This window comes from Pleurodeles waltl, chromosome 8 (assembly GCF_031143425.1).
Source record: "Pleurodeles waltl isolate 20211129_DDA chromosome 8, aPleWal1.hap1.20221129, whole genome shotgun sequence".
Lineage (NCBI taxonomy): Eukaryota > Metazoa > Chordata > Amphibia > Caudata > Salamandridae > Pleurodeles > Pleurodeles waltl.
The window spans coordinates 1,373,186,591-1,373,330,769 of NC_090447.1; positions in this window are offsets into that span (position 1 = coordinate 1,373,186,591).

Consider the following 144,179-nt stretch of genomic DNA (forward strand, 5'->3'; position numbering starts at 1 on the left):
AGAGCACAGCAGGATAAGCCCTAATCTGCCCTTCAGGATTCCCCCCAGGAAGACATCGTCCCCCATACCTGAGTATGACAGTAGTGAAGAAGCATGTCTATAGAGACACCAACCCCATATGGCCCAGGGAACCAGTGGTCTCAGTGAGCAGCTGTAATGAGGTCAGGCAGCATGCAGTCCTGGTTATCTGGCTGGAAACTGCTTCTAACGTGCATGGGACATGGAAATGTTTTTCTAACAAAGTAACTGATATTCTGAGAAAGTGTCCCTATGTTAAAATATGTGTGTTTCTGTGAATGTTAGAAATGCATTGTACTGCTTGTGCCAACAATCCTATCTCGCTGCAGCCTTGAGGAAAGCACAGAGTGAAAGAATACTGAGATAAGAAATGGAATGCTTTGCTAGGTGAAAAGACAACAAGTTAGAGAAAATAAAATACCACCCTAAATGTGGATGATTCTAAAATAATAAAATGAAATAAAATAAAATAAAATGTTACTAGTTTAAAGGACACAAGCAGCAGGCCTAGTTGTTAAAATAACGTGCTCAGAAGATTCACTAAAATGACTGTAAACCACCCTCTCATTGTTGGTTCAGAAGTGGTAAAGCAGCTTAGTTCCTAATTTAAAAGTATCAAAAATGCAATGCTTTAAAATATATATACAGAAATGTCAATTGTGACAGAAGTGAAGAACATGTTATCCATAGAGAAACTATCCCCATATGGGCCAGGGAACTGGTGGTCTCAGCGAGCAGCTGTAATGAAGTCAGACAGCATGCGGTTGTGGACATCTGGCTGGAACCTCCCTATAACATGCATGGGACAGGGACATGTTTTTTTTAAACAAAATAACTGATATTCTGATAAAGTGTTCCTATGTAAAAATATGTGTGTTTCTGTGAATGTTAGAGATGCAGTATATCACTTGTGCTGACAATCTTATATCACTGCAGCCTTGAGTGTATGAGTGTATATATGAATGCATGCATGAGGTTTTGAATATGGGCCTGATTACAACTTTGGAGGAAGGTGTTAATCCATCCCAAATGTGACGGATATACCACCAGCCGTATTACGAGTCCATTATATCCTATGGAACTCATAATACGGCTGGTGGTATATCCGTCACATTTGGGACGGATTAACACCTCCTCCAAAGTTGTAATCAGGCCCTATATCTGTGAATGGGTACATCTGGGTCTGACTGTGGCTGAAAATGGGTGCATCAATGTGAATGGATTTGTGAATGGGCATGTGAGGGTGTGACTGGATCTGTGAATTGTTGTATGAGGGTATGATTGAGTCTGTGAATGGGTGCATCACGGTGTGAGTGTGTGTATGAATAGGTGAGTGAGAGTGTGACTGGATCTGTGAATGGGTTCGTGATGGTGTGATTGGGTCTGCGAAAGGGTGTGTCATGGTATGAATGGATCTGTGCATGGGGGGTGCATTATTATGTGAGTGGGTCTGCGAATACGTGCCTGAGGTTGTGTCTAGGTTTGTGAATGAGTGCATGAGGCTCTGATTGGGTCTGCAAATGGGTGTGTCATGGTGTGAATGGATCTGCAAAACTGTGTCACTGGACCTCTGAATGGGTGTATCAGGGTGTAAATGAGCATGTGAGGGTATGACTGCATCTGTGAAAGGCTGCATCAGGGTGTGAGTGGGTCTGTGAATTGGTGTGTCAGGTTATCACTACATCTGCGACTAACTGCAACAGTTTCTGACTGAGTATGTGAATGGGTGAATAAGGGTCTGACTGGGCCTACAAGTGAGCGTAACAGTGTATCATTGGGTCTGTAACTGGGTGCATCAATTTCTCAGTGCTACCATGACTGAATGTATTAGTGTATAACTAAGTCTCTCAGCGTTTCTTTATAGTCGCCAATATCTGTGAAGGGGCTTTGCTGAGTACGGTTACATATTCGCGAATATCACTAGCTGTGAAAAAAACTTTCTAAGGTCACATATTAACTTACAAAGACTCTTTCATGTCAACCCTGGGCCTGACCTCTAATGCAACTTTTCATGACAATTATCAGCCCTGAGGGCCTACTCCCTAAAACAGTGACTGCAAGTTTCAAGTCAGGTTGCAGCCAACCAATCACAAAAAATGTACAACCAGAGATATAAACATTTATTTTCCCTTTAATTTCTCAAAACTGCTTAATGGATTTGCACCAATTAAGCGAAAGCAAAATATGCATACCGAAAGCTACCTTTCTGCCAAATTTGGTGTAATTCTGTTCAGTGGTTCGGGCAGTAGCCTTTTTCAAAGGTCCTATGGGAATTAATATGGGAACCACAACTTTTCTGAAACCCCCTCCCCCCTTTTTCTCTGCCCCAACTTGGCTGATCACCCCAAAACTTTCTGTGAGCAACAAGAATCTCCCAGGCACTTTTTTGGGATTTTTTTTTGAAGATTCATTAAATTGTGATTAAGAAAGAGGAGTTTGTGTCCATTATATGGGGTTATCGGAACCCGACCCAGACAGCCACACCACAGCCTCCGCAATCCAGACTTTTTGACTATATATACATATATTTATATATATCAATAAATCAAATAATCCCACATTCCACTTCTAAAACATGGTAATAAATTCCCAAAATTACTTTAAAAATGTATTTTTTAAAGCAAGCATTAAGTATTCTAGACAAGTTCTTCCTGTTCCCGTATCATAGACTCTCTGGTTCTGATTGGCATTGAAAGTTCTTTCTTAGAGCTGAAATATAAGCATTCATCATGAGATCCTATAGTTCATAATGATACTGCAGAATCACTTTTGGAGACTTTTACCACCTCCTCAAGTACTAACAAATGCTTTATGAAGTATAACCAGCCTTTAATCGTAATGAGGATCCTCTCCGTTTATTTCACAGCTTTACATTCAACTGTGCAACAAAAATGAATTTTTCTATATGTACTTTTTCAGGTGTACAGTACTTAAAATCAAGTTTTTACCCATAATAAAAAGACATTCCTTACAATACTTTTCTGTACTCAGCCTCAACCTCCAATTCTGCTTTCCAAAAGGGAAAAAACAAGCAGCAAGGTTTTCACAATGGCCAAAATCCTAACTGCAGCAAAAAAGTATCTTGGTAACCTAGTAAGGATGCCCTGAACCATGGAGAAACATATGCTTGGCCCAATATTTCCAAACATCCTGAGAGTTCTGTGTATTCATGGGAAATAAAATGTTAGAATGTATGTTAAGGTGTGGGCTTATTTGTGGCATCTTCTAGAACACATAGAGCTGGAGTTAAGAAAAGTGGTGCATCACCACTTTTCTTGCACTCATCAGCGCCCCCTATCACCACCATGTGAGTGCTGTATCTAACGCTAGTTCAGAGCTTTGCAGGATTAGCACAAACATTTTTTACGCTAATTCTGCAAAGCCCATTGAGGCCCATTGTAAACAATGGTGTGCCTCATTTTAATGCCTGCTTTGATCTTTTAGATTTCTTTGAACTATTTTCTGCCCCCCAACAGGGGAACAACCTCTTTGCATACATTATGCCTAGCACAGGCATAATGTAGCTCAAAGGGTTACAAAGTGGTGCAATGTATGCATTGCACCACTTTGTAAATTTGGTGCAGCGATTTTGGCCTTGTTGGGCCACATTAGTGTAAAGAAGTGACATTAATGTGGTGCAAGGAGGTGCTAGGGGCTCTTAAATCTGCTCTAAAGCTTTTTTCCAAGTGGTATTAATGTTCTGAGTGCACTGCCACTCTTTATTTGTCCAGAATGAGTGCAGCACATATCAGTTCACATTGTTATTATGAACAGTCACCCAAGCTCAGAGAGGCAATCTTTCCTAGAAACATGACAGAGGCAAATACAGAGCTTACTTAGGACTCTTAGTGAAATGTCATAAGAAATACTTCTGAACTTCCCAGCCGGACATGACATCTATCATTTTATAGCACTCATTCAAAGATGATGGATATCCCAGTATTAGTTTCACTGGTGACATAAATAACAACTGCATACCACTTCTTTTTATTGAGGAGAACATTTGGAGTGACAATTGTGTCTGCCTCCTTAGACTACACTTACCCTGACAAGATACAATATGTAAACCTCTGAGTTACTAACAGACATTTCTCATTTCAGCATTTGCTCTTGCCTCCTCTGTATTGAATGGCTAAGATCTGGCAATAAAAGCAGCTTACAGGCAATGAGCTTCAAGTCTTTTGTTGCAATGACTTCTCTGGTAATTGCTTCCTCCTGCAAAGATTCCCCTAACTGCACAATCATTTTCCCTGCTTCCACGGACCTAGGGGGTCATTATGAACCCCAGCGGTTCAGACCACCATGCAGGAGGCGGCGGCAAAGACCGCCACCGGCACGGCGGTCTGAACCGCCATATAATGCACACGGGGAGGGCCACCTGTGGCAGCCCTCCTTCACCTCCAGGCTACCGCCGACAGGCAGCCTGACGGTGGAGGAATTCATTGTCCGACAGGGCAGCGCTACCCTTTGGATAATGATCCCTTTTTCCACCAGCCTTTCCCTGGTGGGGGAGGCTGGCGGAAGGGGTGCTCCGGGGCCCCCCTGGGGGCCCGGCACTGCCCATGCACTTGACATGCATTTGTATAAGACAGGATCACAATGTAAATTGAGCCATAGTGACCTTTTTGAGTTTTCCCGTTGGGCATCTCCCATTTCGATGTACTGTATGTGTTTAGTTTTGAGACACTGTGTTGTGTAATTAGTTAGCAATGTGATTTGTTATTATTTATGTTTTTATATGTCATCATGTTGAGGTACACACAGCTTTTTGAAAATCAATTAAATAAACATGGGAAAGAAATTTACCCGATTAACCAAAAGCGAGTGCTTTGGTGAGTTTAATTAATGATTCGATTTGTCCCTGCCTGCTAGTCTTTGTGATTATGTTTAGTTAGTACCCTGAGCAGGTCGGGGTATAGGGTATTCCCCTTCTTCTTTGTGAATGTGATAGTACACCTTGTGAGGTGTGAGGGAGTTTTTGAGTTAAAAAAGGATTGCCCATTTTGGGGACATTGGGACAAGGGACCTAAAATCCGGAAATTTCTAGCAGTGTGCTCCCCCAGCATGATGGCGACTAAAGATTAAAGTTTATGTATTTTTCTTGCATGGGACAAGTTAATTTTGTCTAATAGAGTACCAGTATGTCTGAATCACAAATTGTTTGCTATACGGAAGAACAGATTTCTAAATTATTAGAATTCCCCTTGTTGCTTAGCGGAGAAATACCTTTAAGTGACACCCTTAAGTGCGATAAAGTAGAAAAATTGAAACAATTGAAAAAGAAAAACATCAGGACACAATTACATGCCCAAGTGCTATTAGAGCATTTAAAAAACAATACTATTCCACAAGGTTTACAAGTAAAGAATATTCCCGTAATTTTCATAGGTGACCCAAAATATTTGACTCAGTTTAGCGGGGTCTGTACTAAATGCTCAAGAGATTGGCTGGCTTTGTCGGTTGAAACTGCATTGAGAATCAGTGAGGATGAACTAAGAGAAATTGCTGCATTGGAACAAGAGATTTCCTCGGACAATTCTGTACAAAACTCTCAGCAATTATTGGAGACCGTTAATAAAACGATAGCTGAGTTTAAAACAAACACGATTAGCTTTAAAACTACAAAATTAGCCCGAGATATAAAAAAAATTGACGTCACAGTTGTGTACCCTTATTTAAAACCAGACTTTTATAAGAACAATAACCCTTACAACTTTAATCTACAATATCGAACTAGATCCCGCAAAAAGTTCATAACTTTCTCAGATACATCCTCGGATTCCGAGGCCGAAGGTCACATGACATTTCCCTCTGGACAACCTTTTTTAGGCAGAGGCAACCGGAGGGGGACAAGAGGGGGAGGAATCCCCAGGGATCAATTCCAAGATAAGAATTTTTTCCGAACCAGGAGGAGAGCATACAGGAGGCAATAATGGAGTCTGATGACTTGATGCCTATTTACAATCTATCCTCGTATTCTTTGTCCGATTCAGAGAAACAAGTCTTGAGTAAAGGATTGTCTTTTGTTCCCATCAAAAATCAGGACCCCATAGATAGCAAAATAGAAGTGCTTACTTTTCTACGCAAAATTAGGTTGAGAGCATTTTTTGCCTCGGTGACTCCATCAGAAGAATGTTCAAATAGTGGGCTGAAACCTAAATCGTTCTTCTTACCTGATAGGAATGAAATGCCAAAAGAAATTAAGGTTTTCGAGGATCTAGTGCTAAAAGAATTGGATTGCCTTAATACAAAAAAGGTATTTGTTAAGGATAATTGTTCAAAAATGGAAAAGGACGCCATCTTAAGTCTAGCTGAGAATAGACATATTGTAATCAAACCAGCTGACAAAGGTGGGGGAATTGTCATTTGGAGTGTGGAACAATATAATAAGGAGGTCATGAGACAGCTAGATAATCGCACTCATTATCGCGAACTGCCAGCGAATATACCCAAACAAGTACAACACCAGATTGAAGCACTGACAGCTAAAGAACAAGTTTGGATCAGCAGAAAAGAATTTGAGTTCTTAAATCAGAATGATGGTAGAACGCCCTGCTTCTATATCCTTCCTAAGATACATAAAAACATAGAAGAACCTCCAGGGAGACCGATAGTTTTGGCATGTGGCTCTATATTAGAGCCTCTTGCCCAGTTTGTAGACACTTTTTTGAAACCTTTTGTATTGGAGACAGCAGCATATGTACGTGACACAATGGATATTATCAATAAAATTGAAAACGTAATATTCAATGAGGAGAAACATTTTTTAGTGACTTTTGATATAGAGTCGCTTTACACAAACATTCCACAAGACAAAGCTCTGGAGATTATTAGACTAACCTTAAACAACAGCATAGAAACAATAAGTACTCCTACAGACTTTGTAGTCGATTTAGCAACACTATGTTTAAAAAACAACTTTTTTAAAATCAATGATAAACTATATCGGCAAGTTAAAGGAGTTGCCATGGGTTGCAGCTTTGCTCGAGAGATCGCCAATTTGGTGATGGACTTTTTCGAACAAAAATGGATATACGATCACAATAACCCATTTAAAAAACATATTGTTAGGTGGTTCAGGTATATTGATGATATCCTAATGATCTGTGAAGGTTCTGAATTAGAGCTGAGTTCCTTCTGTGATTGGCTTAATCAACGGACTGTTGATTTTAAATTTACGATGAACAAAGGCAAGCCAAAATAAATGTTTTAGACATTTGGATTCTGTCTAAAAATGGTAAATTGATGGTGAGTCTGTATAAAAAACCGACAGACCGTAATACATTATTACATTTCACTAGTGGACACCCGAGAGTGCTTAAAAAGAATTTACCAGATGGACAATTCCTTCGGATTAGAAGGAATTGTACGGAGAAAGATGATTTCTTTTGGAATTCGGAAGAGCTAAAGAAAAAACTAATCACTAGAGGGTACCCTAAAAAGCTAGTGAAAACAGCAGAGAAAAGGGCATGGTTTACCCCAAGGGAAACTCTCCTTACGCCAAAAAAACAGATAAAGGAAATCCTGTTAACGTGTGTGTTGACATTCAGCCCAAAGGCTAATAAAATCCAGAAGATTATTGCGAAAAATTGGCGTATTATTAAAGATCTAAACATAGAGAAACCCTTGTTCTCATTCAAGAAAGCTCGTAGTTAAAAAGAACAGTGGGTACGAGCGTGTGTAAAAAAAATCGAAAAGAAAGAACAAAAGACTTGGCTACAGCTTCCAACAATACAGGTACATTTTAAATGTGGGAAATGTACCGCAAGCCAATTTACGCAGAACTCAAAGGAGGTAGCGATAAATGGAAGAAAACATATTCAATACGGCTTCTCCAACTGTAATACAAAAAATGTGGTCTATTGTAAATTTTGTCCTTGTAATAAAGCTTATATTGGGCAAACAGCACAGGCAGTTAAAAGTTGCATTCTACAACATCGATCGAGAGTTAAATGCGCTATAAAAGGAGCACCGTTGGTTGAACATTTTCTAGAACATGGTCATAAAGCAGATGACATCAAATGGACAGTGTTAGCAGTTGTACAAAGTAAAACGGATGGTCCCACAATGGTGACCAGACGACTCAAGCTGGAGGCACGACTGATTGAGAAATTCCAAACAGTCAGAAATGGACTAAATGACTGTGACGAAGTCTGGGCTCTCATCGGCAACTGATATTGGATAGGGTCTCGCTTGGTTATAGGGTCTTGAGTCTCCAAGGAAAAAGAAATGAACTTTTTGACCATGACGACAATTTTTAGTCCATCAGGCTTTGGACATGTGTCAAAAGGTTAAACTTTAAATAAGGGGCTGTGGAAATCTCAGTTAAAAGAGTAGAATTATATTGATTTGGTTCCTCAGAAAAAGAGAATGTTACCTGTAGATCTAGACAGTAATTGTTAGTGTATTGGATTGGTAATTTGTTTCAAATTTGTAAATTTAGATCAAAGTATTGTATGTATGAGTATGTGCCATAAAGATAACTAATCATGGATTGAATGTTAAAAAATGTGACTAATATATTTAGAGAATATACTTCTGAGATAACCATTCAAGTATGATAGTGTACAACCTGATGTTGTCCATAATGGTGCTAGATGATAAATGTTATGGAGGCGTGGTTAATAATGGGCCCCTAATCTGTAGACAATGGCGAAGAGGCCGGGATTAGGACATAGAAGTTGGATAGGAAGTCCAGATAATGTTTAAGAAGTGACGGAGTTCCCCCAACATGGCGCTTATCGCTATACTCTGTTTAGAAACAAGCACTTACTAGTGTGCGCCGGGATAGTTTGCTAAAAAGGGCCGACATACGGCCGACCGCGTTGCTTCGGCATATACGTGAAGTCAGCTGTGAGATACGGACACGGATTGTGCCGCAGTGTGAGGATAGAAGAGCGGATCCCCGAAAGTAAGTGCCGTTTGAGTATGGCCGCTTGTAGTAAGAGTAATGTTTAGTGGGCTGAGTACTTGAACTATGAGCCTTTAAAAAAAATGTTTTTTTTTTTTTTTTTGACAGTTGGTACAAGCATTTGATTGCTGGGTGGCATTACCGGCCAATGAAATCAGAAGATTACTTAAATAGAGAAGAACAGTGGTATTGTAAATTTAAATTTTAGTAGAGAGCCTCTGCTAATAGGATGAAGTTGGGTGAATTCTTGCTCATTTTAGGCTCTTTTCATTCTTCTCTTAGCCTCGGGATAACACTAATATTCAAATAGGCAAGGTGTCCAGATGGTGGGTAATGAGGGTCTCCTGTTTGTAGAAAAAGGTATGTGTTATTACGGGTGATATGGAATAGGATTAACCCCTTGGGGGGTGCACAAGTACCACTTGGAGGTGCATGGTGGTGATCTTTAATTGTTTTGTTTTCACGTCAATAGTGCACTGGGAGTGATTTGTTTTGGATTATTAGTTACTATTTGTGTAAGAACTATAGCGTTGACTTGCGATAACTCATTTTATAATATAAAATTCAGACTTTGCTACTCTATACATGCTAAGAGAAATAGAGAATTAATATAGTGCAATTGCTTGTTTTTAATATTTAATATATATGTTACTTTTTGTAGAGGTGTCAGTGCCCTTCGACTGTCCTGAGGAGGCCACGAGATGTGGGGCCGAAACGCGTCGACATTAGTCTAGCGGGACCAAGGGCTTACAATTTTTAAATTGAGAGATTCAATAATGAGAAGCACTGCATAATACCTTAAAAAATTGTTAGGTGTGTACAGCTGGGTGCTTATCCCTTGGTCATTTGTATAAGACAGGATCACAATGTAAATTGAGCCATAGTGACCTTTTTGAGTTTTCCCGTTGGGCATCTCCCATTTCGATGTACTGTATGTGTTTAGTTTTGAGACACTGTGTTGTGTAATTAGTTAGAAATGTGATTTGTTAATTTTTATGTTTTTATATGTCATCATGTTGAGGTACACACTGCTTTTTGAAAATCAATTAAGTAAACATGGGAAAGAAATTTACCCGATTAACCAAAAGCGAGTGCTTTGGTGAGCTTAATTAATGATTCGATTTGTCCCTGCCTGCTAGTCTTTGTGATTATGTTTAGTTAGTACCCTGAGCAGGTCGGGGGTATAGGGTATTCCCCTTCTTCTTTGTGCATGCGCTTGACATGGGCAGTGCAGGGGCCCCCGTGCAGTGACCCATCATGCAGGTCTCTGCCCAATTTATGGGCAGTGATCTGCGCGACGGGTGCTGCTGCACCCGCCGCACACCAACATTGGTGGCGGCTCCATTTGGAGCCACTATCAATGTTACAGCCCTTTTCCCTGGTGGGCGAGATGGCAGCAACACTGTTTCCGCCTGCCAGACATCGGGGAAAACATTACATAGCCGGCGGGTGGGTAGTCACACTGGTGGTCTTCTGTTGAGGGGCAGCACGTATCTCAGAGGTTTTTACCACCAAGATCAAAATGAGGGCTCTAGTTCCTAGTCCAATGGTGGGTATTCTGTATATTCTGTGCAGGCCTCAATGGATCTCAAAATCAGTATCCAAAACATTTTTACTCAAAAAGTAGCACAGAAGAGCTTTTTCATGACATCCCACAGAAAGAGAATGAACCCCTAAAAATCCTAATCTTTGAGACTTTAGGAGTAATGCACAATTCTTCCTATTTCAATCTGATAACAAATATCATAGCATTATTTTTTAAAATGTTTCTCCCTTGAGAACCCAAACTCTGCTTTGCAACCAACAGTTTATGGTCATCATCGCCAGTACCTATTTCTCTGTGCTGTAAAATTTCTGCTTCAGTAACCATGAACTGACTTCACTCATCACTTTCTTGTTGTCGCTATCAAACTGGTATGTGAAGCCCAAGTGACTGCTTAGCCTATCTGTCTCTAAATCTTCTGATAAGACAACAGTTGTACTGCCATCTGTCTTGTGTTGAATTATATGAGGTGGGCTTCCTTTTGAAAGCTAGGGGATATGGCTCCAGCTGATGACATCGACCTAGGGCCAGCTTTAGGGTAGTGCAAGCGGTGCAGCCACACCGGGTGCTGACCTGGATTGGTGGGAGCTGACCTCAGGGGGGCACTGTGTTTAGCGATAACTTAGGCCCACATTTATTCTTTTTTAGCGTCGCGTTTGTGTCATTTCTTGACGCAAAAGCAGTGCAAACTTGCAAAATACAATTGTATTTTGTAAGTTTGCACTCTTTTTGTATCAAAAAGTGGCACTAATGCAGCGCTAAAAAAGTATAAATATGAGCCTTAGAATCTTGCGATTTATAAGCACCTCCTGAAACGTTTCTTGTGCGTCCAGCCTTCAGGAAGCAATTAAAATGTCCAGATACAGCTTGTGATTAATGTTCCTACTAGGGAGAGATAGGGGAGTTTTGTCTGGTGGCTGCTTTGACTTGCCATAAAGAAGCGCAGAGGGTTAAAGTGCCTGCTGCAAAGAACAGAACTTTATTTTATGTGGATAGCTGAGTGGATTAGTAAAGCCAGCCTTTAGAAGCGCTTTAAAACAAATGAATGCATGTAAAAGAGGGGCTATGGAGAGATGAGGGGCACATTTGATGGGTGGTAGTTTGGGAGTCATGGGGTGGGGGAGCCAAAAAAGACTGTCGCACAGGGTGCACCAGCGCTAAAGCCACCCCAGCATCAACCATATCCATATTTGCATATTTAACAGAATAATGTCTGATGTGTCCATTCCTACAATGTTCTGGGTATCTGTACCAGTATATTTGGTGGCATACACAGTCTGATGTGGCCTAGTCTGAATTTTTATGTTTCCGACATTTTGACAGCCTACGTGCTGAACTATGTAATAAAATCTCTTCTGAAACAAGGCACTTGTATGTTTGTGTTGGTGTGTATTGGCTGTAATCCTGAGCGGGACACATTGCGCATGCAACATATCTCTGCTTGCACAAGTAGCTTGTATCTTCATTGTATGGTTCACATGGTCTTACACATTACCACAGCTAAATGTGAATCTTACGACAGCATACAGTGAGTTTGTGACAGCTGAATTACTTACAATGCTATTGTAGGAAATACATTTGGGACAGAAAGAAACAAAAATGTAAAGTGAAGATGTCAGTCATGGTGAATGAATAGGAGTAGAAGCCACATCATTAGAAGTCCAAAGTCCAGGGTATTCTTCCCATTGAAACTAAAATGTGGTTCAGGATCCGTCTACTGAGTGTATGTGGGACACACAAAAGAGGACATTAAGGAAGAGGTTTCTTGCTGGCAGTGGCAGGTGTCTTGCCATCCGTACCTCCTGGATTGTTGCATGGATGTCCCCGCTTGCCAGGGAGAGATGAGCTGCTGCAGAGGCAGGGGTGTCCGAGGGTGGTTGTGCCTCAGTAGGGCCTCCCTTCCTGTGGCTGCTGCAGGTGTACTTAATATTGAGGTATTTGCCCCACAGGAAGGGGTGGATGGTGGTGGAAAAGCACTGCTCAGGGTTGTGTGGATTTCCCTCAGCACCCCTGTTAGGGTGCTTATATTGGAATTATGTCATCCATTTTTTGGATCATGTCCCTCTGCAGCCGCTTCATTTCCCGGAGTTCAGTTAACACCTGGCCCGTTATGATTTAAGGTTCCTGATAGACCCCCAAGACATGGCTGATGGTCTCCTGGTCGACAGAAGCCCCAGTGGTCTAACTCTGTTGGCCCACAGCATCCCTCTCATGCACCCTACCCCCACGAGACTATGTCCTTGGCACAAGGTGCCCTCTCCAACTGTGTCCTGGAACCTCAGTGTCAAGAGTGTTGGGTTGCATCTCAGGATTCAGGACCGGGGGGGCACAAGATGTTTGAAACTGTGCGAGGTACACATTTTGGCGGAGGCACGTCATTGTGTGTGATGTTGACGCAACAGGGTTGGGACGTGTTGTGTGGGCACAGTGAGACTCACTGTTGCCATCTGATCAGGTTGCCCAGATATGCCAGGGCCATCCTCCATGTCCACAAGTCCAGGAGTGTTTTCATCACTGATGGCTTCATCCAGGGGTGGAGTATGAGTTTGGTCAATGGACGAGGTCTACCCTAGGGCAGTGCAAACTCGATCTATTGAGTAAGAGAGTACATTCTTATTGGTTGAAGTGTGACATCTACCTCCAAAGGTTTTGTTTTACAGTAAGGAGAGACAGGAAACATTCTTAGGTGGTATGTTAACTTATTGTGCCATGTTGCCATGATATTGAAGTATTTGACATGACGTGTGAAGCTTGCCTGAACTATTAGACCCAAGCAGCTCATTAGATGTGCTGATCGGTTGCACTTTGGATGAGGGAATGAAAATAACTTCTTACAAACAGTGAGGCCCACACAGTGGAGAGGCAACATATGCATTTGAATATTCAGAGTCCTAGTTGAGTGTGATATAGGCAAACACACAACTTTGTTGTACCTGTATCTGCAGTCATCATGTGTGCAGTGCTGTGTCAAAGTGTTTGTTGATGCTACCAATCTGCTGATGCAGCTTATGGCCTTAAGAATGCTTGGTGTATACACTTGATAAGGTGTAATTACTGTCCTAAATGGTTTAATCTTGGGATACCAGGTCACAATGAAGCTTTGGTAGACAGACACATCTCTGGGTTGGGCATGATCTGTATATTGCTCAATCCCAGGTGAGTAAACTTCATTTGTGTGTTCACATACAGATGTATTCAGGCAAGTGAGCACTGGGCTCAGAAACGGGGCCTCCTGAGAGTTGCAATCAGGTCCATCACTCTACTTCCCAACACTTGACAAATGGTATACTCTCAGGTGAGTAAACTTCACTTGAGAGTTCACATAAAGATGTATTTGGGCAAGTGAACACTGGGCTGGTATTTCGAGTTACAAAAACATGGACTCCTGGGACTTGCAGTCAGGTTACTCCCTCTACTTCCCAACACTTGACAAATGGTATACTCCCAGGTGAGTAAACTTAATTTGAGAGTTCACTAACAGGTGTATTTGGACAAGTGAACACTGGGCTAATGGTTGAAGTTACAGAAACAGGGTCGCCTGAGAGTAGCAGTCAGGTCACTCCCTCTACTTCACAAACTATACAAATGTTGGGTATTACATATCTGTTGCCAGACTGCATTAAGGTTGAGGTATACATTTAGATGTTGAGAAATACAGTTGAACCTGGCCCTTTTTGCAGGGTCATCCTCAATTTTTTAGCCTCCTTCCTCTGATTTTTTCTGACCAGTTTTTGTTGGCTTTAGGACTCTGAACACTTCACCACAGCTAACAGTGCTAAAGCGCATATTCTCTCTGTCTAAATTGTATTGGTGATTGGTTTATCCCAGGTTGGCATATTTGACTTAAAAGTATGTCCCAGATAAAGTACACTAGAGGTGCCCAGGGCCTGTAAATCAAATGCTACTAGTGGGTCTGCAACACTGATTGTGCCTCCCACATGGTCTGTTAGCATGTCTCAGACCTGCCACTGCAATGTCTGTGTGTGCAGTCTTGTACTGCCAATCTGGCCTGGAAAGTGTACCCACTTGCCAGGCCCAAACCTTCTCTTTTACTACATGTAAGGCACCCCCAAGGTAGGTGCAATGTCTTTTAAAGGTAGGACATGTACTGGTGTGTTTTAAATGTCCTGACAGTGAAATACTGCCAACTTTGTTTTTCACTGTCGCAAGGCCTATCTCTCCTATATATCTTTTAATTGTAGTTTCCCATTGGGAGCAGATAGTGATGTCGAGTTTGGGTTCTCTGAACTCACAATTTAAAAAAGCATATTTTGGTAAGGTTGGTTTTTAGACTGTCAGTTTGAAAATGCCACTTTTACATAGTGGGTGTTTACTTGCTTAACCATTCTGTGCCTCTGCCTGCTTGTGTATTCTATGTCAGCATCTTGACTCTCTTGCTGAGACTCCTAACCAGCCAAGTGGTGTCTAATCTGGTCCCTTGAAAGGAGAAGTTAGTGAAACACCAAGAAAAAATGAGTGCACCGACTTCCGACAATGCCCGGACTGACGCCGCTGCCAGATCCTGTGACGGTGCCTGCAACTGAAACTGTGGTCCCCGCTGGAGTGTGACAAACCTGATGACCCCGCAGGTCTAACGCCGCTGCCGCCTCACTGAAGTCCACGACTCTGTGAGTCCCAAAGTGCAGTCTCACTGACATCTGTGGTACACGACTTGGCCAGAGGTTTGAGGAACCAACGCTTCACACTGATGCTTCGCACTGATGCTTCACACTGCCACAGCCTCAACTCCACAGCTCCACAGCTCCACAGCAAGGACCCGACACCTTGCACTGATGCCTCTGCTTCTGTGCTCCGCAGCCCCAGAACCACCGCTGCACTGGATCCAGCAATGCATCGATTTCCTCATTTTGACAGGGTACTGTACCTGGGGGTCTGTGCGACTCCGTGACCAGCGCCATTGGTGTCAGATTGTCGGGAACGACTCCGTCACAACGCTGTAATATCACCAAATTGAAGCATTTGTGTTTCTAAGCACTATCTTGAATTTTAATCTTTAAAAATTCATAACTTTGCTTGTGTATGTTGGATTTTTGTCGTTTTGGTCTTGTTTTACTCTGATGAATATTGGGTATTTATCTAGACTGGTGTTGAGTGCTTTTGTGGTGTTTTCATTGTGTTTCTGTGTGTGTTGGTACAAATACTTTACACATTGCCTCTGAGATAAGCCTGGCTGTTTGTGCCAAGCTACCGGGGGGAGCGAGCAGGGGTTGTCTGAGTAGTGTAACTCCCTTACCCTGACCAGTGTGAGGGTCCCTGCTTGGAGAGAGTGCAAACTGACTGTCAAGCAGAGACCCCATTTCTAACATACCATGAGTCCTGGGATGAGTTTTTGATATTGAAACACTTACAGGCACCATTCCTACTTATGACATTTGATGGACCTTCGTAGTTGTGATGTTAGGTCCAACAATACACATTGTCAGTCTTACATCTCAAATACTCTGTGTATTGAATGTTGTTAAAGTCAATGACCAACACTGTGGCAAAACTGAGCTGTGAGCATGCATGACATTGCAGTTGTGTGACAGTTTTTGTGTTGTAACTTACCAGACTCTGCTATCCCAGGTATTCCTGTCAAGCACTCAGGATCCAGGATGGCTAAGACCTTATCTACCCAGGGAAAGAGTTATAATGGGGCACTGCACTCACTCTGTCAATGAACCTTTGCCACAGTTCCATTTTCGGACTGAGAGGAATGTGCTGGACTTGCGCTCCAAACAATTGTGGATCTACTCTAATGACTTTATCCACCATGACTCTAAACACATCTTCTGAAAAACGGGCATTTTTGAGACGTGACATAGTGGGGAATTTATGTGGGTGACAGGGAGTTACCTTCAAAAGGAAGGTTATGTGGGGAGTAAATTAAGAAAATTGTGTGAAAGGGGTTTTAAGGATAGTAAAAAAAAAAGGGGTGGCTTATCTCCCTGAACAAAATGAAATCTTGGTTGCAGTGGAGATGCAAAGGATTATGGTCTCTGAAGGGGTGTGTTTTCTAGTGTGATTTGCAAGTGTGTCCACTGGGGCCATGATTGTCAGCTGTGTTGTTTTTTAAATCATTCAATGGGCACTTATCTGTTGCTTTGCGGAACGCATACTGTGGTGGTCGACTGCCGTTATCCACTGCAAGAGGACTGCCACATAGACTGTGAGTTTGTATTCGGCTTGGCAGCATCACTGATAGCACCAGAGTACGGACTCACAAGATAGCAGACCACAGTGCCGCTGGCGGTCAGCACTTTGGCTTGGCTAGAGGCAGTTCTGCCTGTATACATCGTAATACAGCAGCAGTAGTCTTTTTGTGACCGGTATCTTGGCAGTCCGGCTGTCCCACCGACAAACTTGTGATCAGGCCCCTAATCAACAAGTAATGGTACATGGCTTCAGGTGTCAGGTTAAAAGCAGTATATAAGTGCCTACATTGGTGTAGGAAGGTAGCCTCTTTCTAGCCTTGTTACCCCCACTTTTGGCCTGTTTGTGAGTATATGTCAGGGTGGTTTTACTGTCTCACTGGGATCCTGCTAGCCAGGGCCCAGTGCTCATAATGAAAACCCTATCTTGTCAGTATGTTTGATGTGTGTCACTGGGATCCTACTATCCAGGACCCCAGTGCTCATACGTTTGTGGCCTATATGTGTTCCCTATGTGGTGCCTAACTGTATCACTGAGGCTCTGCTAACCAGAACCTCAGTGTTTATGCTATCTCTGCTTTTAAAATTGCCACTACAGGCTAGTGACTAATTTTACCAATTCTCATTGGCACACTGGAACACCCTCATAATTCCCTTGTATATGGTACCTAGGTACCCAGAGTATTGGGGTTCCAGGAGATCCCTACGGGCTGCAGCATTTCTTTTGCCACCCATAGGGAGCTCAGACAATTCTTACACAGGACTGCCACTGTAGCCTGAGTGAAATAAAGTCCACGTTATTTCACAGCCATTTTTCACTGCACATAAGTAACTTATAAGTCACCTATATGTCTAACCCTCACTTAGTGAAGGTTAGGTGCAAAGTTACTAAGTGTGGGAGAAAACCTGGCACTTAACAAGGTGCCCCCACATTGTTCAGGGCAAATTCCCCGGACTTTGTGAGCACGGGGACACCATTACACATGTGCACTACATATAGGTCAATACCTATATGTAGCTTCAAGATGGTAACTCCGAACATGGCCATGTAACATGTCTAGAATCATGGAATTGTCACTGCAATACCATTCTGGTATTGGGGGGACAATTCCATGCATCCCTGGGTCTCTAGCACAGAACCCGGGTACTGCCAAACTTGCTTTCCGGGGTCTCCACTGCAGCTGCTGCTGCTGCCAACCCCTCAGACAGGTTTCTGCCCCCCTGGGGCCTGGGCAGCCTGGTCCCAGGAAGGCAGAACAAATAATTTCTTCTGCGAGAGGGTGTTACACCCGTTCCCTTTGGAAATAGGTGTGAAGGGCTGGGGAGGAGTAGCCTCCCCCAGCCCCTGGAAATGTTTTGATGGGCACAGATGGTGCCCATCTCTGCATAAGCCAGTCTACACCGGTTCAGGGATCCCCAGCCCTGCTCTGGTGCAAAACTGGACAAAGGAAAGTGGAGTGACCACTCCCCTGACCAGCACCTCCCAGGGGAGGTGCCCAGAGCTCCTCCAGTGTATCCCAGACCTCTGCCATCTTGGATTCAGAGGTGATGGGACCCAATGGACATCTCTGAGTGGCCAGTGCCAGCAGGTGACGTCAGAGACCCCTCCTGATAGGTGCTTACCTTTCTCAGTAGCCAATCCTCCTTTCTGGGCTATTTAGGGTCTCTCCTCTGGGCTATTCCTCAGATAACGAATGCAGGAGCTCACCAGAGTTCCTCTGCACTTCAATCTTTGACTTCTGCCAAGGATCTACTGCTGACTGCTCCAGGACACCTGCAAAACCGCAACAAAGTAGCAAGATGACTACCAGCAACATTGTAGCACCTCATCCTGCCGGCTTTCTCGACTGTTTCCTGGTGGTGCATGCTCTGAGGGCTGTCTGCCTTCACCCTGCACTGGAAGCTAAAAAAAATCTTCCGTGGGTAGACGGAATCTTCCACCTGCTAACGCGGGCACCAAACTTCTGCATCACCGGTCCTCTTGGTCCCCTCTCATCCTGATGAGCATGGTCGCTGGAAAACAGGAGCGGGGTGCAAGTGTCTCTCACAGTCCAGTGGCCCTTCTGTCTAAATTTGGTGGAGGTAAGTCCTTGCCTCCCCACGCCAGACAGCAAACCTGTGTACTGCGTGATATGCAGCTGCTCCGGCTTCTGTGCACTTTTCGAAGGATTCCTCTGTGCACAGCCTAGTCTGGGTCCCCAGCACTCTGTCCTGCATTGCCCAACTTGCTGAGATGGACCCTCCTTTGTGACTCTGAGTTGACCCCTGTCCTTAGGTCTTTGAAGTGCCTGTTCCAGTACTTCTGGGTGCTGCCTGCTTCTGTGGGGCTCTCTGAGTTGCTGAGCGCCCCATCTGTCTCCTCCTCCAAGGGGCAACATCTTTGTCCTTCCTGGGCCCAAGCAGGACCCAAAATACTCAACCGCGTCTCTTGCAGCTAGCAAGGCTTGTTTGCGGTGTTTCTGCATGGAAATACTCCTGCATCCTTCAGTACTCCGTTGGACATCTTCTGACCAAAAGAGAAGTTCCTGGCACCTTCCGTTGTTGCAGAATCTTCAGCTTCTTCATCCCAGAGGCAGCCCTTTTGCACCTTCATCCGGAGTTTAGTGGGCTCCTGCCCCCCCGGACACTAGCGTGACTCTTGGACTTGGTCCCCTTCCTTTACAGGTCCTCAGGTCCAGGAATCCGTCTTCAGTGCTTTGGTAGCAGTTGTGGTTCTTGCAGAATTCCCTATCTCGACAATACTGTCTTTCTGGGGTAGTAGGGTAACTTTACTCCTACTTTTCAGTGTCTTGGGGTGGGGTATTTTGGACACCCTTACTGTTTGCTTATAGTCCCAGCGACCCTCTACAACCTACCATAGGCCTGGGGTCCATTCGCAATTCGCATTCCACTTTTGGAGTATATGGTTTGTGTTGCCCCTAGGTCTATTTCTACCTATTGCATCCTATTGTGATTCTACATTGTTTGCACTACTTTTCTTACTGTTCCTTTATTTTTAGTAACTCTGAGTATTGTGTTTTCTTGTGATATAGTGCTATATAATATAAATGGTATAGTAGGAGCTTTGCATGTCTCCTAGTTCAGCCTAAGCTGCTCTGCCACAGCTACCTTTAACAGCCTAAGCTGCTAGAAACACTGCTCTTCTATTAATAAGGGATAACTGGACCTGGCACAAGGTGTAAGTACCACAAGGTACCCACTATAAGCCACGCCAGCCTCCTACAATTGGTTCCAGATTAACTTGAAATCTTCATGCAATCTACAGCTAAGGCAGAGGAAGACCTTTGTTTTGAATCAAACCTAGTACACCAGGTTCTACCAATCAAACATCAAGTCACTGCAGGCGCACGTTACTAAAAGGAATTAGGGTAGAAAAAAGGGTCTACTCATGTGATCTGCCAATCCACATACTACGATAACGAAAGTGAGATGAGATCACCTTTCAAGATGTTCCTACATCTCACCTTTCAAGATGTTCCTACTCTGTAGCGGATAGTCCTGCAACATTCACTTCGTAGACCACAAGTACTCATCACAGAAACCCTAGAGTTTATTGGATTAACCACTTTGAAAATGCAGGCAAATGACTGAGCACACATGTGGAATCCACAGTATATTTAGCAGGGGATCCTGTGACCAATGCTGAAATGCAACACGCTTCCTATTTGCATACGTCAGACTAATCGTGGTAAGGATTTTACGATTATTCAGAGCACCTTTTACAGTTCCATCAATACGTAGGTAATCCAGATGGATATATGTGATGTATATCCTACGAAAGATTTGGAGATTTCATACATTTTCCCTTGGATTGGATGTGCATAATATTAAAATAATAAAAATTAAAACCAAAATGATTGCTTAGCAGTTAGATATTAGCTCAGTTGTTAAGTTAATTCGCCATTACCGCATGTTGACTAAGATAATATAATTTTTGTCCAAAAATCACAATTCTGCTTTATTTGTATTCTTTAAGACATGCGTATTCTTTTTTGTCTAGATACAATAAGATCACAGAGCATGTGCAATTGATTGATATACTCTTGCCGTGATGTTACCATTTCGGTGTATTATTGCAGAAAGACCAGAAAAAATAGGCGTGTTTTTTTCATTTCCAAGGTTTATCTTTGTTCGCATCAGCTTTTAATTCCAGTGCGTATACATGCACATTATAACATGCATTAAGCTACAGTTTTTAAAGAAAGAAACTCGAGCTAGTGGTTTCGAAGTAAAACAATGCATGAAAGAGTTCATTATTAAATAGACAATAAAATAACGAGAGCCAGATGAGAAACAGGGGAAGTGAAATGAAGAATAGGTACTTTCTTTATTCAGCTGAGCAAGTCACTAGAAAATATTTCAGCTTTTTACAACCTTTTACTGCCTCTGCAGTGCGACAAATTACGAGGCTTTCAAAGTGTCAGTCAGGCAGTTTCTTCAAAACTATGGGCATAATTGGTGCCATCTGAGCCTAGTGTAAACCTGACATGATTAGTAAAACAACTGGATTAGAATGTTGCCTTAAAGTTATGCTTTGATAATTACAAAGTCGAGTGTAAACAAATTAAAAATCGCAGTTGGTGTTTTCCCTAGAAAAGAAAAACGTGTGTACAGGTGTAAACTATCTGTCATTTTCTTTCATTTTGAGCAACGAAAATTGCCATGGACAAACAGATATTTTCCATTTCGCTCCTAGATAGGATAAAAAGCATGGGCATCAATTCACCGAAATGCCAGGCGTAGCGGAAGTGACATCACACGCCCTTTGACCACCCTTTTACTCTCACGCACGTACCTACACATATACACACCTTCACATTTACACACTCCTACATAAACACACTCTCACCCACAAGCATGTGCACAACATACATTTAAAACCATTTTGTACTTACCTCAGCTGCCATTGAAGGGCATTATCCCGATACTTGTACTCCATGTTTTTTACCCTAATAATGAATAATACATTATTCACTATTCGTGTGATAAAATAATGGATAGAAGACAAAGAGAGTAGGAACCCCAAATGAAGGACAAGCTTCCACTGTGCTCCTGGCACTTAGGCCCATATTTATACTCATTGGCGCTGAATTAGCATCATTTTTTTTACGCTAATTCAGCACAAACCTAACTCCATATTTATACTTTGGCGCTAGACATCGTTTTCTGGAGGGGAAAACCTACCTTGTGTCAATGAGATGCAAAGTAGGTGTTCCCATCCAGAAAAGGACGATATGGCCTTTGCACCATATTTATCCCCGTGCTAAAATTCAGCACAGCATGGGGGCCTGGCGCTAAGCTTGTTTAGTGCCATTATTTAACATCTGGGCAGGCGCAAGGGGACCTGTGAGCATATTCCCATGGTCGGAGACCATGGAAATTGCCCACAGGTGCCCTTCCCTGGCCCCAGGGACACCCCCACCAATCCACACAAGGAGGACACCTAAGGATGGGGACCCATCCCAGTTAAGTCTGGGTGAGTATTTTTGTTTTACACAACACCGCTCGGGGGCCCTGACTTGGGGCCCCCTGCACGGCGCTGGCCCCAAATGCCATGCCCAGGGGACATCTGTCCCCTGGACATGGCCATTGGGGTGGTGGTCATGGCTCCTGTCTTTACGAAGACAGGAGCCATGTCCATGGGGGGTGTGTGCCAGAAAATGGCACTACACTGCTTAGAGGCAATTTTTTTTCCTCTAAACAGTATAGCGCCATCATTTGGTGCACAAGCCCCGGTTCCCCCTAAGTCTCCCCAGCCCTGTTAGCTGATGTCTTGGAATGGCACAAGCTGGCGCTATACTTTTTTACGCAAACCTGCACTAACGCAGGTTTGTGTCAAAAAGTATAAATTTGCTACCTCTGAGTCCAGGGGTCACAAAGACAGTGGCAGGGTTATCAAACGCAAAGTCAGGGGTCGCAGCTCTGACTCCTGGCAACCCCTAAATGACGTCCATCTTGCAAGGGTATGTTTGATCTTGTAATCCAATATTTCAACTAGTTAAACTTTCAATGCATGTGCTCATTCAACGCCCTGCAGGTGTTTTTGCAGATTTACCCTCCCACCACAACATATTTTACTCCATGGTGAAACTCTGGTGACATACTTTCTACTGATATTAATAGCACATTAGTTTTGGTTTTGGTAGTGGGAAGCCACCTGCAAAAGATATGTGAATACCCATAAACTAACTTTCAACGGCAGTGCGCTTTTCCCTCAAAAATCCACATTTGTGTCTTTTATCCTGCTTTTACAAAGACCGAAATCCCCTCTTTGTGTGTTAAGAAGTCTCACCAATTATACCTCCATTCACATTATGACTGTTTGCACAACTAAGCAGAGTCAAGGGATATTATAATCTTTAGTCCACCATTTCCTTGAATTTAAATCTAGTGGAGCTCATTTCTTCAATTTCCCAATATAGATAATGCTACTATATTAATTGTGGTTTAGAACCAACTCTATAATAGGCACAATAGGATTGCTTATCTGTATGAATGGGAGAAGCCTATTTGTTGTAATGGTTGTGCTCTGCATGTAGAGGGTAGATTTGGATTATAACATAGCCGTGTGAGAAATTGGGTTGTTGGTTGCGTTGGGAGTTAACCCTGCTCAAACAACAACGACAATCCCTGCCAGGATGAACCAAAAGCATCACTAAATAAACCAGTGCGTAACCCTCTACTAGCTTGGCACAAAAGCATTCAGGTTCATCTTGGAGTAAATGTGTAAAGTATTAATGCAGTGCACAAACAGTAATAAAGTGAAAAAACAACATAAGAAAAATCAGACACAGATTTAGAAAAATAAAGTCCCTTTTATAAAAATATTTGACACCAAAATAACAAAAATCCAATTGGTAGAACTAGAGTTGTGAATTTATAAATTTTAAGGTGAAAACTAATGATGTAGCTACTGTGAAAATCTAGTTGTGAGAGACTGCGTCAAAGTCGAATAATATATGCCCGACTGCGATGAAAAGCAAGTCAGTTATAAAGAATAGTTTGTGCCCAGCCCGACTTTACCAATAAAGAGGATTTTTAATTACATTTCCTCAGACACCAAACACAAAGTGCTAACTGCTCCCAATCAAAAGTTAGCACTTTTGTAATGTAATAAGGCAAATCAATGTTATCCTATAGGAAAGGTAAGCCTCACAGTAGTGAGAAACACATTTAAGAGTTTATCACATGCAGGGCATGAAAAACTAAAAAGTACATGTTCAACCTCTTAATTAAAATGCATCCAACCCTATGATTTTCATAGGTCCTACCTTAGTGATGACATATACAATAAAAAGGGAGTTTGAGACATGGTAATGGGACTATTTTGACAAGTTGAATTGGCATTTTAAAACTGCTTTCAGGCTGCAGTGACAAACCTGGAACATGTTTAAAGGGGCTACTTGAGTGGGCGGTACAATGAGTGCTGCAGGCCCACTATTAGCATTTAATGTACAGCCCCTGGGTATACTGTACATCACTCTACAAGGGATTTAGATGTATGTTATAAATGTAAATTAGGTGGAAGACAATTTTACCATGTTTAAAGGAGAGAGCATAAGATGGGTAGCAGTAGTTAGCGGTGATAGAGTGCACAGACTCCTTGAGAAAGCACAAATTCAGAAAAATGGTAAGGTGAAGGCAAAATGTTTGATGGTGATCGTTCAGAGAGGGACAAATCAACAAAACCCAAGTTGGTGAAATTTTGCTGCAGTTGTTAAGAATACCTAAGGTCTCAGAGATGGCAGGGTGACCTCACTGGGCCAATAGTTACCAATATCTTGCTCTCCCTTCTTTTCAGGTATATACATGTTTCCTTGCTTCAGTAGTAAAGTGGTTAAGAGGTTAAAGAGTGTTTGAAGTGGTATTTTGGCATCCATTGTCTCTTATAAGCATACACATAAATAAACCATTATGTAACTATTTAAAAAAAAAGTAATTGCAAGATAGATTAATTTAGAAACAATATTGCAATATCTTTTCTGTTCTCTTTATCAATGTAATTACTCATTAATAAAATTGTAAGAACCATACCTACTTCTTCAGATATTATTTCAAAATAAATGTCATAACAAAATTGTGTTGCTAACTATATGTATATATATTTGGAGATGCAGAGTAGAGCAGGATCTCTACAGATCCTTGGGTGCTTACGGACTGTTTGACAATTCAATTGGAATGATATATGCTATAATTGATGGTGCTGCCACATGGTATTAAAATCTATGACCTATCTGGAGAATGAAATGAATTAGCTATGCTCTAGGGTTGCCATGTTCACCTCATAGTGTTACAATATAGGGTGATAAATTCATTTCTGAAGGGGCACTCTGGGCAAGGCTTAGGGCCTGATTATGACCTTGGAAGACATGGTTACTCCATCACAAATGTGACAGATATCTCATCTGCAATATAAGGATCCCATTACATCCTATGGACATCATTATATGGCGGACAGAATATCTGCCACATTTTTGACAGAGTATTCTATCCGCCAAGATTGTAATCATGAAACTTCAAGATTTGATTTTCACGATGTTATGAAGAGGCGTGGAGGCTTAGTAGTGTGAAATTGGATATTATCTAATGTGCATCTTAGAAAGAAATCTTTAGGTAACCTCAAATGTAGACTCTCTTATTCTGGACTTTGTCCTGGAAGAATGTAACAAATGTGCACAATGTTGAAGAGACGATGGGGGAAGACCTTAACTTACTTTATGCAATCAACTGTGACAAGATTACAGGCCTTTTTTTTTTGGCCCTGATCAGTGCGATACAAAATGGATCCACTTTGCCTCCTGGGCCACACTGATATAGATTCTCATGGCGACTTTACATTTTTTGTGTCCAAGCTCTTTCACCGGCCTACAGTTAATTACAGCCATTTCATAGAGTCTGTACAGGCACTGCTTATCTCCATTGTTCTGGTAGCTGAATATCAAGATGGTAATATCACTGGACCACTGTATTGTAATAAAATGTGTTACTGCAAAACATTGTGTGATGTAATATTGAAGGTGGGTGTATTTTTGATAAAGAAATGGTAGTCCTATGACTTTTCCAAAAGTTCTATTCAAGACAGAATGAAACAACCTCAGCTACTGTAAAAAATTGGGTTATTGGTTGACCGGGGCATGAGCACTGGTCGAGCAACAGCCTCAATCCCTTGCAGGGTGAACCACAAATAAGTCACTAAACTAAACTGTAATTAACCCTGTTTAGCTTGGCACAAAAATCAGTCAGGCTTAATTTAGATGGAATGTGTAAAGTATTTATGCACCACACAAAGTGTAATAAAGTTGAAAAAAACACAATACAAAAAAATACAATACGATTTATGAAAATAGCGTATACTTTAATAATTTATTTGACATCAAAATCACAAACATCCAATCAGTGGAATCAGAGATGTGAATCTTTAAAGATTCTAGTGAAAATATTGCCAAAAAGTGCAAAGCGACACCTATGAAATCGGGTCTCGCTGGACCAGGTCAAAGTTAGGGGTGGGCAGAGTTCAAGAAATTCTGCTACGGGAAATCCTGCGGAGTGAAAAAAACCTCATCAAACTCTGCCTAACTCCATGCGAATGGGATGAATTGTGCTTGGCCACACGCGCACACTGATTGGTGCCACTAGCAGTCTCGGCATTGCAACGCAGGCCCGAACGTCACCATACGGTCGCCCGCTCTCAGCCATCTTGTTTTTACTGTTCTGTGCATGGTGATTGGCCTACTTTTCAATCTCTATTACATCTTAACCATCCTTACTTTATCCTAGTTATCCTCTCCTGTTTTACATTTAAATCCTTAATGTGTGTATTTGTGTTGGTGTATTTTACGTTTTGCCCCTTTTTCGTTTTCTGTGACTTTTTTGTCCGTTCATTCGTTTTCCTCTAACTTTCCCTAACTTCCTAATTTCTTTGTATTCATTCTCTTCCTCCTGTCTTTTTTTATTTCTACCCACTACCTTGGCAGCGCTTGGGAGAAGCTATGCCAGTGCAGAGGGTGGGGCAAATCGCACACCCTGCAGGCACCGTCGCCACCAGGGGGTGCAGCCTCACACCATTTTTAGTGAGAAGGAGGTGGCCATACTTGGTTTTTTTTGTGCAGTGCCCCCACCCTCTCATGCTGGCAGAAAGTCCAGGAGTAGGTATGGTCGGCAGGAGTAGCGACTGCTGTGGGGAAGGGTGCACTGCTGCATTCTCTGGCATACTGGGGTTCAGCACACCCAGCAGCAGCTGATACATCGCTGGGCCGATATCCTGGACCAGGAGAAAGACCTGCTTGCCCTGCTGGGCATCCAGGTTGCGGGGCTTGGTGATTACTCGTATTTAATTACTTCTAATTGTGTTGTGTCTTATCCCATAATGCTACTTTTTTTTCAAATAGCACTCTGCTCACACTCAGGGGTAAGTTAAGTTTGCATAAAATAACATTACAAATGTTATGTGATCCAATTTGAGCGAGTCAGGTGCTTGGTGCTGCTACCTAGTTCTGCTCGCTGCTGTAGCAGTGTAATTTGCAAAGCAAAGATCATTTGTTGCAATGCATTAGTATTTCCAAATGTAGTTTAGGCAATTCAAAATAGGGGTTAGGTAAGGTTTCAGAAATTAGGAATAGGTCAACTTGATAATATAGGCAATCTGATTCAGGAAAGTACAATTTCAAAGTGTTACTGTGTTTGCCTTTGTCTGTCAAAATAGGAGATTAACTGTACCACTAATCTTTGTTATCAGAGGATCAGGCCGAGGAAAGTGCCACCACCAGTGTCATTGCAGGTGGAAGTTCCATCACCACCACCAACACCACAGTCACAGCAGACAGCTCTGATGGCCCTAGTAAGATCTTGCTATTATTGTTTATTTCTCTAACTTTTACCTGTCCCCATTAGAATATTTTTTCCTCCTTTCTCATATACTGTGACTTTGTTGTCATATCCTCTTCATTCTATTCAATGTTTATTCTTGTTATCACTCCCTGCATTATCCTGATTTCTATATTTCTTGCTTCTGTGGCTGACCTCTTCCTGCACTAATTTGTAGCTTAAGCTTTCTTCTGCTTGGTGATTAAGCTGTCCCCTCCCCAGAAAAGAAAAAGAGGAGGGTGTATCTGACATCTAAAACATGTATTTTTTTTTTTAAGTGGCACAGAACACCATTGCTGGGGCCAGCTCCAGAGTGCCAGATGACACAGCAGTACCTGAAAGGGGAATCTCTGTAGCGGCAGGGATGGGCAACGGTAAGTAAAATTGCTTGATCATTGACAATTACTAGTATGCCCACTGTATTTGCTGAGCGAGGCAGACCATGACCTCTCTGCCTATGGCACTTAGCAAATGTGACCAATGGGCCATGACCTCACCTATCTGCAACATGGTTCAATCCGGCACTGCTGTGCTGGCTGTGCAATATGGGTCTGTTAATGTGGCATTTACAAAGATTTCAATCAATTACAAACCAAAATGAAAACAAGGTGTGTTTCCCTTCTCTCCCAGTGCCTACTCAGTCACCTCCAAGAACCACACTCCCTTATTCATTCCTAAGTTATGTCCCATCCTACTGAAAACATTGAAAAATAATTATTGTTGGCATATGCCACATGTTACAGGGCAAGTGGTTAATATGGCTTCCATAGTGGATTTACGCCTGTTCAAATTTGACATTCATCAACTTTCAGTTTCACCTATAGTGACTGACTAAACATAAGCTTGTTAGCTACATCATCAGTGAACTCCCCACTATTCTATAGCAAAACTTCTACCATACCTACCCAGCCTTTTCTTTGTACCTTACCCTGCTGCAGCAGACTAAGGACCTGAATTAGAGTGTGGCAGAGGGGGGTTACTCTGTCACAAACGTGACGGATATCCCATCCATCAGATTATGATCTCATTATAGCCAAAGGAGATCGTAATACAGCAGATGGGAATCCATCATGTTTGTGGTGGAGTATCCCCTCTGCCTAACTCAAAATCAGGCCCTGAGTCATGTTTTGTTCCCTCACTGTCAAGCAAATGTATTTGATTTAATTTATTTGTGTTTGAGGGTCTGGCCAGGAAGTAAAGTGGAATTAAGTGTTGGTGATTTCATGTTTGCGGATGTGATACTCTGTGATGAACGTCACCAAGAAAATCTATATATCCCGTTCCTTTCTCTGTACTGCAGTGTTTCACTTTTCCCACTGTCTACTTACAGCAGACAGGATATTTATTATCCACATATTATACATGATGTGTGTGACATTTTAATCACCTGCCTCTTTTGACTCAGGATGGAAAAGCAGGGAGAAGAACAGGGCCATTAGAATCAAAAGTAATCTTTTGTCCATTGTAGCAGCCCCAGCTGCAGACTGCAGAGAGTAGCAAATGTGTACCTGCTGTGCTAGCTAGCAAGCTTCCAGTCATTTACCACAACTAGAATAAAACACTTGTTCTCTATGGTGGATGATGTCTTACTCGTTAAAAAGAATGACTACTTTTTGCACACCAAGGGGGTCATTATGAGGGTAAAGGTGGCGGTTTCACCACCAACAGGCTGGTGGTGAACACTGCCAAATTATGAGTGTGGCAGGTTGGCCTCTGCCAACCTGCCACATCTCCATTCATACTGCCAGGGCGGTTGGAGCCGCCAGGCCAGAGATGAGTATCTCTTACCCGGCGGTCCACAGAAGACCGCTGGTGGTATTAGGAGCTGCCTTTCCGCCAGGGATTCTGTGGCAGTAGCACTACCACAAATACCCTGGCGGAAAGGATACCGGTGATAGGGAAGTTCTCCCTTGTCACCAGTAGATGACTTCCCTATTTAGGTTGAGCATAGCAGTGAGCAAGTGCTTCTTTCAACCTATTGTCATCTATTCTGTATGCATTAACCCGCCCATCTAATGCACATAACTTTCATTCCTTTGTATACTCGTCTTTCAAAGTTCCCTTGATTTAATTTGTCACAGCATTGCATACATCATGCCTTTTCCGGTGTTTAGCCCTCCTTGAGAGTACCGGCCAACTACTGAAAACATACACAGGCTCCATGTTGTAAGCATGGTTTCTAGACTACTTTTTTTTTTAAGTGGGTGACCAATCCAGTGCCACTACTGCAACCTTGTTAACCCCATGAATCTTCATAAATATTCAAAGCTTTCTCATTTTAAAGCTAGGCCTTCATGTAGCGTGCCCTTCTGTCAAAACACTGCATCTTTACTGTGTAAATATAAAAGGCATTGCTCCACAGGTTTTAAGCACAATGAGAATTAAAATACAGTCTGCCCAGCAATACCACAGCATTAGCACCGGGTCCTCTGGGCTTAAGGTTTCCAGTCACCAGCTCATACCTAAATATTAAGTATTGTTTCCTTCCTAAAGGCTACATTTTACTATGTTTTCAATTAAGCTTCAAATTAATAAAATTGCTGATGGGCATAACTCGTGGATACTTTTGGAAACTGTAAGCTTCAACTTCAATAAAAATGTATGAAAGAAGTTTAGGGGCCTATTTATGACCGTTAGTGTCGCTTTTCGTGATGCTTTGGTGGTGCTATGCCCTGTGCTGTATATACAAAGTGGTGTTAAGTCACTTTTTGTGGCTTAATGCCACCTTGTAAATACGATCCCTTCACATGCAGCCCTTTGCATGGAAGGAGCGTGCAATGGGTGTTGCATTGGGTGGGCCACAGCAACACCCATTGCATTTTGATGCTGCCTCAGATTTTATGAGTTTTCGTAACCTGAGGCAGCGCCAAAATCTAACACCACCCCAGGGTGGTGTTAGCAAGGCACAACCAGGAGGAATACTTTTATTCCTCCTCGTTTTTTGCTTTTTCTATGTGTGCTACATTCTGCAGGACACATAGAAAGAGCAAAATGCCAGAAATGATTGTTTATGTGCAGGAAGATATCCCTTCCTGCACATAAACAGTAATTTTAAAATTCCGCTTTGGCACTTCTCTGTGTGCTGCATTCTGCAGAAAACACAGAAGTCCCAAATCACCATTAGTGATTGTTTATGTGTAGGAAGGGACACCTTCCCGCACATAAACAATTACACCTCTCAATGCAGACTTCCTTGCACAATGGTGCAAGACTGCCTGCATTGGTACTGGCAACTAAATTTAGCACCAGCTCAAGGAACAACACAGAGGTGCGCCATATTCAACTGAATATGGTACATCCCTGTATTGTGAAAATGACAGAGCGTGGCACTGCCAATTTCGGAGCAGCATTGTGCTCTGTCATTTTCCTATAAATATGGGCCTTAATCCCTAATTTGACCCCTCTAATAATATTAATATAATTGTTTGGTGGAGTCAAACGTTCTCGTGAAATATATGCTTACAAAACTTTGAATGTGAAGCAGAGCAATCACTTGCTTCTGAATTATTAGGGTCCAAACTTGCAACACATAAAGGGGGTCATTACAACCTCGGCGGTCTTGCAAAAAGACGGCCGAGGCTGCGGGAGACAGAATACCGCCATTGCCGGTGGTATTCCTGGCTCCCTATTATGACATTTCCGCTGGGCCAGCGGACGGTAACAGTGTTACCGTCCGCTGGCCCAGCAGAAATGTCACATCAACATTGCTGCCAGCTCGTAATAGAGCCGGCGGCAATGCTGATGTGCAGCGGGTGCAGTAGCACCCGTCGCACATTTTACTGCCCGAAATTCGGGCAGTGAAATGCGCGACATGGCTGTACCTGGGGGCCCCTGCACTGCCCATGCCAAGTGCATGGGCAGTGCAGGGGCCCCCAGCGGCACCCCAACTCCCCTTAATGCCAGCCGTTCCATGGCGGTGTTTACCGCCACGGACAGGCTGGCGGTCGGGGACTCATAATCCCCAGGTCAGCGGTGCTTGCACTGCTGCCCTGGGGATTATGATCGCCAGGCGGAAGCCTGGCGGTATGTTGGAGGGGCTGGCGGTATGGCCCTGGCTATTGCGCCACGGTCATAATTGCTGGCGGAACACCGCCAGCCTGTTGGCGGTGTTACTGCCACCTTACGGCCGGCCGCCAGGGTCGTAATGACCCCCAGAGATTGTTCCTTTGATGCTTTTTTTCTGAAGAATATTCCTGTTCTTCTTAATGACATTTCTTCCATGGGCTCTTCCGTCCACTCCTTGTGTGCATTTTAGATTGAGATCCCTGGAGGGTCCAAAAATCAGCTTTAGTTGTTATGCCTCTCGCAACAAAAAAAGCAAGCACTAGCAAAATGAGACTTGCCTTTTGACCTATTGGATTTGCCAATGCCTTCTGGTGATGCTGTACAGCATTAAAAAAGTCACTTTTGCCAATGATGTGTGACATCGCCCTAAAGGGAGAAGAGGGGCAATGATGCAGTTGCTATTGGGGTCCTGGCCATGTTTCAGATGCACTCATACTTGATGGCAGGTTTCCACAAATGCGTCATCACACACGCATGCATAGTTTACCTTGCATGTGCATGCTAACAAAAGGACAAAGGTACCATTTCTTGTAAGTAGCACATTTTTTAGGTCGGGCATCGCAGCATGCAAGTGCTGCTTTCAACATGTTTTCATCTATTCTTTTGGAGGCAATCATCAAAACAATATGCATTAGCCCAGTGTTAGCTACAAACTAGGAAGAATTTTTTCACGTTTCTCCTTTGCTGAATCAAACTTTTAAAGAAGTCTGTACTGGTGCTACAGCTAAAGCATACATAATAAAAATATAAATGGCCTATGCATTATTATTTTAGATAAACTTTGTGTGGTGGTGATCACACTTACAATCAACAAGACATCTCAGGTCACATCACCAAGAGGGTGCTATAGCAGGTGGTAGGTAATTAGTTAACTTCTGGGAAGTGGTAAATAGCACTAATTTTGGAGTGAGAAAATACTACTTGGTTGTAAAATTTACTTTGCCAGGTTACCAGTGAGATAAAAATAACAGTTGGTGGAAAATGCACTGCACCCTTTACTAATTACATTAATACACGCAGCAGCGATTTGAGAAACAAATGCTGTCCGTAAATCATGCAATTTACTGCACAATATAATATTATCTCTAAGTTTGTCCTTCTCATTACCTTGATGCTGAATTTACTGGCAGCAACATTTACTTTTCTGCTCAACGTATGGCCATACATATATATTACACTTGTTTTATTTTTCTGCTGTGCTTCGAACCCGGGTCCTCAGTTCCAAACTCGGCAGCTCTAGTCCTTGCGCCACACCTGCCAATTCTACCAGGTTTCTGAGGCATTCCAGTTCCTTTCATTGTTGTAGTTCTGCATGCCATGTTTTATGTTTACACATGGCAGCCACACCTTTCTCTTGGACTGATACAGCTTTAAATTTACATGGCCTCTCTATTTACTGCTTTAACATTTATATGCAGCAGCTGTGTTACTGCATAGTACTTTAAAGCTATTTTCTGCTTTGTAGATGTTTGTTTTTTTGGGCCTCCTGGAATAATGAGTTATTTGTTTGAGCACAATAATACAACTTTACTGAACTCCTTAATAAATACATTAGAAATGTGTGCATTGCGGCCACTTCCAAACCCTGTGCAGGCAGACAACCCCAGCTCATGAGCTGTAGCTTCAGTCTGTGATAAAAACAAACAGGTAAGGTCCTGAAATCCTGGCTTTGCTGTGTTTTTACTATGATACACTACTATTCAAGGGCATTCCTACTGTAATGCCAGCCCTTGGAGTAGTATTCGTAGAGTTGTCCAGCTTCCTAGCTCAAAATGTGACTCACTCATTTAGTTTAGGTTTTTGCTTTTGCATTCTGAGTCTTGTAGTTTTATTTTTATAATGTGAAACAAGCTGGTAACCAGCCCTTGGAGTAGTATTTGTAGTGTTGTCCAGCTTCCCAGCTCGATACGTAATTCGCTCATTTAGTTTATATTTCTGGGAATTGTAGTTTTATTTTTAAAACCTAATACAAACTGTGAATAAAAAGCAGAAACTTGACTAGAAGTACACATGTTTGCATCTGTGAAACCTGAGCTGTGTGTTTGTATATTTATTAAACTAAGCTTGAGGAGAGCTTACAGTTGATTATGCTGTACAATGGCAGTATTTTAGTTCAAGACTAGCTGAGGGTCCTTAATATCATGTGAGATGGCTCTCCTCAAGCGTATGAAAAATCATGGGCGTTTTATTCCAGTAGGCCTATTAACCCTTTAGTTATATGCAGGGCCACTGGAATTATGTGAGAGAAAGGTCCAAAATATATGGCAAGGTTGACCATGAATGTGGCAAAAAGTCCAGTTATGCATTTGCAATGCCAATTGCTCCAACTCAAGTAAATGCGAGACCTATTGCATAGCATATGCTTGCTTAATTTTTTTGGTTTGGTGGGAGGGAGTTGTTGTGGGTGGAGAGGGTGGGAATTTAGGCAGGGCATTTTTTCTCCTTTATGAACATGGACATTTATATTTATTTTTGACATTGGTTTGGGATGGGGAATGATGTGGAAGAGGAGTGGACCTTTTGTGGGTGGAGAGGGTGGATTTTATATTTAGCAATTTATATGTTAGTAAAGGAGAAATCTTTTTAATCCACTTAATATCTGAATTTGTTTTTGTGTTTTACTAATTATGCACTGATGCCATTTTGCACGGCCAATCCTTTTAATGTATTTCTCATAGTGTATACCAGCTAGGAGGGAAAGCTGCCAAGCCCTATATAGCCTACAAAAACTTAGATAAACAATTACTTATGTCATCTGCAGTAGATGTTAGTTACATACTAAGTAAATTAGTTCACTGCACCCCATAGTGCTCTTACCTGAATAGATGGAGTGATGGCTGGCAGCTGCTCCTTCTGTCAATCTTCCAACACCTTACTGAGTGGTTTCTCAAGGTGCCTTCTTTATGGTAGTCTTAGTGCGATAACAGGGAAGGCATCACAGTGAGGTTCCACTCACACATAGGATATCTCCAACTGTAGGATTAATCAAAAGGATCACAAGCAACTAAATTGAAAGAAAAACAGAGAGTTAGTAGGTTACACATATACATTTGTTTTATAGCTTTAGAAAGACTGAGGACAGACTACAACCACCATGACACGTCAAAGAATACCACATATTATAACAAAAACTACCAATAGTAAATTATTCTAAGCAATGGTAAGCATGGAATTTAAAAACCAAAGTTATGAAATTGTCAGAATGTACTCAAAGTCTGTTCTCTGTAGTCGACAAGGTTAAGTGTTTTATTAATGCATAACAAAGGCCTGAATGGGGATGCTGAGGTTTAGAAATTACATTTTTACTTATGCATGGTTGGGGCTGATGTGGGCTATTGCTCAGGCAATAGTAGATCTCGCAGTGAGTTGGTGTCACATTTAACCACATTTGGTGTAAATTAAGCCACATCTCCAAAATATCACACAGCCTGGGGGAAGAGGGTTATGGGTATGATGAATGGATGGGAAATCGGATTTTGTGGAAATGTGTGATAAAGATAAACACAAGGCCACAAGAACAATATTCATCAAGGTGATGAGAAGCACATCATCATCACTTTTTTGTGAAAGGAAATGAAGGAATGAGTATGACACAGTTCTGTTAAATGTATTTCAAACAATCCATCTGCTCCAGAGACCCAAGTATTAGATATCTAAATGTTCTGCTTTCTGGGTTTGAAAAAATAAAATTAAGGAGAAGTGAATTGAACCCACCCAGTTCTAAAAATATGATTGTTTAAAGAAAAATGATACTGTATTGCCAAATTGGGTGGTGTATCATCATTCTCCTCTGGAGTATCCATCACTCTTGGGCCTGCAGATTGTAAAATAGAAACTTTATTTTAGAGGCAAGAAGGACAGAAGGAAGATAAGCTTTGTGAGGAGGAGTATACCAAGATGACCCAGAGGCAGAGCAAAAAACAAGAGGACTTGGAGCACCTCTCTCCATTCCACATAGCTATGTACTAGGCCTCAGAGTCATGGTTTCCCTTTGAAGTTGATAACTTCCTTCTTCTAACTGTTGTAGGTAGTACTGCCCTGAGTCCTTCCATCCTCCTTCTAACTCTGTCCCAGTCCTGACCCGAGTGAGATAGACCTGTAGTGTACTGCTTTGAAGAACAAGCAGAGAAATAGAATTGCATTATTTTGTATAAATTTGTGTCTGTTAACTAAAGTGTCTGGTCTGGTCTCTGAAGAACCAGAAAAAAAGGAGTGGACCGTACAGGTAAATTTTCGCTAAGTAATTTGGTAAAGGCCAATCACCTTCAAGAAAAATGATCATCCATCAGGCACCAAACATTGCAATTCATCACAATCATGTTTACTATTAATTAAACACCATCCCTTACTGTCTGCACCACATAAATCATCACTCACAAGCACGCACTTAGTGTTGCAATATTTGTAGTCACCTCTTCCAATCCAAGCATAGGTAGGTTAGATAGGTACAAAATGGTATCCTTGACACAGGCAAAACCTTGGAATTTGGTATTGGGACTCTTGTAAATCAATGGTCTCATGGGGCAGCCCTGCTAAGTGATGCAAAAAAAAGGATAGGCATGGTAGGGAGGCAGGCATTGTCTCCAATTTCACGAAGGAATTGTAGAGGCTTCTTCACTGCATACTGGTCCATACATGTGACAAAAAATGGTGGGGCAGCATAAATCTAACACAAACATAATGTTCCATTAGCTACTTTTTTTGCAAAGAAAGAAGCTCAAAGAGAAATAATTAAAAAGTTTTATGGTGGCACTGGTATACTCAGTCTGGGAAGTAGAGTTCATCCTCAAACTCAGGTGGTCCACCCAGAGGTTCAGCTAGTACACTTGATTCTGATCAATTATCCTCCTCCTGGGGCTGTTTCAAGAACTGTGTAATTGTATGGTATGTAATGTTGGTTCATTTTGCCAATGGTCAGTCTCTCTATGTTTTGAGGCAAGAGACTGATCCTAACTATAACAACTGCACCAATTGCACTGGATACTCACACAGCAGACACACTGGCTACAGAACAAGCCACATACTTTATTGCCAGCCTGCCGAGCTCTGGCCATTGGCGGATCTTCCCATACCAGCACATCAATGGGTTTTGATCCCCATAGACCTCTTTTCAGTCATCCAAATACTATTGGAACAACCTCTGAATGGTCATTGATGCTGCCACTTGATTAACCTCTTTTGCCTTCATCTCTGCACTACACTGAAGACCTACTATTTGAAATCAAGTCAATGCAGTGGTTGGGTCTGATTCTTCTGTTGCTATATTTGCCAGTGTTCTTGTTGCTGTGGTTGATTGTTTTGATGAGACAAGACTGCCCGCGCTGGAGTTGAAGTTGGCACCTCAGAACTGTGGACAGGGACTCTAAGTTCCAGCCATTTTTCTTCCTAGCATCCGGCTTGCTCAACAATCTACCTCTTGTATTTTGAAACATCTCCTTCAGAAAAAGGAATAAAAGTGGGCAGAGTTGTTATTGTATTGTGCAAGAAGTAGGGTGGCACAGATGAACTCTTAGGATGTGATGATACCATTTTGCAGCCTTGCATTACAAGCCAAGCTAAAGATTAATCTCTCAACCAAGGCATGAGCTTCTGGGTTTTTGTTCATACTTGTGAGTGGAAACCTTTCAGACACCTTCTTTTGCTGGTTCGGCAGCAGATGCAACAATGGGATACCTTGGCCCATCACACTATCTTCCTTTCTAACTTTCCAAATGCAAACCTCAAAAGGGAGCAGCATCTGTGTCAGGCATTTGACTAGGCATCATTTGTCTGCATCCATGGTCACAGCTATACCACTTGCATCTCCTCCTCTTTGAATGACATGCACATGATTCTGTCTACACTGCTCAAACAGATGTTGCAACATATAGTAGGTCAAGTTCCAGTGTTTTGGCACCACCTGAGTCAGGGCTTTAACACGTACACTATTAGAATGCTGTGCAACTGCTTCTGGGCTTTAAAAGTATGGCTAAAATGAGTGCTGATTCTTCTGCAGGTGTTTAATATATTGTTGACAATGTCTTCTCCTTTGAGAAACATAAGATCCTGAAATAGCCACCATCTACCGTGGCCTTGACTACGTTACTACCATTGTCCATGGCAACAAATCCAAATCTGAGACTTCTGGGTCTCAACCATGCAGACATCTTGCTGTTAAATTAGTCAAAGAGGTTTGCAGATGTATGCGATTTCTCCATGGCAAACACAGCTACTGTTGCATGCCACTTTTGCTTTACCCCTGCAAAAGAGATCCAGTGTGCAGTGATGCACATGTAATCAGTCACCTGAAAACTGGTCCTCATGTCTGTCATCAGGTGGGTAGTGTGAACAACACTTTGCTGCAAAGCTTGTCCAACCGATTGCAGCACATTGTGATGCAGCGCTAGAACAGCAACTCTGGAAAATAGATGCAACTGGGAACTTTCCATTTCAGGCAGGTATCTGCAACAAAATCTAAGAATTCCACTAATCTCACAAAAGTGAAAGGAAGGAGGTCCAGCACTAATATTTTTGCCTGCTTCCCATCATACAAATGTGCCGTTGGGTGGTTGTAGTGATAGGGCCCCTCCTGCCTAAACATGCCTGGAGTTTCTTCTATATGGGGCCATTGACACAGGTGACTTTCAAGAAGTTGGTGGTGGTAAACTCAATGTGTGTCATGTGACAGTCACTGTATGGCATGGTGTTTCCATTTGACTCTGAGTCTTCCTGTGCCATTGTACGTTCACATAGGTGGGTGATTCTGGTTCTCTTCTGGGGACAGGGCTGCTTTATGTGAGTATGTCACCCTCGTCTTCTTAATTATCACCTTCCATCATGATTAGACATGTAGCTGATGTTTCCTGGCTCTCCTCACCTTCACCACCACAACCATATACAGCAATTTCTTTAAGGTGCTCCTCCCACCGGATCGCATGATGTTTTTTCATATGAGTCGTTTGGCCTCCAGTCCCTCAGGGCCATATTTATACTTTTTGACGCTAAACTGCGCTAACGCAGTTTAGCGTCGAAAAAATTAGCGCCGTCTAACGCCATTCTGAAGCGCCATGCGGGCGCCGTATTTATAGAATGGCGTTAGCCGGCGTTAGCCGACCGGCGCTGCCTGGTGTGCGTGAAAAAAAAACACGTATACCAGGCAGCGCCGGCGTAGGGGAAAATGGCGTATGGGCGTCTCAAAATGGGACAAGTCAGGTTGAGTCCAAAAAATCGCCTTAACCTGATTTGCGCCATTTTTTTACGACGCCCATCCCCCATTAACATGACTCCTGTCTTAGCAAAGACAGGACTCATGCCCCCTTGCCCAATGGCCATGCCCAGGGGACTTCTGTCCCCTGGGCATGGTCATTGGGCATAGTGGCATGTAGGGGGGCACAAATCAGGCCCCCCTATGCCACAAAAAAAAAAAAAAAAAACTTACCTGAACTTACCTTAATGTCCCTGGGGTGGGTCCCTCCATCCTTGGGTGTCCTCCTGGGGTGGGCAAGGGTGGCAGGGGGTGTCCCTGGGGTCAGGGGAGGGCACCTCTGGGCTCATTCTGAGCCCACAGGTCCCTTAACGCCTGCCCTGACCCAGGCGTTAAATTCAGGCGCAAATGCAGGGTTTTTTGCCCGCCCACTCCATTTTTTAAGACGGGAACGCCTACCTTGCATCTCATTAACGCAAGGAAGGTGTTCACGCCAAAAAATTACGCTAACTCCATGAACTTTGGCGCTAGACGCGTCTAACGCCAAAGTATAAATATGGAGTTAGTTTTGCGTCGAATTTGCGTAGAAAAAAACGACGCAAATTCGGCGCAAACGGAGTATAAATATGCCCCTCAATGTGAACCAGGCTTACCTCAACAAACACTCATTTGGCAAATGGAACATTTTACAATGTTCTCCTCCTATTTGTAAAGTTCAAAAAAGTCCCAAACTGGGGAGGAATACTTTCTTAGTGGTCCACTGCCAATGCCTGAAGAAGAACTGGAGGTAAGTGGGTGTATCATCAACCGCATACTTCTACTGAGGTAGGGGTTGATGCAGGTCTCCGCTGGGGTCCTACAAATATAGGAGCTGATGGTGCTGCCTGTGCCAGATCCCTCAGGGCAGGTTGAATATTAATGTTGGATTTCTCTTTTCCAGCTTCCACAATGACAGGTTCATCATTGTCATCATCCTCATTATTTCCTTCTATAATTCTAAGACTTTCAGGAACTGTTCTTTTCCCATGTCTCTCCTGGCATCTTCAGGACTCTGCCGTGGCCCACTCCAAGTCCCTATCATCATCATTTGCTTGGAGAACATGGTGGAGTAGTACCTTTCCTGTTCCTTGCTGAAGATCTGGGAGCCAATGAATCTAAAATAGAAGGTTCTGGCTCGGCAGGAAGCTTTTCTGCTCCAACTTCAGAAAGATCTACTATTGCTGGCTGCGCCTGCTGTCCACTTTGCTCTGTTTCCTGAAACAATTGGGTACTACATTCCAAAAGGGGCAAATCAAATTCAGTGTCACTGCTTGTGGGCGGCACCATGATTGCAGTAGGCACCTCACTGGCCGACATGGTCTTGGGCTCAGATTGGGGTGGTATTGTTGATGCAGGAACGCTGATACCAGGTCCCTCCATGGAGGTGGATGTAACAGGCACATGTCTCCTGAAAAAGATTTTTATTGGCACACCACTGGTGGAAAGCTGCTTCTTGTCACTGACCACTTTTTTGGGAGCAACACTCTTTCTTAAAGCTCTCAGTTGACAGTGGCACTTAGCTGCACAAAGGGAAGAGATTGCCACGTGGCATGGAGAACAAAGACAAATGGTTGTCAATGACAACAAAACACACACACACTCTGGCCATAAAAAGAAGAAATGGTGGTAACACTGAAGAAAATACTACCATTAATTCAGCAATGAAAAATACAAAAATAACGGAGCTACAACATTTTTGCGACAACACAAATCCTCCTATGGCAACAAATAGTACCCCACACATTGACTTTTTGCAGAAGTAAAATGAAATACAAAAAACAGACAAGATTTTTAATTTAATCCAAAGTCATGCCTGCTCTAAATTAAATTGTTAAAACATATGCCACAGAAAACTGTCTTTCATGCATTGATGACTTGGTATTGGCCCTACTGGCTAGATGGCCCTGTGGATGTCTAGGCCACATAGTAAAGTAAATAAATATTGCGAATGTAACAAGCATGGAGAAAAGGTACTGAACTATGCAACATTTTATTTTACAAAAGATGAAAAATGGATTACAAAAAAAGAACTATGCTACTAATTAAACTCCAGGCCAGCCACCACAATGAAATTTAACAATCAAATAAAAGTACAAAGAAATACTGGTACATGCCCTTGTCGCGTAGGCTCTCATTATTCAATGAGACTACTGGATTTTAAGCAGCAAGATTGTCCACAGTGTGGGAGGCTGAGTCTGACCCACGGTGGGTGACACCTGTTGCTCCAAATCCGGGTTTTGCTCCAGCTAACTAGCAGTGCCTCATCTCTCCCGAAAGGTAGAGATGATTGGGCAGCCGAGCGCATGATATATCATACTTCTCAGGGAAGTCGTGGTCACTCAGGTCTCATCCGGTTCTCTCATTCACAATTCGGTCTCATATATAAATGACAATGAAAGCAGTATAAGTTTTAAAGACTGGTTTAATAAAACTACTGCATTTTAGATAGCAAAGCGTGAGTTGCAATAACCAGAATGACACAACATAGCAATATTAAAATTGTGACGATGAGAGTGAAGCATAAGAATAATGCTATTATATTGGCACTAAAGTCGTTGGACTATTTTCTATCTGAATCATAATTTGAGCATGGCATGTTAAGCTCTAATCCTGGCTTTCAGGTTCCCCCGGGAGGACATCATACCTGAGCGAAGGCCTGTAGTCTGCGTTAGCATCTGCAATGAAGCATTCAGCATAAAGTTGTGGTTCCCTGGCTAGAATCTCCCTCTTAACCTGTAATGGGACTAGGAAGTGTTTTATAATAACACAGCTAATGTTCTAAGAAAATGTCCCTACGTAAAGATATGTATTTTCTACGAATGTTGGAGACTAAACTTCTACTTTCATCGGCAATGTACTAAACTGTAGCCTTGACGGTAGCACAAAGTGACCAAGAATGTGTTGTATGAGAACATAGTGCTGGGCTAAGCAAACTATTTAGATAGAAGAAATTCAAACAAGACTGTAAAACTGGTTATTGTAAAAATAACAATGCAAAGCTGAATAAAATATATCTAGGTCAAGGTGCACAGCGGCCAAGTGTATTAAACTAACGTGCATGGAGCTATTACTAAAATGGCTACACAACACCCTAGCAAACAGACAACACCCTTATACAGTAGTTTTTTTAACTTACTTGTGTCATCTCACAAAAACAAAGCCCTTAAATCCAAAGGTATGCATCCAGCAGACAAAGAGTGAAACTTCCACTTCAAAATCCTAATGAAAAGTAACCAGGAGATGGACAAAGTACTCAGAGGAGCCTGTCAGACAGGTATAGAAAGTTGGAGTCTCTGTTCAATTAATTAAGATTGTTACATCATAACATACATGTTAGACCTGACATGCCTTAGGGTGGTCACCCCTAACTTTTTGCCTGCCTCCCTCCACTTTTTGGACCCTGTTTTGCTGGCTTTTAGACTCTGCGCACTTTACCACTGCTAACCAGTGCTAAAGTGCATATGCTCTCTTCCTTTTTAAACATGGTAACTTTGGATCATACCTGATTGGACTATTTAATCTACTTATAAGTCCTTAGTAATGTGCACTACCTGTGCCTAAGGCCTGTAGATTAAATGCTACTAGTGGACTTGCAGCACCGGTTGTGCCACCCACTTAAGTAGCCCCCTTAACATTGTCTCAGGCTTGCCATTGCAAGGCCTGTGTGTGCAGTTTCACTGCCACCTCGACTTGGCATTTAAAAGTACTTGCCAAGTCTAGAACTCCCCTTTTTCTACATATAAGTCACCCTTAATGTGTGCCCTAGGTAACCCCTAGAGCAGGGTGCTGTGTAGGTAAAAGGCAGGACATGTACCTGTGTAATTATATGTCCTGGTAGTGTAAAACTCCTAAATTCGTTTTTACGCTACTGTGAGGCCAACTCCCTTCATAGGCTAACATTGGGGCTACCCTCCTACACTGTTGAAGTGGCAGCTGCTGATCTGAAAGGAGCAGGAAGGTCATATTTAGTATGGCCAGAATGGTAATACAAAATCCTGCTGACTGGTGAAGTCGGATTTAATATTACTATTCTAGAAATGCCACTTTTAGAAAGTGAGCATTTCTTTGCACTTAAATCTTTCTGTGCCTTACAATCCACGTCTGGCTGGGCTTGGTTGTCAGCTCCTTGTGCATTCACTCAGACACACCCCAAACACAGGGTACTAAGCCTCACTTGCATACATCTGCATTTTGAATGGGTCTTCCTGGGCTGGGAGGGTGGAGGGCCTTCTCTCACACAAAGGACTGCCACACCCCCTACTGGGACCCTTGCAGACAGGATTGAACTGAAAGGGGACCTGGTGCACTTCTTAGCCACTCTTTGAAGTCTCCCCCACTTCAAAGGCACATTTGGGTATAAAACAGGGCCTCTGCCCTACCTCATCAGACACTTGCTGGAGAAGAAACCTGAACCAGAAACTACATCCTGCGAAGAAGAACTGCCTGGCTGCTCAAAGGACTCACCTGTCTGCTTTCTACAAAGGACTGCTGCCTTGCTGTTTGCCTGCTGCCTTGCTGAACTCTTGTCTGGCTGTGAAAGTGCTCTCCAAGGGCTTGGATAGAGCTTGCCTCCTGTTCCCTGAAGTCTCAGGACCAAAAAGACTTCCCTTTTTCACTTGGACGCTCCGTGCGCCGAAAATTTCGACGCACAGCTTGTTCCGCGGCGAGAAAAATGCGCACACCAACGCTGAGCAACGCGACGCTCTGGGGACGACCAGAAATCCGACGCACGGCTTTGCAAGGACAACGCCGCCCGACCTCTAGAGGAGAAATCGACGCAACGCCTGCCGTGAGATCGTAATTTCAACGCGCAACCCCGCAGAACGACGCGCAGCCGGAAAATAAGCAGGAAAATCCACTCACAGACCCGGGACATCTGGTAATCCCCGCGGTCCACAGAAAGAGACTGTCCGCGCGCCGGAAAACGACGCACGACTTCCCCGCGTGGAACATAACGACACAAGTCCGTGTGTGCTGGGGAGAAATCGACGCACACACCCTTTTTCCACACACCTCTCCTTTTGTGGCCCTCTGAGGAGATTTTTCCACTCTAAACCAGGTACTTGTGCTTGAAAGAGACTTTGTTTATATTCTAAAGACTTAAGACACTTTATATCACTTTTCAGTGATATCTCTACAATTTCCCATTGCAACTTTATTCTTTTTGACCTACAATTATCCTGATAAATATTACACATTTTTCTAAACACTGTGTGGTGTATTTTTGGGGTGCTATATGGTGGTATTGTATGATTTATTGCACAAATACTTTACACATTGCCTTCTAAGTTAAGCCTGACTGCTCATGCCAAGCTACCAGAGGGTGGGCACAGGATAATCTTGGATTGTGTGTGACTTACCCTGACTAGAGTGAGGGCTTTTGCTGGGACAGAGGGTAACCTGACTGCCAACCAAAAACCCCATTTCTAACATTGGTGATCAGCGGTGAGGATAGGACTTGTATTTTGTGCAGTGACATACAGTAGCTAAGTATTTCACTACCTACCCACAGTTGAAGGTCAACTTGGCTTTTTATCTCTTTTTGCAAATCCGTTTTTTTTCCTGACAATTTTCAAAAACTAAATCCTCACTCAACATGTCTCTGACTGGGTCTCAGACAGGGGACTTTGACCTAGTCCAGTTGGATACATATACGGTCAAGCAACTAAGAGGATTCTGCAGGGCATTGAGGGTACCCACCCAAGGGGCCTCCAAAAAGGAGGACTTTCACGTGGCGCTGAGGGCCTGGGCAGAAGCCCATTTAGAGGATGATGAGGAAGAGGAGCCAGAAAATGGCACCTCAGAGGAATTTTCACTATCTGTGGATGGTGTTACCACTGCAATTGTGCCCCCTTCCAGACCAGGGAGCAGTGTCTCTATGCAAAGCCTGACCGCAGAGGAAAGGAGAGAGGAAAGGGAATTCCAATTGCAAATGGCAAAACTGAAAATTGAGGCTCAACAGGAGGAGAGAAGGGCAGAGAGAGAAGCCAAACAAGCTGAGGCTGAAAGAGCAGCCAAACAGATTGAAGATGAAAGAACAGCTAAACAGATTCAAGCAGAAGCTGAAAGAGCAGCCAAACAGGTGGAAGCTGAAAGAGCTTTGGCTGAAAAGAAACTATTGTTGGCTCATCAACTGAGTCTCAAGGAGCTGGAGATCAAGGCGAGACAGTCTGAATCCAGCAATAATGGTGGCAGCATACAGACAGGACCTGCTGGAGAAAAGAACGTTCGTATACCCAAAAATGTGGTGCCCAGTTTTGTGGTGGGAGATGACATAGATAAATGGTTAGCTGCTTATGAAGTTGCACTAAGGGCTCATGAGGTTCCTGAAGGGCAATGGGGGTAGCTATGTGGGGTTATGTGCCGCCATTGGGGAGGGACACACTTCTCACATTGGATCAACCTGATCAAAACACATACCCACTTCAGAAAGCCACTTTACTTGCCAAGTTTGGGCTGACCCCTGAGGGATACCGTCAGAGGTTCAGGGACAACACCAAACAAAACACACAAACATGGGTAGATTTCTTTGACTTTTCCAGTAAGGCACTGAATGGATGGGTGCGGGGCAACAAAGTAAATGACTATAAAGGGTTATATGACTTGATTCTGAGAGAGCATATGCTTAATACTCCTTTTACAGAGTTGCGCCAGCACTTGGTAGATAGTAAGCTGACTGATCCCAGGAAGCTTGCTGAGGAGGCAGACCTCTGGGTTAGCACCAGAGTGTCCAAAAAGGTACCTGGGGGGGACTCCCACAAAGGTGGTCAGGGTTCCCAACAGAAGAAAGAGGAGGGAGATAAACTTACAGATAAGGAACTCTCAAAAGGCCCCCAAAAGAATTCCCAGGGAGGGGGTGGCAACCATTCCTTCTCTAGATTTGGGAAGAAGCCAGGGACATTTGATAAGTCAGGGAAATCCAACCCCAAATGTATGGAGTGTTACCAGTATGGTCACTATAAAGGCGACCCCCAGTGCTCCAAAAGGACACCGTCCACTACCGGACAGACACCTGGGCTAACTAGTGTAGCGCTTGGAGGGGAGATGGACCCAGATAGCTTTGGGGAGCAAGTAGAGATTTCCCTAGTGTCCCTGGGAGAAAGAGAAATGGTGCCCAAAGCCCACATGCCCCGAAATACTTCCAAGTACAGGCAGTGGGTCACCATTAATGGGCAGAAGGTGGAGGCTCTACGTGACACAGGAGCCAGTATGACTACTATCCAGAGTCAGCTGGTGTCCACAGAGCAGATAGTCCCTAATACATTCCACCAGGTCATAGTCGCTGACAATCGTGAGAGTCACCTACCGGTGGCTCTGGTTCCCTTTGAGTGGGGGGGGGTCTAAGGTACTCTGAAAGTAGCTGTGAGTCCTGCCATGCCTGTAGATTGTCTGTTAGGCAATGATCTTGAGCACACTTCTTGGAAAGAAGTAGAGCTCAGATCTCACCTGGAGATGTTAGGGTTACCTGAGTGGGTCTGCATGACCACCAGGTCCATGGCTGCCCGGGAAGGGAGTCAAGGGCGTCTGGAGCCTGGAAAAATGGCCCAGACCGCCGCCCAAGAGGGGGGCCAGGGGCGCGGGAAACCCGCCTCCAATGTTCCCACGGTGGTAGATGAGGTCCCTGAGGAAGAGGAGGCCCCCGAGCCAACCGGGGAGGACATAGCTGCCCTGGGTAACTTACCTGAACTTGCTGGCTGGCAAGTAGAGGGGGGCCAACCAGGGAAGCATTCTACAAGGCACAGAGAGAATGCCCCACCCTTGAGGGTCTGAGGAAGCAGGCCACAGACCACGCAGAAGGTGACGCCTCTGGCGCTCACCATATTTACTGGGAGAATGATCTCCTTTACAGTGAGCGTAGAATTCCAGGTCCTGGGCCACACCGTGTGCTGGTGGTCCCCCAGTGTTACCGGAAATTCCTGCTAGGCCTGGCTCACGACATTCCCCTGGCAGGACACCTGGGCCAAGACAAGAACTTTGACAGGCTTAACACCCACTTTCATTGGCCCCGAATGAGGAAAGCCTCAGATAACTTCTGCAGAGCTTGCCCCACCTGCCAGGCTAGTGGGAAGGCAGGGAAACGGCTTAAAGCTCCCCTGATCCCACTCCCAGTCGTTGGCACCCCCTTTGAAAGGGTGGGCATCGACATTGTTGGTCCCTTGGACCCCAAAACTGCCCTGGGCAACAGGTTTATCCTGGTTTTGGTGGACCATGCCACCCGCTATCCAGAGGCAATCCCTCTGAGAACAGTGACTGCAAAGGTGGTGACCAGAGCCCTGATGGGAATATTTACCCGTGTGGGATTCCCTAAGGAGGTCGTGTCTGACAGGGGCACAAACTTTATGTCTGCATACATGAAGACCCTGTGGGATGAGTGTGGGGTGACCTACCGGTTTACCACCCCTTATCATCCTCAAACCAATGGGCTGGTTGAGAGATTCAACCAGACCCTGATAGGCATGATTGGTGGCCTGACTGAGGCCATGAGGCGTAAGTGGGACGTCCTCTTACCCTGCCTGTTGTTTGCTTATAGAGAGGTGCCCCAGAAAGGGGTGGGGTTCAGCCCCTTTGAGCTTCTCTATGGTCACCCTGTCAGGGGACCCCTAAGCATCGTTAAGGAGGGCTGGGAGAGAGCTCCCCAGGCCCCTCCCCAGGATGTGGTCAGCTACATGCTGGCCCTCCGCAAACAAACCCAACGCTTCTGGAAGGAGGCCCAGAGTAACCTCGAGGCCAGTCAAGAGGTGATGAAGGAGTGGTACGACCAAAAGGCCACTCTAGTTGAGTTCTCACATGAAGACAAAGTTTGGGTGATGGAGCCAATAGACCCCAGGGCTCTCCAGGACTGCTGGACTGGCCCCTTTGAGGTCAAGGAGCATAAAGGGGAGGCCACTTACCTAGTGGACCTCAAGACCCCTAGGCAACCCCTAAGGGTCCTCCATCACAACCGGCTCAAACCTCACTTTGAGAGGTCTGAGGTCAGTATGCTCCTAGTCACCGATGAGGGCATGGAAGAGGAGAGTGAACCTCTCCCCGACCTTCTCGCTGTCAAAGAAGGGGATGGGTCAGTAGGTGGTGTCATTCTCTCTGACTCCCTGACTTCAACACAGAAAGGGGACTGCTATGAGCTGTTAGAGAAGTTCTCCCCCCTGTTCTCCCTTACACCTGGACTAACCCACCTCTGTGTGCATGACATTGACACAGGTGACAGTGCTCCTGTAAAGAACAAAATGTACAGGTTGTCAGATAAGGTGAAGTCCAGCATCAAGGAGGAGGTCTCCAAGATGTTGACTTTGGGGGTTATTGAGAAATCCAGTAGTCCCTGGGCCAGCCCTGTGGTATTGGTTCCCAAGGCTACTGCCCCAGGTGCGAAACCAGAACTCCGGTTCTGTGTGGACTACCAGGGTCTCGACTCAGTCACCCGGACTGATGCTCACCCCATCCCCCGAGCTGATGAGCTCATTGACAGGCTAGGCGCTGCCAAGTTCCTGAGTACGTTCGATCTTACTTCCGGGTACTGGCAGATTGGCCTGACTGAGGGGGCTAAAGAAAGATCTGCTTTTTCCACCCCTGATGGTCATTACCAATTCCGGGTGATGCCATTTGGGCTGAAAAATGCCCCTACTACCTTCCAACGGTTGGTTAACGGGGTCCTAGCTGGTAAAGATGCCTTCTGTGCAGCTTACCTAGACGACATAGCTGTCTACAGTTCCAGCTGGGAGGAACACCTGCTCCACCTCAAGGAGGTGCTTCAGGCCCTGCAACAGGCAGGCCTGACTATCAAGGGTAGTAAGTGCCAGATTGGGCAGGGTTCCGTGGTGTACTTGGGACACCTCGTAGGTGGTGGAAAGATGGAGCCGCTCCAGGCCAAGATTGAAACTATCAAGGCCTGGAAACCACCTAGAACACAGACTGAGGTGAGAGGCTTTTTGGGCCTCACTGAATACTACCGCAGGTTCGTCAAGGGCTATGGTACCATTGTGTCCCCCTTGACTGAACTCACTTCCAAGAAACAACCTAGGTTGGTGAATTGGACAGAGGCCTGTCAGAAAGCCTTTGACTCTCTGAAGGAAGCCATGTGCACGGCCCCCGTGCTCAAGGCCCCTGACTACTCCCAGGAATTTATTGTTCAGACAGACGCTTCAGAGCATGGCATAGGGGCTGTTCTAGCACAGCTGAATGAGGAGGGCTCAGACCTACCAGTAGTCTTTATTAGCAGAAGACTATTACCACGTGAACAAAGGTGGAGTGCTATTGAAAGAGAAGCATTTGCTGTGGTCTGGGCACTGAAGAAGCTAAGACCCTACCTGTTTGGGACTCACTTCCGGGTTCAGACAGACCACAGGCCCCTCAGATGGCTCATGCAGATGAGGGGTGAGAATCCAAAACTGTTGAGATGGTCCATTTCCCTACAGGGGATGGACTTTACGGTGGAGCATCGCCCAGGGGTTGACCACACCAATGCTGATGGTCTCTCCAGATACTTCCGCCTTAGCGATGAGAGCTCCCAGGAGGTCGGGTAGCTCTCCCCACTTTCAGCTGGGGGGGACACATGTTAGACCTGACATGCCTTAGGGTGGTCACCCCTAACTTTTTGCCTGCCTCCCTCCACTTTTTGGACCCTGTTTTGCTGGCTTTTAGACTCTGCGCACTTTACCACTGCTAACCAGTGCTAAAGTGCATATGCTCTCTTCCTTTTTAAACATGGTAACTTTGGATCATACCTGATTGGACTATTTAATCTACTTATAAGTCCCTAGTAATGTGCACTACCTGTGCCTAGGGCCTGTAGATTAAATGCTACTAGTGGACCTGCAGCACCGGTTGTGCCACCCACTTAAGTAGCCCCCTTAACCTTGTCTCAGACTTGCCATTGCAAGGCCTGTGTGTGCAGTTTCACTGCCACCTCGACTTGACATTTAAAAGTACTTGCCAAGCCTAGAACTCCCCTTTTTCTACATATAAGTCACCCTTAATGTGTGCCCTAGGTAACCCCTCGAGCAGGGTGCTGTGTAGGTAAAAGGCAGGACATGTACCTGTGTAATTATATGTCCTGGTAGTGTAAAACTCCTAAATTCGTTTTTACGCTACTGTGAGGCCTGCTCCCTTCATAGGCTAACATTGGGGCTGCCCTCCTACACTGTTGAAGTGGCAGCTGCTGATCTGAAAGGAGCAGGAAGGTCATATTTAGTATGGCCAGAATGGTAATACAAAATCCTGCTGACTGGTGAAGTCGAATTTAATATTACTAATCTAGAAATGCCACTTTTAGAAAGTGAGCATTTTTTTGCACTTAAATCTTTCTGTGCCTTACAATCCACGTCTGGCTGGGCTTGGATGACAGCTCCTTGTGCATTCACTCAGACACACCCCAAACACAGGGTACTCAGCCTCACTTGCATACATCTGCATTTTGAATGGGTCTTCCTGGCCTGGGAGGGTGGAGGGCCTTCTCTCACACAAAGGACTGCCACACCCCCTACTGGGACCCTGGCAGACAGGATTGAACTGAAAGGGGACCTGGTGCACTTCTTAGCCACTCTTTGAAGTCTCCCCCACTTCAAAGGCACATTTGGGTATAAAACAGGGCCTCTGCCCTACCTCATCAGACACTTGCTGGAGAAGAAACCTGAACCAGAAACTACATCCTGCCAAGAAGAACTGCCTGGCTGCTCAAAGGACTCACCTGTCTGCTTTCTACAAAGGACTGCTGCCTTACTGTTGGCCTGCTGCCTTGCTGAACTCTTGTCTGGCTGTGAAAGTGCTCTCCAAGGGCTTGGATAGAGCTTGCCTCCTGTTCCCTGAAGTCTCAGGACCAAAAAGACTTCCCTTTTTCACTTGGACGCTCCGTGCGCCGAAAATTTCGACACACAGCTTGTTCCGCGGCGAGAAAAACGCCGCACACCAACGCTGAGCAACGCGACGCTGTGGGGACTACCAGAAATCTGACGCATGGCTTCGCAAGGACCACGCCGCCCGACCTCTAGAGGAGAAATCGACGCCTGCCGTGAGATCGTAATTTCAACGCGCAGCCCCGCAGAACGACGCGCAGCCGGAAAACAAGCAGGAAAATCCACGCACAGACCCGGGACATCTGGCAATCCCCGCGATCCACAGAAAGAGACTGTCCGCGCACCGGAAAACGACGCACGACTTCCCCGCGTGGAAAATAACGACGCAAGTCCGTGTGTGCCTGGGAGAAATCGACGCACACACCCTTTTTCCACGCACCTCTCCTTTTGTGGCCCTCTGAGGAGATTTTTCCACTCTAAACCAGGTACTTGTGCTTGAAAGAGACTTTGTTTATATTCTAAAGACTTAAGACACTTTATATCACTTTTCAGTGATATCTCTACAATTTCCTATTGCAACTTTATTCTTTTTGACCTACAGTTATCCTGATAAATATTTCATATTTTTCTAAACACTGTGTGGTGTATTTTTGTGGTGCTATATGGTGGTACTGTATGATTTATTGAACAAATACTTTACACATTGCCTTCTAAGTTAAGCCTGACTGCTCATGCCAAGCTACCAGGGGTTGGGCACAGGATAATCTTGGATTGTGTGTGACTTACCCTGACTAGAGTGAGGGCTTTTGCTTGGACAGAGGGTAACCTGACTGCCAACAAAAAATCCCATTTCTAACAATACATAATAAAATAGGATAAAGGAAAAAACAGTATTTCATCACGTCAAGGCATAATTTTTTTTTATTTTTTAAAAAGCACAATTCCATAAATGATCCAAATAGCATATCAGTGATTGCTTTTCTGGGTAGGGTAGAGGTACAAGTTCATCATTTAAAAAAATTGGCTGGTCAAATACAGCCCCAAAAGATCTGGATCAAAATGCACCATACTCTAACTTCTATCAGAGTAAGCACCATTGTGGACTTTAAGATGATATCATGACCCTCCTAGACTGAGGAGAAAAGGGGTCTCTGATACTACTCGACCTCTCCACAGCCTTCGACAGTTACCACACCCTCACCACAAGACTACACCACATTGGGATCAGAAGCAATGCCCTCAAATGGATCCATGCCTTCATCACAGGACACACCCAGAGAATCCATCTATATTTCTTTACATCAGAAACCGAGGACATAATTTGCGGAGTCCCCCAGGGCTCCTCCTTTAGCCCCACCCTGTTCAACATCTACATGACTCCATTGGCAGAGATCGTGCACCACTACGGATATCATCTCATACGCTGGCGACATGCAGCTCATCCTTTCCCTTGTCAAAAGACATCCCCTACCCAGGGACCATACCTCCCCAGGGAAAACATCAGGAAGGCCATGTACCATGTAATCGATTGGATGAGAAACAACTGCCTCAAGCTGACCAAAGAGAAAACAGAAGTGATGATCTTTTGGAATAATCCCTCTCCCAGGAATGACTCATGGTAGCCCACTGCTCTTGGAGTACCACTGACCTCAACTGAACACGCCCGAAATCTAGGTTTCATCATACACAACAAGCTCACCTTCAGAAAGCAAGCAAACACCATTGCAGCATCCTGCTTCTACTAACTCTGCATGCTTCTCAAGATTTTAAATGGATCTCGGCTGAATCCAGAAAAACAGTCACACAGGCCGACATCACTAGCAGGCTGGACTATGGAAACGGTCTATACCTGGGTCTCTCCGAACAAATTCTCCACAGACTCCAGACCACTCAGAATGCTGTCACGTGCACGAGAAATGCAAGTTCACAGTCCTCACCATGGCCTTCAAAGCACTCCACAACATTGGAGCCAACCTCATTAACCACCGACTCTCCTTCCACCAGCCCACCAGAGAGCTCAGATCAACTAACCTTGCCTTCGCCCCAATCCCCAGAATAAAACATACCCGACGTGAGGGACGTGCTTTCTCCTACAACGCAGTCAAGAACTGGAATGAACTACCCACCTACCTACGAACCACACCAACCCTTGATGAATTCAGGAGGAAGCTTAAGACCTGATTCTTTGAGGAATAACTCAACCGTTAGCAGCCACAACTCTTAACATCTTGATCCCCCCGGGTTGACAAGTCATGCTCTATAAATTGTTTGGGATTTGAATTTGGATATCAACTGCATCTTTCTGTTTATACCCTGGCAAATCGAGATACTCTAGGCCAATAGGGTGTGGTCTGGGCAGAAAAGGTTTTACCACCATAATCTTTCAAAATCTCTAAGTACTGCTGTCATATATTTTATGAAACACCCAGATAACTGGCAAGATTCCTCTTTCAAGAAGGTTAGGACTTCTGCACAACAGGTTCTCACGTGTACAGCGCAAAATATTGGCCAGAGCCAGTGGCACCTCAGATGCTTTAGGTCTTCACATATTCAAATCAGGTGCACTAGGCACCCCTTTATTGCATCACACCATCTGCATCATGTGTCGTCCACTCCATCCTTATACCCAAGCCAATAGCACCTTAGGGGGATAAGGCCAAAGCGCATTCTCAGAAGGGTGTACTTCGCTTGACTTGGGAGGGAAGAGCTCAAATAGTCTGGAAAAGGCTCACTGCCCAACTGCCATGAATTTTTGAGGCTTGAAGGTCATGGTTCATTGAGATTAATTTTGCTTATTTCATTAGGAGTGATGCAGTTATTGTCTGAGGTAAGGTGCTGTTTATTATGTCTTCTGCTCTTAGGACCTTAATAGAACGTGTGAGTAGTTAGCTTCTTGTGGAGCCTGGTTCTTGGAGTTTCTCCGATAGCAGGTGTTTTAATGTGCCTGCTCCAGCTTTTATCAGGGTTTGGCAATATAAAACTAATTTAGCCCGCAATGCCAGATCTTGCTTTGATAGTTCGAATTCTAACTTTGTTTTGATTGACTAGTGCACCTAGATAGTACAGATAAGTGGTGATAACAGATACATTGCTGTTTGTTTAGCCACTCATTTAGGTGGTCTTTGAACACCATGGCACCATAAGTAATTGTGGGGAATTGTGAGCATCAGCTTCATAGTAACCACCATGAGCAGTGCATTTGTATTTTAACATGCAAGGCTTTTCTTTAATTGAACCAAGCTACACGTTAGATGTTTAACCATCATAGACAATGCACCTATCTAGGCTTTTCTGTTTCCTCTTTCGTTAAGAGTGACATCAAGGTATTCAACACTTGATACTCTTTCAAGTCTAGATCCTTCAAGGAACCAGGTGCTCCTTTATATCAGATACTTACCAAAAATCACTGTTTTTGTTTTTTTAAGCTGATGGTGATGTAATTCGTAGCGCAGTATTGTTCGAGGTTGGTGAGTGATCGCTGAAGACCACTTTTGGTGTTATCGAGTAACACCTTGTCATCAGCATATTGTACAATGTGTATTTTCTGCTTCTTCGGACAGAGTGGGAAAATTCTTGGGACAACTAGATCACTTTCCACGTCTGACATACACAGATTAAAAAGCAGTGGGACAAGGATACAACATTGTCTCAAGCATTTATTCATACAATTTTTTTCTGAGGTTGCCCAGTTAGTAGAAAATTTGACTACTGCTCATGTGCCACAATATAGCGATTCTATTGCATTCAGGAGGTGTGATCGTATCCCCCACTTCTTTTCTTTTACCCATCACTGGCTTCTTTTTATTTATCAAAGGTATTTCTTAAATCAATAAAAGCTGACTTAAGTGGCCAGGCTTGGGGTGCATCGCTTCCTCAATCAGGCAAGTCAGGGTCAAGGGATTGTCCTCAATGTGACTGTCCTTTTGAAAGTTAATTTGGAACCATGGGATTAATTTCTTGTCCATTATCCAGGTTTCTAGGTCTTCATACAATAGCCTTGCGTAGCACTTCCCTTCAATGTCTAGCAGTGCTATCATTCTGTAATTTACATGTGAAACTCTGCTTTCCTTTATGTATATGGGTACCAGAATTGAACCCCTCCAACTTTTGGGAATAGGAGCCATGGCGTAGCATTCAGAGAAGAGTGGGGTTAAGACAGATGTCCAAAGCTTTCTGTCAGATTTTAGTAAGTCTTCCGGAAGGCCATTTGGTCCTGGTGCCAAGCTGTTCATATTTTCCTAAGAGCAATTTCTACCTTCTTTAAGGGTGACCAAGAAATATTATTAAGTAGACTCAGTGATGTAGATTTCTCCATCTCCATTAATGGGCCATCCATCTAATCAGATATTTCCAAAGTAACGTGAGACCTCATGTGAGACCCCTTGATAGCCCTGTCATGTTGGCAGACCCAGTGTACCGACCAAGTTTCCTTCTTATTATGTCTACTGTTTAAATCGGTTATGCAGTAGAGCTGCTTTATGTACTCAGACCATTGCTTCACATGGATATTACAGACAATTGGATTTCGGGGTTGTTCAATAATCCCCAGAATTTCTTTGTATCTCTTATCTTCGGGCAGCATGAAGTTTGTCCCTGGTCCACTCCTCTGCCTTGTGTTTATTTTCTCTTAGTTGTCTTCTGTATCCATGCCTTAATAATTTCAGCTTTTCTTTCATACCCTTTGCATCCTGGTTTTTATACTTAAGGTGCACAGGGTTTTATTTAGCTGCCTTCTTAAGTTTTTAATTGTTGAGCCCTCAGAGCAGTGCCAATCTATCTTTTTCCACCTTAAATCTTCTATTGGGCGTTCAGCAAAATTATCTTAAAGAGATATATTCTAAGGGTCCCAGACTATAATTACTTCATTTTCCCTCCTTTTATCTTCAACCCTTTCTGTTATTGCTAGTTTTATTTTTATTTTATTGGTTGAGGAAACTACATCCGCCAGTTTATTCTATTTAGTGGGACAAGGTGTTCTTACTGGCCTAACATCTTTATTTCTTAATACCTTTTCAAGGACGTGTGAATCTTACATAGAATTGCTGCATGGCACTTGTAGTTTTTGGGACTATCTGGAAATCTACTGCGGTATGGAAATGTTCTATAGAGGTCCATAGGTAACCCAGGATAGCAGATCTTAAGGAAGAAAAGTGGGTATATGCAGCAGGGCAATCTAATGTTACTGTGCCAGTGAGACAAACCAACCCTAGAGCCTCTAGGGTATTTGGCAGATTTACACAAAGTTTTCCCTGCTTCAGATCCTGGGCACTTGAGGGATGCACCAATACTCATCCTCCCTCTCTTTCCATTCCTCATAGTTAATAGTTTGAAGTAGGCTAGAGTTGAAATCACCTCCAATGAGTCACCACCTATCTGTTGGAAAAAAGGTTACAACTATATAAATAGCATCTGACACAAAAAACAACTTGAACAGTTCATTGTAAAAGAAAATCCATTTGAAAACCTCTTTTTGAGTATATTTAGCTGCTTCTTGAGTAGAAAATCTCAAGGTGCGTTCGCTGTCATGAGCACTATATTGGTGACGTCACAACTGGAAGATGAGAGATTGGGTTCAAATTCGTGGAGGTACTTGCTAGCGGCCTGAGAATATTGTGGCACTCAGAAGCGATGAGAAAAAGAAATATCTCTCACATTATTGTAAACAAAAAAACTCCACTTCGTGCTGGATGGTGGAATTCGGGAACTCCACACCCCTCTGCGTAGCTTGAAATGCCAGAATTCCCAAAACTCTGGAGTTTTCTGCCTGGGCCTAATTAAAGTCACAAGTTTAGGCTGACCACAATGGAGTGTAGGTCGGCTACAGTCCCCAGGTTAGGCCCGCTGAAGTTTCACCTTCTTAGTTCTGTGCCAAGAGTCCCAAGAGGAGCAGGGAAAGCATTGTATGATGCTCAAGTTATTATAATCTCCCTCGCTATCATGATCCCAAACAAACTCTGAACCTTTCCTCGATACTCTTCTCCTATTTTTATATTTTTCAGCAACGTAAAAAACAAATGAGCTAATGTACTCAGCTGTCAACATTGTCAACTGGATCTGGCATTTTTCTAATGATGTCTACTAGTTCCTTTTTAGGTTGAATTTCTGACACTGTCATTCTGTTACCTAGGTATTCAATCTCAGGTATGTTAAATTTGCATTTTTCTGACTTTGGAGTGAGACCACTGGCCCCTAACCTCATAGGAATCCCATATATTTGCACACAATGTTCATCAGAACTACTTCTATACACCAACATCATCTTGGTATGCTTTGAGCCCTTTAAAGTCCTTTAGTCCACATTTCATCACTCTCTGAATGACTGAAGAAGCACAAACTAACCCAACAAGCATCATTATTCACTTGAATGTAAAAATGGAGTGATAAATGTGGTTAGTTCTTTTAACTGGAAGTATAACCTAATCAGAGAATAAGCAGATATTAAGTCAGTTGAAGAACACCACTTAGTGACACTCAATGAAGACAGCATTTCTGTTATGTAAGGTAGGGTTGAATTCTCTTAAATCTGTGTATAATCTTGGTTGTCATTAGTCTTGCATGCCATTACCACTGGTGCTAACCATTCTGTTTGTTCAAAGTTTTCAATTATGCCATTTTCTTTCAACTTCACTATTTCATGAGCCATATCTTCCTTCACAACTACCAGGGCATTTCATACCTTACTAACTTTTGTTTGGGAGCGAGGCTTCAATTTAATCAAAGGGAGGCTTTTTTAAGACAACAAAACTTTCTTCTGAAATCATCTGGTTATTCTATCTCATAACTAGACATGAAGTTATGGCATTTTTTCAACTAAAAACATATTTCATATGTGTGTTTTATAGTTTAAATGTCTGTTCATCTTCACTGCAAATATTTTACTAAGTATGTTCAAGTTACAATTTTGCAAGTGTGCTAATGTTTACTTAAATTAAAATAACTACATCTACCAAGATGCCTTGTTTTGGTTTAGTGAAAATAATATTGCAAGGTGATGTTTGCCATGCTGTCTTTACTTTCAGATATGCACATATGTTAAAGAGTTATCTATTAATCAAACTCGATTTTATGCAAGGCATTAAAATTGTATTATTTTGTTTCATATTGTATGTTGTCACTTTCTTGCTATTTCATTGAATTGATGTAATACGTTTGACATGTCAATGTATGTTGGCTTAAACAATCATATTTGTTAGGTTGTATGCTGATTATGAGTTGTATTGATAATAAATGTACTTTGCAATGTGTATACGATGACTAATGCTATTTATCCTTTTAAGTTGTTTAATAGTCAGCATTTTAGCCTTCCATGTCTTGGAATGGTTTATTTCACATTTTGCCTGTCCACTGTGTTGTATTGAATGTTTGTTATATTTTATGTATACTTTCAAATGAATCTTTTTCTTTTCGGGATATCTCTTTACCTGCTTTTTTTAAGAGAATATGTGTGTAACTTCAACAGTTTGTGTAATCTATAATTTTTTTTTTTTTTTTTAAATTCATATTAGGTTGAACACCCAGAGTACTTGAACAGCCAGTTGCCACTGAGGATACCTCCACTCCAGACCAGGAACAAGCCTTCAGTGAGGACAACACTCTTGCAAGTCTGGATGATGAGGAGCTGTCTGGTCCATCTGGTATGCCTGGGAGGACAGATCCAGTGAGTCTTACTCAGCCCACACCTACATCTCCCACCCTAGCTGTTACCAAACCTCGGCCTATGGATACCTCTACTTCCTGTGTCCAAAGGAACATCATCCCAATCCTGTGCCCCCCAGTCCTGGCTGATGTTGATCAAACACACTACAACCGCCTCCAGTTCAGACAAGACTCAGTGGGATCGGACACACTGGGTCAAGGGCACAGGGTAGTGGGGTTAGGGTCCATGGGAAAGTCCTACTTGTTTGTGAAAACCTGCCTTGCCCAGGCAAGGCCTCAGACACACACCAGGGGGTTGGAGACTGCATTGTGTGAGGGCAGGCACAGCCCTTTCAGGTGTGAGTGACCACTCCTCCCCTCCCTCCTAGCACAGATGGCTCATCAGGATATGCAAGCTACACCCCAGCCCCCTTTGTGTCACTGTCTAGAGAGATGTGCCACCAGCCAAACTGCCCAACTGTCAAACTAACCCAGACAGGGAATCCACAAACAGGCAGAGTCACAGAATGGTTTTAGCAAGAAAATGCCCACTTTCTAAAAGTGGCATTTTCAAACATACAATCTTAAAACCAACTTTACTAAAAAGATGTATTTTTAAATTGTGAGTGCAGAGATCCCAAACTCCACATATCTATCTGCTCCCAAAGGGAATCTACGCTTTAGTCATGTTTAAAGGCAGCCCCCAGGTTAACCTATGAGAGAGATAGGCCTTGCAACAGTGAAAAACAAATTTGGCAGTATTTCACTGTCAGGATATATAAAATACATTAGTATATGTTCTACCTTAACCATACACTGCACCCTGCCCATGGGGCTACCTAGGGTCTACCTTTAGGCATATCTTACATGCAGGAAAAGAGAAGGGTCAGCCCTGGCAAGTGGGTACACTTGCCAAGTCGAATTTACAGTTTAAAAATGCACACACAGACACTGCAGTGGCAGGTCTGAGACATGATTACAGAGCTACTTATGTGGGTGGCACAACCAGTGCTGCAGGCCCAGTGTTGCAGTGCTGTAGGAGGGACTGCTACTCTGTCTGTTGCTTTCCTGTACTAGTCTGCTACTTGCTGCTTCTGTCCTGGGAGTGAAAGGACAGGAATTTGCTTTCTACTTCCTGCTTCCAAAGGTTCTCCAAGGGTTGGATATGAGCTTCCCTCCTGTTAGGAATTCTCAGGGACATCAGAGACTTTATCTGCCTGTACCAGGGCTCTGTAGCTGAGATTCTTGGCTTGCCAAGTGGTGCCAAATCCAGTTCCTGGGCCCTTGGGAGTGAGTTATGTTGTAACTAAGTAGAAACAAGCACATCAACTGCAAATTGACTTTACCAATGTTGTGCAACTTAGCCCCACAACCTGCACAGGAACTGTGGTCCCCGCTGAGTGCAATGACCACAACCAACTCTATTGACCTACCACAGCATCTCTGAAGTCCTGCCACAGTGTGAGTCGAAGAGTGTTGTGTCACCGACATCCCAGACACCTGACTCCAGCTCCACTGAAGCACCTGTTGCCCCGTGGTGTGATTGTTACACTGTGAAGTCGACAGACCGCTTCTTGACTTGCTGGATTCATCAACCCTCCCGGATTGTAAGGAACCAGTGCCTCACCACCATTACCACATTACTTCCCATGCAACCGTAAGGAGCCAATGTCTCACCTCCCCTCCCTAGCAGTAAGGAGCAAAACCTCACCTCCCCAGTAGCAGAACCGACACTGCACTGGCTCCAGTGAAGCCTCACCTCCCCAACTCCGTGCAATGTCTTTGTTTCCTCATTTTTCAAGGTACTATATCTGGGGTCCTTGCAACTCCATGACCATTCTGCACTCCCTTGCAAGTGCTGTTGGACTGTAGGGAACGACTACATCTACACGTCGTGATAGCGCCAGTTGGAGCTATTGTGTTTCTAAATGCTATACTAAGATTGAATCTTTTAAAATTCATATTGTTGCTTGTGTATGTTGGATTTTTGTCATTTTGGTCTTGTTATATTCAGATAAATATTAGCTATTGTTCTAAACTGGTGTGCAGTATGTTTGTGGTGTTTTTACGGTGTTACTGTTTTTAAGTACAACTACTTTACACATTGCCTCTGAGATAAGCCTGACTGCTCATGTCAAGCTACCAAATGCATGAGCAGGGGTTATTTACTTGTGTGACTTCCTTACCCTGATTAGAGTGAGGGTCCCTACTTGGACAGGGCACAAACCACTGCCAACTAGAGATCACATTTCTAATATGGACCAACTACATCTGCCTCAGCCACAGAAAGGGAGACCTTTCTGCAAGCAGAAACACCTGTACCCACCTCAGTCCCTGTAACTGTGGATCCACTCCACCTCCAGGAGGGGACGTTCATCCAGAATACCAGGAGAGGATGGCAAGATCTCCGCCACCATCACAAGCAAGAGACACAGAACCTAATTTCTTCCAGTGTGTGAATACCATTTAAATATACAAAAAACATCATGTGGAGTACACAAACATATAATTAATTAGTTGACACTGTCCAGGCATGCTGTCAGTGCTTTGTGACATTTTGAAGCTCACTACGAGTTGTTCCATGTGAGATATTTGAGGAGTATTGGAAGATGTGATTCTTTCCTCATGGTTATGACATTTTGGCATATACATCAAGACCACTTACCACATACATAAGTCTACATATACAGTGACTCTCTAGAACTTCATGGATGAAGACTTTCCATAAGGAGCCTTGATAAAGTCCATAATAGGACGAAACACATGTCGGCTGAATTCCATAACTACAAGCAGGATTATTCTTGGATGGACTTACCTTGGACCTTATTGTTTGATTTTGTTTTACATTTTGTGTATATAAGAGTAATATTAGGTCCATGGCCCAACTGTTGAGTAATGTGTTCAAGTAGGTTGGTTTCTATACAGACAGATTTCAACATTGTTGCAATATTGAAATATTGGTCAATATGGGATGTAATTTGTAATGTAAATATTTATGTCTATTAAAAGATTTGTTACATTTACTTGCCATATACAAGCCGCTTTAAATGTTTTCTTTGATGGTTGGTTTGCTAAAATTAGATCGATTTTAGACTTGTGAATCCATTATATCTGACAACTAATTACTTATATGTTTGTGTGCTCCACATGATATTTTTTGTATATTTATATTCTCTGGTTTAGGTTTGGCCCTATCCCAGTATACATGTTTGGCAACAAATATATTTATTTGTGTATGAGCACCTTTGTTACATCTTTTATAGATTACAGGAAGATGCGGCCAGAATAAGGTCTTTGTTGCCATATTTATATTGTGACTACCATTTACTCTGTGGACTAGTTTCTAGGCACAATAAACTTTTTGATGCCATTTGTATTTTGTGCCTTCAATTTCAAAGAATTTTGGCTCTACAACAATAGTTTTATTCACCCTGATTGACATTCATTTTTTGCTTTGGTTTTTGTTGTCATACTGTTTCAGTAAAATCACAACCTTTAAAGTCAATGACCGGTGTTGTATTTATTCAAGAAATGCATTCATTTTTTACCTCCCATCATACATTTTAAAATGTTAATAATTAAAATGATTGTTAAACCAAATTAAATTCCATGTAGGTAGTATTTCTCGCTTCTTTTAAAAATTTAAAAAACAAGCACAACAAATCAAAAGTTAGTATTTTTATTAATTTCTAATAAATGTTTGCCATACTTTTCCAAAAACATTACAACCTATGCATACCCTATTTTTACATCAACAGTCCCAAATCTTGCCACCATAGAAAAATGTGATGCAATCAAAATAAGAAGATTTAATAGGTAAATAGGTAAATTATGTATGTCATCAACTGAACCTAGAACTTCTAGCTCACAAAAGACATCCCACATCAATCAAACCAATAGTCAAAATCATGGCACTACTACATTTCATGGCCAGAGGAACATTCTAATACACTGTTTACATCTGGTTGAATGTCACAACCAACTTTAAATAGAGGAGAGAAGGGGCTCCCACGGCACCTAGGACTCTGTAGATAGCGCTTATAGTGCAGACTCGGCATCCGCAGCAAGGAAAATGCCCAGGTGCATGTCTGGGCCAAGAGAGGGCCCATCTGTGGCCAGGCAAGTCTTGGCCTGGCCTTCTGTTTTTGCAGCTGAACATTGTATGATTCCAGAGGGTGTGTCAGCAGAAGTGTTTTACAGGTGAAAGTACTTGGTTCAGTGGTAAAATGTTGGCATAGCTGCTGTTGCCTCTGCACAGTCACAACAAACAGTGACCATTGACAGCATGTTGGAGAGGGCTGTAGGGATGCTCTCTAACAAGATTGCCTGGCAGAGAGCAGACTCTTGCTGGATATTGGTGAGCCACCTAGCGATGTCAGAGATTGCAGTATTATCAGTGACAACCTCCTATTTTCTTCTGATCCAGGAGCTGACCCAATTGATCCTCACATTAGGAAGACCAACCATGTGCGGTTCACCAGTCACTCAGTATGCTATTCCTTTAAGTCAGGGCTCTGTGGACAAGAGGAAAAGGCCATCAAGGAAGGCCCTGAATGTAATGCCTTTGCATAAGCAAATACCCCAGCAACAGAGTAGTCAGAACCAGCATTTGTCATTAGTTCAATCAGATTCTCAGTCCCAGTCTATTCAGACACCTGAGTATTCTCTCCAGGAATCTGCAGGTGGTGTTGAAGTGAATGTGAAATGCAGTTCTATCTGAGAAGAGAAGTTACAGCCATTACTGGTCAGACTAGACAGTGATGATACCATTATATCAGGTCTGGTCATTGAACATAGGAAATGTGCTGGCAAATGTCTCCATGCACAACAGGTTCAAACTGCAGCCAGTTGTCTGTGACTACTGTAATCCAGGAATCAACTAATAGTGCCACTTTGACTTCAACAATGTTATGCACTGGCTAAAGTCTCACAACAGGTTCAAACTGTGACCAGTTGTTTTGTGCGTACCAGAATTCAGGAATGGCCTAATAGTGCCTCTATGACTTCTGCAATGACTTACAACTCATCTATAAACGCTTTGCAAGCGTTAGACTATGGGGTCCCCCCAAATTCACAGCGGGGGTTGTTACTGATGTGGCCCAGGCAACAGGAAGCAATTGTGGCCTCCTAGCTAGACCACAATCACTGTTGATCCCGCACCTGCAGCTTTCCCTCATGTCTTAGTTTTAGCAGGTATTGCCCCTCTCAAGCCTGAGCAATGGGATACTTGGGATCAGCTACATAATAAAATGGTTCACTGGCTAAATAGGCACAAACATTTTAATGCAAGAAGCCCTAATGAGATTATCATGGCAAAGGGAGTATGATGGGTTGGGCAGATAAAGAAAACTATACTGGAAGATTGCATTGTGATAAACTTTCAGAAACCCATATATGTTCAGAATATACTGGGTATAAAGGAACCTAGTTGTCACTTTGGAAGTAGTATTGATCCCTCCCTTTAGCATTTTCTTATAGGTCAGTGCCTTTCTACCCACACCCTTGTGCCCTTGTTAACCAGTAGCCTTGGTTTGTACTAATGTGTTTGCAGCTTTGGAGGACTTAGAAGACAGAGAATGACTAGCTGTAATGTCACCCGGGCATCACTGGTAAATCAACACCTAGCATTTACTCATGATGAGTCTCCCTCCCAGCTTAGTATTAATCATCTCACTGGTACTTTAACTGCCCTCTGGGACTCCTCATTAAAGGTGCCTAGCTGTAACATAGGAGGGTTAAAATTGAGGACTGGCCTGCCTGATTGGTTAATTTTTATAAAGAGTTTTTGGAAAGTGCGTAAGTACCTACACTTAGCAATAGGCCACAATCCCCCACTAGGCCCAGTCAAGGTCTCAATAAATTAATCCTTGCTTAGCCCTTGGTAGCTTTGCCCATGAGCAGTTAGGCTTAACTTAGGAGACAGGTGTGTAAAGCATTCAATATCAACAAAAAGGTAAATAGGTAAAACACACCACATTATAAAAATCCAACACCAATTTATGAAAATAGTCAATATTTGTATCTTTAAAATGACAAAAATCCAATGTAAGGAACCAGAGATGTGAATTTTTTAAAGATTAAAAGTAAAACTAGTGCTTACAAGCAAATATAGCTCAAAGGGTTAAAAAAAAGGTTGCACTAAAAAGGGACAAAGTCCAGAGTTTAGCCCACCCACAATGTAACCCTATTACACTTACTTTCTGAAATGTTTCTTGACTCAGGAATGTGATCCACATCACCATCCATGGGTTCAGAGGCTCTGGTTTGCCTCTGTAAACTGTAAACTTTGCACTTGTATAGCGCACTACTCACCCATTAGGGTCTCAAGGCGCTGTACTCATACCGCTATGGAACCCTTCCTGGCTTTTCCCTGTGAGGTGTCCACTCCTGGGCACTCCGAGGGTGAAGCCAGGCATCCAAGCGCTGTTGGGGCCCTTGTGGAGATTAAGCAAGCTATTGCCCAGAGTGGGACCCATTAGTTAGATTAGGCACCGAGGCAAGAATTATCTGGTCCAAGGGAATTGAGCCCAAGACCTGCCGAAGCGGGACTTGAACCCTGGTCTTGAGCCAGATCTCTGCTTCAGGGTCTGCCGCTCTAACCATTGTGCCACACTTCTCCACTTGTGGTCTGGGACTACAACTCTCACAATGTACCTCTTCAACCTATGGAGCTTTTAACACAAGTTGCTCCATATTTTTTCAAACTTCTGGATCTTCTTCCAGGTGTCCTTTTTGGTTCCTTCAAGTGTCCTCAAACTTGAGCCAAGGTTCCAGAAGCTCTGAGTTACTCCTTGGAAGTTCGGACTACAATTTCTAGAATGAACTTGGTCAGAATCGTCAAATGTCACCTGAATGCTGGTCAGCTGGGATCTTCATGCAGGACTTGATGCAGGGGATCCTGGTCAGCTCATTTATACCTGTGGCTGATAGGGAGTCGACTCCTGGATTTGCAGAAGCAAGGCAGAGCCCTTTTCTTAGGGAAGCCCAAGTCCTTGTGGGTGCAGTCCTCCAGGTGCAGACCAGGGGTTCAGCAGGAAAGTCCTTCTTCTGCAGTATCTTCTTCCAGCAGGGATTTGAATTATGTGGCTGCTCTGCCTTATGTATCCTTACTCCTGTAATGGGGAACAGGGGGCTGCTCCTGTCCAATGGGGTGCAGAGTGACTCCCTCTGGGGTGACCACTTCCTGTGAAGGGTGGCAAAAATTATTCCAAGAAAGCAACATTCTCCACAAATCCAATATGGAAAAATGTGTCTTTGAGGGTTAGATTTGTTGGAGTCCAGTCAATGGTGGACACACCTTTTCCAGCCCCTCTCCTAATCTAATCAGTGGGTCTCCCGTCTGTGGGGGGAGCAGGAAATGGGGGAGGTCCAGTGTCTGTCCCAAGTGGTTTTTCCTGCTTTGAAGACCAGTTTGGCTACTCTTCCCCCATCCTACTCTGTGATCTGCTTCAGCAGTTCTCCTCCCAACAGATGCTTCCTTTGTCCCAGCCCAGACCACTTCACACCTCATTAAGGTAACCTGGCTCAGGCTGCTAGAGGCTGGCCAATCTGGAAAGGACACTACAGGGCTGAATTTGGTAACTTTCAAAAAGAGTTTTAAGCTATTTCACTGCCACTTACAGTAAATTCAGCATTGGCAAACTGTTGGATTTATTATAACATTTCATTTGTTCCCAAAGTTGCTATATTTACCTCATTGGTATTGAAAATAAGAATTTATTATTTTAAAAATGTTAGCCTATGGGGCCTAATGACTACAATGGGAAAAATGAATTTGGCTCTTTTTGCCTCACCAGGGTTTATAAAACATATTTAATAAAGTTCCTGCTCATAGTTACACTACACTCAACCCTTGGAAAACCTAGAGCAGACCCTAGGGGTGACATATGTAAAAATAAGGTAGTTGGAGACTTTGGGAGTACTTTTAGTTCTAAAGTCAAATTTGGGGTTAATTTTAACTTTCAAGGAGTCAGCAAGGCAGGCCTGCCTTTATAGTGATGGCTGGGACCATAGCAGTGCACCCAGAGGTACCCTCTCTAGCCTGTGGCCCCTAAACCTTCATGTCCTACCATACTTTAGGGCCTTATGCATAGGTTGCCAGAGCAAATTATACTTAAGACTAATTTGCATATATCTTTTTAATCAGAGCACAGCCCCTGGGACTGGTTAGCAGTACCCAGGGCACAATCAGAATCAGAAAACACAAGTACTAGCTTAAAATTGGGGCAAAACATGAGGGGGCTTCTGCAATCAGTCCAGTTTTCTCACAAGGGTTGTGATGTCATTATGTTTTGGGAGGTCTGGGACACCCTGCCAGCATTAGAGTCCCAGCTTTACCATCTCAGCATGGCTGAGCTTCTGGGGGTTTAGCTATTTGGATTAGCATAGCTGTTGGGGCCATGTTAAAACTTTTCAAACAACAAACAATAGCTTTCAAGTTGTATTGTTGAAAGCAGTGTTAGTCTTTATTTTGTCAATTTTTACAACAATGATTTATCAAATATCCCAAACACAAAGTTTCCAGCTTTGTTTGACTATATTATCATGCTGCTTGATGATCATCGTGCACCTCCTTTGGGCAACAAAGGTACCTTTGTTTGGGAGAAGATTTTATTGTGTAGTTGATGGAGGGGTGCCACACAGTTTGTGCTGATGTCCACTCTTTTACAGCCTAAGGCCCCAGAAGTGAGGAATTGCTGTCTTATTTGACATTCTGTAACTTAGTTGATATGATGGAAGTAGCAGGCATAAATTAACTGGCATTAACCACTTTTAAGGGGAGTGGTAACTCCTCCACAACAGATTATACCTTCATAATGTGTAATTTAGTAGACAGCCTCTAGCTATGCAGCCCATAACCCCTTGGAGGTTGTTTTTTCACTAGCCCCCAAGAAAAGATCAAGAGTAGAGTCTGGAGCATGAACAGCCCTCAAGAGACAATCTACTGTTAGTATGGAGATTGCGCAATCCTGCAGAATGTTGTAATTTAATGATCAAAGAGAAAATATAGCTGGTGGAAGCATGCTTAGTCGAATTGGGTACTGACTACTTTTTGAGGCATGTATTGGTTTATGCGCAGGCATCAGGAAAGCTCTCTTGAAGCTCTTCCATCCCATAGCCAACACACCAAGGTGGTTAAACCATGACTGCTCAGTGGCAATTTGCAAGCTTTGCCGGGCTTTTGCCAACAAACCCAGAGACCCCACAGTGGTGGCTATGGAACGGATACAATAAAAAGGAGACTAATTCAATGTGCTGGAGAGATGTGTTGACAATACAATGGGAAACGTTAGTGCTGCAGCCCCCAAAAATAGATAGTAAAACCATTTGGTCCACTGTTTCAGATTTGAGGCCTAAAATTTAATCTGTTTCTCCAATCAACTGCCACCTCACCAGCAAAACCTGAGAGGCTCATTTTGCCAGTTTTTATACAGCTCCTATGTCAGATATTGAGTTTTCAATAGACCCCTCATATCTCGGTGGACTTCAAATCAGCTAGTGTGAGGTAGAGGGAGCAATTAATCACAGTATAAGTGGTAAGCCACCAGGCCCTGATAGTGTTCCAATTGACATAATAAAACACAACATTGACTTCTGGGCACTTCTACTGAATAATGTTTTTAATAATCTTGGTCACTATCAGACCCCAGATTCGTGGTCCACTTCTATTATAGTATCCATATTTAAAGAAGGTGACTGGTCCCAGCCTAGGTGTTATAGGCCTATTACTTTGATTGATACTACGGTCAAAGTCTTGGGAGGGTAATGTATAACCGAGTTAAGGAGTGGATCGCTGCTAAATCAGTCTTTTATCCCTGTCAATAAGGGTTTAGAAACATAGTGGGGATGACTGAGCTATGCCTAAATTTGAATGTAATACTCGGCAAATACACTGTTGCCAAACGTGCCACACTCTATACAGTGTTTAGGGACTTTGGCATTTGACTGTGCTACCCACTCCAAATTATGGCAAATACTTATCTGATGGGGTTTGGAAGGACCACTAGTGCACTTTTCGGTGCATTTGCAAAGAGACCAGAAGGCAAGAACCAGAAGCAGCACGTCTGGGAAGGGAAGGTAATAGGTGACATAGATGTCCAGCAGGGTGTGATGCAGGGGTTCATGCTGGCTCATCTTTTATTTATTTTATATATAAATAAACTTTGCCCCATTTTAACAACAATCACAGAAGGAAATATGATCACAATGGGTTCTTCAGCAAACATTGATGAATTATTGATTACATTCATAGCTAATATCTGCACAATGTATATGTTATACTAGAACATTATCCCAAAGTGTCAACAAAGCTCTGTCACCCAAGCGGACCAATTTCACAAAATACCAACGTTAGGGGTTTCATTAAGTGTCTGGCAGTCAAAGGACCTCCAGACTCGCAGTGACAGTCAGACCGCCTCGCTCCAGGTGATCCGACCGCCACATTAAGACCCTGGCAGTGGGAGCACTAGGGGACAGCCCTCACCACGAGGAACCTGGTTGCTGATGGGCTGACGGCAGTCGGGGTTGAGCTCAGCCAAAGCGGGGCTGACCTCAGTGCCACTGTGCTGATCACAACCCCACTTTCCACCAGCCTTTCCTTGGCAGTTGCACCACCACAGAAATGCTGGCGGTATGCCAGTGCTGGGGGCTGCAGCGGGGCCCCTGCATTGTCCTTGTCCATGGCATGGGCTGTGCAGGGACCAAACTGCCTAGCACCATTGAAATATATATTTAAAGTGCAGTGCAAAAAAAGCGAAAATTAAGTTTGACGCATTTCGGCGATATGTCTTTGACTGGACCATAGAGTTCTTTGTTCTAAATAGTCTCTTTTTTAAAGAATACACACAGTGCAGTCTTTCTTCTATAGCCATTAAAAGACTGGAGCGTATATATTTGTTTTCTGCCATGTCATTTTTGCAGCACCATATTCATCCCAATTCCTGTAAAGGACACTAAAAGCAAACACGCTCATTTTGAACATGACACTTCATAGCCAAATTTTAATTTTACATTTTCTTTTTGCATCAACTTAATTCATATAATTTCAAAAGACAAGCTTCTCTGACTCATATATAGTGGAACCAACCTACATTTATCTGTGATCGCCCTGAAAAAGCCTTGTCCATTATACATGTCTTCCATGAAAAGATTATATTCACAAAAATCAACTAGTAAGAATCTTACAGTAGACATATTCAATTCATCTGTCAAATTTCCGCACAATATTGTGAACCCAAAAGCCAAGGAAGATCATAACCGCTTCCCTTCTGATGTAACAACCTGCATTCATTAATCTCAACTCCAAAATCCTGTAAATTGTGTTGTGCATTCTAAAATTTCATAATCAGGAGATAGGACAAATCATTAACATTCACATATATATAAATAAGGTAATAAAACATTAAATACACTACATTTGCTTGCTATATTTGTTCCCCATTTCTTCGTAGTCTCTAAGGTGCAAATATTCCCAATATTATCAAAGTTTAAATTCTTTGGGCTATATGTTACAATAATAAATCCCCAGAGAGTCAGTATGTGCAAAACCAACAAAGTAGATCAACAAAGGATATTTTCCTAGATGAAAAAACTTGGTGTGATCACTTCACTAAGCTCTATGCTAACAAAAAGGAGAGTTTGCCCTTCGGGGACTACGAGACAAACCTAGAAATGAGTATTGCTCCATTAACTTTTAGTTTAGAAGAAACTAATAAGGCTTTATTAGCTGTGAAAATGGGCAAAGCCCCAGGCCCTGATAAAATTCCCGGCGATCTACTAAAATATGATGTGGATGTGTGGGGGCCTTATATAAATTACCTAAGTAATTCCATTGTGGCAGGCACACCGATCCCCGATTCATGGAAAGGGGCAGAAATCATAACAATTTTTAAAAAAGGTGATCGCTATGATCCAAGTAATTACCGCCCAATAAGTTTAATAGACATTTTTCAAAAGATATATGCCAGACACATTTTAAATAGGCTTTTAGATTGGATTGAAGAGACTAAAATATTAACCAAATATCAGGCTGGTTTTAGAATAAAAATCAGTACGGTTGACCAGGTGTTTAGGTTTATGTGCATCTGCTGGAAGTATATAAACATAAGGAAGGGTAGTCTCTATGTGGCATTTGTGGATCTAAGGGCCGCCTTTGATCTTCTTCCGCGCAATTTGTTGTGGATTACATTAAGGAACATGGCGGTCCCTGGGGAACTACTTAAAGAACTTATCAAGCTTCACACAGGGAACTATGCAAAAATTAGATGGGGAAAAGAAGGTGAAACCTCGAGGGCCATACCTGTAGACCGTGGTGTGCGCCAAGGTTGCGTGTTAGCACCTACACTCTTCTCATTATATGTTAACGATATTCCGAGCTATTTAAGGAATTGTGTACATGACTCCCCGAAGCTAGGTGGTGAGCCGGTTACGGCATTATTATTTGCCGATGATACCATCCTTATTTCCCAAACTCCAAGAGGTTTGCAAAATTTGGTGGATTCTTTCCAGAAGTATTGTGTGGGGAAGGGGCTAGAAATAAATCCTACCAAAACTAAGTATATGTCCATAAACCCCAAGAAATCCCTCAGGATTAATCTGTCCCTGGAGAATCAAAAACTGGAACAGGTAGGGAGTTTTAATTATTTGGGGTTAATGCTGGATAGTAACCTGTCCTGGAAAGGACAGATGGATAAAAGCATCTTATCCCTTAAACAAAACTCAATGCCTATTTTAAAAGTACACGGAGCTAGTTATTCTAAAGCAATCTCACCGGCACTTGAAGTATATAAAGTGAAGGCCCAATCGGCCGCCCTTTATGGTGCTGAACTCTGGGGCTACTATTGTAACAATAATTTTGGAAAAACGGAAAACCACTTTGTACGAAGGCTACTTAAAATACCGACAAGAACTCCTCTAGTCCCTGTTTTCCTTGATATTAACCTTAAAAGAGCAGACTATCAAGCATTATTAAGACCACTGCTGTATTGTGTCAGGTTATGGGTAACCCCGGAGTTGAGTGATTACAAGAGTGGATTGACTGAATTAACTCAGATAGATGGTCATATGAATACCCCCTGGTTAAAATATGTATCTAAGTGGTATGAGAGATTAGGTTTATCACACCTATGGGAAGTTCCTCAGAACATGACAACATGTACCAGGAAATATGTAAAGGACACCTTTTGGTCTTATGTCAACGGAGAGCTATTGCATAGTTCATCGATTGGTATTCTGACTTTCAATGTTTTTAACATAAAAGATACACCTAAATTCGAACAATTTTTGGCTGAGATCGGCCCCCCACTGGCAAAAACACTATGGGGGTGATTCTAATTCTGGCGGGCGGCGGAGGCCGCCCGCCAGAATTCTGCCCTCCATTATACCGCTCCGCGGTCAGAAGACCGCGGAGGGTATTATGAGTTTTTCCCTGGGCTGGCGGGCGGTCTCCAAAAGACCGCCCGCCAGCCCAGGGAAAAACTCCCTTCCCACGAGGATGCCGGCTCGTAATCGAGCCGGCGGAGTGGGAAGGTGCGACGGGTGCAGTGGCACCCGTCGCATATTTCAGTGTCTGCAAGGCAGACACTGAAATACTTTGCGGGGCCCTCTTATGGGGGCCCCTGCCGTGCCCATGCCATTGGCATGGGCACGGCAGGGGCCCCCAGGGGCCCCGCGACCCCCCCCCTACCGCCATCCTGTTCATGGCGGCTTTCCCGCCATGAACAGGATGGTGGTAGGGGGGTCAGAATCCCCTCGGCGGCGCAGCGAGCTGCGCCGCCTTGGAGGATTCGAAGGGGCAGTGGAAAACCGGCGGGAGACCGCCGGTTTTCCCGTTCTGACCGCGGCCAAAGCGCCGCGGTCAGAATGACCAAGGGAGCACCGCCGGCCTGTCGGCGGTGCTACCGCCCCCGTTGGCCCTGGCGGTAGAGAACCGCCAGGGTCAGAATCACCCCCTATATCTACAGTTTAGGTATGGGGTCTTACAGATTAATGCTTACACATGAAATTGGGGAAGGGTAAAGGGTTGTGAATTGTGCACTCTCTGTACTTTAGGGGCAAAAGAAGACGTTGTTCATCTACTCTTCTTTTGCCCAGTATACAAGAAATCAAGGGATCGTTGGATCAAACCCATTTGTAAATATGTGGGGGTTAGATCCTACAAAGAAGCAGAGCGCATATTTCAGTCTAATACTTCACAATTAGTGGTGTTTGGCACGAGTAGATTTTTATTTAATGTGTACCTTATCAGAAAACGACTCGGTCACAAGCTGTAATATTTTGTTAGGTGGCCCGCTCTTTCCCTTCCTTGTAAAGGTATATGATGCACTGTTTCTTCGATCCAAGTTAATTAATTTTTCAGTTCTGGCTTTTAATTAATTTATAAACTGTTATTTATATTTTTATATGCGGTACTGCTTAATCATGGAGACACCCATATATCTCTTGCCAATTGTATGTATTGTATCTTATATTTAATTGTGAAATGTATATATGTATGTTGTATTTATCTCTTGTCTTGACTTTTATGGCAATATTTGCCGAAATAAAGTTTAACGAACGAACGAAATTCTTTGGGCTATATGTTACAATAATAAATCCCCAGAGAGTCAGTATGTGCAAAACCAGCAATGAAAGTGTCAAGATTGTCAAAATTAAGTGCAAAGTTTATAATATTTACCCTTAAGCATCTGCTCCCCCTCGTCCTATTACAATATTCCCACCAGGCTGTCCTAGTCAGGGTTGGTCAACAACACACCCTAAATTAACCTGTGTGCAACCCCTGGTAGCTTGGCACAGAGCAGGCAGGCTTTTTATTATTATTTAAGAGGAAATGTGTTACGTATTCCTGCAGCACTTCAAACTGTAAACAGTGAAATAAAGACACCAAAAGATACTGGTTGGAAACACTGAAACAATTCCTTCGCTCGGATTTGCGTGGACATCGAGAACAAGATGCAAGGATTGGGAACAGGATTGTGGTTCTTGCTTAGCAGCCCTCTGCCAACCAGCAACCCATTTCTAACTCTGTTGCACTCACGATAAGTGCACAGATGCCATTTGCAATAGCTTTCCCAGACCAAATACAGCACTCTGTACTAGTCAGTAATTGAAAATGCCAGTTCAAGTCAGTTGCAAAATTGTCAGGCACCATCGCAAAGTTACTCAGAACAGTTTAGATTTTCTCATTTTTGTTCTTCATAGACTTTTCTTTCTTTTCCACTCTTCTAAAAAACAGAAAGTTGCCTATCTCCGAAATTTAATAAAAAAATTGAAAGCATATGAAACAGATCATTTTATAGAACACTTCCAAGAGGGTAAATTCAAGAATAGCAACACGAACATATTGTTAGTTTAAATGTCTACCACTAATATAACACGCAGCCCTTTCACTGTAAAGATTAAGAATCCTTTCAGAATTGTTAACAAAATACTTGAAGAAATTGTTGTAAATATATTGACTGTTATCCTCAGTAATCCGCTTCATGTATCATTTAGGTTTATTGCATTAAGTATTCTGCGTCTCAGTGATTTAAAATGATTAGCTGTCATAGTTTTTACAATGACTTGCATGAATGAGACCAAACATTTCAAAGGCTCAGCTCAGACATCATTTGTGCCTGCCACGATGATTAAATCCAGGGTAATTGAAGTGCAAATCAAAAATAATACTCTATCATGAACTATTCAACACGAATCATCTTATGAATATGTATTCTGATCCTCAAACTAAAACAGAGAAACATTATTAACATCGTTCTTTTCTTCCTTTATAGTGGTGGTATTAAATAATTGAGGGATAATTTTACTATGCACTAGTATGGATTCCCTCGATTTTACATTTCTGTAAAACAATTTAGGTGACTCTTAAACAATATTAATTTTACTCTGAAAACAGTCTGTCTTATTGCACAATCCTATTATTTCTCCCCAGACGATTGTTAACTGGAAATTCTGCTTCTGTCTATACTACAATGCATAGCTTAGAGGTATTTTTGGTTGTACTGCACAATACTTAAGTAATGGTGCAGAGCGTTAATTATGTAGTTATTGCTATTTTATTTCGTAATAATTATTAGCAGTTTTATATGTCGCTAACCAGAAGCATGGAAGTTGAGAATGGGTTTTGCACTTGTATTAATTTTCATTTTAATATAGTTTTGGATGTAAACCTACTTAACTCCATAGGGTGTCAGGGAACTTTACATTTCAGATACAATATTACAGAGCAGTATCTGAGACATTAAAATAGGCATTTGACATTGTGTTAATTGATGCAAAACACGTATATAATTTGAAAAATATGACAAACAATGGAAATGTCAAGCACTTTACAACATAATATAGGAAGGTGAGGGAAGAAAAAGCAGTCAAATAATAAAAAGTACCTGTAACTCGTGCCCTAAGGTAACTATATCTCACACTCTCGCCATGCACTGCTAATTACACCAGATATTATAGCAACCACAACATCTTATATAACATCATTGATGATATCACTGAAACATTTGTTGTAAAATTATTCATAAAAAAACTGTACATGGCAGGGGTGCGAATAATAGTTACCTTAGGGCATGAGTTATAGTTACTTGAGATAACTATAACTATAATTCATGACCTAAGGTAACTATTACTCACACCCCTGCCATGCAGTTCCCGTGCTCACTGTGCCACTGGATTCAAGTTAGCTTGGCTGATGAAGGGTGATACCCTGAAACCAGTCCCAGGATGTTTGTTTTCGGTCCAGGGAGGACCTGGCCTGGCAGTTCGGGCTTGACTGTTCCCATGGGGAACAGGGTCAAGATGGATTTGCATATGGCTGGGTCCAAACTGGGGTGGCAAGGTGTGCAAAAGAATGATGGATTAAACCGAGATCTGTGACTGGGGGTGAATGTTTGAAAAGTTTCAGCACTACGTCCATCATCCTTTTGTGTTGCTAAAGTTGCCGTAAGTGGGCAGGGTATGCCCAGATGTGGGTCCCGTGCTCACTGTGTTACCGGATTCAAGCTAGCCTGGCTGATGAAGGTTGATGCCCTGAAACCAGTCCCAGGATGTTTGTTTTTGGTCCAGGCAAGACCTGATCTCGCATTTCTGGCTAGACTGTTCCCATGGGGAACAGGGTCAAGACTGATTTTCATATGACTAGATCCAAACTGGTGTGGCATGGTGAGCAAAAGAACAATGGTTTAAACCCAGATCTGTGACTGGGGGTGAGTGTGTTTCAGCACTCCATTTATCATCCTTTTTTGTTGCTAAAGTTGACCTGAGTGAGAAGGGTATGCCGATACGTGGGTCCCGTGCTCACTGGATTCAAGCTAGCCTGGCTGATGATGGGTGATACCCTGAAACCGGTCCCAGGATGCTTATATCTGATCCAGAGAGGACCTGGCCTGGCCTGGCAGTTCAGACTGGTCTGTTCCAATGGGGAACAGGGTCAAGACGGATTTGCACATGGCTGGATCCAAACTAGGGTGGCAAGGTGTGCACAAGAATGATGGATTAAACCGAGATCTGTGATTGGGGGTGAATGTTTGAAAGGTTTCAGCACTACGTCCATCATCCTTTTGTGTTGCTAAAGTTGCCGTAAGTGGGCAGGGTATGCCCAGACGTGGGTCTCGTGCTCACTGTATTACTGGATTCAAGCTAGCCTGGCTGATAAAGGTTGATAGCCTGAAACCGGTCCCAGGATGTTTGTTTTTGGTCCAGGCAAGACCTGATCTCGCATTTCTGCCTAGACTGTTCCCCTGGGGAACAGGGTCAAGTCTGATTTTCATATGACTAGATCCAAACCGGTGTGCCATGGTGAGCAAAAGAAGAATGGTTTAAACCCAGATCTGTGACTGGGGGTGAGTGTTTGAAAAGTTTCAGCACTCCGTCCATCATCCTTTTTTGTTGCTAAAGTTAACCTAAGTGAGAAGGGTATGCCCATACGTGGGTCCTGTGCTCACTGGATTCAAGCTAGCCTGGCTGATGATGGGTGATACCCTGAAACCGGTCCCAGGATGCTTGTTTCTGATCCAGAGAGGACCTGGCCTGGCCTGGCAGTTCAGACTGGTCTGTTCCAATGGGGAACAGGGTCAAGACGGATTTGCACATGGCTGGGTCCTAACTGTTGTGGCATTGTGAGCAAACGAACAGTAGATTAAACCCAGATCTGTGACTGGGGGTGAGTGTTTGGAAAGTGTGAGCACTCTGTCCATCATCCATTTGCATTTTACAGAGATGGCATTTCACAACTAAAGGCATGCATTGTACAGTTTCTGCTATGTGACCAAGCTACTAAGGGCCTGATTCTAACTTTGGAGGACGGTGTTAAACCGTCCCAAAAGTGGCGGATATACCACCTACCGTATTACGAGTCCATTATATCCTATGGAACTCGTAATACGGTAGGTGGTATATCCGCCACTTTTGGGACGGTTTAACACCGTCCTCCAAAGTTAGAATCAGGCCCTAAGTCACATATCATGGCCTCCCAGGAATCAACACACGGTCTGCACTGTGGGACTGTCATTTCTGCAATAAGCCTGTATAGGACAAATGTGACCTTTGGGAAGGTGAAAACAGAGTTGTGGGAGTAAGTGACCTGTCATGAATCAAAGGCACACATTGACAATGATTCTAAGTGTACATATGACTTAATCTAAAGTCTTACCTCTGTACCCATTCCTAATCTAGTCAAAGGACTGAAGTACTCTGGGCAGGATTTGCCACCAGAGCCTCATGTTGGTAACATAACAGGATCTGCTGGGGTATAGGGAGTGGGCACAGTGCCACAGTTGCATAGCCACTGTGACTCTCCCACAGCCAAGACTAGGTCCCATACTGGGTAATACATGTGACAGGCCCTGGTCTATGCAGGCTGAGCTGACATAACATGCATGACACTCCATTTCCATCATTTCCATGCATGACAGTACATTATGTAGCCAACAGCAATTTGGCATGTGGTGTGTGTGGCAACCTGAAGGGCAGAGTGAGTCATGATATGCCTTCCAAGCAACAGTTTAGCAAGCACAGATGTGATTAGAAATCTCTGTGGCACAATACACATTGTTCATATTACTCTCAACTGACTCATACAACATGCATACTCAGCTCATTCTGTCATGCACAGATATGTTGTTTGACATTGATAGCAATCATGAGGAAAGAGATGTCAGTGAATGGCAGTAATGTCCTCACATCACACAATGTGACTGAACTTAACATATGGCACTGGCCACCAGTACCAACACATTTTCCCTCCCATTGATGCCACACAGACTGCAACAACAGGCACATGAGTAGTCGAACTGGCACTCATTGGGCCATTCTAGCCTGTGAGGTGGGAAAAGATGGTGAATTACAGAGAAACTTGAGTACATGGGGTACTTACCTGCTCCTCTGGTGAACTATAGAACTGTTAAAACAGGGGTACGACCTAATCAACTAGATCTCCAGTTCCTCTGGAGAGACAACAGGGCCCTATCACCTGCTGGATGTGGCATGATTGCTTCCAGAGGCGGTACACAGAAGCTCAGGTTGTGGAGGTCTTGCTGACAGCAGTGTCAGGAGTCAAGAGACTGAATCTGCAGAACATGCCACATACGTGTTGTCGCCACTGGGGGACACAGCCATTGGCCTGCGACCAGCACTGACAACAATGTTATTATATGGCTGTGTCTGCAACGCTTACAGATGGCATTTATCAGTGGGGCACAGTCCACCCCTGCTGACAGTCATTTTGGCAGTAGGGATATCCAGTCACATTGCGAGGGCCAATTGTGTCGCACATCTTTGAGTTTAGTCCATGTATATGTTGTGGAAAAGTGTGGAGCCCATGATTCCTTCATAATGCGGAACAGCACCATGCCCCAGCAGATGTCACAACTGTACCCAGAGAAGGCTTGGATGGTTGGTAAGTCACATCTGTCCTGTTTGTGTGTATGCAATTTCTGGTGCTACAATCATGAACTCAGTGACTCATTGATGCACATCTGTCACATTATTTAACAGGAGACTCCGCATATCCAAACCATCCTTGGATGTTGATGCCAATAAGGAAACCAACTACGCTAGGGGAAGTCTGCTTCAATGAGGCCATTGGAAAAACAAGGGGGGTAGTAGAGTGGGCTTTTGTGCTCCTGAAGGCGACAAATATGTGTATGGACCATACTAGTGGAACCCTCCTCTTCTCACCCAGACAAGTGTGTCAGATCATTGTGGCATGCTCCATAACATAGCCCTATGGAGAAATATCCCATACATCCCAGAGAAGGAGGAACATGCAGTGCCACCGGGTGAGACTCATGAAATGCCAAGTGATGATGACAGTGGTGAAGAGAGGGCTGACTTGCAGGAAGATCTCATAAATAGCTATTTTTCATGAGTGTAAGCATGACATGTGATATAATGACTGTGACTGTACGAAGAACTGTAGTTGTGAGAATGTGGGGAGTTGTGCTTTGGTAGCAACCCAGGTGCAATATTGAGCCAAAGGGTGCTTAAAGAGTTAGCATTTGACATATCCCCACCATGATGAAGCTGCTTTGTTTGAGTAAATGCAATGCGATTTCCTTCACCGATGCTTGCTCTGTGATTTGTGTAATAGGTATGTTTTCAAGCCTATACTCCTTGTTTTGCCTTTGAACAGGTACCTTCACCAGGACATCCTCATGTGGTCATTTCAGAGTTGTGACATTGGGAGGTATCTGATGCTATTCTGACATAAAAAGTTCCAGGTAATGTCGGTCACAGATTTGAGGTGGATGAGACTTGTGCCAAGGCAGCTTGAACAGTGTTTGTGCACAAGGTCAGAAGTGCACATAGAACTTGTCTAGTGTGCTGTGTTGGGCTGATTGCATCATGTGTGTCATCATGTGGGCATGAAGTATGTTGTCATTATTTGCAAGCAAGTTATTCCTCCTTCACATAGGTTAAACACTATTCTTGTTCGACCGGTATGTAGCGTAGATGTATTTCATCATTGCAGACCACAGTTTCTGTGCCATGACACTGACATATCTTTATGTCATACCACCAGATGCATGGTCATTGGATTATGATGGGCCTGTGATCAGGGACTGTTGTACTGCCCTCTGTCTCTACCTTTGTTTATGTGATGGTGGATTACTCTGTTGTGGTATGTGATAAGGCTCAAGCCTGTGTCACCATCCACTTTTCTGTTTGCATATTCTACAGGTCAATGTCTGACAAGGCCCTTTCTTTCGTTGCCTTGGTATGTGCACCTTGACACATTATGAGTCAGCCATTCTTGACTATGGCAGTCCTGACATTTCAGCAGCCTATGTGCTATACAGTGCAATAGAATTTTTGGTGTGACCAGTCACTTATAGCAATGTGCTTGTGTTTGTTGGTAGTAATATTTGGCAGGACACTGTACCTGTAACATATCCCTGCTTGCATTAGTATCTTGTGTCTTCCTCATGTGCTTCACATGGTCTTCCATACTTAAATAGCAAAATGTGGAACAGAAGTGACAAGACAATGACCTTGTGATAGGAGAATGTATTGATAATTTGCACAGAAAATAAGATTGGATGATGATGAACAGAAAAGTGAAGGGCTCAGTCATGTTGGATGAAATCATTGGAGTAGATACCACACCAATGGAAGTCCAAAGTCCAGTGTACTCCTGCCATTGGAAATGGAAGGTGGTTGAAGAACAGTCAACAGAGTGAATTTGTGGCACACAAAGGAGGTAATTTTGGAAGTGGTCACTTTCTGGCAGTGGTGAGTGTCTCACTATCCACACCTCCTGCATTCTTTTTGATGTCCCAGCTTGAGGGCAGGGGGGATCTGCTGCTACAGAGGCAGGGGTGTCTGGGGCGGGTTGTTCCCCTGACAGGGCTTCCCTTTCAGTGGCTGACACCAATGAAGGGCCCAGTCTAGATGCACCAAAGGAACAGGTAGAGTGTTGTTGTTGATCCCTGATCAGGGTCGTATTAATGTCTCTCAGAACCTTGTTAGGGAGGCCATGCTGGTATTATGAGCCTCTCACTGTTCATGCATTCCCCAATGGGAGTCCCTCTGAATTGCTTCATTTCCTGGAGTTCAGTAAGTACCTGGACCATCACCCCTTGAGAATCCTGATAGACCCCCAAGACACGGCTGATGGTGTTCTGACAAGGAGCAGCCACATTGGCCTCACCCCGCTGGCCCACAACATCCCCCCATGCACCCTACCCCTATGGACCTGTCCCCTTCCCATGGGGTACCCCTTCCCACTAGTTCCTGGACCATCATTGTCAGAGGTGTTGTGCTGCAACTCAGGATCGTGGACTGGGGGGCACAAGATGGTTGACACTGTACTAGGGACACTCGTTGGGGACGCATGGTTGCCTTTAATGTGGAAGCAACCAGGCTGGGAGGTGATATAGTGGCCACAGTGAGACCCACTGTTGGTGTCTGACCAAGTAGCCCAGATGGAGCAGAACCTTCCTCCACTTCCAGATGTCCAGGAGTATCTTCATCACCGAAGGCTTCATCAATGGGGGTAGCGGTAGTCTCTCTCTCTCTGTTGAAGTGAAATACACAATGTTACTGGCTGTATTATGACACCTAACTCCAAAAGTTTACAGTGACATTTTTTAAAACCTTGTACATATTTGATTTCAAGGTAATCCTATTGTGACAGGTACGTGGTATTGGCTGTATTGATGTTCATTTGTGGAGCATTCCAGAACTCCTTGCCTGAAACAGCTGCTGAGAGGTGCAAAATATTGTCCCTTGGGGGGGTAGCCTGACAATGTCATTTTGCTACTAGTGCAGGCTAAACAGTGGCTAGGCAAGCTAGGTTTTTAGGCCCTTTTTGCGGCCTAGTCAAATGTGATGCATGCAGCACAAGAACGTGGTTGTATATGTGACAGAAGTCATCATGTGGTCACTGCAGTACTAATGTGTCTGCTGCCAATACCAATCTGGTGATGCAGCTTTAGGCCTTTGGAATACTTGTTGTACACGTACACACTGGGTAAGTTGTCCTTTTTGTCCTCAATAGGTTTATCTTGGATTAGTAGGTCAAGATGGCGCTAAGTAGCCAGACACATCTCAGAGTTGGACGTGATCTGTATTCTGGTCGCTCCCAAATGAGTGAACCTCAAATGTGACTTCACAGGCAAGGATACTTGATCAAGTGACCACTGGTGTGGTGTTTTGAGTTAGTTGTGGGAACAGTGCCTCCTGGGAGTTACAGCCATGTCACTGTCTCTACTGCACACACTTGACAATGTTGATCCTCCTAGTTGTGTAGAGTTCACTTGGGAGTTCTCTACTAGATGGATTTGGGCAAATGAAAATGGTTTTGTTGTTGGAGTTAGGGAAACAGGGCTAATTGGGATTTAAATTCTGGTTATTCCCTCTATTTCCCACCATTTTTCATATGGTATCCTCCCAGGTAAATGTATTTCAAATGGGATTTCAGAGACATGGCTATTTGGGTATATGTACCCTAGGCTTGTGTCTGGAGTGAAAGATACAGAGCCTCTGGACCTTTGCTGTCATGTCAGTTCCTCTACTTCACACACTTTACAAATATTATCCTCACATCTGTGTCAACTTGCATTGTGATTGGCCAATCTGGGCTCTTTGATCAAATGTACACTGTATTCTTTGTAGTCAAAGAAACTGTACCTCCTGTGAGTTGCAGTCAGGTTATTCACTCTACTTCAAACACTTGACAAGTAGTATCCTCCCAGGTGAATAAACTTCATTTCTGAGTTGACAAACAGGAGTCTTCGGACAAGTGAACACTGTGCTGGTGTTTGAAGTCATGAAAACAGTGCCTCCTGGGATTTGCAGTCCTGTCACTCTCTTGCCACTTTCTCTTCTACACACAATATACAAATGTTATTCCCCCAGGTGAGTAAACTTTATTTGTGAGTTACACAACAATGGTATTTGGAGAGGAGGACACTGTGCTGCTGGTTGGGGTAGCAATATCAGAGCCTTCTGGGATTTGCATTTATGTCTGTCCCTTTACTACATACACACCATCCATATGTTGTCCAACCAGGTGAGTACACATCATTTGTGAGTTAACAAACAAGGGTATATGGGCAAGTGAACACTGTTATAATGTTTGGAGTTATGGAAACAGTGCCTTCTGGGATTAATAGTCCTGTCACTTTCTCTACTACACACACTATACACATTTGTGGCCCCCATGTGAGTAAACTTCATTTTTGAGTTACCAAACAAGGGTATTTGGAGAGGAGGGCACTGTTCTGGTGGTTAGGGTAACAGTATCTGAGCCTCCAGCAATATGCATTTATCAGCCCCTTTACTACACACACCATCCATAGATTGTCCCCCCATGTGTGTACACTTCATTTGTGAGTTGACAAACAAGGGTATATGGGCAAGTGAACACTCTGCTGGTGTTTGGAGTTACAGAAACAGTGTCTATTGTGCTTTGCAGTCATGTCACTCTATATACTGCTCACACTTGACAAATGGTATACTTCCAGGTGAGTAAAAGTCATATAATAGGTGTATTTGGGCAAGTGAACACTGGGCTGGTGGTTGGCTTTGGAGAAACCTCTGCTAATGGGCTTTACAGTCATTATACTCCCTCTACTTCCCAACTGTTAGCCCATGATATCCTCCCATGTGAGTACTCTTCAATTGAAAGTTCGCAAACAGTAGTATTTAAAGAAGAGAACACTGTGCTGGTGGTTGGAGTCATGATAACAGTGCCTGTTGGAGTTGTAGTCATGTCAACCTCTGTACAGCACACACTACAAAAGTTATCCTCCCAGGAAGTCATGAGGATGCAAACATATGTGTCAACACCATAAAAATTACTGCTCTTTGTTTTTGCTGCTTTTTATCTTTTTATGTGTATTAGCTTGTGCTGTTCATACGAGTTTTACGAACACTGTGTATTCACTTACAACATTGAGCACTTAGGGCCTTGTTACTAGTTTAGGGATCAGACAATCAGACTGCCATTTTGGCAGTCCTGAAAAGAAGGCCATGTTGGCAGTCTCCCAGACCATCCTATTAAGAGTTACACAGGCAGGACCACCGATCGCCAACCAAAAAAAGCAGACAGGCAGTGGTGCAGAGCCCCGGAAACAGAAGGTCCGACCTTCAGCACTGATAGCCCACAACCAACCGCTGACTGTTTACAAGTACAAAATTGCAGTGGCAGCCACCCATGGCAGTCAGCCAATAATGGTCCTAACCATGGAGGTCCACGGTCACCAAAGTAATATACAACAGCACATTGGATGGATTTGAAAACAACACGGCTGACACACATTGCCACACTGCAAATCATACTGTAAAACACACCCCTCCACACACCACAATCCTTTTAATTTAAAACACAAAAACACAAGCAAGAGTGATGTATTCATCACACAAGAGAGATACTAGGCACTAGTTTTTTCATCATCCCATACAACACCGTGCACACACTTTTGTCCAGTCACACCATTTTGGACTACCCCACTTTAGTAAGTCACTGTCACATGTATTATATATATATATATTTATTCCACCATGGTACGTATTAAAAATCCCTGTTTCACCGATGAAGAGCTAATAGTCATGGTGGATGAAATCATAAGCATAGAGCCACAATTGTTTGGAGCCTAAGTCCAGCACATTCCTCTCAGTAGGAAAATGGAAATGTGGGACAGGATAGTCAACAGAGTGGGTGCTGTAGGCACCACCCTGCACACAAAGGACGACATCAAGAAAAGGTGAAACAAGCTCAGGGCATGGTCTGTTCCCTGGTCTCCAGGCACCATCTGCATGCCAAGAAGACTGGTGGTGGCCCTCCCAGTAACCCATTATAACTCTTTCCCTTGGAGGAGAAGATCTTGGCCATCCTGCATTCTGAGGGCTTGATATGAATACTTGGGGGAGTAGAGTATTGTGAGTCACAACTAGAACAATGTCACCTAAATGTTGTCATACATGCTCATTGCCCACCTTGTGCCACCTCCACTGTTACTCCACTCACCAGCCCAGCCCAGTGTCCTCTGCAACAAGGACCCCTATTTGTCAACTCCCAACTGAAGTGTATTCACCTGGGAGGATACCATTTGTACAGTGTACGTAGTGCTGGGACTGACATGACTGTCAATGCCAGGAGGCCCTGTTCTAGAAATCCAAACATCAACACAATGTCCTCTTGTTCAAGGACCCGTGTGTCTCAACTCTCTGTTGAAGTGTACTCACCTGGGAGGATAGCATTTGTACAGTGTGTTTTCGTGACGCCCTAGTAGCGCTAAGCACTGCGCTGTATTTAGAAGGTGGTGCTAACCCACTTTTTGTGGCCCCTTCACACGCAGCCCTTTGTGTGGAAGGCACATCACGGCGTGAGCATTTTAAGTCTGCTCCAGATTTATGATTTTTCGCAAACCTGAGGCAGTGCCAGAATCTAACATCACTACAGGGTGTAACTAGGAGGGATACTTTTATTCCTTCTTGTTTTTTGCTTTTTCTGTGAGTGCTGCATTCTACAGCACGCATAGAAAGAGCAAAATGCCAGATATGATTGTTTATATGCGGAAAGGTGTCCTTCCCTGCACATAAACAATTATTTCAAAATGACGCTTTGGCACTTCTGTGTCTGCTGAATCACCATTGTTTATGTGTGGGAAGGAAGACCTTCCCACACATAAACAATCTCACCCCTCAATGCATACATCCTTGCATGATGGTGCAAGGATGCCTGCTTTGGCACTACGGAGCTGAATTTAGCACCAGCACAGGGGACAACACAGGGGTGCGCCATATTCAATTAAATAAGGCGCATCCTTGAATTGTGAAAATGACAGAGCGCAGCACTGCCAATTTTAGTGCGGAGTTGCGCTCCATCATTTTCAGTTAAATCTGGACCTGATTTTCCTGAGGGAAATTGCTAACAGTTCAGATGGCATGCATGCATATGGCATGATCCATGTATGTGCCACTTGGATGGAGTTTGTTGCTGGGGTCTACTTTACATCAGGATCATGTTTGCTAATCAGAACTGTTATTCAAGTGTGTTCGTGGACATGTAATGACCCTATTCCTCTTTGTCTTTGCAGCATCAGCACAAGTAAGCAAAGGAGATGGGGCAGAGCCACGTAGGGAAGCTTTAGGCTACGGGACCTCGGGTTATGACACAACTGACACAGAGGGACCCAGTGGCCCAGAAGCCGAGAGGAGGGACATGGGGGAGTTTAGAACATCCTCATCATCTGATCTTTATTCCAGTAGCCACTCCCTAGTAGTGGCATACCCATGGGAGAATCTCTCTGTACCATTCTTGTTCAGCACCCTCTGTTCTATCACTACCGTCCCTGTTGCTCACCCAAGAAGGTGGGCGTCTCCTTTGCTGCAGGCTCTTCTGCTCCAGCCTCTGTTACCCCTGCAGCCCTCAGTGAGGAGGCTATTGACCTCCTGAGAAATATCTCTGTGGTTCAGACAGCCATTGTGCCTGTCATCCAGAGATTTCTGACACAACTCCAGCAAACCAACGTATTACTGGAAGGCATTTATTGTGGAATGTCTGGCCTACAGAGATATTTTCAGGCTCTGGCCTGCTCACTGATGGCAGCCAGTCACTCCCCACCTTCCGCCCCCCCTCCACCTCCCTGTTCTCACTCCAAATTCCCCCTTCCCCTACCTATCCAAAGCATCAGATCAATCTGCAGACATCCATCTCAAGAGCCAAGAGGAGCACACACAAACACAAGCAGCACAAAACACACTGGCATGTACACAAACAACATCCACCCACAGACATAGCAATAGTCATACTCCCCTTGACACCCCAATAGCCCCCAGCATCACACATACCACTTCCAGCATAGCCAGAGGCACCACGCCAACAGTCAGTGACATACCCACCACACCCATCAAACCCACGGACACCACCCCAGCAGACCCAGAGACATCCACCAGAAGCACCACACCCACAGACACCACAACTACAGAAACACAGACATCCACCACATTCACCATACCTACAGTCACCACCCCAACAACCACTCACCCACCAACTACTGCATCCCTCAGCAACTCTGCCTCCCAGCCCCACAAGACACACATACACCCACACTAACCCACAACAGCCAGGCGCTCACTAAACACAAGCAGACCTCTTAAGCAAGCACCCACAACATCCACACCTACACAACATACAACCACTCCCTCAACCTCCAAATTCTGACCTCCTTCAGATGCCTACCCCTGTGTCTCTAAAAAACATTTTTCTTAGACCTTGACCATTGCCCTGTTCCTTCCACCCCCTGCACCAAACTGAAGGGGCCACCACCTACCTCCCAGGCTGTCTCTTCCACCTCTAAAGCCTCACCTGCCCAACTTGCAATTACACATATCTCTTTCCCCAAGAAAAAGCCCACCCATCCCAAGAAGAAGACCCCTCTCCCAAGCCCAGCCCAAACATCGCCTCCAAATTCCGAGCCACGGATAATCCCTGAGGTGCCTGCCTGCCTCCTTGATGTCCCTCACGGTGGAGGTATAATAATAATTGGGAGTCAAGTTTGGCACAACACTGTGGTACTTTGGGGTACATCTTTAGGGACTGGCCAATGGCCTTTGATATTTACTGTAGAATAAACCCAACACGTTTCTTTCCTTGGGTGTACATTTGTCCTGTAGTTCCTTTTCTCTTCCTGTAGTTCCTGATTAACTTGTGTTTTATGCCTACATTCTGTGTGTTTATGCCTGCTTGCAGCTCCATTTGCTGTTTTTTGCTGTGAGTGACTTTGTGGGCAGTGCTGGTGTCCCCAAGACAAAGGTATAGGTTGAGAGTATGTATATATGTGTGTGTAAATGCAATGGTGGTGTCATGCATTGGTGCATGTGTCAATTTAGGGGTGTGCCCCTGGAAGCTAGTTCATGTAGCGGTATGTCTTATGCAGTTGGAGGTGTATGTGCTTGTTGATTTTCACTTCCACATTGTTCAGATAGGCATGTGATTTGAGTCTAGTACTGTTTGTCCTTGAGGCACATGTAGGGCCATGTCCTGTGTCAATGTTCATTTTATGGGCAGTTACAAGGCAATATGTGGCCCAAGCAGCCTTCTTCCATGAGTGTTCCTGGTGCCCCCATCCCAAATTTGCAAGTATTGTGTGCATAGTACTCTTTGTCTATTTGTCTCTCTGTGTATTGTGCATGCCATTGTGCTTCCATTGTGCTGTGATGTGTGTGTCCATTCCAGGGCTGTTTCGTGGTGGTGTTGTTTGTGTTCCATGACACATTGATACATTTGTGTGTTGTCTGTGATAACAGTCCCTGGCCTGTGTGGAATATCAGTTTGTGAGTTGTTTTTTTTGTGTGATGTTTGTGTGTTGTTGGTGATGTGTGGGTGAATGTTGTGTACACTTCACTGTCACTGTGGCAGAGATGTGTGGCTGTGTTTTTTGTGTAGTGTTTCTGTACAGTGTTAGTGAGCTGCCAAAAGGGGGTGTATTGTGACTGGGAATGTGTACGTCTTGATGTATCTCTTGATATATGTTTTGGCCTGTGTACAGGATGTGACCTGTACTTGGCGCCCATGGCGTGCCCCCTCTATGATGTGGACGACAGCACTATGATCTGATATTAAGCGTTCGGATAGGTGTGTGTAATTATGGTCAGTGGCGTCCATGGCAGCTTTGACTTTGTGCTCCTTCAAAGATCATCAGAATCATCAGGACATGTGCGATGGGCTCCATGGCAGCATCAGATGAGTGAGGCTGCCTGCAGGTGAGTGTCTCTCCTTATACTGTCCGTTTCCAACTTCAAGAAGGTTCACCCACCATGGTCACATTGGCAGTGTGTAACCTCGTAATTATTCCAGCAGAAACACGAGCTCTGCCATGCTGTTGGTGCAGTGTCGTAATAGTGGTGGTCTGTACTGCCTGGCAGTGCCAGCGGAACTGCAGCAGTCTTGACTCCTTAGGCCCGTTTGACTCGTAATATGGCAGTCCGAACGCCTGTCTGGTGTCGATTGGCCCACCACAGATGCCATGGCGATCGAGAAACTGCAAAACTAATAATGAGGCCCTTACTCTTTAAATCAAACTGATGCTGCTGTTAACTGTTCAAAAAATAGCCACATATATAATCATTTATCTATAACTACCGTTGGCCACCTCTCTCGTAAATATTTTTACATACACAATACATGTTTCAATTATTGTATGATTGATAAAAATCATTTTGAAGGATACACTGGTAGTTGTGTTACAATGTTGGCCTTGACATACTAAAATGTCAATCAAATCTGTTTTTGACAGTTTGACATTAGATAAGAGAAATGTATGTACGCATTCTAGATGTAAGGTCTGGCAGCCTAATTGTCAGATGTTATGGAAAGTCCATGTGTGCCACTAATATAGCAGCCAATGAAACATGGCTGAGAGTGCTCTGTTACATATAAACCTAATGTCTGTGTAAGACAGCCCAGATTTATGAATGCATGGTCGAAGGCAAGCATAATGTCAATGAGTAATAAGAGTAATAAATGTTTCCTGTAAGTCTGATTTAGTAGGAGTTAGACATCCCATTCTCCCTTGTACCACTTAGGAGAAGCAAAATCACTACTGAAGATAGATATATATTGCAAATGTCAAAAGAAAAGCTTTTAGAAATGTTACTGATTTACTAAAACTGTTTTGTAAAGCAGTTATGCCTCTTCTTCTGGAGTCTACTGCTCATTCCCACAGAGTTTGATTATCTGAATTACATTGCCAACTCCCTCCAGTAATAAATGAGAGGTGAGATATTTTAATTACTTGCAGCTCACAGAGCTTCCAGGACTATCATCCTCTGCAGTCATCCCTCAGCATGGCAGTTATCAAGAGTGCAAAAGACCACTAATGAGATATCTAAGAACACAAAGAACTTCCAGGCAAGTTATTTCTAATATATTTAGTAAATGCTTAAAAAGGGAATGGGGTTTCTAACCACAAGTCAACTCACAAAGGAATCGCCAAGACCTTTGTCATAGTAACCACATGCATGAGGTGTAATCTATGGAATTACTTTAAAATGAGGAAACATCTGAGTCTTTCACTCAAACAGAGTGAAAATAGGAGAGTGACTGATACCAGTTAAGATTATTTTTATACGTATTGGTGGGGTTAAGGAGTAATTACAATTCAGCGAAGGTAAGGTTCAGCTAAAGCTCTCTATGACCACCTTGGGTAACCAAGACCTAGTGCTTTAAACAGTGATGTCTGCCAAGCAATAGTGAAAAATATAAGTGGGTATAGTTTGGGATGTCTACCTTAATTGCTTTATAGTAATTCACCAATCACCATTAGCTGACTCCTATCAAGTAAGGCTCTCTTCACACAGAATGCTCATGGAACCAAGGGAGAAAGAAAGAGGCTGCTGACTATGTACTCCTGCACCCTAAAAAAAGATTTCAGGTAACATAACTGGTGCAAGGTAGACAATGTCAATATGTCATGTTGGGCCTGCCATAACTAATATGTTATGTCTTATACATGGGAAACCACTCCAAAGGAAAACCTATACATTGGAGATATACATATTTCACTTTAGAAATTCAGCTGCTATTGATAAGGCTGAGACTCTGTCTTCACCAAAATGCAGAAGTGATGCTAGAGTTTAAAATTAGGTACATGGCCCTGTATTGTAAGTCTGTACGAAGCTGCATGTTGCTCAGATAGCGCTTCATAACATTGAGTATGCTGACTTTGAGCCCAGGGAAGAGAGAAATCCTCAGGATAAAGATGGGAAAGTAAGTTGTTCTGCCTAACCTTGTGAGGAAAACAGAAAGGAGTCCCTCACAGGCTTATCTGTTACTAAGTAAAGAATGGTCTCATAATGGTCTCACAAAGGAAGATGCTGTAAGGGACTTAGGGCCTCATTATGAGTGTGGTAGGCCGAGAACCGCCACACTCATGTTGACAGTCAGACTGCCGCACTCCGGGTGGTCTGACTGCCCAATTATGACCCTGGTGGGTGGACCTGCTAGGAGTCTGCTGTCTCTCTTTGGAACATTGTTCCCGACAGGCTAACTGTGGTCTTGGTTGTTATCAGACACGGTAGCGCTGAACTCAGAGCTGCTTGGCTCATTACAACCGTGTTCTGTGCCAGCCTTTTTATGGCGATTTCTCCAACATGAAAAGGCTGGCAGAGAACAAGTGCAGGGGGCCACAGGGGGGCCCCTGCACTCTCCATGCCAATGGGGCCCCCCTGCCCAGCACCGTTGGATTATGCAATGTCCGCTTTGCAGACAGTACGCATTCCAAGGGTGCTGGTTTGCCCCCTCTGTGTTACGAGATAGCACTCGGCTCCTTTGAGTGAGTCGATGCTATCTCATAGTACTGGGAATGCTCTATTTCAATGTTTTCACCTGTCAGACCAGCGGCAACATTGTAAAAGGGTGAGACCACCAAACTTGTAATTGGCCCCTTATTTTTTCCATATTATGTTCTGCAAGATGAACAAATGATTTGCTAGCGGATTTGGCTTCAGTCACCTCTCTGAGGAGGGAAGAGCATAGCATTCAAGAAGAGGAGATCTCTTTCTGGAAGGTAAACTGCTTTGAATAACTAGTTTTCTCCCAGACACTCTATGAATTTTCTTGTATACGGAAAGCATAGTAAAATAACTCAAAGAAAAGTTTTGCTTCACTCGTGTTGGGGTCACTTATTATTTTTTCCTACACAACATGAACCAGATCTACAAAAGTATTTTGTTTTCATAGCCCTTACAATGAAAGTGTTTGCATTCACAAAATGGCATTTTCAAATGCACTAAACATCTTTTGCACTTTGGAATGGACTTTCTGATTCACAAAAGAAGTTTTCCAGCTTATTTTGAATCGTAATTAATAATTTTACTGTGATGCATCAATGTTTTCTGACCACAAATCTGATGGCAAACTGTTTAAAAGTTACAGGCAATGCATAGGAGATGCTAACTCATTCGCAGAGCAGAAAAAGGAGAAGCTGTCATCTTTTGACTGCTTCCTCTTTGAAAATTGTTTTAGGCAGCCTCAGAGGGAGCAGACAGTGGTCCAAATGACCACAGCCTGCTCTAGGCATTGTTTCCACAAACAGGAAATATTTTCATTAAAGCAGCACGTGTACCTTTGAGGAACACAGACAGCTTTAAAAAATGTTTCTCATTCGAGAATGCATTCACACAGGCAGTTGGTTGCTGTTACTTAATGGGCACGCTCCATGTGTTCTTACCCAATCACAGGGAGTTGTAAATATTGACCTGATTAAAGTCAGTGTTAGAAATGGGGTCTATGGTCGGCCATCAGTTTGCTCTCTGTCCAAGCAGGGACCCTCACTCCAGTAAGGGCAATGGAGAAACACACTTAGATAACCCCTGCTTACCCCTTGGTAGCTTGACACAAGCAATCAGGCTTATCTCAGAAGCAATGTGTAAAGTAATTGCACCAACGCACACAGTAATACAGTGAAAACACTACAAAATGGACGAAATCCCAGTTTAGAAAAATAGGTGAGATTTATCTAAATCAAACAAGACCACAACAACAAACATCCAACAAACACAAGTCAAGATATGAACTTTCAAATGAATAAGAGTTTTACTCAATAGAAAACAATGGAAGCATTCATTTTACACAAAGTACCTGGTTTGCGTAAAAAATAAAGCTGCACGGGCGAGCGTGCATCGGATAAGTCAGCGATTAGTCGATTCCTTACTCGCAAGTGAGGTCAACCCTCGTTTCTTATCCGGTCAGGTCGGCGATGAGTAGTTTTTCTCTCCTGAAAGAGAGAGATGCATTGATTTCCATACAGGGCACCTCAGATCCTCTCAGGTTCACAATGACTTTGATGCCCAGGGACGACGCATGAGAAATCCGGTCGCACAGTGTTAAAAAAACGCACTGGTGGGGTTTGCGCTATTATCACCAGCCGCAAGCAGGTGTTGTGTTGTTTCTCCAGCCACGATGCATCGATGTCCCAGTCGCGATGCAGATGGAGCATCAATTTCAGCCACGTTGTAGGTGGTGCATCAAAAATTTCCCTGCAAGGCATTCTGCACGTGGATTTCAGTACTTGTTCTGCCAACTTCACCTCTCAGGGGCCCGGGGTACCATTTTGCAGGGCAGGAGTCTCAGCAGAGAGTCCAGGTGCCGGGGGAGGAAGTGTTAGATGACCCTGAGACTTCAAAACAGGAGGCAAGCTCAGTTCAGGCCCTTGGAGATTCTTCTCAATAGGCAATGCACACCAAAGTCCAGTCTTGATCCTCCTTCAGGCAGAAGCAGCAACTGCAGGCCAACCCAGCAAAGCACAGTCACAGGCAAAGGGGCAGTACTCCTCCTCCAGGTCTTCAGCTCTTCTCCTTGGCAGAGGTTCCTCTTGATTCCAGAAGTAATCTTGAAGAAGTCTAAAGTCTGGGGTTTTGGGCCCACTCCTTATAGCCCTTTCTGCCTTTGAAGTAGGCAAACTCCAAAGGAAAGTCTTGGTTGCTCAAAAGATCCTGCCTTTCCCAGGCCAGGCCCCAGACACACACCGGGGGCTGGAGACCGCATTGTGTGAGTGCAGGCATTGCCCATACACACGTGTAAGTGACCATTCCTCCCTCCACACTAGCTCAGATGGCTCATCAGAATATTCAGGATACACCCCAGCCCTTTGTGTCACTGCCTAAAGGGAATTCACAGCAGCCCAACTGTTAGTCTGACCCGTATGTGGAATACACAAGCAGCCAGAGGCACAGAATGTATTAAGCAAGAAAATGCCCACTTTCTTAAAGTATAATTTTCAAACTAACAATCTAAAAACCAACTTCACTAAAAGATGTATTTTTAAATTGTGAGTTCAGGGACACCAAACTTCATATTTCCATCTGCTCTCAAAGGGAATCTGCACATTAAGAATATTCAAAGGCAGCTCCCAAACTAACCTATGAGAGAGCTAGGCCTTGTACAGTGAAAACCGAATTAGGCACTATTTCACTGTTAGGACACATTGGTACATGTCCCACCTTTAACATACACTGTACCCTGCCCATGGGGCTACCTAGGGCCTACCTTAGGGGTGCCTTACATGCACAAAAAGGGAAGGTTTGGGCCCGGCAAGTAGGTACACTTGTCAGGTAGAATTGGCAGTGCAAGATTGCACACACAGACCCTGCGGTGGCAGGTCTGAGACATGTTTACAGGGCTACTAATGTGGGTGGCACAATCAGTGCTGCAGACCCACTAGCAGCATGCAGGCCAATCATGGATAAACCAATAACCGAGTGCTTCAACCACCCATGCCTGAACTACGAGGTCGGCACAACGACCTCGTTGTTACCACTAATGCCTTTACCACGAATGCCTTAACAATGGTTTTTCGTTGTAAAGGCATTGCTGGCAAACGCATTAGTGAACGGCATGCATGGTTCCAGCATGCATCTCCCCTGGCCCCCCCACCCATAAAAATGACTGCAACCCATCCAACTCCCCCCCCAAAATTACCACAACCCCAACCCCCCTCCCCTAAAACCTAAAGCACCCCAACCCCCACCCCTAAAACCTAAACCCTGACCTCCCTCACCTGCCCCTAAAACTTAATCACCCCGAGCCCCCGACCCCACCCCTAAAAACAAAAAATACCCTGACTCCCCACCCCCGCCCCTAAAACCTAAAGCACACCAACCCCCACCCCATACCTAAAACCTAAACCCCGACCCCCCTCCCCTGCCCCTAAACCTTAATCACACCAAGCCCCCACCCTACCCCCAAAAAAACAGCCCCAGTCCCAGCCCAACTTACCTCCTCCTTGATCGCGTCAACTCCCTTTTTCTCTGCCTTAACCACGCATGTATGTGGTTCAGCACATGCATGGTTAAGGCCCTGAACGAGGAAGTCGTGGAAAACGAAAGCGTTGTTTCACTTTTGTTTTCAACTACTTTGTTGTTTAGGACTCATTGTTCGGGATGCTTCCCATGAGAAGGGCATGTTTGAGAATGGCAGGGAGGAATATAGCATTCATTTCCTTTTTATTTGCTATTTAAATGTACATTGTTTTTAGTTTATGTTGTTTATGTTTGAGGTATTGAGTTTTGCAGAAAATGTTGATGGATAATGTTTTAACATTAATATATTTTACATTGTGTGTTTCAAAAACTTGTATAATTGTTTTAGGAAAAAAATACTTTACATATGTTTTACTCTGAAACATTTCTTTAAGAAACATGTCACAGATTTTTTTATTTTTAGGATTATTTTTAAGAAAATAATGTAAATTACTTTAATTTATCACAGATAGTTATTTTAAATGCATTATTTATATGTATATTGTATTTATAATTTTTATTTTAAAATATTTTTATTTACTAATTTTGACTTTAGTCAATACATTTCTGACATTTTAATTGTATTTCATTTTATATTCTTTTAAGTATTTAGCAAATTCTATCCACCAGAGGTAAATATTTTCTAGGATATTCTTTATTTGGATTAGGAATACTTAATTTCCGCTCCCCCCTCCACATACACACAGAAACCAGCATGTTCCCCACTGTTGCTTAGTTTTGAGTGTATATAGGAAATCTAGCACCCGAAAGTTTAACATTTTCTCTAATGTTGCATAATTTGGAGTGGGAATTATAAATTTGACCACCCCTAACCCTCATCCATCCCCTAATGTTGCTTAGATTGTATTGGGAACACAAATGTAATCCCCTCCAACATTTGCCCCAGTGTTCCTCAGTTTGGAGTGGGAATAGTACATATGTCCCCCTCCCTGTCAAATGCTTTCCCCAGTGTTGCTTAGTTGGGAATGAAAGTAGTAAATATGATCCCCTGAAACTCACAGTCCAACACTTCCCTCAATGTTGCTTAGTTTGGAGTGGGATTAGTAAATATGGTGGCTAAGACCTGGAACACCCTCCCCCTGCACATCAGAGCCTCACCATTTCTCCAGCAGTTCAGGAAGGACCTCGAGACTTGGATGTTTAACCAACAGTAACAAGCAGCGTGATCCCGCAGCAAGACCCCACAGCACCTCAAGACCCTCTCTGGTGAAGCAGCCTCGCTGTACAAATCTTGATTGGTTGATTGGATCTTACTGACTCCTCCACTCCACTCCATAGTGCAGCACTTTCCCAAACCCGTTTAGTTTGGAGTGAAAGTAGTAAATTTGCCTTCCTCTCAACAAATGTAAATATATTACATATTTAAATTTATTAAAATGTTGTTTTGAATTTCAATAGATTTATATGAATTTATTTTAGATTTCAAAAATGTTTAATTTTTAAAAAGAATACATGTCTATGTTTTTGTTTTTTTAACTTTATAAATTATTACTATGAGAAAATGTAAATGTTTGTTATTTGTAATTTAAAATATATATTTAACAAAGAAATGATTTTGATTACACAAAATACATTTTATAAAATTATTGTAACTTTTTAAAATGAAAAAAAAATCAAATTAAACAACTGTAGTAGTGTCAATTGTTATTTTTGTTATTTCTTACACTATATTTTGGTTTTCTTTTTTTTTGCTAATTTTTAAACACAATACTATTGTAATCTATATAATGCATGTGATATTTTTTAACTTTAGATATGTTTATAGGATGATATTTTGGATTCAATATTTTAATTATTTTATTTGGGGTTTATAATATTTTGTTAGTCAGCCAACCAGTCGCTAAAATCTTTATTCATTTTCATATAAAAAACATAAAAGTACATACGTTAAAAGCCATCAGTTAAGTCAAGAATCTTAAAATAACTTGAAAAAGAAAGCTTGAAGAACCACTAAATAAAAGCAGAGTTAAAACTAAAACTCATATCTACTAAACACTCATCATTAAACCATACACTCTAAACACATATGTTTTGCACAAGTTGACCACAAGTCTCCAAGCTCTTTCATTCATGGATTACACAACAAATAAAATTGTAAAGTGCATCACAGTCTTCTACCATGTTCAATTGTTATAGAAAGACCAAAGCTAGTCTACATTACCTAAGTTCATACTTCTATAATAGTGGTGTGAAAGGTCTTCTTGGCACACAATAATACTTGCAGAAGAATATAAAGTGTAAAGTGCTTTGGTGTGAAAGCATGTTGCAAGGGCAATTAACTAATGAGATGGACCAGTCATTCTGTCTCAGAAAAATCACAAGGTGATGTACCATATTGCATTGTGTTGAGTGTAAACCCTCAATGGTATATCAAAAAGAAGGAGAAGTGACAGCAGTTTTATGTCATTATGTCACTTATGTAGTTCTGCATTATATATTTTTTCTTCAAATATATGTAAACGCAGAGGGGCATATTTATACTCTGTCTGCGCCGAATGTGCGTCAACAATTTTGACGCACATTCTGTGCAAAACTTGCCCCATATTTAAACTTTGAAGCCCGCGGACGTCAAAATCCCGCTGTGTGCATCATTTTCTGGATGCAGGAAACTGCCTTGCGTTAATGATATGCAAGGTTGACGTTCCTGTCCAAAAAATGACTTAAACGGCCGTGCGTCGTATTTATGCTTCTGGGCAAAAATGCCGCACTGCCGGGAGGCGGAGTCAGAAAATGACGCACAGCTCGATTTGCATCAAAAATGTACGCCTGGGTCATGGCAGACGTTAAAATGGGGCAAAAACACTGGATTTAATCAGAACACACACAAGCAACAGCAGAGCAGCAAAAGCGAGACATGGAGGTGCTTCTCACCCAGCGTGCACACAGACGCAGAGCCCAGCAACAACAACAGCAGCTACCACAACACCAGCAGGGACCCCAAAGGCAGCGCAGAAGGCAGGAGAGGATATTCTGCACCAGAACAACCCTTTATGGCCTCATGGAACATGACATCATCCAGAGGTACAGGTTGACCTGGTAGGCCATTCAGCAGCTGCTGCGCAATATAGAGCCACAGTTGGCACCCACCTTGCTGACACCCCACACCATCCCAACAGAAACCAAGCTGCTAGCTGTACTTCACATGTTGGCAAGTGGCTCCTTTCAAAGCACTGGCGCCCTGTTTGCCGGAATATCACAGCTATCATTCTCTGCCTTCCTGCCCAAAGTACTGGATGCCATCATTGGACTCACACCCAGCCACATCTGCTTCCCAAACACACTTCAGAAACAGGGGTTTTACCTCATTAATGGATTCCCACACGTCCTTGGTGCCATCAACTGCACACATGTACGCCTTGTGCCACCTGCTGCAACTGAACACCTCTACCGCAACAGGAAGCACACACACTCCATAAATGTGCAGACCAATGTGGATAACCAAGGATTGTTCACCAACATTGTGGCAAAGTATCCTAGGAGAGTCCATGACTCATTCATCTTCCGTCACTGTACCATCAATCAACACTTTGATTGATGTACTTGTTGGTAAGTACAAAAACCTACTTATATACACACTGCACAACAACCCTCTAGGATACACAACACATACACCACGACAGCAACATGTGGACAGGAACACACTGAGGTCGTGACATCACTAGCCATGTTTCATAGGTCTTCAGTGAACATGTCACACATCTGAGATTAGGGTACAGTCAATTGTTAAGACGTCAATGTTCACAACGTATGGATAGGTTTGGCTAATTGTCACCTTGCAAAATGTGGGCGTCTCACTGATGTTTAAATTAATCCATTGCATAAGTCTAAAGGTATGGGATGTCCAGGGTACATAGATGCCAACGTGTTACCACCACTGTTAATTTGAATCTGTGTATGGAACTATCATCTCACCCCCAGTGAAGACACAGGGACACCTGTATCACAAGTCACAATGCTAGGGAGTGCACACTGTACTGCAAATACCCAAACATACTGCTGACAACCGGTCAGCAGGCAAACACTTGTTCAGCCAAGGAAACAACACAATGCAGATGGTACATCCTACAAGCCTAGGAAGGAACACAATAACACAAAAGAGTCACAGACAACACAAGACGACTACTGCCATGCAAGGTGATAATAATGGGGTAAGCTACAGCAACATGATCCCATTCATTTTCTTTTTCAGCTGATCAGGTGTATGAGATCCAACCATGGATTATAACACCATTTGGCAACCCAAGCACAGCAGCAGAGCGTGCTTCAATGAGGCACATAGGAGGACACGCACCATAGTCGAGAGGACCTTCGGCATCCTCAAGTTGAGATTCAGGTGCCTCAACATCACTGTTGGCAGCCTCCTATATTCACCAGAAATGGTCTGTAAGATCATTTTAACATGTGCCATCCTGCACAACATTTGCATACGAAGGAACATTCCCCTCTTAGAACCAGAACCACAAATGCCTGAAGAGGAGGAAGAGAAGGATGCTGGCCTGCAACATGAGGGGAACAACAAAACACAGCTGCTGGATTGCGTAAGCGCCAACATATTGTGAACAATTTCTTTTAAAACAACTCACCATCACCAATGTATTAACTAATGTAAAGAAACACCGTTAATAATCACCATATCATGGTCTGGGTAATGATTTTTGCTCACCTTTATCTCTAACTATCAGAATAAGAGGGTAGCCTCATGGAGCATTGCTGATATACCGATCATGACACAGAAATTTCCAAAGCAATTGTGATGCGTATTATACAACAGTCACATACATACACACTGTAAATGACATATATCCTGTACATTTCACCTTTGAAGGCCACTAGCAGAGGACCACACCTATTTTACAGATACATGTTGGTACCATGGTTCATCGCAGCATATGGCACACAACTAAGACACCATCAGTCTATAAGTGAAAAAATGGCTCATGCATGTGGCAGTGGATGTGGTATTGCATTGGTAACAGAAATGTATGTCCAGACCCTTGACAGCAGTAAGTCGTACAGCACCTATCTTTGCAAGGACTATCTGTGACTAAAGTTCAAAAGAAGCATAACATAGACAGCACAAGTGCCACACCTATGACAAGCATTGCCCACATGACATTCCATGTACGTGTCAGCCCATTTCCTAACTCCTGACACACCCATGCTCCTGGTCTCAACCCACCTGTCTGAAGAGATCCCTGGAATGGAAATATGTGTACCCCGATATTTCCTCCTCTACACACACAGACTAACAATAGTAATCCAGTGTGCTACACCCTTTCCTATGGTATGCCATTGTCATAGTACATCTGACTGCATGGACGTCAGGTCAATTAATACACTGGCTTGTAGTAGCTAAGCCCTGTTATCACCTGTAGATTGCTTCCTGTGTGAAAGGTACTGTTGGCTATTTGAACTGGAATCTCACCTACAGGACTCGTGATAAACTGATGCAGCACACACCTGTGATCACCTCCATGCACACCACCCATTTGAACATGCACTGCCCCTGCAGATGCTTGGAACAGCATAGAAGTTTCCATTTTGTCACATACTGTTATGCATTGCTAGTAATTAAGCCGTGTAACACAGCCCTTGGGTTTATGTGTCACCTTCCAAAACACAGGAAAAACATAGTTTCCCAGGTCAACTGTCTTGTTCTTCCTCCGACCAGACTTAGTCAGACTACTGAGTATGTACCTTGTGAAATTGCTGGATCCTGATTGACCCTGCATCCTGTTAGCCTGACTGGCACCTGTCTGTGCATCACCCTAAAGGTTCCTTGTGGCTTCATATGTACCACACTTGCTTTACCAATCCTCTCATTCCTCAGGGGGTATTTTGTCAGGTGCTTCCTCAATGCATACCCAAATACATTGTATAGCGTTATCTGCTTTTAAATTGTACCATATTTGTAAAATTGTCTTGGAATACCAAAATCATGGCCTATCCCTTGTCTGGGTCTCATGTATGCATGAACGACAAAGTGTGACAGTTTACCAGGGCCGTATGCAGAGATTGGGTATGGTGCCTCCAGCAGAACCAGCTGCCTCTGATAATGTGCATGAAAAGTCCACACATGTAAGGACCCTGACAGTTCACACGCTGAATCACATTGCTCACAGCATATTGATGGGCTGTGCGTGCTGAATAGCTGCAAGATTAATCAACACAGAGGCTATGATGTTCCCAGATGCAGTGGGAACTTTACAGGCCAACCTGTGTACAAATGTTGTAATGACACCGGCCGGAACATGACTCCTGAGATATGATCTCACTCAGCACACCAAGTTTGCCCTGTTGACAGTCTCATAACACATCTGCAGTGACAGGGTGGGACCATCCCCATGTAGGTTCTCATGTCCTCATCGACTTTACTTCCATTGATCTCAGAAGGATACTCAGTCGATACAGGAATAGCCGCCACTGACTCATGATGAGACCTCAGGACGTAACTGTGACAACATAGACTCCTAAAAATATACAGGATCAACATTGGACCACACACATGAACCAGACACCTCTGTGCAATTGATCACTGGAAGTATGTGGCCACGTGCTGCCTCGTCTGCTGGTCCACCACTGCCACAGGAGAGTTGTGGCTCAGTCGTATGACCACAACTGTGGCGTGATATTACAGTTGTGGGTCACCTTTGGCTGTCTGTGCCAATAACATGGTACCCACTTAGTCTGTACATGTGCCTGACTCACAGTGGGTTCACCAACAAGTGCCTAGGAAACAGTTTCCAAATTTCCAGGACATGGGATGGGCAACTTTTGGACCATTGACATGAACAAGCGTCTGCCATCTATCCGGTGCATGCTTTGTCATTTGTGGTGTCTACGTCACCCAAAATCCTGGAAGTGCACACAACATATGTTCCTACATATATGACTAACACATGTCCTCTCTCATTTCCACACTGACTTGCATCTAAGGTTTGGACACATTGACTTCACAGTCCTACAAACATATTTTCAATAATGCATCTTGTGATGCACACACACTGGGTCAACAACTACATTAGTAGCCAATGCACATACTTTGAGTCATAGGCATTGAGGTATTGAACTTATGTGCGTCACCTTGCAATCCTCTCCTGATGGCAAACATGCCCAATTTGTGCAATACATATATGTAGGGCACACATGTGGCCATCTAGTACATCAGCCAAGAGTGAAAATCCTGTTAAGGAAGTAGCGGATCATGGTCCGCAGCAGTATGTCTCACATGTGACCATACACTGTCAAGACCAAAGTGGGTGCAATCAGCCTATCTCAGTTGTGTCACAAATGGAACATTACATTAAAATGGCAAAATGACCCAAACCCATTTAATGCCCTGACATTTTGACACATACGTGTCAATAAATGACGCTTATGTCTGAAAAACAACGCATTATGGCCTGAAAATTGGGTAAGTGTTAGACTATTTCCAAATATATGGATGCGGCCTGATTTTTACTCCTGTGCGTCGAAAAAAATGACGCACATACTGTATGCGTCAAAATGTTTTGACGCATAACGATAAAAACGGCGGCCATTTTATGCAGGAAGTGATGTAATAGGATATCCTGTTTACAGATTATGTACAGTGGGTGTACTTTCACTTTCACTTTGCAGTCTGTGATTCTTCTAGACTGTGTGGCTGTGTTCTGAGTTTTGTCCAGTCAAATTGTGCTTTTGTCTCCTGTGTGGTTCAATACTTGTTAGTTTGTGAATTAAATATTGTTGTTGTATTCGGTCTGAGTGTTTATTGTGTACTATTGTCCAGAATTGTATGGTCTTTGTTGTTTGTGGGAGTCTGTTGCGGGTAGGGATAGTTTGGGGATATTTGGGCTCTTTTAGTAATTTAGTTTACTTTTTTCTTATTCTACTTTCCCCCTATTCTCCTTTATTCTTCTTTATCTCCTATTTCCCCTTTTTCTGTGCTATGATGTTGGGTATGCCACGTCTTGACAAGATGGGTGAGGAGGAGCTTGGGGGGTTCATATGGCTGGTGTGCCATTTCCTCCCCCTTATGATAGAGGCAGGTGGGCGGGTGATACAGGGGTATCACACGAGGCACGGATAATCCAGTGGGGAAAGGTTCTGCATCACTTGCAACGTGTGTATCGGAGCCAGAGGAATGATCACCAGCTGAAGTACCTCTAGGCTGACCTCATCTCCAGGAAGCAAGATCTGCTGGACCACCTGGGAATTGTGATTGGTGGCCCTGTTGGTGAGGACAAATCATGTAAATGTGCACAATTAAAAGCCCTGTATTGACATCAGATGATTTGTACAATATCTGCCAGCTATGTTTTTGAGTGTGTGGAATGCTTTGGAAACATACAGGGTCATTGATGCACTATGTTAAGGACCACAATTGCTAGCTGTCAGGAAGCAAGTGCTCTGCAAACTTACTGAATACTTTATCTTGATATAAGTTGGTACCGCCTTTGTGTCAGACAGCAACACAAATCAGGAGCCAATTATGTATATATAGGTCACATTTGCCAGTGAGGTATAGATTTTCCAAAACATTACCGACCTTTGTTGACGCAACAACTAGACTGACTTTTGAAACACTACATGATGCAGAAAATGAGTGCATGCTTGACGTCAATTGTTGATAGCAATGTGGCCCAGACATATGTCTCATGTGTGTCTGGTGAGTGTGTAAGGAAAGCGATCACAGAAGTTCTATAAATCTTAGGGATTATTGTGGTCCGTCATCCTTTCGGATACATGTCAGATCTGGATTTGGAGACAGAGGGAAAAAGTGCAAGGTGCCCCCAGCTAACATCTTACACTGGTATTTGCTGTTTGTTGTTCCACCTTTCGTTTTGGGATGGCATACATTAGTCATTGGCACAATGGCTGGTTGACTGTTAATGTACTTCTCAAGGAAACTGGCTTTGGATGTCTCTCTTGGATACATATGATGAGACAAATACACTCCATTATTATGTCGGCTCACTAATGAAGAAGCATGTTTGCCACCACATGATAGTTAGGGCCACTGCATGTGTGCAGATATGTGTGGAAATTTCATTGGAGACCCATGGTATGTAAAAGTTAGCCATGCTATATCAGATGCAGTATCATCATGTCTGAGTGGATTTACTTACTTATGTAATCTTACACATAGGCCCTCATTCCGACCCTGGCGGTTTGAAACCGCCAGGGTGGAGGGCAACGGAAGCACCGCCAACAGGCTGGCGGTGCTTCCAGGGCTATTCTGACCGCGGCGGTAAAGCCGCGGTCAGAAAAGGGAAACCGGCGGTTTCCCGACGGTTTTCCCCTGGCCCAGGGAATCCTCCAAGGCGGCGCTGCTTGCAGCGCCGCCATGGGGATTCCGACCCCCTTCCCGCCAGCCTGTTCCTGGCGGTAAAACCCACCAGGAACAGGATGGCGGGAACGGGTGTCGTGGGGCCCCTGGGGGCCCCTGCACTGCCCATGCCACTGGCATGGGCAGTGCAGGGGCCCCCTAACAGGGCCCCACCATGATTTTCACTGTCTGCTATGCAGACAGTGAAAATCGCGACAGGTGCTACTGCACCCGTCGCACCCCTGCAACTCCACCGGCTCCATTCGGAGCCGGCTTCCTCGTTGCAGGGGCTTTCCCGCTGGGTCGGCGGGCGATCTTCTGGAGATCGCCCGCCGGCCCAGCGGGAAAGTCAAAATGACCCCCACGGTCATTTGACCGTGGTGCGGTCTTTGGGCGGCTTCCGCCCGCCGGACTCGGAAAGAGCCCCATAGTATTTGTCTTTGGAGTTGTTGGTCAGTGCACAGATTTTGAGCACATTTCTCCCTTCCATGCCTTAAAGGTGTACCCGCACCCTACACTGTGGGCGAGGTGGCTTCATTTGAGGACCCCGACAACTCCAGTAAGTGTTGATATGTCTGTTATGTGTTGTGTTTGCTGGTGATGTGTGATGGACACCTGTGTGTTGAACAAATAGCAAGTTGTGATGTGCTGGCCCATCATTTGTCTTGTTCCATGAGTGGGATTTCATTTTCTCACCATTTTAGAGTTGGCCAATCCTTATCCTATTGTCTTATTTAGGGATTCTAGGGCAGTCCTGTAGGCACCCCAATGTGAATGGGGATGAGTCATGTGGATAACACTTGTATCAGCAAGAGGCACACTGGACCTAATCTGTGATTTAGACAGCCTCTCAGACCCACATTCTCCTAGAATGGGGCTGCAAAATGCTTACCCACACACTTCTGCTTCCCTATTCACTAATGTACCGATTAAACTGTCGGTTGAGCTTCCCAGCAGCATGTAGCTGCACATGTAGTGCTACGAGTATGTGGCACTTGAGTGCAATGGCCTAAGTGTGCATGCAAATCATGGCCAGGGGTGTTCTTGCATCTCTTTGTTAGTTGTAAGTCATGGCTTACTGGAAGTATATGATGTGGACAAAGGTCTGCATTGCCAGACATGTGTGGTGCTGGGATTGGTCAAGGGTTTGCTGTCTCCTATTTGCAGATACACCTTACCTGTGGTGTGTGTGTTGAGTCAAACATATGTTCAGCTTTCATAAGCTTCCTGGGTGTCCATGTTGTTTGAAAATGTTAGTTGTTTCTCCACCCCCCACCCTCAAACACAGGCATGGGTTTGTGAATAGTGTACCTAGGACTGATGATACAAGTTTGTTACACAGACATGTAAATCAGTGAATCTTTGGTCTGAACCTAGTATACACACTCAGGTTTAGCACATGAGTACTATACTAGCAAGTCTATTTACAACTTGCAGATCATGTGGCCCTAGATTTCCATCCCGTACACTGACATTTGTAGCCCTGGCATTAGCGGAAGATGTGCAGCATGATTGTTATCTGACAACTGGCAGAACTCTGATGCCAAAATCATGCCAGTTGTTACCCATCTTGTAGGGTTTGGATGTGCTATGTGTGATACGACCTTTGTAGGCTAACCTGCCATGTACTTCCTCAGGGACATTCAATGATCTCTGTGATGATATGAGCTGTTACAAGTACAGTAGATGTACTGTCTGATTTACTTCTTGTGCCATTTCACACAATGCAGATCCTAATGTAATTCTTTTCATTTGTCTTCACAGCTGCTTATATGACACCCATCCAGGTACGTGAATTCCAGAGGCGGGCAATGCGGTACCAACATATACAGCAGGTAGAGTCGGGATACAGAAGGATGGCCCGAAGATACAGGACCGAATGGGCCTCCGGAGCCTGGAGGGCATTCCCACAGGGTGGCCCTTCTTTGTCCCCCATCAGCACCACCACCACTACCACCCAGGTGGCATCACCAACAGCTGTGACCTTTGTGCCCACAACATCAGGAAGTGCTCCAGGCCCTAGCAGTGGTCCACCTTCAGGGCAGCCCACAGGCATTGACCATACACGGCCCCACACTTCCACCGCTGGCACACAGACCACCCCAGCTGCAACAATTGACCCTGCTGCTTTTGTGGACATGCAGCGCAAAATGGACCGTGTCCTCAGGAAAATTAGTCACCTGCGGCAGGATGTTTGCCATATCAACCGGCGGGTGCGGTCCATTAAGCGGACCCTCCGGAGGGCCAACCTCTAGATTTTTTTGATGGACATGATTCCCTCCCCTCCCTCCTCTTTCCTTATTCTTATACTTTGTGGGTTTAGGGGGCTTAGTGTTAGGTTAGTATAGGCTGTTAGTTTAGTTAGCGTTAGTGGGTGGGGGTGGGGGCTCCTGAGTATTTAAATTTGTTCTTTTTGAGTGTGTGGGTGGGTGGGTGGGAGGCTATGTTGGGGTTCTTGTGTGTTTTGAAAAAATATATATAAAAAAAAATTACAAAAAAATGTATATTTGTTTAGTATAGGATAGCATGTGTTTAGGTTAGTATCTGTTGTCCTCCATGTGTCCCGTCTCATAAGGGGGGTGGGGGGATTAATGTTTAGAACATTTCGTTACATGTGATAAGTAAGTTTAGCTTAGGTTAGTTAGGGACAGTTGTGGGTAATGAGTAGTTAGGGTAGATTAGGGTAGGTAAGGCTTTTCCCTGAGTTTTCTCTTCTGGTATTACCATTTAATAAATATGTAGTGAACCCTTTACAGTATGTGTGAAATGCTTGTAGATCAGGGCCTTGGCATAAGTATGAATTCTGTTGTATTACATTTGTGTCCTATGCTACAAACAAATCCCAACTGAGCTGTAACATTGGCAGCTACACCAGAGCTACCTTGCAAAGATTAGACCATTCATTGCAACCACCAATCACAGTTACTATGGATCCCAACGTGTTTTTTACATTTAGTATGTTTTCAATGTCTCATACTGTGCTTCCAGATTTATGATTGGGGACACTGTGTTATGTATGACTGCAGTGTGATGTTCAAGGAAACCCTCATTAGCTGAGTGGTAGTAAGCACTCTTGTAGTATCGTGTTCATGACTCACATAGATCATTTGTGACACTGTTCAGCATGATTACTTATTTAGATGTAAACCCAGACACCTTCATTCATGCAGTTTGTTGACTGTTTGCTTATATTTGTGAGCAATGCTATATGAGTTAGTATTGCATGGTGCCAACATTTTGCTGCCACTATTTAATGGCTTAGATATCCCTTGAGGAAGCATTATTCTGTCCAACACAGCATTATGGTGTATGGTTTCTATTTTTATCAATCAGATATTACCCTCAGTATGGCGCAATCCATACCACTGTGCACAGTTAGCAGACTACATTATTTCAGGACAGTTAGATTGACAAGCTATGTAATTTGACAGGAGGCAAACTTCAGTGATCTACTGCACCGTTGATGTGTCACATTACACAGAGACCAAGTGGTTGTGTAAATGCTATTTATTGAAAAGTGATGTAGTGCTATATGCACATTGTCCATGATTGTGAGTCCATTATAGTGACATCTTCCATTGCGATCCTACACAAGTGATAAAGGAAAATGCGGTTGACATCCTGCAATGATGTGTCAGACAGTGCAGAGGGACAGGGTTTGCCAATGAGTAAGAGAGAGACAAGCACTGGGAAGGCTGACAAGATATACAGTGGTTTGCAGAACAGTCATTGAGTACAGTTGTTGCAAGACTGGCATGTTACAAAGCGCTAGACCTTGTTAATAGGTGGCCATGTGGCAGGGACTAGTGCTTCCGGGTACTTTTACGTGTGAATGTGATCTGTTCCATGTCTTCTTCTTCTGATGTGTGTGTTGCCTCCTCTGTCCTTGGTGGTGGTGGTTGTGAAGGGGCAACACACACCTCAGTGTTAGAAGACGTGGAGTCAGACATCCCAGTCGCTGCTACCTGTGAAGGTCTTAAGGGCAGTACTGCTGCAAGGAGGATCTGCTGGTTCTTGAGAATAGCAGCCACATCACAATGGAAGGCAGCCAGGTCGGTTTTCCTTCAGCCTTTTTTCAAGTTCATGCAAGATAGTTGTTTGCCCTTGCATAGCTGCTGCCTGTTCTTCAGTTGACATCTTGCACAAATGCACCCCCTCTAGGCTGGCTGCCATAGTTTTCATCCCCACCACACCTCCTTGGCCAGCGCCCGCTGTACTCTGACTACAGTTCTCTCAAAGCTGATGCCTGTGTCACCTGAGTCCTCAACTGTATTGGAGCTGGCAGGTCCGACAATTGGGGTTGTGGGTGGGTCCTCTGTGATGGCTGCTTGTTCTGTGCTCTTCCTTGTGACAGAAGGTGGGGTCTGGAGGGTTCCAAGGACGTCTTGGAGGGTCTGGTGGCTGATGTGTGTCAGCTCGTCATCCATGTCATCCATGTCATCAGGGTAGTCCTGGACAGGCATATCCACAGGAGATCCATCGTCCTCTGCAATTAAATAGAGTACAATTAGTGTGTCTGTGTTGTAGCATTGGTGATGTGACATGCCTGCCTTGTGATGATTTCACATTGTGATCTTGTTTCCTGTTCATTGCTCCAGTCTTTCAGATGGGCATTCTCCCAGGCCTATGCCCCACCTGCAAGTCACATGTATTGTGGTAAGTTATTAGACTTGTCGACATCATCTCCTCTAGTGTTGTCTTAGGCCAAATAGTGCATTGCCACCTTCTTGTCCTACTCAACCCTCCGTCTACATCCTTTCTCATGGTGATACCTTTCACTTGCTGTGGGTGCTCTGATGGCACTAGCAGCACACTTAACAATCTGGACCTGTCCCAGTCTCTGATCTTTCACATCCACTTATATGTAGTTGAAATGTTGCGTATCCTATGCATAGCATTGTTATGGCACGATATGGATGTTAGCATTGGTAATGTGTACAGCTGATGCTGGGGAATGTGTGGAGTTTGGATTGCCTTGATAGTCGTAGCAGTGTCCTATTTCCTCCTCTGACGGTGCAGGTGTATTTCAGTGACCAGTTACATGTGTTCTTCCCCTCAATGCTGTTGGCTGAGCAGTATGACATTTGGGATGTTGCATTGCGACCCAGGCACAGGGTGGACCCTGACATATGCAGCATGGGTGTGACCTTAGTGCTGTGTAGCTAAGCGGCGTAGCTCCTAATGTTGATGGCATTGGCTGATGTTTGCGGCCACCATGGGCATTTACAATTGACAGGACTGGAACATTTGTCTTGTTTCAGGGGATTGTTAAAGTTGTCATCCTCAAACCACTAATTTAGGGGTGTATGATCCATGGGGACGTTACTGCCATTGGCTACTTGAGCTGCACACACAGCGGAGGTGGTAGTGGCAACTGTTGTCACTGTTACATTCCAGTTGTCGGTATGGCAAGAGGTTGTTAATTGGGCCCTAGTTAATGTAGGGGGTATAGTGGTTGACCTGTGACGGGATGTCAGATTGACGCTGTGCCCTTCACTCCTGGCGTGGCTTTACCTTTGCTACATAGTTGGCATGGCAGCATACCCCCATGGAACTGTTGTTGATGTTGTGTTATGGTGTGCCCCAGCTTCTCTCTGTACAGGCCATGCCATACCCCTTTACCCATGCCACTCCATGTATATCATGACTTCCATGCATTTTGTTGTCGGTACCCCCCCGGTTATAGTTGACATTAGTGCATTTTAATTCCCCATGCAACTTACCCTGCATGTGTGTTGTCTCCTGGTAGTCTGCGCTGTTAATCTTATGAACAATTTGTTGCCATAGTGCTTTTCTCCTACTGATTGGCAACTTTGAGGTGACAAACAGTTGGTGCTGGTGTTCTGTCACCTCTTTCACCAGAATTTCCTATTCCTCTGCACTGAAGCAACACTTTCTTTTCTTCTTAAAACTGTCCTGGTTCTTGTGTGGGTCCTCCTGGCTGGTTCCTGGTCTGTTGTCATCTTCCTGGGATCTGTGCAGGCATCTGGGATCCATTTTGGCTCTCCTCTGCTGAAATGGCTGTGTTTGCAGGGAATTTTGACGCTATTGCGTCCAAAAATGCCGCATATCCGGTTTGCGGTGTTGTAAATCGACCCACAGTCATTTCCGTTGGGTTAACGTCGTTTTGCTTTACGACTTGACGCTGCGGTGTGCGTAATAAAAAAATGATTTACATCTTTGGTTTGCACCGCCATGCGTCAAAGTATAAATTTGATGCCCGCACCGCGCACTGAAATGGCGTTAACCGGAGGTAATATTTTTGACGCAAAACTGCGCCGGCGCAGTTTTGCGTCAAAAAGTATAAATATGGGCCAGAGTTTTAAGGTCTTATTTACTAACCTTGGTTAATATATCTGGTGCTCTTAAACAGTGTGGATTTATCCAATCCATCACAAAGACATTTTACATACCTAAGCCAGGAGATATGTAGTGCTGAGCCCAGGGTGAAACAATTTTGCCATAGTAAAAGAGGGTTCATGCCCAACTTTTCATAGCACACAAAGGTTGAATGGGTTGGAGGGGCTGCTAGTAGTCTTCCTAAACTTGAGTTTTGAGTTCTCTAACTTGGTGACATTTGAGAGGCCCTAAACAGTTGCCTCATATGTGGCCATTGATATATCGTTATTCAATTGGTCTGATTTATTGGGCACATTTCTCTGAGTGGTTTAGACCCTCATTTAGACCAAAAATTAAACAATGTTGAAATTTCCTTGTCAAATTGATGTTTCTGGATATGTTTAATGTTTCTATATGCTGTACGAGTCAAACTGATCCCTCAAATAAGAGAATTACCTTATCTATCTCAGTTGGGTATCCTTCACTTTAAAATGGCCACGTTGGACATGTTACACCTGCGATTCATGGTGAAAGTTTTACCAAGGTTAACTCTAAGATCCAAATCAGCCATGAAATTCAAGTGTGATTGTAAACGATCTATGTGAGGTCTATTAAGACTACTTCATTGGTATACAGGAGGGCAGGGACTGTGCAATGGCCCATCTGGGCAAATCACTGAACCTTTTGATTAACACACCATCAATGCTGTTAATATGTAATGGTAAAAAGAAGCTGTGCAAGGACTTATCACCTTGGCAATACTGAATGGTCCTGAGCATTCACTGTTAATTTGTTACTTAACCTTTACTGTAGTCCCTGGTAAACCTTTCACAGGAGGTTAATGAATGGAGTTTCTGTTCCCTTTTCTGTTAACAAGTGCCATAATTTGGAATGATGTACATAGTTTGAGGATCTTGAAATATCAATTAAAGCTATGTAGAAAGCCCATTTTAGTAGCCACTGTATATTTATTTATCAGTAAATTTAATTTAAACACTGATCAATTGTACCTGTACCCCTGCAGAACCTCTATTGAGTGTCAGAGGACAAAAGTCTTCAGTCCACAATTCTAATCTGGCTAGCAATATTCTTCCTGCCACCTTAACATTGGAATCTAATAGACAAATTGTGAGCTTTATGCTCACTGAGACTGATGACCTCAAAAGCAGGAGCTGAGGTTTAACTCCAACTTCTAGAGCACAGAAGAGCAATTGAGGGGAAGAAACATTATAAGACATTAGAAATGGCATCCAAAAAGCCACAATGCTATAACAAAAACAAAAGTATAATTTCAGAGAGCAGGAGGTGACCATTTTAGTGGAGGGATTAGTGGCATATGAGTACCTTTTAAGCAAGCCTTCACTCACAGTGTCAAAGACCACTAAAAGGGGAATGTGGATCAGAATACACATCAATGATGCGTCTCCTCCAGGATCATAGATGAAATCTGTATTAATGGTATGATCTATGCACCCAAACCAAGTTATGGGTAATCAGCGAACGGAGTATGTTGCACTGAAAGGGACCATCAAATGAGATACCATCCACCATCCACATAGATGGAGGAGGGCATAGAAAAAACCTAGGGGCATATTTATACTCCGTTTGCGCCGAATTTGCGTCGTTTTTTTCGACACAAATTCGACGCAAAACTAACTCCATATTTATACTTTGGCGTTAGACGCGTCTAGCGCCAAAGTTCATGGAGTTAGCGTCATTTTTTTGCGTGAACACCTTCCTTGCGTTAATGATATGCAAGGTAGGCGTTCCCGTCTTAAAAAATGACTGCGATGCATATGCGTCGTATTTATACTCCCGGGCAAAAATGACGCCCGGGAGTGGGCGGGACTAAAAAACCCGCATTTGCGCCGGATTTTAGCGCCTGGGTCAGGGCAGGCGTTAAGGGACCTGTGGGCTCAGAATGAGCCCAGAGGTGCCCTCCCAAGCCCCCAGGGACACCCCCTGCCACCCTTGCCCACCCCAGGAGGACACCCAAGGATGGAGGGACCCATCCCAGGGAAGAAAAGGTAAGTTGTGGTAAGTATTTTTTTTTTTTTTGTGGCATAGGGGGGCCTGATTTGTGCCCCCCTACATGCCACTATGCCCAATGACCATGCCCAGGGGACAGAAGTCCCCTGGGCATGGCCATTGGGCAAGGGGGCATGACTCCTGTCTTTGCTAAAGACAGGAGTCATGTTAATGGCGTCTGGGCGCCAAAAGAAAATGGCGCAAATCGGGTTAAGATGATTTTTTTGCCTCAGCCTGACTTGCCCCATTTTTGGACGCCCAAACGCCATTTTTCCCTACGCCGGCGCTGCCTGGTGTACGTGGTTTTTTTTCACGCACACCAGGCAGCGCCGGTCGGCTAACGCCGGCTAACGCCATTCAATAAATACGGCGCCCGCATGGCGCTTCAGAATGGCGTTAGCCGGCGCTAATTTTTTTGGCGCAAAACTGTGTTAGCGCAGTTTTGCGTCAAAAAGTAGAAATATGGCCCCTAGTATCTAGAAACTCCCACATAGGTATATATTTGACTACACAGCCACCACCAGTTAGTGACAAATATCTTCATACTTTATCAGGTATTCAATCATGAATACCAAACAGGGGCACAGGTATTTGTATATTCACATTAAGAGAAACATCAAGGCTTCATCAGACACATCCATACAAAATGCTACAGTTACAAGTGCAATACCTTCTGTGATTTATAGTATTTTGTACAGGGCCACAAGTCTTCACATTTGCATTTGCATTTGCGTCACACACATTCATACATCCACCCACATGTTCAAATATACACCTTTACACATTATTGACATTCAGCAATTATCAACTTTAATATACTATAAGCATATTACATACACTTACCCTATAGTTGGAGAAAGAGAAGATGCTGGAGATATGGAAGAAACAGAGAAGGGCCAGGAAGACAATACTGCAGGATGCAGTGGGATACCACTGACCATCATCCCAGCCAGTCATGAAACAGCACAAACTGCTTTGTCAGAAACTTACAAATATTAGTCTACTTATGCAAGATTATCAACTGTATCCCATCATACTGCAAGGTCCCAAATGTTGCAATCAAAATTGATAATGGGCCACAAAGTTGGTGTGAAACTCTGTGACATCCCATCTGCTGACTTTAAAATTCTGTGGTAACTGTTGAGGCCCTACAGATGCAGGAACAAAAAAGGGCCTACACCTGTGTTGTAATGGCTTCAGTTTTGTGTGTCTGCATAGTGTGTACAGAATCTAAATGTACCATAAGGTCATAAATGACCTGGTAGCTTATTCACACTTAATCTATGTGTCCTCTTTTCTATGTTCAATGGTTGTGACGCTGACCCAGAACATTCTCTCTTGCTTTCAGCTCTTCCTGTGCTGTGGTGCCAGAATTCTTATTCATTTTGCCGTGACATAAAGCGCAGCAATTTCAGAGAAATATATTTATTTTCTAGTGCACCTTTTTTAGCTAGCAGCTTACCAACTGCTTCACATGATGTTAAAGTGAGTGTGCAAAATCCCATTCTGTGGCTATTAGAAAAATGTAAAGGTTTCATGCATTTCATTCGTGGATTGCAACTAGGGAATCCCTCTTTGGTTATTGCTATTTCATGTCATTTTCTTCATTTGTTACTTATTCAGTTTGCTAGCAGAAATGTGTTAATTCTCTTTTTCTTAGTCTTAGTACATTGCAATGTAGTGTTTTTACATTTCCTAATAAGTTGATTATGGGTTGATTATTCGCCAAACATTCATACATTGGACTCATATGAACAAGGTCATCAGATAACTTGTTATCCGAGGTCATTGTTGCCATATTTAATGATGGTGCTTGTGACAATGATAAGGTTAGAACAGGTACGTTCTTGCTGACTGTTTAATTCTTCTATAATGTATTTTATTGGTCTTTACACATTTAGCAACATCAACTTACATTTGGAAGGAAGATGAGGGACCCCACCATACAAAAAGGATAAAGTTTTCACTGTGTAACTAAATTTTCCTGCTCTAATGCTGAATCCTTGAGACTGTTGTTTCTTAATGTGAGAAAACAGGGCTGATTGCAGAGGCCCCATAACTTTTTGCCCCCATTTTCCTCTTTTTGCTGGTGTTTTCCTGACTTTGATGGTGCCCTGGGTACTGCTAACCAGTCCCAGGGCCTGTGCTCTGTGTAAAATGGATATGCAAATTAGGCTAATTATAATTGGCTAAGTTAACCTACCTATAAGTCCCTAGTATATGGTAGGGCATGTAGGTTTAGGGACCACAGCATAGGTGGTGCACACCTAGGTGCACTGCTGAGGTGCCCAGTGTCATTTTAAAAGCAAGCCTGCCTTGCTGGCTGCTTTTAAATTAAAGTTATATGCAAATTCGACTTTGGAATTAAAGGTACTTCCAAAGTCTTAAACTACCTTATTTTTACATATAAGTCACCCCTAAGGTGTGCCCTATGTGCCCCTAGGGCTGGGTGCCATGTAACTATAAGCAGGGACTTTATAAAAATAGATTTATAAGCCCTGGTGAGGTAAAAACAGCCAAATTCGTTTTTCCCTCATTGAAGTAAATGGCCTTCATAGGCTAGAATGGGCAGACTTTATTTTAAATTTTAAAGTCTCCTTAAATGTTACATACCAATAATTTGGTATCAAATTAATTGTTGTAATAAATCCCACAACATCCAGTTGTTGGATTTAATATAACTTGTTCAGGTAAAAAGTTTAGACTTTACCTAAAAAGTTGCCAATTTCAGCTCTGCATTGTTTTTGCTGCTGTGCTCTGATTGGCCAGCCTGCAGCAGCTTCTGCCAGGCTGCCTTGATGAGGTGTGAAGTGGCCAGGCTTCACACAAAGGAATGTGCTTGGGGGAGAGAATCTCCCCTCAGCAGATGGTGAGGCAGGAAGGGGGAGGGCTGCCAAACTGGTCTTCAAAGGCAGAGAAGGACATTTGCAGCACCCAGCAACACCCCACATCCTGCAACCCCAGACAATTAGGTGCCCCCTTGATTAGATTAGGAGAGGGCAGGAGAGGGGTGTGTTTATGATTTTTAGCCACACCAGTGGGTGGGCTCAGCCAGATGTAACCTCCAAAAATCAGATTCAGCCATGTTGGATTTTTAGAGACTGTTGCCTTTTGGGATGGATTTTTGCCACACTTCCCAGGAAGTGGTCATCACAGGGGGACGACCCTGTACCTGATTGGAGGATCAGGACCCCCCTGCTTTTCACCCAGGAGCAAGGATAAAACTGGCAGACCTGCCCCCACACCTCAGATCCCCTCCAGAATTCAACAAGAAAGGAACTACAAGGAGAAGAAGGACTGCCCTGCTGGACCCCTGGCCTGCACCTGGACCCTGCACTCAGAAAGACTGCACGAGCTGCACACTTGGGCTTCACCACAAGAAGGACTTTGCCTGGCTTCAACTGGTTCAAGGAGGGACTCCCTGTTTGCTACAGGTGAAAAATTGCTATCCAGAGTCCCCTGCACCAACTCCTGAAAAAGTGACCAGCTGACCACTGTCCAGTGGCCAAAAAGGAGTTTGCGCCAGGTGCATTCTGGGAGTTGAAGTCCGCACTTCCCAAGGACCATCACAGAACTTCTGGACCCTTGGGGGTGAGCTGTGGACCCCAAAAGAACCTTAAAAGAACATCTGGGTGAAGCCCCAGAAGTTTGGAAAAGATTGGAGAATTTTTGAAAAAAAGCTCCATAAAGTGACCGACCCGACGCGGAAATTCTAGCCGACTTGCCTCAACCGCGACCCGGCCTGACTTCGTGGTTCGTCCCGGTAAAGAAAAACATCCAAAAAAGAGACTAAGTCCGAACGTAAAAAGTTGACCGGGACCTCCCAGCCATCGTATCCGAGAAGGGCTCCATGGACGTCGGATCAAGATCCAGGTTTACCCCTGTCGAAGGATTTTCATCTCGAAAAAACGACTAAGTCCGAAGGTAAAAATCACCACCGAGGAAACCGACTTCGCGTATCCGGACAAGGGCTCCAGGAGGTCGGATTCAACTGGCAGGTTCGTCCCGGTGAAGAAAAACTTAAAAATAAAGACTAAGTCAGAAGGTAACTTTTTAACTGAGGCCTCCCGCGACCTGTAGCCGAGCAGGGCTCCATCGCGGTCGGCCTGAAAGTTTGACTTTGCCCCGGTCGAGGTGCAACCAGATGACCCGATTGGCGCTTTTTGTTTCTAAGCGCTAGAAAAGTAATAATTCTTTAAAAATTCATATCTCCGCTTCCCCTGAACCGATTTTAATCGTTTTTGTGTCATTTTAAAGATAAAAATATAAACTATTTTTATAAATTGGTTTTGGATTTTTAAACTGTTTCCTGTGTTTTATTTAATTACTGTTTTGTGATATTTGAATGCTTTACACTTTGTCTCCTAAGTTAAGCCTTGACGCTCGTTGCCAAGCTACGAAAGGTTGAGCTGGGATTAATTTACTGAGACCTAACTGTACCTATGTGGAGGTTAGTGGCTTGTTGCTAGGTGTAGGTACCTACCTGCCCTACCAATAACCCATTTTCCAACACTTAAAAAACACACATTATATGTGTGCATTACGACCAGCTGCTAAAAAAGAATATTTTGCAGCAATATTTGGAAAAATCTAGGGCCCATATTTAAGAAACGTTTGTGCCATCTTTGCACCATTTTTAATGACACAAAAGAGGCGCAAACCTAGCACCATATTTATAAAGTGGTGGTACAGCAGGTTTACGCCACTTTCCTGTATTTGCCATTATGTTTCAGGAGCACCGCTCCACCTTGGGTCATTCACTGACACTGATATGAAAATAGTGGCTCCTTCCTAAAAAATGACGCTTGCCAGCTAACGCCATATTTACAAGCCAATGGAAAAATTACACATGCCTAGGATCGCCCAGAAAAAACGGCACTAACTCAGATTAGCGTCAACATCTGGTCAGACCAGGTGTTAAAATTACGCACAGGCACAAGTACATAAGGTAATCATACAGAAGGAACTGGCAAACAACTGGACAACATGGATCTGTTACTGCTACAGCTTGGCACCCGGAGACAACGACTTGTTTATGGTGGATTTTTGTCATTTTGGCCTTGTTTGATTTAGATAAATATTACCTATTTGTCTAAACTGGTGTGGTGTCCATTCTGTAGTGTTTTCACTGTATTGCTGTGAGTGTTGGTACAAATACTTTACTCATTGCTTCTCAGATAAGCCTGACTGTTTGTGCCAAGCTACCAAGGGGAGAAGCAGGGGTTATCTGAGTGTCTGACTAGAGTGAGGGTCCCTGCTTGGACAGAGTGCAAACTGAAGGCCAACCAGAGACCCAATTTCTAACAATCCTCCTCACTCCCCACCACATCCTTTTCCCCAACACCCAGCAACTGCATCAGGAGACAAAACAGGAACTCTGCCAAGTTTCTGGGTTCCCACATGTGTTGGGTGCAATGGACTGCACACATGTCCCTGCTGCTAGGGAACACCTAAATAGGAACAGGAAACACACACACTCAATGAACTTTCAGGTCATTGTGGACCATCGCAGGATATTCACCAACTTCCACACTAAATAGCCAGTTAGCGTCCATGATGCCTACATCTTTCGACACTCAATAGTAAACCAACGCTTCCAGGATGGACAATATGGCAATGGCCTACTCGTAAGTAAGCCAACATACACTAAATAACACAGACAAAACACTAAACATGTGGGACAAACAATACATACACCACACTACACACCCATGGACAGGGAAGCACAGATGTCCGTAGAACAACACATATGCCACATACATCACTCAACCACATTCAATGCACATTACTCTCAGATATGGCCACATGTAGAAGTCCCTTGCACCACCAGACTGTCACTTTTAAGATGCTCTGGTTCAGCAATAACCTCTCTGCATTCAAAAGGTGATGTCAAGCCACTAAATGTGTTTACAAGTTGCATAGAAAATACAGCCCTTTGACACATATCATTTAGTGTGGAATTGCTCAGCAATTGGTTTTGCATTAGCCATGCCACTGTCAAACAACTCATATACTGGCACTGCCTCAACACAATTTTGAAGCCTGAGGTTGCAGCAACAAATAATGTCACCCTAGCGGCAGCATGACTATTTACCTATCAAGAACAATACATGCTACTCTCATTGTGTATACTTTTCCCATGTGTGGTTTATAGTGCAGCACACGTTGAAATAGAACACTGCCATCATTGCTAGATCATGTGTAGGAAGGGACTCCTCACAGCACAGTAATAATCAAACATGTAAAGCTGTCATCTCTCTACCATGCTACAAGGGTGCCTACAGTGGACTTTGGGAGCTGAACTACTGCCAGCGCACTGGTAGAAGTCAGAAACACACAATATCAAGGAGACATGGCACATTTTTGTCCTGTACTGGTGATTCAGGGCAGTGAAGAAAAGCCCCTCCTCACATGGCCTGTGCCACAGGTGTTTATAAACTTCTAACGTACATGGCAATACATCTCAAACAACGATGCCTCACTGTGCATAATCCCTACATACACATATGCCTGCTAGCCAGGAAATTGCAACAACTCTTTGTGCAAGGGACGTCTTCTGTGTCCAAAGGGATTGGATTCACATGCAACACTCAGGGCACAACACCCATCTTATGGCACACACCACACACCATAGGTACAGACTTAGACAACATGACTCTTCTGCAGGTCTTAACCAATGGGATTAAGGGACAAATACATACTACACTACACATATTCCGCATGGGTGAAGTGTCATGTCAGAAGAAAATCCACAATCACCATGTCCCTGAGGCTCAACCCATAACTGGAAAGTATACCACCACACACCAATACAGCCATGCATGCAAAAAGGAACATACACAATGCCAAATTCAAGTCAGGATCACCAATCTAATTTAAGAAACAGTGCGTGGCCATTTAGCAAGAAGCACTAATAAACGTCTGACACTGTTTCTCCCCTTCCATTGCAGTGGACCAAGTTTACGGCATGCAGCCATGGTTCATGACCCCATATGGAAACCCACAAAAAGATGCTGAGAAGGCTTACAATGAAGCACACAAAATGACCAGCAATGTGGTGGAGAGGACATTTGGCATGCTGAAATCTAGGTTCAGGTGTCTAGGTCTAACTGAAGGAAGTCTATTATATACCCCACCCCTTGTGTGCGAAATAATACTAGTCTGCACAATTTTGCACAACATCTGTGTACACACCAATGTCCCCCAGGACAAACAGGTAGAGGTCCTGGTGCTGGAGCATGCAGAAGGGACAATATTGTACACAACGTACACAACAAATCAATTTTTTAAATAGATCACTGACACAGATTAGTCCTGGATTATTTCCTTTCATCTTCAAACACTTTATAAACTCACCCACATCTTGGAAAGCATGATTAGGCCACAAAAGTTAGCAATAAATTAGGAACACACTCTGGAGCGACAAACTACACACACTGTACTACTAGATGAATGTGTCGGTGAAATGCAGGCTTAGCCTGTTGTACAAATAATGTACATTGCAACACATATCACATACGTGTGTTTGGTTGACATTTGACAGCAGCAACACAGGAAAAGCATGTGAAGACTGCTGTTCAGATGTTTGGCCTAGGTAGGACAAGAATATTAAGTACCAACAGCAGTAGGTGTGTGTCTGCTAATATCAATGTCTTATTGCCACAATCCAAGGAGACAACAAACAATATACCCCTCAGTGGCACTCACATGTATGACTAATAAAGAGCTAAATACAGAGGACAAAACACCTGAATGTCTTGGTCTGTCAGACTCTTACCAGTTAGTATTTTGCATACATGTCAAGCAATGTCAAAACAAGTCACAATCCCCCTGGCAATCTGAAAGTGTCAATAAGGACACAGACATGTTGTAATTTGCACGTTCTACTCACAGTTGTCAGGTGTATTCAAACAATGTAAATATACATATAGTCATGTGACAAAGGTTGGGAAATGCAGCTGTGTGTGAGTGCTTATGTCAACCAAAGAAATGGGGAAGGACAGCTGAGACACTCCTTTACTTAACTTTGACATCCAATATGTGGAGGTGACGCAAACTCTACACAAGTGCTGTGGACGGTGTTCCCTAGTGTGTGGGGATCAGTTATCTCATCTTACAAGAAATGGTATGGCAAATATTGCTTAGCTTTTTGAAGAAGCAATGTCTTTTAGCAAAGGTTACATGTTTGACTTACTATGACGTGCATGAATGAAGGAACAATGAGGATAAGGACGATCAGTACCAAGGGAAATCTGCGGAAAATGCCAGCAACATTAGCCTACGTTGCATACAGCACACAATCTGGTTTCAATGTGTGTGAATGATCACACATTGTCAAATACTCACTGTACAAAACAACATTCTAGCCATGTAACACCAAGCACATATTCACACACATTGTACAGGGCAGGACATCCCAGTTACATTGTCAAAAACTACAACTGCGTGCTTGGCCAACACAAACAAGTGTGACAGAAACCAGGGGCAACTGACACTATCTGTACCATGGGTCTGCAGATATGACCCAGTTCCACTATCTACCAATGACCTAACAAAGCATCAGAGGAACAAATGTCACATATATGTACATAGTCCTGCCAATCCCTAGTATATAATAAGACAGGTTCAACACAGCCATTCTGTAAGTCCCCAATACATAATAGGGCAAGGCAGAGATGAAAAACCTAAAAGACAACAATACATAACTGGGCATGGGACTTCAATTGTACAGTTGGATCTCTGCAATTGACTGTGCACTGCAGTGCTTAATTTAAACTTGAGGATGCCACCCCCACTCCCCCCAAAACCCCAAGGGGGCTACATCCACTCTGTACACAATCATGTGCCTGCCGCCCATGCATAGTGAACTGTACTGGGGGTACCACAATCAACTTGTGCATACACCAGCAACAATGGGGCTATGTAGGCGTATAAAGTGCCACTGGAACACTAATGAGTAGCCTGCCATCACTGTCTGAGAGAAGCCCTGCCATGCAGATTGTGTGCTAAAAAGGAAGTCTTGCAAAACAAAAGGGTGAGTAATTGTGCAGTCAAAGTGTATGAGCTAACAAAAACATCACTAAGATAAATCCCACATGTCCCATTAGGTGGCCCAGACTTGGTGTGGCCTATAACTTTGTGCATGGACATATGAAAACATGCAACATATGGCACGTTGTCTGTTAAAAATAAAAACCTCTGAATATTTAATTACAATACACGTGTATCTGCAAAGGGGAACATTTTAAACATTGATGTGTGATGTGAGCACACAGCTTTCCTATGATGGTGCACAATTATTCATGATAGATTTGTAAATTTGTAGAAGTTACAGCCCTAAACACACCACTGTAGTATACATTACAGATCACACATAAAAACACTTTTCACTCACTAGCATATCATATACATTATAAAAATTGACACATGTCATTACAACATATCCAAGAAATTGCATGGATGGGGAACTGTACGTTACACATGTTGGACTAAATCATGATGTCTGGCACTTGGAACACACCATTTATTGTCACACAATTGCACCTACATAGGTCTGAGTTAGAGGCTGGCCCTCTAGGTAGTGTGCAAAACTAGGCACACTTTGCAGGTGGTACAGGCAACCACATGTTGGTTTACAGAGGTAAAAAGTAGATTACCTAATGCTCTAATTTTTATGGTAGCTTGGTTGAGCAGTTAGGCCAAACTTGGAGAAGTGCAAAGCATTTGTTGTACTCACAGTATCAATCATGAAATTCATACATTTGAAGGAATAACTTGAGACCAATTCATAAAAATACTTCAGATTGTTATATAATGCTTAAGACCAAGATTATCAAAATTGGTTAAGTACTTTCGGAGATATGGATTTTTGAAGCGTAATAAAAATAGTAATTATGTACCTTCGGAATCAATGGAAAGTCACATTCAAAAATACATATAAAATCACACAGTTGCTTTACCAAGTTCTTCTTTTGCAGTTTGGTTGAGGTCGTCGGTGGACACACTGTCCCAGCTGGAGAAGTTTGGGCGGCTCCCAGTTCCAATGGGAGCAGCGGTGAAAAGTCTCTGGAGCTGGTGCAGGGCCACTGCAGGGGACCACTTGGAAAAGGGCTTTGCAGGTAGGTTAAGAGATGGTTCTTTGTGGTCCCCTTGGAGTGTCAAGGTTACAAGGGGTGAGGGACCCTTAGGGCATAGCAGGTTCTTTGTTGGAGGGCACAGGGTGCAGATCGAATTGGTGAGCCTGGAGCTGTGCACATAGATGCCTTTTGGATATGGAGGTAAGTTAATTCAAGGGTCGCTTACAGGACAACGGGGCACTCTGGTGGGAGGTCCAGGGTTTTCCTGAAGTCCCTCAATGGGAGCTTCCTCCTGATCCTTTTTCAGTTCCAGATGGATTAGTTTTCTTGGTGTTTGATGTCAGCTGACCAGTACCCAGGCCCATATTTATACTTTTTGACGCTAAACTGCGCTAACGCAGTTTAGCGTCAAAAAATTTAGCGCCGTCTAACGCCATTCTGAAGCGCCATGCGGGCGCCGTATTTATGGAATGGCGTTAGCCGGCGCTAGCAGACCGGCACTGCCTGGTGTGCGTGGAAAAAAACCACGTAGACCAGGCAGCGCCGGCGTAGGGGGAAAATGGCGTTAGGGCGTCTTAAAATGGGCAAGTCAGGTTGAGGCAAAAAAATCACCTCAACCCGATTTGCGCCATTTTTTTCGACGCCCAGACGCCATTTAAATGACTCCTGTCTTAGTAAAGACAGGAGTCATGCCCCCTTGCCCAATGGCCATGCCCAGGGGACTTATGTCCCCTGGGCATGGTCATTGGGCATAGTGGCATGTAGGGGGGCACAAATAAGGCCCCCCTATGCCACCAAAAAAAATAAAAAATTATACTTACCTGAACTTACCTGAATGTCCCTGGGATGGGTCCCTCCATCCTTGGGTGTCCTCCTGGGGTGGGCAAGGGTGGCAGGGGGGGTCACTGGGGGCATGGGAGGGCACCTGTGGGCTCATTTTGAGCCCACAGGCCCCTTAACGCCTACCCTGACCCAGGCGTTAAAAAGTGGCGCAAATGCGGGGTTTTTTGACCCGACCACTCCTGGGCGTGATTTTTGCCCGGGAGTATAAATACGACGCATTTGCGTCGCCGTCATTTTTTTAGACGGGAACGCCTTCCTTGCATCTCATTAACGCAAGGAAGGCGTTCACGCAAAAAAATGACGCTATTTGCCCATACTTTGGCGCTAGACGCGTCTAACGCCAAAGTATAAATATGGCGTTAGTTTTGCGCCGAATTTGCGTTGAAAAAAACGACGCTAATTGGGCGCAAACGGAGTATAAATACGGGCCCCAGTGTATTGATACTGTTCGGCCACTGCAGGGTACAATGCCACCAAACTTGACACACTGTCAGGGTTTATCCTTGTAGTCATTGGTGTGTCATCAGGTCTAGTTCCAATTTCTAGTTCAGGAGTTAATGGACAGTCAGTGAAGTGACCCTCACTGGGTTGCTGGTTCCTTCTTTGTTGCAGAGTGGTACCTCCCCTCTGGAGGGTGTTCTTGGGAAATTGGTAAAGTCTGGAGGTCCCCTTGGTTTTTTGAGGTCATCCAGTTGTCCAACAGCTCCTCAGTGGTGATTGTCGGGTTCTTGGGTGCAGAAGGCCCATTTTGGCACCTTTTCTTTGTGCAGCAGGTCAATAGTTCTTGTGCCTTGGATCTTCTCTGTGCTGATTTTGTTTGTGTCCTTCAAATTTGATTCCTTAATCCAGGGATGACCACTAAATACTAAATTTAGTGGGCATTTTAGAAGGAATCCCGTAATGTCCAATGGGAAGGGTCACTTGACTAACCCGGATTGGCTATTTTCTTTTCATCTAAGATGGAGGAAAATTAAATGGAGTGTCCACCTTGCAGGTAACACCTTAGGGATGGTGCATGCCATGTGGGGCCACTCCTCCCACCTTTTGTGTGGTTTCCCACCTTTGCTTCCGCCAAAAGTGGGGGTTTGCAAAGGGGCTGGCTATCTGCTGCTAGCAGCAGGCCTGGGGGTCGAGTTTCAATGGTGGTGCCAGGGCAGTGCACATTCTTGAGGGAGGGCATGTTAGCTCCTCCACTCAGGAAGGGCATTGCTTTAATTATTCAATCGATCAATCCTGGATTTGTGGAGCGCGGCTAATCATTCGTAGAGTCTCAAGGCACTGGTTTACAAACCAGAGAGACAGGGCTCTCCCCCACGGTTTGTAGATTGGGTGTCTGGAGGTGGCAGTCTGGATAGAACCAGTTAGCAACCATGCGAGGGTAGTTAACTTTTGCAGGGGGGACCTCTAAGGTGGCCACTGGTTACATTTAGGGATACATCCAAAACTGGTACCAGGGTTCAGAGTAGCTAGGAAACTTGTGTTGACCAGTATCCAGCACATGTATTAAAATGGCTGCTCTTTTTACTCACTATGTCCCAGGTTTGGCAAAGACACAGTGGGGGCAACATGTTATGTTATATTATGTTACTGAATTTTATTTAGCGCCAAACTACCCGGAGGCTTCGTAGCGCTAATCAGACTGAAAATTAAACAAGCTTGAGGGATAATACCGCCTCAAGATGGGAGGAATAATACTGCATTAGCATTAAAATAGCCATGTTTTAATGGCCTTCCGAAATTCAGTCTCCTGTCTCATCATACGAATGTTAAACGGTAGAGAGTTCCAGAGTCTGGCTCCCTGATACTTCAAGGATCTTCCTCCCCAAGAAGCTCTTTTTACTTTAGGGAGCACTACCAAGGCTTTATAAGATGATCTTAATGCCCTCGTAGGTGCATAGAATGTAACTAATGTTTTTTACTGATGAGGAGCCCCTTTATATAGAGCTCTATGAAAAATACACAAAGCCTTAAACTTAATTATTTTCCCCACTGGGAGCCAATGCAAAGCAATCAAAGCTTTCTTAGCCGACGTGGACCTAGGCAAATTAAATTATAACCGGGCCGCCGCATTTTGGACTACTTGTATTTATTGACCACATACCCTGGGGAACCCAGGAGGAGACTATTACCATAGTCTAACCTGGATAAGATGAGGGCCTGTACTGCAAGTCTTTTGGCCAAGGGAGGAAGCAAGCCAATGACCTTACGAAGTAACTTCAGTATTGCAAAACAGGTAGCTGAAAGTCTCCTGGCCTGATAGTCAAAAGTTAGTTTGGTATCCAACAAGACTCCCAATGCTTTAATCCGGGCTTTCGGTGACGGTAGGTATTCTAAATGTATTGCTGGCAAAATATTCTTTGCCGGCTTGGCCAACCTTCCCAAAAACATTATTTCAGTCTTTTCTTCATTAAGTTGAAGCCTGCTATCTGTCATCCAGGAAGACACCGCTTGTAAGCAGGCAGGTAAAACTGAGTTATCAACATCCTTATTAGAGGAGAAAGAGACTACCAGCTGTGTGTCGTCCGCGTGTGATACAAGGGATACCCCGAAAGGTTCCACAACATCTGCCTGGGAAGCCATATAGATATTAAAAAAGAGTTGGGCTCAAAGATGAACCCTGTGGCACTCCACATTGAAGTCTAAACTGGTCTGAAAAAAAGAGCGATCTAAAACCTGAAAAGATCTATTTTGAAGAAAAGAGCTCAACCATTTAAGCGCAAGGCCTTTAATACCACGATTCTTTGAATTAGTAGTCCATGATTGACTGTATCAAATGCGGCACTTAAGTCCAACATTATTACAGCTGTCACCTGTCCCAGATCCATCTGTTTTATAGCTTCTTCCTTAATCACTATCATAGCTGATTCGGTGCTGTGGGCAGGTCTAAAGCCCATTTGTGTTTAATGCAAAATCTTATGTTCTTCCAAAAATCCAGATATTTGAGTGTTGACGTGCTTGTCTATTAATATTGCCATAAATGGAAGAAGGGAAATTGGCCTATAGTTCTTAAGTTCGGCTCCATCTAGATTGGGTTTCATTAGCAGGGGCTTTACCACTGCATGCTTCCATGATTCAGGTACCCTCCCGCTTTATTAGGAGCTGTTTAATAGCTCTGTTATCACCGGTATTGTGGCTACTACTCCCTGCATAACTATATGAGGATGTGCGGGATCTAATGGAGACCCAGATTATATTTTACTAAGAAGCTCAGAGGCACCTTCTTCAGAGATGGGAATTGCTCATGCAGTTATGCCCTCACATATTATATGGTGCACTGTGCCTTAGGGCTGTAAGGCCTGCAAGAGGGGTGTCTTGCACATAGTCTTACACATAGTAAATGCAGGATATGGTGCATAGGGCACACAGGCAGTGTGCCATGTCGAGTTTGTGTTTCAGATTTGCACCAGGACACTCAGCCTTTAATAGAAGTGCTGGGTGCATCTGGATGTATGGCTCGATATGGTGGCACAATCAGTTCTGCTGCCCTCAGGGGCCTACCCATAATACCCCATGTCCTGGGTACCTAAGTACCCATTTACTAGGCAGTCATAGTCCTTCTCAGCACCTTGAGAGCCTCACGGGAGGGTAGTGCAGTTTACAAATCCCTGATTGATTGATTGATTGATTCCTATGGTGCATACTTAATTTGCTGAAACTTTACAAAGTCATAACAAGAAAAGTACTTAACCTATTCTAAAGATTTTGGTCTTAAAAATTATATGAAAGTCTGAAGTATGTTTTTATAAATTCTGGCTTCGAGTTATTCATTGAGTATGTGTGGTGCATGATTGGATTTGTGAGTACAGCAAATACTTAGCACAGTTCCTGGATTAGCCTAACTGCTCGACCAGCTACCTTAACAATTAGAGTGTTAGGTGGTCTGATTTTTACCCCTGAAAACTAACATGTGGTTGTGCAGACCCTCTGCACAGTGTACTTGGTTTTTGTATCAGCTGTGGGATAAAGACTTTGGCCCTCATTACAACATTGGCGGTAAATCCCGCTCACTGCCGTGCAGAAGACCGCCAACACACTGTTGCGGCGGCGGAAATCCGCTACAGCTATTACGACCCACAGGCCGGATTCCGCCAAAATCCAGGCACCCACACAAGTCTGCCACACCAAAGGTCAGTGATAAACTGATGATACCAAAACCGACAAGGTCACGCCAACAGGAATGCACCCACACTATCACGACCCACGAATCCACGCTGCGGCCTTTTAACCGCGGTATTCCATTGGCGGTATACACCTCGGCGTTCAAAATACACACACATTTACATAACACAATCACATTGGACAATTCGAACTACACACACCTGATACACATACACACACCAATCCCACACACCCAATACAATATAAAACACACACCCACATCACCCACAAACCCCTATGACAAAAATTGAGAACGAAGCACAGAGAGAGACACCACCATCAACAAACGAGCATCCACAGGCACACAACACCATCATTCACACAACATCCACACACCTCACACAACACACACAAACACATCCCCTCACACATCACAACACACACCACCTCACACATCATCCACACCACACCATGGCATGCAAAGACACTTCAGGTTCTCTGAGGTAGAGCTCTGGGTCATGGTGGAGGAAATCGTCTGGGTGGAGCCACAGCTTTTTGGATCACTGGTGCAGCACACCTCCATAGCTAGGAAGATGGAGCTATGGTGCAGAATCGTAGTCACTGAGCCTGCCACCAGCACCGCAGTCACTGAGCCCGCCACCAGCTCAGCAGTCACTGAGCCCGCCATCAGCACCACTGCCACAAAGACCGCCACCAGCACTGCGGCCACAAAGACCGCTGTCAGCACCGATTCCACAGAGGCCGCCACCAGCACAGATTCCACAGAGGCCGCCGCCAGCACCGATGCCACAGAGTCCGCCGCAAGCACTGCCGCTACTGACACCGCCGCCAGCAACGATGCCACTGAGGCAGTCGCAAGCACCGCCGCAACTGACACTGCCGCCAGCACCGCCAGCGGCTCTGCGACATCATGAGCCAGTGGCACCACCACAGACATAGCTGACATCCCCAGTGGTCAGTCGTCTGAGGCTGGTGGTCAGTTCCAGGAGCCTGGGCAGCTTGCATGTTGCTCCACCGTCAGTGGAGTCTCACATCCACTACCTCAGTCCTTGGCAGGATGAAGCACTCTGGGCACAAAGCCCCCTCCAGAACCAGTGGAGTATCACATCCAATACCTCAGTCCTTGGCAAGATTAAGCACTCTGGGCACAAAACCCCCTCCCGCACCAGTGGAGAGTGTTATCCACTTGAGAGACTATGACTTTGCACTCCCCAGGATAAAGCAGTGGGCAAACCACCCACTGGAGAGACTTGAGAGACTGTGGCTTTGCACTCCCCAGGATAATGCAGTGGGCAACGCACCCACTGGAGAGACTTGAAAGACTGTGGCTTTGCACTCCCCAGGATGCAGCAATGGGCAAACCACCCACTGGAGAGACTTGAGAGACTGTGGCTTTGCACTCCCCAGGATTCATCAGTGGGCATGGAGCCCCCTTGTGGAGCTTGCGTCGTGCACTCATCCGGCTGAGGTGCTCCTCTTCCATTCCCCCTGAGGTGCCTGTTTCATTTTGATCGGATGCCCCAGCAGTGTTCTCTCCATTTGGAGTCTGGTATCGAGTGTGGGCCTCGCCCATGCATTTTGGGCCCAGTGGTCCACGGACTATGAATAGTGCACTATCTGGACTTGTATAGTTGGTGTACATAATTGTATATACTGTATTTCAAGTTTTGACTAATGGATTTTTATTGATTACAATCATTCAACTAATTTCCTTTTGTCATTGCGTTCTTCCAGGGGGAGTTGGGGGGTGTATGCAGCAAGTATTAGTGTGTATGTTGTTGTGGGTGAGGGTGGGGGTGTTGTGTGTGTGTGTCACTCTCTTTTCCCTCCCCCTCCCCTGTGTTGTAGGTGCAGTACTCACCGTGGTCGTCGCCGCCATCATTCGTGCTCCTCGTAGAGGAGCAGGAATACTATCGCAGGGAGGATTTGGAGTTCTAGGTCCATGGCGTCCTGGTTCCTCGTGGGTTGTGTAGAGGTGAGTGTTTTCCCTTCCAAGTCCTGTTTCCGCAGTGTTTTTGTTCGCGTTGGTTCCGCCCCAGAAAAGGTGGCGGATTGGCCTCTCATAATAGTGTGGGCGGTACATTGTCTTCCGCCTGTCTGTTGGCGGTGACCGCCATGCTGTTTGTTTGTACTGCCGTGGCAGTCGGAGTGTTAAAGTGGCTGTCTATGTTGGCAGTTTCCGCCATGGTCTTGATTTTATTTACCGCCGGCCTGCTGGCGGTCTTACTGCCGCTTCAACAACCATGGGTCAGTAATGAGGGCTTTTGTGTTTGCTGATACCACTTTTACAATTGTGTCAGCACATGAATAACTTTCCAAATTGTTTTTTAGATAATTGTTTTTGATTTTTCTAATTGACTAATATTTTTCACAGATTTTTAAAAGTAATTGTTAGGGTCCCGCAGGTCCCTACAACTTTAGAAAAAGTATTTACTTTAGTTGATTATCCAAAAAGGGGAGTTCTATATTCCAAAAAGTTCCCAACTTTAGTAAGATAAAAATGTCTGATTCAGAGTCCAGAAACCAGGAGCCCAACCTGGAACCCGATAAGGCATATAGCTATGACCAATTAAGGAAACTCTGCAGGCTTTACAAAATTCAAACTGGAAAAAGCCCCAAAACAGAGAAACTTGGGTTTCTGGTGGCCCAGTATGAAAAAGATCACCCCCCAGCTGATGATGATTACTCTGAGGTGGATTAAGATCCTGTGGCAAAAGGAGATGATGGCTGCTCCTCTTCTCAAACAAGCTCTATAGCGGCCACAGACAGAGACCTGGAAATTGCCAGGCTAGCCAAAAGACTGGCTTTAGAAAGTCAGCTTTTGGAGATAGAACAAAAAAGAAAAGAGTTGGGCTTGGCACCCATATCTGGTGGCAGCATACAAGTGTTGAAAAAAGGCATTCAACATTACACTCCCAAAATGAGTTGTCTCTCCCTTCACTGAAGGGGATGATATAGTGATTTTTTTTTCTGTTTTTGAAAGAGCCTGTATTGGGTGGGAAATTGAAAAGAGAAACTGGGGCAAACAGATGTGGGAGTTATTCTCAGGAGAGTGCAGGGATAGACTCCCTGACACTAAATGAGGCAGATTCTAAATCCTATTACCTCATGAAGGGTACCTTAATTGAGGCCTTTGGATTCATAATTGAAGAGGACAGGATAAAGTTCAGGGAGGCTCGAAAATCCCAGACCCAAACCTGGGTTGATTTTGTGGACTATTCAGTAAAAATGCTAGGTGGTTGGTTAGCTGGAAACAAGGTACAATATAATGATGGGCTCTATATTTTATTTTCTGAAAGAGCATCTGTTCAGTAATTGTTCTAATGATAGACTACATCAACATCTGGTAGACCTGGGTTTACTTTCCCCTCAAGAGTTGGGGAGGAAGGTAGACCATTGGGTAAAAACAATGGTTACCAAAACTACCACTGGTGGGGGAGACCAAAAGAAAGAGGCCAAAAAGCCCCCCAAGGGAAAGATGGGAGCCAGGGTAAAAACAACAAAGAGTCTTCTCTAGGCCCCCAAAAATCTTCACAGGAGGGTGGGCACAGAGACTACTCACAGACCAGGGGAGGGTACAAAGGGAAACACTTCGACCCCAACAAGGCCTGGTGCTCAGACTGGTGCTCAGACTGTAAGACAAAAGGGCAACTGAGACTTTGGCTGTAAAAATAAAAAGAATGCTTCTAGTAAACCTGCAGTAAATGCAGTTGCCAATATCCAGATCGGTCCAGAGGTGTTGCTTGACCATGTCAGTGTCCCCACAGAGGCAACCCTAGTCACTGAGGGTGGGGTAGAATTATCCTGTGCTGCTTGGTCAAGTAATATGTCCAAATACAGGAAGCACCCTGTGAGTAATGGAGAGAAAATAGAAGCTTTGAGGGATACAAGGGCTAGCATCACTATGGTGTCTCAGCACGGGTCCCCACAACTCAGTTCCTAGTAGGGAGGTCTTATCCTGTCACCAGTGCTGACAATGAGGCCAAGTCCCACCCCATGGCTATGGTAAACTTTGAATGGGGAGGAGTAGCAGGGCAGAAAGAAGTGGTTGTATCCTCATCCATCCCCGTAGATTTCCTACTTGGTAATTATTTGTAGCACTCCACCTGGGCTGAGGTAAAGCTAAAGACCCATGCACCAATGCTTGGAATCCCTGAGTGGGCTTGTGTCAAGACTAGGGCACAGAGCAAACTTCAGAGAGGAAAAGGAGAGCTGGATCCTGAAATAGTGGATCAGCCTCCGAAGAGAAAAGGCAAGAAGACTGGGGTACCAGCTTCACAACAGATACCAAGACAGGATCCCTCTCCTCAGGAGGAGAAGGAGTCACCCACCTGAGAGGGAACTGAGCCTGAGGAGCTTGGGCCTTACCACCCAGAGCTCTTGGGCTCAGGGGGACCCTCTGGGGAAGATCCGTGCCAAGGACAAAGAGAGTGACCCACTCTTGAAGGCCTGAGACAGCAACCTGCTCAGGAGGAGCTAGGACATGTCATTGATACCCACAGGGTCTACTGGGAGGAGGGGCTCCTGTCCACTGAGGCCAGAGACCTCAAGCCTGGTGCAACCAGGAGGGTGGTAGTGCCCCAAAAGTTCAGAGACATCCTTCTCACTTTAGCCCATGACATTCCACTAGCAGGGCTTCTGGGTCAGAATAAAACATGGAGTAGGTTGGTTTACCACTTCTACTGGCCATGGATGTCCGAAAAACGTGAAGGACTTTTGCCAGTCCTGTCCCTCCTGCCAAGCCAGTGGCAAAGCAGGTGGGTACTTAAAGGTCCCTTTAATTCCACTGCCTGTGGTTGGGGTTCCCTTTGAGAGGGTAGAGGTTGAGATTGTTGGCCCCCTTCACCCTCCAACAGCATCAGGACATAGATACATCCTAGTGGTAGTGGATAATGACACTAGGTATCCTGAGACTATTTCCCTTAGGACCATCACTGCACCTGCAGTGGCCAAGGCCCTCCTGGGTATTTTTACCAGTGTGGGGTTCCCTAAGGAGGTAGTATCAGACAGGGGGTCAAACATCATGTCTGCATACTTAAAACATATGTGGCAGGAATGTGGAGTGACTTATAAATTCAGTACCCCATACCATCCACAGATCATGGGTTGATAGAAAGGTTCAACAAGACCCTAAAATGCATGATTGGAGGACTCCCTGAAAAACTCAGAAGGAGATGGGATGTCCTACTTCCTTGCCTGCTGTTTGCCTACAGGGAAGTACCACAAAAGGGAGGTGGTTTTTTACCCTTTGAACTTTTGTTTGGGCATCCTGTTAGGGGACTACTAAGTCTTGTAAGGGAAGGCTGGGAGAGACCTCTCAAAGAACCCAAACAGGACTTTGTGGACTATCTGTTTGGCCTATGTTCCAGAATGACTGAGTAAATAGAGAAAGCCAGCAAAAATCTTCAGGCCAGCCAAGAGCTTCAAAAGCTTTGGTATGACCAAAAGCTGCTATGGTGGAGATCCAATCAGGGCAGAGACTTTGGGTGTTGGAGCATGTTGTTCCAAGGGCCCTCTAGGACAAATGGCCTGGCTCCTATCCCATTCTTGAAAGAAAAGGGGAGGTCAAATATCTAGTGGACCTGGGCAGTTGGAAAAACCCCAAAAGGATTATTCATGTCAACCGCCTAAAACCCTACTTTGACAGAGCTGATGTGACCATGCTCATGGTCACAGATGAGGGACAGGAGGATTAGAGTGAACCTCTCCCTGATCTCCTCTCCAGCAATCCACAAGATGGTTCTTTAGATGGAGTGATCTTATCAGACACCCTCTGAGGACAACAGCAGATCCATTGCAGGAAAGTGCTAAACCAACATGCTGGACTTTTCTCTCTGACCCCTCGGAGGACAAACTGGTGTACCCATGATGTGGACACTGGTGACAGCCTGCTTGTCAAGAACAAAATTTACAGACAGTCTGACCATGTCAGAAAAAGCATAGATGTTGAAGTCAAGACAATGCTGGATTTTGGTGTCATTGAACCCTCAGAGAGCCTCTGGGCCAGCCCAGTAGTGCTCACTCCTAGGGTGACAAGAAATAAATGAGGTTTTCTGTGGACTGCAGGGGCCTCAACTCAGTAACCAAAACTGATGCACACCCAATTCCAAGAGCTGATGAGCTCATAGACAGACCAGGGGCAGCCAAATACCTGAGTACTTTTGATTTAACATCAGGGTACTGGCAGATTGGCCTGACCCCAGGAGCAAAAGAGAGGTCAGCGTTCTCTACTCCTAGTGGGCATTATCAGTTCACTGATAGGCCTTTTGGACTCAAGAATGCACCTGCCACCTTCCAGAGGTTGGTTAACCAAGTCCTTGTTGGGATGGACACTTTTAGTGCAGCTTACTTAGATGATATAGCCGTCTATAGTTCCACTTGGCAGGATCACCATATGTACCTGGGAAAGGTTCTTGAGGCCCTGTAGAAGACAGGCCTCACTATCATGGCCAGTAAGTGCTAGATAGGTCAGGGAAAAGTTGTGCACCTGGGCCACCTGGTTGGTGGAGGCCAAGTACAACCTCTACAACCCAAGATTCAGACTATTCTGGCTTGGGAAGCTCCTACAACCCAGACTCAAGTCAGGGCATTGCTTTGTTTGACTGGATATTATAGGAGGTTTGTGAAGGATTATGGCACCATAGTTGCCCCCCTCACAGAGCTTACCTCCCAGAAGATGCCCAGAGAAATCAACTGGACAATGAGTTGTCAAGAGGCCTTTTACACTCTGAAGAAATCCATGTGTTCTGCTCCAGTACTTTAAGTACCAGACTGCTCAAGGGCATTCACAGTCCAGACAGATGCTTCAGAGTTGGGGATAGGAGCAGTCCTCTCCCAAAGGAATGATGATGGATATGACCAGCCAGCTGCTTTTATTAGCAAGAAGCTACTCCCTGGGGAATTAACATGGAGTGCCATAGAGAGGGAAGCCTTTGCTGCAGTTTGGGCCCTGAAGAAGTTGAGGCCATAAGTGTTTGTCTCTCACAGCACTGTTCAGACTGACCACACGCCTCTCAGGTGGCTCCAACAAATAAAAAGGTGAAAATCCCAAACTGCTTAGGTGGTCCATCTCCCTACTGGGAATGGACTTTAAAGTGGAACACAGACCTGGTTCCTCCACCTTAGAAGATGAAGACTCACTAGGGAAAGGGTAGTCTCTTCCTCTTTCATTGGGGGGTGGGGAGGTACTGTGAGAGGAGGCCTCTTTTTGCATGGTTAGCCCTCACTTTTTGCTTGATGTTGATGTGTTCTAGAAGTTGGAAGTGCCCAGGGCCCCTGCTAAACAGGTTCCCTGGGCAAGATCTCTTTCCCTAAAACTGTTGTGATGTTTGGCACAATTGGTTACACTCTTAAATACCCCTGTAAGTCCCTAGTAAATTGGTGCCCCAGTACCCAGGGCAAGAGATATTAAGAGCAGGCCCCTGGGGGCAGCAGCACTGATTGTGCCACACCCAAGGGCTCTGCACCCAGATTCACTCAGCATTGCCATTGCAGGCTGAGTGTACTGGGGAAACCCTAAAAGCAAATATTCAACATGGCACACTCTGTGTGTGCCCTGTCCACCAGACACTGCATATATTATGGGTAAGTCACCCCTCTAGCAGACCTTTTAGCCCAAAGGCAGGATGCACCATACTATATGTGAGGGAATAGCTACATGAGCAATATGCCTCCACTGTGTCCTTGCTAAACCTAGGACATAGTGAGTGAACAGAGCAGCCATGTTAATGTATGTACTGGGCACTGGTCAAACCCGAGTTCCCCAGCTACACAATTGCCGCTCTACACCCTGGGTTGTTTGGTATCAAACAACTCAGCATATTGAATCTAAACTGATTCCAGTGTTGGATTTAACCTTAAATGTACCCAGGGGCCACTTTAGAGGTGCCCCATGCAAAAGATAACCCTAACTGGCAGAGTTGCTGGCTGGCACTCCAGACAGCCAATAAACAAACCTGGGGGAGAGCCCTGACTCTCTGGTTTGTAAGACAATCTCCTTCCTGGGTGGAGGAGCTAACTCCCCCTCCCTCAGGAATGTGCAACACCATGGCAGTGAGCTTCAAAGGGCTACTGCCCCTGAAACTCGAGCCTCCAGGTCTGCTGCCGGCAGCAGAGGGCTTCACCCATTGCAAACCCCCACTTTTGGCTGGAGCAAAGGCAGGAAGTCAGACAAAGGGTAGGAAGAGTGGCCTCACTGAGCATGCACCACCCCTAAGTGGACCCTCTGATTCAGATTTCTCCATATTGGAATGGAGAAAAACAGCCAATGAGGTTTAGGGAAGTACCCTTCCCACAGGAAGTGGTTACTATAGTGTGTGTAGCCATGCAAGGGTAATTGCCCCATTGGACACTACCAGGTTCCCAATAAAACACCCACTAAATTCAGTATTTAGTGGGCTCCCATAGACCAAGTTTTCAGATTTGAAAAGATTTGAAAAGGACTACAAGAAGACAAGAAAGCCAGCACCAGAGAAACTGCCAAGATGAGAACTGAGGTCCTGCTGCATCAGGAAAAGGTGCCAAGACCCCTGCTTGCTGCACCAGAGTCCCGACAATTGTGACAGCAGAGGAGCTGAACTCTGGACTGACCCCAAGAAACCCAAGGGACCTCCAGGCTTCAAGGATCATCCCAGATCTCCCTCCTGAGTGAAGGCAACACTCAAGAAAAGCAAGTAAATGGCATTAGAGCAAGAAACCAGTGAAGGACACTTCACTGAATCGCTGATATCTCCACGACCGGAAGTCACAGCTGGACAAAATGACACACAGATGACAGTCCTGAAGAGCCCCCCAACTGTTCTGAGTTGGGTGGCGCTGCGACCCCTGATGGCCGATATAGAGCAATTCCGTTGGTCTTGGTCAGCTGACACAGAGCAGGAGAAAACCAGTTCCCCCAGAGCTAACAAAGGATCAGGAGGAAGCCCCAGTCGAGGGACTTCAGGAACACCCTGGATCTCCAACCAGAATGCACCCATTGTCCTGCAAGTGGCCCTCAAAGAGACTTACCTCCAGCTCCAGAGGACTCAGTTGCGCACAGCATCTAAGACCTCCAAAACACCCTGCACCTGCCTGCCCTGGGCCTTGCATTGTGGGTTCCGCTGTGTGCTCTGGGTTCCCAACCCCTTCTGACCTCGACAGCCAAGGGGGACCCCCAGGCACCACTTTGAATTTGCAAACCAGCTCCTTTTCCAAGTGGCCCATCCAGGTGGCCCCCTGCCTGTGCCAAGAACTTTGCCAAAGCTGCTGCTGCCGAATCCGGGAGCTGCCCAGAGCTCTCCAGCTGTCATGAGGTGCCCACCAATCTCTGCAACCATCCTGCAAAGAAAGAGACTGGTAACTCAACTGTACGATTTTAAATACATTTTTAAAAGTGACTGCCCATTGAATCGTATGGTGCGTAATTATGCACAGAAACACTAACTTTGCTAAAACTTCAAAAAGTCATAACATGAAAAGTGCTTAACCTATTCTAAAGATTTTGGTCTTAAAAAATATATAAAAGTCTGAAGTATTTTTATAAATTCTGGTCTCGACTTAGTCATTGAGTGTGTGTGGTGCAGTATTGGATTTGTGAGTACAGCAAATACTTAGCACATCTCCTGGATTAGCCTAAATGCTCGACCAGCTACCTTAAAAATTGGAGCATTAGATGGTCTGATTTTTACCCCTGAAAACTAACATGTGGTTGTTCGGACCCTCTGCATAGTGTACTTGGTTTGTGTACACCACATAGAGGCCAAGCCTCCAAAAGAAACTTTGTCCTTGATGATGTTTTTATGAGCTGTGATGGTATCTGAATATGCTGTTTCCCTTGCATGCCTGTTCTTCCTCTGCCCAAGCAGATTTTGATGACATGTTTCCTTCATGTTTTAGCAGCCACCATGAATCCAGCACAGAAGCGTGTTTTGCTGCAACGTGCGGAATGATACAGGCACATCCCTGCGGTAGAAAAAGGGTACCACAGGATGGTCAGAAGATATATCAATCAGAAAGCACTGGGGTCCTGGTGGGCGTTTCCAAATGGAGGGCTGCCCAAACAGGCAGCAACAAGCACCCACTCGCCTGGAAAGTCAAAGCAAAAGGAGAGGGGTGTGTTAGAAATGGGGTCTTTGTTTGGCAGTCAGGTTATCCCCTGTCCAAGCAAGGACCCTCCCTCTAGTCAGGGTAAAGGTAACCCTCAGTTAACCCCCGCACACCCCTTTGATAGTTTGGGATGAGCAGGCAGGCTTAACTTCAGAAGCAATGTGTAAAGTATTTGTTCCAACACACACAGTAACTCAGTGAAAACACTACAAAATGACACAACACTGGTTTAGAAAAATAGAGAATGTTTATCTAAACAAAACAAGACCAAAATGACAAAGATCCAACATACACATGTCAAGATATGAATTTGCAATAATAAAAGTCTTAAATCCTTTAGAAAACAGTGAGAACATTGTTAGCATAGAACAGTACCTGGGTATTATCAAAGTAATACTGCATGGGTGAGTGTGTGGCAGAAAAGGACAGCGGTGTGTCGATTTCTCCCTCGCAAGAGAGACCATGAGGCATTTTGTCCTCCGGCGGGTCCCCGTGCGGCGTTACTCCTCTCCTGCAAGAGAGCGATGCATCAATCCGGACAGGCACCTAAGGGCAGACTTTGCCTTGTTTTCCTCACCCAGCGATGATGCGTTGAAAATCTGGTCACATGGTATGACAAAACTGGGCTGTGTGGGGTTTGCGTCATTATTAGCCCCCATTAGCGGGTGTTGCACATTGTTTCTCTGGCCACGTTGCACCGATCTTCCAGCCGCAATTCAGGTGGAGCGTTGATTTTAGCCACAAAGCCGGCAGTGCGTCATTTATCAGCTGCATCACAGAATGTGCATCGAAAATGTTTCCGCACGGCCGTCTTTGCATGGATTTTCGGTCTTTGTCTGCCAGCTTCACCTTTCAAGGACCCAGGAACTGGATAGGGCACCACTTGGCAGGGCAGGAGTCTCAGCAGAGAGTCCAGGTGCTGGCAGGGGAAGCCTTTGATGGCCCTGTGACATTAACACAAGGAGGCAAGATCAGTTCAAGCCCTGGGAGATTCTTGACAAGCAACAAAGTCCAGTCTTTGTCCCCTTTCACAGGCAGAAACAGCAACTGCAGGATATCTCCACAATGCACAGTCACAGGCAGGGCAGCACTTCTCCTCAGCTCTTCAGCTGTTCTCCTTGGCAAAGGTTCCTTTTGATTCCAGAAGTGATCTAATTTTCAAAGGTCTTGGGTGTTCTTCTTATACCCCTTTCTGCCTTTGAAGTAGGCCTACTGAAAAGGAAAGTATCTCTTGTTTGTGAGATCCTGCCTTGCCCAGACCAGGCCCCAGACACACACCAGGGGGTTGGGGACTGCATGATGTGAGGGCAGGCACAGCCCTTTCAGGTGTGAGTGAACACTTCTATCCTCCCTCCTAGCACAGATGGCTCATCAGGATATGCAGTCTCCACCCCAGCTCCCTTTGCGTCACTGTCTAGAGAAAGGTGCAAACAGCCCAACTGTCAAACTAACCCAGACAGGGAATCCACAAACAGGCAGAGTCACAGAATGGTTTAAGCAAGAAAGGGCCAGATGTATGAAGCATTTTTCTAGTTGTAAAGGGGCTGATTCACAGAATCTGCCCGTTTGCTACTAAAAAAATGCTTTTTGGGATGTACAAAGCCCAAACTCCAATCCGGTAACTTGTTATCAAATCGCAGTTTGGATTTTGCGATTCGGTATTAGGAAGGGGTGTGTCAAGGGCGTCCCTTCCTATTACCAAATCTAAATGGTATGTACAATTGTTTTGCGAACGCAAATGCGGTCACAAAACAATCACAGTTAGCACCAATTTCAAATTGGTGCTAACCCATTCGCAAAAGGGAAGGGGTCCCATGGGGACCCCTTTCCCTTTGTGAATGCATGCAAAAAAAAAATTCAGAGCAGGCAGTGGTCCAATGGACCACTGCCTAATCTGAAAAAATGAAAAGAAACCTTTTAATTTTTGTTTTCGAAATGCATTCCATTTTCCTTTCAGGAAAACAGGCTGCATTTAAAAAAAAAAATACTGCTTTATTTAAAAGCAGTCCCAGACATGGTGGGCTGCTAACACCAGCAGGCCACCATCCCTGTGAGTGCCGTCATTCCCATGAATATTCAGAGGTAGGTCATTTACGACCTAATTGGGAATCGCAGACAGTGTTTTTGACACTGTTGTACATCCGGTTTTGTGACTCGCAAATTGCAAGTTGCTAAGGCTTGCAGTTTGCAATTCGCAAAACAGGATCTTCGTACATGTGGCCCAAAATGCCTACTTTCTAAAAGTGGTATTTTCAAACATACAATTTCAAAACCAACTTCACTAAAAGATGTATTTTTAAATTGTGAGCTCAGAGACCCCAAACTTCACATGTCTAGCTGCTCCCAAAGTGAATATACACTTTAATCATATTTAAAGGCAGCCCCCATGTTAACCTATGAGAGAGATAGACCTTGCAACAGTGAGAACCGAATATGGCAGTATTTCACTGTCAGAACATATAAAACACATTTGTATATGTCCCACCTTAAACATACACTGCACCCTGCCCATGGGGCTACCTATGGCCTACCTGAGGAGTGCCATACATGTATAAAAAGGGAAGGTTTAGGCCTGGCAAGTGGGTACACTTGCCAAGTAAATTGGCAGTTTAAAGCTGCACACACAGACACTGCAGTGGCAGGTCTAAGCCATGTTCACAGTGCTACTTATGTGGGTGGCACAACCAGTGCTGCAGGCCCACTATTAGCATTTGATTCACAGGCCCTGGGCACCTCTAGTGCACTATACTAGGGACTTACCAGTACATCAACTATGTCAGTCATGGAAAGCCAATTACATATACATTTTACATAGGAGCACTTGCACTTTAGCACTAGATAGCACTGGTAAAGTGCCCAGAGTAACAAAAACAGCAAAAAACGAGTCCAGCACACATCAACAACCTGGGAAACAGAGACAAAAAGTCAGGGGCGACCACGTCAAGGATGCCAAGTCTAACAGGGTGGCTTTGCAGCTTCTGCTCCCTCAACATCTACACATCCTACTCCAGCACCATATCATCCCCAGCCAAGAACTACAATCATGGCTCCTACATTTGAGCAGGAAATGGGCAAGGACAGGGCTGACCTCAAGTTGCGTATGGCAAAACTGGAGGCAAGAACTAATAAGATGTACAAAATGCTCCGGTACATCAAAAAGAAAGTTAAGAGGCACTGACTTTGGGCCCTTGTTTTTTACCATAACCTTTCCTTCCCTAGTTTTAAAAGTTGATTGTTATATTGAGTTTTAGATAGGTTGGCATAGGTTAGTTAGTGTAGTGTAGGTTAGTTTTAGGACATCATTTGTATAATTAGAGGGGTAGGTATTTGGTTTTTTGCTGTTTTCTTTTTTTAGGGGGTTGGTTATGTTCTTGGGTATATATTTAGAAAAATAAAAATATAATAAAATATAAAAATAATGTATTTTTTATTTTGGTGATATGTTTAGTTAGTCAATATTTAGCTGTAGTTACTGTTGTCCTTGTCGACTGATGTCTCTTAAGAGGGTGGATGCTAAATGGTATTATGTGCTGTTAAATTTATAGGATAAATTAAGTTAAGAAAACTTAGCTGTTGGGTTGTTATGATTAGATAGGTTAGGTTAGTGTATGTTAGTATGTATGTTAGCTAATCTTTAGGTAGGGATGTTTTGGTATAATGAAATCTTGCTTTTTGCTACAGTATTATCTCCATAATGATTAACCATCTGGGTGTGTCGCATAGGCTCTCCTTATTCTAATGAGACTACTGGATTTGAGCGGCATAATCGTCTGCGGTGTGGGAGACTGAGTCTTAACCCACTACAGGTGACACCCCTCGCCCCATCTGGGTTTTGCTCCGGCTAACTACCCCAGTGCGTCATCTCTACTCAAGAGCAGGGATGATTGGGCAGCTGAGCCCATGACACAATTGACTCCTCAGGGAAATCATGGTCACTCAGATCTCCTACGTTTCTCTTGGTTATGTTAGTCTCACATATACAAGGACAAGCAGAGGCAGTATATGTTTCAATAAGGTTTTAATGAAGCAACTGCATCTTAGATAATAAAGCATGTACTGCAATAACCAGGATGATAAAGCTTGACAGGATTAAAATTGTGAGTAAAGCATAGAAATAACGCTACCATATTGTCACTAGAGTCAATAGATTAATTCCTACCTAGTCTATGTTAGAGCACAGCATGTTGAGCTCTAGTCCTGCCCTTCAGGTTCCCCTGGGAAGACATCATCCCCCATACCTAAGCAAAGGCCTGAAGTCTGCATAAGCAGCTGTAGCAAAGCGTTCATCAATCAGCATACAGTTATCGTCATCTGGCTGGAATCTCCCTCTAACGTGTATGGGACAGGGAAGTGTTTTTATAATAAAACAGCTGATGTTCTGAGAAAATGTCCCTAAGTAAGGATGTGTATGTTTCTATGAATACCAAAGACAAAATGTTATCATGTTTTCCGGCAACACATCTTACTGCAGCCTTGAGAGAAGCACATAGTGAAAGAAATGTCTTGTTTAAGAACACAGTTCTGGCCTAGGCAAAGAACAGCTAGATGGAGAGAAATAAACGAGACCACAAATGCGCTATTGCTAAAATAATAAGCAAAGCTGAAGTAAATATGTCTAGGTTAAAGTGCACAGCTGCAGGCCTAGTGTGCTAAAATAAAGTGCATGGAGCTTTAACTAAAATGGCTACACAACAGGTTGCATCATGTCTACATAGCTCAGGTTTGACAACTGCCTTTGGGTGTGTATCCACTAGTGATTTACATGTGTGACTATGTGTGACTATGTGTATCCCCTATGGACAAGTACCTTTCAGGTTAGCAGCGGTATAATATCAGCTATTCAAAACACTTTTCTGCACAGTACCTGACACTCTGATTGTGCATGGATACACATCCAAAAACAGGTGATCTGACACCAGTTATTGGTGTTGGTAAAAATGGGACATTCATTGTTTAAAGGTTTTGAACATTGCACCCCCCCTAAATTGGGAAAGTGATAGTGGCACACTCATATGTCTAATTTGGTTGACACAACAATGTTCTACTGGTGCAACCACCCTAGCTTTTCCCAGACACTTCAGAGTATATCATAAAAGCCATTGCAATACTTGCATGCCACCTGTTTAATTACATGCTTGGGAGACTCATACATTTCTTGCCAGTCCACAATGCTATCAGTCACCTTAATCATGTTTCAGTCACTGTGTGGCTTGGTGTCTGACACAAAGCCACACATTTCCTTTTGTTAAATACTCAGTGCATTGTCTGCACACAATGCAAACAGCTCAAACAGTTAATGCAACAGCGACAAAAGCAACACATATGTAACTTTACGAATCTATTCACATGTGCAAATTTGATTTTATATGATGAACAATGTATAGGATATTGACCCCATGAGAGATCCCAAGCCACTGAATGTCCAGTCAGAGTCCAAGAGGGAGGAACATGTCATGAGAAGTGTAGGAGAGGAGTGCATCAGTGAGGAGGTGTTCAAATTGTCAATAGGTAGGATTTGCCACAAAGACAGTCCATGCATGATAAGTCAACCCTGGTAGAGTGAAGAGGGCATGTTGCCAGTTGTAACAACACTGGCACAACCTTAAGCACAGAAATAAGGAGATACTGTCCATGTGCTACAAAGTGTAGCTACTGGGTCTTGTTTCTGGTGAATGATGTTCCTTCCACATCTTCATCATCTGATGTGTGTGGTGCCTCCCGTGCCATGGGTGGTGCTGGTGTTGAAGTTGAGGGACACACACACACATCAGGGGATAGAGATGTGGTCTCAAAGGTCTCGGACTCCAACCACTGTTTTTTGGAAGATAATGTTTGGGTCCTAGGAATCAAGGGCTGGGGGTGAGCTGGCCGGTGGTCCGTGTTGGGTATTTAGTGGGGCACGTGGAGACCCCACAATGTTGTGTATCTTCCCTGCAACTGGAGATGGTGTCCGGATGGCGCCCAAGATGTCCTGGAGAGTGCCGGCATTGATTGTCTGCAGCTGGTCATCCAAATCAACAGAGAAATCCAGGACAGGCAGCTCAGCAGGTGGTAAGGCATCATCCTCTGCAATGGGATAGTGAAATGTCAATCTTGGACCGTAGTAGTTGCTGACATAAGTCATCAGGTTCTAGATCATGGTGCCTTAGTGACATGGTGCAGTGCAACATGTCAGGGCCCTCCTTTATGGGCCTCTAGTGGCAAACTGTGCCACCAGAGTATCATTTTTAGTTACACTCCATTGGCATAATCTTCCAGTCCCCAATTCTAAGACTGTTGCACCCACCTTGCATGCCTTATCATGGCCTGGTAATTGTATGCCCCTCTCACACCTGACACTGCATGACCTTGGCAATCCATCTGTATTGCTGGGGGTATTCCCATGCAACACGTCTAACCCACCCAGCTTCTGATGCCTTCCAAATTTGTCACTTCTAGGTTTGCTTCTGTTTTGTCCAACAACTCAAGGGTGATGTAGGAGTGACAAGATGGTGTCTGAGATCTTTGTTTGTCCTGTGAATTTAGTTGTTCAGTGTGCATTTCATTATGCATCACGCATAGGGCAGAATGTACACAACAATAGTGCATCAATCCTGATGCAACACTTTTCTCAAGCCCCCCTTGCCTGACCTAACAACACCATGGTAGGGCACTATTGTGGTGCTTTACTGCATAAGTACAATAGATAATGACACTAGTGCAGCAATGCACAGGGCCGTGCTCCGATTACAATGGGGGTGTTACTAGGACATCTGCCTTTGGCAGGCCTTACAGTTGACATCAAGAGATGGCACAGTGAAATATTTAGGAATCAACTGCCCCATTTTTTTCTCCCCCCGCCACTTAGGAATGTCTCCCTTGCATACTTCAACTCTGGCACAGGCAGGTTGTGGTGCAAGGTTTTAGAAAGTGGTGCTATATTGCATTGTGCTACTTTGTTCATATGGCAAAAGGAGAAGGGGCACTTCAGGCCAGATTGGCAGCAATCTAAATGATAATGGTGTTGCACTAAGGCCTTGTAAATATGGCCCCTAGTAGGATGGTAACACCATTTGTAGCTGGTGTTATGCAGAAAGGTGTCCCTTAGTGCACAATTGCAACCATCCCCACTACACAGGCACCCTTGCAGCATGGTGACATGGCGGCTACTTATACAGCGCACAGATGATGATCACAGACATGTCCCATGTATGGTGTATCATCACATTTGTGTCCATTTATAATGGTGCTGGGAGGCATATCCAAATTCTTGCTGGCCCACCTTGCGCAACAGGCCTTGTACATGTTGCCTTATGAGAGTTACACATGAGCAGATGGTACAGTTGCCACAGGGAAGGCAGTGATGTTAGGGTTGAGAAATGATCTGTGCTTATAGCAGGGGAGCTGAGCACCCCTTACATGTATTTATCCATTATTGTGC